Source organism: Notechis scutatus, chromosome 1 (assembly GCF_049901735.1).
Source record: "Notechis scutatus isolate UNSWTSFEM ecotype Mainland chromosome 1, rNotScu1.2, whole genome shotgun sequence".
Lineage (NCBI taxonomy): Eukaryota > Metazoa > Chordata > Lepidosauria > Squamata > Elapidae > Notechis > Notechis scutatus.
In genome coordinates, this window is record NC_142009.1 from 75,755,080 (window position 1) to 75,868,639 (window position 113,560).

The 113,560-nt window shown below is 38.2% G+C and overlaps 4 protein-coding genes across 10 annotated transcripts; 1 reads left to right on the forward strand and 3 right to left on the reverse strand.

The window, feature by feature from the left end:
• Positions 1 to 6,582: 6,582 nt before the first annotated feature.
• On the reverse strand, positions 6,583 to 32,361 carry C1H1orf198 (chromosome 1 C1orf198 homolog). The gene is made up of 4 exons (XM_026669477.2): positions 31,913 to 32,361; positions 19,683 to 19,733; positions 12,120 to 12,665; positions 6,583 to 9,836 (listed from the first exon to the last, which is right to left on the reverse strand). The coding sequence occupies exons 1-4, from the start codon at positions 32,258 to 32,260 to the stop codon at positions 9,780 to 9,782; spliced, it is 1,002 nt and encodes a 333-aa protein (XP_026525262.1). The 5' UTR covers positions 32,261 to 32,361; the 3' UTR covers positions 6,583 to 9,779.
• A 2,480-nt stretch (positions 32,362 to 34,841) lies between these two features.
• Positions 34,842 to 70,381, reverse strand: TTC13 (tetratricopeptide repeat domain 13). Of its 5 annotated transcripts, none has more exons than XR_015750073.1 (23): positions 70,144 to 70,381; positions 66,239 to 66,333; positions 66,039 to 66,114; positions 62,550 to 62,620; positions 60,380 to 60,445; positions 58,914 to 59,006; positions 57,188 to 57,304; positions 55,300 to 55,410; positions 53,972 to 54,054; positions 53,519 to 53,660; positions 52,011 to 52,185; positions 51,155 to 51,311; positions 45,234 to 45,364; positions 44,731 to 44,863; positions 43,538 to 43,627; positions 41,901 to 41,984; positions 41,042 to 41,126; positions 39,553 to 39,662; positions 37,969 to 38,104; positions 37,386 to 37,465; positions 36,616 to 36,689; positions 35,661 to 35,740; positions 34,842 to 34,990 (listed from the first exon to the last, which is right to left on the reverse strand). XR_015750073.1 is itself a non-coding variant. In XM_026669474.2 (23 exons), exons 1-23 carry the CDS (start codon positions 70,361 to 70,363, stop codon positions 34,879 to 34,881), a joined length of 2,523 nt encoding a protein of 840 aa, XP_026525259.2. In that variant the 5' UTR covers positions 70,364 to 70,381; the 3' UTR covers positions 34,842 to 34,878. The 5 variants fall into 5 exon arrangements, 4 of the variants coding, with proteins under 4 accessions (XP_026525259.2, XP_026525258.2, XP_087824169.1 ...); XM_026669474.2 differs by having other exon boundaries at positions 36,616 to 36,694; positions 39,553 to 39,659; XM_026669473.2 differs by having other exon boundaries at positions 36,616 to 36,694.
• A 161-nt stretch (positions 70,382 to 70,542) lies between these two features.
• Positions 70,543 to 84,227, forward strand: ARV1 (ARV1 fatty acid homeostasis modulator). 3 transcript variants are annotated; one of them, XM_087968075.1, is made up of 5 exons: positions 70,543 to 70,733; positions 76,052 to 76,171; positions 78,390 to 78,543; positions 80,256 to 80,480; positions 83,631 to 84,227. In XM_087968075.1, exons 1-5 carry the CDS (start codon positions 70,626 to 70,628, stop codon positions 83,735 to 83,737), a joined length of 714 nt encoding a protein of 237 aa, XP_087824201.1. In that variant the 5' UTR covers positions 70,543 to 70,625; the 3' UTR covers positions 83,738 to 84,227. The 3 variants fall into 3 exon arrangements, with proteins under 3 accessions (XP_087824201.1, XP_087824210.1, XP_087824215.1); XM_087968084.1 differs by having other exon boundaries at positions 70,547 to 70,724; XM_087968089.1 differs by having other exon boundaries at positions 70,556 to 70,785.
• A 7,224-nt stretch (positions 84,228 to 91,451) lies between these two features.
• Positions 91,452 to 102,982, reverse strand: FAM89A (family with sequence similarity 89 member A). Its single transcript, XM_026669480.2, has 2 exons — positions 102,474 to 102,982; positions 91,452 to 93,424 (listed from the first exon to the last, which is right to left on the reverse strand). The coding sequence occupies exons 1-2, from the start codon at positions 102,759 to 102,761 to the stop codon at positions 93,266 to 93,268; spliced, it is 447 nt and encodes a 148-aa protein (XP_026525265.1). The 5' UTR covers positions 102,762 to 102,982; the 3' UTR covers positions 91,452 to 93,265.
• Positions 102,983 to 113,560: the final 10,578 nt, after the last annotated feature.

Here is a 113,560-nt window from a genome sequence, read left to right on the forward strand (position 1 = left end):
TTCCAGAAGGGCAACCATCACTGTAGCCCTCTACCAATCTGACTAGACAGAAGCTTCTCCTCAATGCAAAACACATGAAAGCCCACTTGGCGTTTGCAAAAAAAACACCTGAAGGACTCTCAGACTACGAGGACAAAACTCTTAAGTGGGCTTTCACGCGTTTTGCACTGAGGAGACGCTTCCATCTAGCCACTGTGCCATAAAGCCCAGATCGGTCGAGGGCTGCAATGAAATCCTTCCATTCCCACCTTCAGAACTGAAGAAGCTTCTTGGATGAAAAGTGAAACATCTTCAAAGAAAAAACAAAGAATGTCTAAGTTGCTTTTTGAAAATGAACCTTTGGGACAACTGTTGTGATTCGCCGGCAGCCTGTGCAGACGGCAGTGGAACCCGGACAGTGGGGAAGAATGGGGACCAGTCTGGGAGTCTGGAGAGGACTCAGATGAGGGTCCTGCGTCCGATGCAGAGATGGGGCCAGGATAATCTGGGGGTGGTGTGCTGACTCCAGAGTCTCCGAAGTATAGAGCAGCGAGGCCGAGGAAAAAGGGGAGCCTGTTCCCAGTGTGCATGTGTGCAGAGCTGCTAGAAGGCAAGAGCAGCTTGAGACAAAAGGGAGTAAGGCTTGGAGGTGATTTCCCCTCCCACAAGGTATAAAGGGCACGCAAAGGTAGAGAAACCTTTGCAGGAAGCAAAGTCGTTCACTCTATTTGGATTCAACCTTGAAGCTCTGTGTGGACCTTGTACTTTAGCTGGTTTTTTATAGTTCATTTGGCACTTTAGTTTTTGGCAGCAATTCAAAGGAGAGAAAGGTGGGTGCTTATCTTGAGGGACTGTTTGGGACTCAGTACAGGCTGGGAATGAACATAATTCCCAGAGTTGAAATAAAAAAAGAGTTGTTTTAACTAAGCGTGTGCTTAATTACGGTCTTAGGAAGCCTTGGTCAGAATAACAACGAGGACCTGGATGATTGAGAATCTCCATAGACATTTTGGTCCAGAATTACAAACTCCATTGATTGTTCTGGGCATCAGGATCATTATTGCTGGGAGGAAAATTTGTAATGGCAAATCTTTCTCTTTGTCTCACAAAGTACAAAGTGGTCTAAAATGCTGCCTTATGTGGATGTAGTTTAACCTAGACATACCAATGTATGAAAAGCTAAAATACATTTAGTCCTCTCCAAATAGAGGTATGGCTGCTTTGCTGTCTTATCCAGGTGGAAAAATTATCCTGAATTTCTACTTTTAACACAGAGTCCTTATCAAAGAATTCTTGTTCTTTCAGAATCTGTGTGGTCTCATCTAACTTTTCCTGTTAATCCCCATCTGGAATATTTGGTTTACCAAATCTAATCTGATCTAAGTGCTAGAGCCCACTGTAACTACATAGCCAAAAAGGCGTTAGGAGTTGTTAACCTAATCTTACGTAGCTTTTTCTCTGGTAATATTGCACTACTAACTAGAGCATACAAAACATTTGCTAGACCAATACTCAAATACAGCTCATCAGTCTGGAACCCACATTACGTATCTGATATTAACACAGTAGAGAAAGTCCAGAAATATTTCACAAGAAGAGTTCTCCACTCCTCTACTCATTGCAGAATACCTTATGTCACCAGGCTCAAAATTCTAGACCTAGAAAACCTAGAACTACACCACCTTCGGTCTGATCTAAGTATAGTATATAAAATCATACATTGCAATGTCCTACCTGTCAATGAATACTTCACCTTCAACCATAACAACACAAGAGCAAACAATAGATACAAATTCAAGGTTAATCGCACCAGACTTGATTGCAGGAAATATGTCTTCAGCAACAGAGTGGTCAATGTCTGGAATACTCTACCTGACTGTGGTTTCTTCCCCAAACCCCAAAAACTTTAACCTTAGACTGTCTACTATTGACCTCACCCCTTTCCTAAGAGGTCTGTAGGGGGCGTGCATAAGCGCACCAACGTGCCTACCATCCCTGTCCTATTGTTTCTTTTATTTTTTATTTTTCTTATATGCATCCATGTATTCATAACTATGTTTTTACTTATACCTATTATCTTGTAAGCAATTGTCAAAAATAAATAAAATAAAATAAATAAATCATATGACTCCATGTTTTTTTTACATCGTCAAAGAAAATCAGATGATCATCCTTTTAAAAACATTTTTGGGATGTCCAGTAAATTCAAAATTGAATCTTTTGATGAATCAATTTGAATCTTAAATCTGTGGAAATCAATTTGAGATATTTTAAGACCTGCAATTGTCAATGTACCATTATTAGCTATTTCAAATTCTTTAGTCCATCGATTGTAAGTGTTATCAATACAATTTGGCAAGCATTCTTTAGTTTTTGATGCAAATGCAATCTGGGTTTATTAACGATATCAACTCCATCAGAGATGAAAGTGTCTCAGGTTTCTTTGAAACAGCCAAAACATCTGGTCCAGCTTCAGCTGGATGTGGGTGAAATGATTACATTGACACGGTTGTGCATTAGAGAGGCAACATTCTGTTTGAATTTGAGAAAAGTCCTCCAAATAATCAGGTATTATCAAAAACTTGATAGCTTTGAATCAATACGAGCCAATAACACTTAATAAGGAATAAAAGGCAAATGCTTTACAATGGCTTAGTTTGTGAATTTAGGACACTATTACTTAATACAACAAGCATTAGATCTTCAAAATCTCAGTGGAGGTCTTTCCTAACACCAGTCTGATTGGCTGCCCCCACATACCAAGGATCAAATACAGAACTTTCTGCGATATTAGGCAGCCTCTGCTGTCTCAGTGAGCCATGGAAATTCCCATTCTAATTCTGGGCACAAAAAAATGTAATAAGGTTACTCTCTAAGCTGGAAATTCTGTTTTTACTGTTGAGAGCCTAAACAGTTGCCAAGAAATTTAAGCTGACAGATAAAATCAACCTTGTCTTCTCATAATGTAAGCAAAAGTTTGTCTGGGTTTTCTCCACTTGAATTTAATTAGTCTGACCATTACCAGTAATGTTATTTTCGTGATTGGTAATGTACTGAATTCATAGATGGATGCTTCTATAGAAACTCAGAACAAAAGGAGCCCAGTCTATTTACAGGCACTAGAGGAGAACTCTACATACTTTGATGTGAGGTTTGCTGACTACATATATGGATCCGTATTCTTATTAACTCAAAGGCTGACCCCATCTGTTGAAAAGAACAAATGGTTGTCATTAAACAGAACCTTAATTCCAGAACCCATCTTTTAAGAAAGTTTAGTTGTGTGCTAACTTCAATGTTTGTTCTGACTCTCAATTTGTCTTCTTGGCAACAGTTTTTTGTTTTTAAGCTTTTAAGCTTCTTCCTAGTTAATGTCAGGGTTCCAAATAACAGCCCAAACAGAATCAAAACTCCAAGGCAAGAGGCTTCCTCAAAGTATAGATTTATTAGGCATGTCATATTGGCATAGCTGGTGAAAACCCAACTCTGAAGTCTCCCGGGTTTTTCCCACCCTTTTCAAAGTTCAAAGTACTTCCCCCCATTACACACAACCATCACATGCCCCATTCAGGTCACACTTCCCCTCCCGTGTGACTCCCTTCCAAGCCCCTTCATTCTGGTGAGAATGTCCTTGGTTCCCTGAAGAAAGAATGCTATTTTGGCTACATATTCCCCCAACTATCCCTACTCCCCCTTCTCTTTCCCACAGCTCCATCCAGCCTTGCTGTGCCAACCCTGAAGATGCTTAAAGATGGCTCCAGGGTTGATAGTTAAGTCATTAATCTTTGTAGAGACTACCTTTTCCCCTACCTTGTTTTCCTCACAATTCTGGTTTACCTTTAATCTCCATCTGGACTTTTGTCCATGAAGTCAATATGGATTGTAGAAGAATGTAAATGCTTGCTATGTGAAGGTTGGTAATATATTTTCATTTTAAAATTGGCTGTTGCTTGGTAGAAAAAGGGGCAACACATAAACAGCATCCTACTGGATCAGAGCTTTCTACTCTTGGCCCATCTAATTCAACTGACTGTTCTCACAGTGGCCAACTAACTGCACAAAGAAGCCCAACACTCTCCCAACATATGGCCTTCAGAGGCAATATCACAGTTGCTGTGGTTAATAGCCATTGTTCTCCATGACTTCCATGAATCACTCCAACCCTGAAGAGGTAGGTCACGAGGGCTCACCTAGACATGATCATGAGTGGATATGATCCATGGATGGATAGCAGATTATAAATATTGTGTATATCTATGGAAAAGAGACAAGCAAACCATAGCTCTTCAAACTATTGATTTTATGCATTGCCAGTATTTATGGGTCCATGAGGCCATGTAGCTTTTTCTTGGAAAATACATGAATGACATATAGTTAAATAAAACACCTCTGTGTGCTCACTTTGGCAGCACATATATTAAAATTGGAATGATACAAATAAACCACCACTGCTTGTTTTTCTTTTCTTCTACCTGCACTACAAAATGAAGGGTTATCAAGGATGTGCGAAATGTTTCATGCCCATGTAATTCTCTGCTTGGAACCACTGTTTTACAGCCTATGTATGGACTGAAACATACACAATATGAACCAAAACATGTATAGCTGTTGTTGTTCAAAGTCATGATGATGCCATGTGTTATGATGTTATTGCACAAATGAAGTAAGTTTGCATTATTTGGGTAATGGTTTTATGATGTGCTTGTGATTACTCATACACAAATGCCTTGAAACTGTCCAGTTTCTGCCTTCTTCCCTTGTATTTTTTTGCTATTGGATACTCATGCTCAAATTATTAGATCCCAATAAACGTGCAGCTTCTTTCACATATGCCAGGCCTTCCCTCTTTTAAAATATTTTTTCTTGAATCTTTCCATTCCATTTGTGAGTTTCATTCCCCAAATTTCAGTAATATCTGCTATTATAACATTTTTACCTTCCTGTTTTATTTTCCATATTCTGTACATTGTATGCACACTAGAACCCTTGAGTTGTGCAGCTTGATTTGTTCCTGGATTTACATGTTAATTATTGGGAGCTTCTCCTTGCTGTCCGCCCCTCCCAATCCCATTTTCAGTACTTGACCTTGTTTTGTTTTCTGGATTCTTCCCCCTCCTCCCTCCAGGGTTTTATTTAACACCTCAGTATTGAGTTCACCAAGCACCTTCCAAACATATTTGTCTTTTATTTTTTTATTTATTCAAGGCAACATACATACCTCATGCCAACGCATCCTATTTTCCTTGCAACAATAGCCCTATGCAGTGAGTTAGGCTGAGCAAGGCCTGATCCAAAGTCACCCAGCAAGTTTTAATGCCAAAGGAAGGAGTAGAATTCAGTCTTTTGGTTTCTAGCCCAGCACTTTGGCCACTGTACCAAATTGACTCTCTATTCTTCCCAAGACTTGTAGGGTACAGTCCATTTTCTGCTGGGAATTCCATCTCCTGGAAACATGTCCAGGAATCCAAGCCATATCCATGGATCCCATACAGGTAGCCAATTGTTCACTTTCTCAGGATCATATCCTTCAGGAAAGAAACCAGTACTTGCAATGTAATCCAATTTCTTCACTTTCCTGTCCAGCATTTAATAGTCTCTTTCAGTATTGACTTGGATCAGTAAAGGTAGTTGTGGCTTTAATCTGCTGAAGCTTCCATATAATTCTTTTGAGCAAGATTGGTGCAGACAAGCTTACCTGTAATTGTGCCACCTGCAATAACATCCTCATGGTACTGAAAATACATAGTCGGGCACATTTTGGGATGTATGCCATAAGCTCAATCAAAGCCAAGTGATTTTCTCTTCAAGCAGGCTCGTGTTCTTCCATACAAGCTAGGATCTCTAGGTAGACATTACACTGAAAGTAAATTATGTATTTTAATTATTGAGATCCCAGAGGTATACTAAACATTTTGAAATGTGAAGTTATATTTGGTTATATCATTATTTGGGTATTTGGATGTGTTTATATGTGTGTGTATCTGTATGTGTGTGATATCATAAAGCATAATAGTGGCATGAACACAGTTCTAATTGTGACTTTCATGTAGAAGCAGCACAAGGGTCTATGAAAAGGGGAACATATGCTGAGGTTTTGCCACTGAAAAATTACATGTCTTCTACATGCTATCTTTCATATCCAATAATCAGATCATTTTCTAAAAAAAAAAATTGTAAGACAGTATTTCAAATTAACGTTAACTCAATCTTACCCACCATTAACAATACCAAAAAAATTTCTATAGTTACTGGTGTCCACTGGGGAAAGGGCAAAGGAGCACTAGTTATGATACAAACCCCATTTTAAAAAAAATAAAAAGAAAACATATATCACAACATGGCTAGCATGTTCCCAAAGGGCTTGTGATAGGACACTACTTTCATTGGTTTGGTGAATATGAGAAGCTCCTGTAGAAATTGTGTTCCACAGAGTTGGTAATATTTCACTTACAAACTAATTCTCAACTCAAAAGTGCTAATGCACCCAAAGATTTACAAGGGACTTTGAGAGGCTCACATGGTGTTAATCACATCACAAACAGAACGTGACTATATATAAGGAGAGAGAGAGAGAGATAAAAACAAGGGAAAAACCATCAGTGATCCATGTCAGGTGATTTTAATTAAGAATCAGATATGAATTGTAGCCATATACAATTGTGAATAAAACCTCAATAAAAACATCTACGAAAGGGAGAAACATCAGGTTTATCCATAAAACTATATTGAAGAGAAAGTCAATATACAGTGTTCTGTTCCAATGAATAAAATCCATCAAGAGGTCCTTTGCAAAAATTTCATTAAGATAAAACAGGATGGGAGATAGATACACGAGTAGGATTAAGCCCTATTTCATTGCCTAATAGCAGAAAACTAACAATGTTGCTTTAATAACCTCAGGACATTAACCCCCATCCGCTGACATATAAACGGAAAGCTCTAGACCAGGGCTGTCAAACTTGTGGTCTGCAGGCCAGATGCATCATGCACATCATGCGCCCACTCCTGGTTTAGCAAAGGGGGGGGAATCCCGATACGTCACATGACAATGCCATAATGGCACAAGTTTGACACCCGTGCTCTAGTCAAACCAAACTGCACTTATTTAATTCTTGAATTGGTTAACCTGAACAACAGACCCTGAGCGAGAAAAGCACTTCATACTGTTGAGCTCCGACTGACAGCATTGCAAAAGGCTTTTTATAATCCCAAAATACACTGCAGAAATATCTTCAGCTTGAAGGATTTTATGCCAATTCCTTTTTAAAGACTTGTTTCTTTTTAAAGTATCAAACAAGTTTTCTTTTCTTAAATAAAAACTGAGTTCTTTTTTTTTTAAGTACGGTATGTTTAAATACATTGAAACAGGGCCACAAACAGGATGCCGTCAAGTGTCAGGCACTTATTGTCATTAATGAAAATCCTCTCTCTTTTGGTCAATAGCAAAAGTTAAGCCACTCCAAAAATGTCAGTTATCTACATCTGCTACCCCAATTCAATGGACTCTTATATGACACTAATAATTGTGCTGCCATGTAGGTGTGCACTAGGAAGCCCAAACCAACATCTCCACAGTAGAAAATGTGGTGTTAGTTACTAAGAACAACCAATTAATCCAAATATCTTAAGATAAAGTTAAGCATCTGAAGATAAAGACAGCCTTCTGCTGTTTCCCATTCCCATCCTCAACACAAATATCCCTTTGTGTGATGGCACATAAAACACCCCTGAAAAAGAGCATTTTCCTTAGTCTTCTCTACAATTAATTCCATTTTATTATTTTCTAGTTATATAATGCTTTCTTTCAGATTCCAAAATGGTGCTCCAGTTTCTGAGGGACAGCTGCATATCAGTGCTATATATTCTGGCCTCCATACACTGCAAAGTGTGAATTTTGGAACTGAATTCAAAGACTACCCAGTCTTTTTTTCCCCATTATACCTTTCAGGGCAAGATTCAGAACAAACCTCTTAACTTTTGTCATAAACATTGTTAATGAGTATATATAAGGAATAAGCAGAAGGAACAGGAAGTAATCTGAAATAAAACAGAACACACGATTTGTACAGAAGTGACTTTTCAGTTCATACCACTCACAGGTATGGACAATGGACAACTCTTAAGGTGGAACCACTTAACTGGTGGTTAGCATGGAAGAAGGCTACAATTAGCCAGCCTGACAACAGATACAGTGCCCAAACAGGCTTTGTAAGAATTCCACATAGCATCAGAGGTACATGTGTACAGTATATATCTGTTATTGGGTCATCTCCCAGGAAATCCAATTCTCAAGGTCAAAAGCAGAAATTCAATAACCTTTGGTATTTGGTTGAAGAAATTACGATTTGTGCAGAAAGGGGAATTAAGGCTTGAAGGTGAAGGGGAGAGAAATACTGTTTAAAGTTACAGAAATGCAATGTCAATTGCATTAAGCTATTTCTGGATGTTGCAGATGCTGGACTAGGCTGGTCTCTATGTGTGCAGCCGAAGAAGGTGGTATGCTGGGCCACTCCAAAGTTGCAGGTGATCCTTAAAGTATTCTTCCATGTAAAATAGTTTTGTGTAACATTAAAACAACAGAAAAACTAATACAACAGGATGTTTGTGATACATTCAGGTCCTATTCCCACTATGGGAAGCAGTACCAGGAAGCAGAAATCTCATGAAATATTTTTAATGCAGTGTTTTGTTTTTAAAGAAAGCATCACAATGCTTTAAACATGTTGAAGAAATGTAATACCAGGGATGAGGGTAAGGTAAACGAGTTAAATTTCAAAATGTGGTTCATTGCTGCTATGCCAAAAGGAATCAAACAAATTAGTTATTTTTCATGTTATTTCTTCTGAAGATCCCTTTACCAGATGGTTTTTAATCAGTAAAAGGCGGCTCCATCCATGTATTTGATTATTTCTCTAAGCTAGTCTCTTTCTTCTTCTTCTATGTTTTATAATAAAACATATTAAATACATTTCATTCAATGTTTTATTTTTAACAAATGATCCTAAATATTTTGTGTACTAATTAGGCCTCATTTCACTGAAAGAAAACAAAAACATACACACCTTCCCAGCGCGCACCTCATTAGCTTAAGCTGGTTGATGTTTTCCCCTGCCACCAAGTCAAGTGACATAAGCCATTGTAAAAATGAGCATGTAAATGTCTGCAGATTTATATCCTGCATAATATATTTGAAAGAGATGTGCTGAATTTTGGTGTGTGGACTCTGTGCTTCCATCTTCCCTCTATTAGGAAAAGACCATATGGCATTCACAAAATGTTTTGGACCATCAACTTCAGAACCTCAAATATACCGGCCAAGGCTCTGACAGATGATATTAAAATCTATTTGTGCTTGATATAAAGTTATCTTCTTGTATCAAATGTATTTAATAGTACAGATGGTAGCCTATTAGTTGTTGGCATTCATGTGTAAAATAAATATGGGTATTCTACCAGAAGGCTTCATTTTCTCTGGAATTAGATTGCACACTTTGTCCTTAGCATACATACAAATATTAGGCAATGTATCCCTGGTTCATCACCAAATATGATGTGCAGAATGGCAATTAATAAAAGACCAAAAAACCCACCCATCCTTCTAACACTGGATCACTTCAAAATACAAATACTCATCAGGTTTCTACAAAAAAGTATTAGTACAAAGGGCAACATTAAAAAAGAACTGGGAAAAAAGTTTAAAAAACACACAGAAAAACCAATAACAGAAACCAAAAGACAAAATGGAAAGAGAGAGATGCTCTTTTTCCTTCTCCAAAAACCAACTGAAGGATTGTTTTTGTCTACCAATTGTCCAGAAAATCAAATCCCGTCTTCAGGATAACATTATTTGTATTACTCTGCAGAAAGAAAGAAAGAAAATTTAGAAAAGAAAGCAAGTAGTTACAACCCACAAAGGTGTAAAATCAAGAGTTACAATATTGTACAACGGTTTGGGTCTAGACCTGGTCTTCTGCAGATGTTGCATTAGGAAGGCATTTGATTCCACAAAGAGTTTCCAACAGAGATGAGTTTTCATTGGTTGTCTCTCCGCTCTGAGTATCTTATGGATTCCCAAACATTTCCTCTAGAAGGCTGACCAGAATGAGGGAAGCAAGGCTATGAAAGAATTGCCTCTCTCCTACTACCAGCTAGAAAGGAATTTCATATATCCTGTCTGGCAGAAAGATCTATCAAACATTTCACAGGTTTGATGCACAGTGGGCCACAGCCATAGATGGCTGTGCTCAAATATTCTGCTGTTTTAGATATTCAGATTATGATTGGCTCTTCACTGAACTTTCTCTTGGAAGGCCCCAGTTACCAGAAATGCTACCCAAACGATATTTAAAATTAATGGGAGATGTGTAGGAATATTTGCATGATCAGAGAGGCTGGGTTATCCAAAATCAAGTACCAATTTTACTTGCTCAAAAATGAATGCCACACATTATTCCACCTTACCCTTCAAGCAACTAATCTCTTAAGGAACCATTTCCATAAAATGAGGGGGGAGGGGAATTGCTCATCTCATTGTCCCTTCAACCATTAAACAGATTTTATATGTTATATAATATGGTATAATGTAGGCCAGAAATAGCAAAGTTCTAAGGTATAGAAGTAATTTCTAAGGTATTACACAGTAATTTACACACTAATCCATCATACAAGCTCAATTAGTTGTCACCTGTTCATGCACATCTAAATTTAATAACAGCTTTGCAAGATCATGCCAAGGCCTATTTTAGGCCAGCATTTTGTTTCTCATAGTAATCAAGAAAAAGGTAGAGACATAGATTTCTAGATTTATTTTATCTATTCAAAGAATGTATTATAGCTGCCCAACTCTGAGCACATTAAAAATATACGCCCTTCCCAAACTGCTGTTCCCTACAAGCAGCTAACTGCCGCTGCAAGACTTGTCCATGATTTCATCCAACCCTTTCAAAGCCACTAGCTATGGCTAGTCATGAAAGTTATGGTGTGAAAAAGTATTTCCTTTTTACAGTTCTAATTTTTTTCGACTTCATTGGATGATCCAAGATTCAAGTGTTTGAAACTCTGTCTACTTTCTCCTTGCTTTTATATTTTACTTATTTTTATAATTTTTAATGATTGTATACACCTCAATCATGTCTCCTGCCCTTCACCTTTTCTCCAAGATCCCATCGTTTTCTCATAGGTATAGATATTTCTGTACCTTTCTATGTTGCCTGGCCTCTTCTGCACCTTTCCCAATTCTATTATATTCCTTTTTCAAATGCAGCAATCAGAATTCTACTTCCAGAATGTGAATGCATGTTAGCTTGGCAAAGAAGATATTACACTGCCAGCAGTTTTACTTTCAACTCCTTTCACAATCATCCTGAGCATGAAATGTGTCTTTTTTATAGCTAAAGTTGCACCAAGTTGACATCTTCACTGAGCTAATGATTCTGACGCACACGCTCAATCCCAATATCCTTTTCCTGTTTTAGTTACAGGAAACTCGGACCTGTGCATACGCCCTAAAGTATATCCTTTTACATGTAATTAAATAGAAGAGATGCTCATTTGGTTGCAGCACACCCACTCACTTTAAGAGAAGCTCTTCATAGTTAATTTGGGATTCTACCCCCATGAATGGAAAGAATCCACCCTTTCCCGCTGCACGTGTTAAAGACACTTTCTGCACACTGGAGCTGTGTCACATGTACAGCAATCAGAAGGCAATCAAGTTTATGTTTATGGAATAGCATGCAGGGCTTCAGGCAATCTATTACGAGCATATGCTGCACATTTTTAAGACATGAAATAGTGATGTTCACGTCTTAGATTTTTAACTTCTGCTCTTCTCCAGGAGGAAAACAAAGGATTTCAGTTGTGGACTTTGAATAGTCTAACGCACGGATGTCAAACTCTCTGCCTCATGTTGCCATCATGTGACGTTTCGCAACGATTTCCCCTTTGGCGGAGCTGGGGTGGGCGTGGCCTGCATGTGATGCATCCGGCCCACAGGGCACCACTTTGATACCGCTGCTCTAACGGAACTTATTTTTTTGGACTTGGAATGGTCGTGGTGCTATTATTTTTATTTGTTTACTTTTGCTTGGGTTCCCTCTACCTATCATACTGTAACAGGACAATTAAGAATCAGCCCTTACCTGGCCAAATCCTTGTAAATCTGGAACAAAGTTGCTTTGGGCATCTTCATTTTGGGTTTGAGCAGATGACAATTTCTCTGCAGGGTCAGAATGAGCATCAAAGGCACTAACTGCAGATTGATTGGATGGGGGCTTTTCCCATTCTATGGGTGTTGTGGGAACAGCTGGGGCGATCGCTTTTTCAGGCTTCGGAGCAGTGGGCTTCTCTGCTCTACCTGCTTCTTTTGGAGCAGGTTCTTGCCTATAATAAGGCTGGAGGGTTTTCTCTCCTTTTTCCATGGATTTAATTTGGCTCGGGGTTAGCGAATGGAACTCAGACTGTTCCCCTTCGCACTTGGAGCGCTCAGCATTGATCTTCCAAAATGAGGACTCCTCCTCTTTTTTGGCTGGTATAAGCCCATCTGAGTTTTGCGGTTTACCGCCCTGGGAAGGTTTGGGGGCTGGAGGGCCAGGGGCAGTTTTGCTAGGCTGTTTCTGTTCATGCTGAGGTGCTGCAGCCCCTGGTTCTTGGATCAACAGAGAAGCAATACTGAATTCCATTTGACTCTGTTAGGGGATTAAGAGTAAAAAAGGGAACATTAGTCCTTTTCCATGGACAACCAGTTGTTCAAATAAGACAATTCATTTCAGCTGTAAACATTCTTTTGCATTTTATACATAGTATTGAAGTTTGTACGGTAAGACAGCTTACATTTGGTGTGAAAATGGTAATTCTGCAGTGGTGCAAATGAGGCAGAACAATTCTTTATTCTAGGCTAGCTTGGAGGAAAGAAACACTCTTCCCACTTCTTTGCTGGTGAAAAGAGACATAGGCAAAGTTTTGTCAGAAAAGAGGCTGAAACATTTAAATAATTTGCTTACTTTGAAGAATGACCTAAATCAGATGTCAGCAATGTACTGCCTTCCAGATGTTGCTGGATTGTGTAATCTTTTGTCAATGGTTATACTGAGTAAGGCTATTGAGAAATAGAGTTGCCCGCCTGGAATTCTTTAAGTACAAAATTCCTTAAGAGTTGTTAATAGGATAGTATGATGCAGAAAATGTTCAAATGGAAACAAATCATTTAGAGGCTCTGGACAAGGGGAAAAAAAAACTGCAACGGTTAATTTTAAAAAGGCAACACAGCTCTCAATTGACTCTGCCTGGTCAAAAGCTACTGAAGAAGTTCTTTCTCCTCCATCGTGTTCTCCAGAGGAACAGTCTTGCTCCAAGATATCTGCAAGTCATTTCCTCTCACACAAACCACTGCTGTGGATTCAAGGCCAATATATATCTTGCCGTATAAATTTTCTGGCCGGACCAGGATGCTTTTTTAAAAAAAAAGAAAAGAAAAAAAAACTAGTTGCTGAGAGCTCTGCCATGGAATAACAGTCTAAGTTTAGACCGGACAAGGAGACGGGAGAAATGTTGGTAGAATCAAAACAAGACAAGCTACTTAGCTTGGATATACAATATTTAAATTTCCCAATCCAACCCAAACTTTTATTTCACTAAGAATTTAAATCCTTCCTTTCATATTTTAAAAGATGACTTTTTAAAATGTAAACATATTCAGTCATGTCAAAAATCATCTTAAATACCTCATCTATTTCCCCAATCCAAAAGACAACACAAAGCATATTTCTTTCCCAACTCCGCCCAATTAAATATCCATTCAGTAGTTAAGATTAAATCCTAATACAAACCTAATGGAAAAAGATTCCAACAATATACTTCTTTGCCACTGCTGCATTAATCTGAGAATGGTCACCTAAAAGAGGTGAGTAACTTTCAAGCACAGAAAAATCAGGAGATCCAGACAGTTCAAATGGGTATAAAGATTTATTGCAAGCTTAAGCTCTCTACAAGTATCTGAACTACTATTGGCCAAGGGAAATTGGGAGATAAGAATAGAAGGAATTCAAGGTGGACTGGAATTAGATCTCTTGATGGGCACGAAAGGACTCATGACTGATGATGTGTTTGACCTCTCCTTCAGGCTCACCCTGGTCATCTCCTACAGTAACCTGAAGTTCTAGGATGCACATAGCTCCCTCCTTCTCAACTTTTCTTCTAGGGCAATTCCATCCAACCATAATGCCAAATGCCAGTTGTAGCACGAGCAAGGAAGCACAAAACCATAGTGTATGGCAAAGCAATTAAAAAGACTATGTCCAGCCTCCTCCCAAAACTCCAATCCAATTTTTGGAAATCTCATTCCTAGCCATGTATGTAACACAGTTCCAATAATTCCGATAATTCATAATGTGTCCTATCTATTGCAGCTTTCACTCCATTCACAAATGCTAAGTGCAGTTTTGCCCATTAAGATGAATTCTAGAAATCCCAGGCCTGCTTTCATCATCCCTAGGACCTTTCTGATGGGGGGGAAACATCATTTCCTAGAATTCTCAGTAATTATCACAACAGCTGGAGCATCCTGGAGGTCTAACTCCATATAACTCACAGGCATTCAGGTAGGAAAGGGTGTTCTAGCCAAAAAAACTCTTTTGCTACGGTCAAATCTTTTAATCGACCATCAATGACATTTGTTTATATCCTGTCTTGATCACAAGGGAAGAAATATACGTGAAGGTCTTTCTTCTCCAACTTCTACCAGGAAATTTAATTACATTCATTTCAAGGCTGCTTATGGCTGAACATTTCTCATCAGCTGTATCACAGACTTCAACAACCTAGGTGCTCTTCAGATTTCTCCCAATCCTGGCCAGATTTATCAAGATGAGGCCAAAGTTGGGAAAGATGCTCCATGAACCAAAAGAAGTTGCACTCTCCCTCCTCCAGAAGTTCCCCTGCAGGCTCCATATCCAACCACTGCCATCCCTCCCAGCACGTATGGGCTGCGTTATAAGGCTGACTCCCATCATGCTGAATCAAGCTGGATCTGAACTGACACATACTCAACTCTGAACTAAAACCAGCGAATACCACAAGAATCCGAAGAGCTATTTTTATATCTTATGAGCTTGTGGGGAATGTGGAGTATTTCATGAAGTAGATAGCATACAGAGCCAAAACAAGCTGTTTGGCTTGGCAACTGCAAAACACAAGAGAAAATAATGGGGGTGGAGGAGAAAGTAAAACAAAACCTGAGGGACAGGAGCTTATAAAACTGTTCAAAAGCCCTAACCTTAAGCAGAACCTAGACTTCCAAAAGCAAAATTATATCCAAGAGACATTAAATAAGAACCTACAGCAGGCTGCATTGATACTCTTGAAGCACATATCGCTAGAGAAAGCTGTTCTATGGTTGCATTTACTCAGTGCCTTAAACTTGTCTAAAATGGGATTAAATAATCTGTGATTTGGTGGCAGGCAACTATTGTTTTATGTGCTGTCTTGAAGTAAACCATCTTATTAAACCATAATATTTTTTTCAGCATAGCACATTATGCGAACATAGCATTTGTGTTTAGTTGATCTAAGTTCAGAATTAAGGAACTTAAATGAACCTAGCCTACTTCCTCCAACAATTAAGAATTTCTTTCTGTACTAAAGATAAGGTCCTTGAGGAGTTTAATCAACTATGTTCGTGGTGATGGCGTAACTCTTCAAACTATTTTTATTTAGATCCATAAACTGAACTGGTCCAAGAATTCTCCCGTCCATTGCCAAAGAAAAATAAGACCAGGCTGAAATCCATAACTATGGAATTCCATACATATAGGAATGTAAATAGTACATCTAAGTTTTAAAAACTATATGAAAAACATGTATTCCTATTTCATTAAGTTTACTTGTGTTTGGTTATTCTGAGTATGTTTTGCGAAGGCAATCAGAAAAAAACTTTGAATTCCAAAAAAGAATTTGTACATGGAAATATGGAGGAGGTTTACATACGGATACGCTGTGGTTCTTAAAAGTTTTGCTTCAGACCTTTTGTCTGAAGATCCCTGGATGAAGCTGTTTTGTAAGGAGGGATAAAATTCCTCCAAGCTGGATATGCAGGACTGATTAACAGTTAATTGAAACATATAGTTGCAACTATTGCTGCCCAAGGGAGCCATGCGAGTTACTGAAAGCAAAGGTTCTCATACTTTTGCTGCACACAAATATGAAGCTTTGGATCACTTCCTCAATAAATAAATGAACAAGTATAAAGTGCTTTTGATTCATTTTTAAATTGGGTTTTGTTATCTACCGTGTTTCTCACATAATAAGGCTGGGCCTTATTTTTTTTTGAGCCCCGAAAAAACGGCCAGGCCGTCTTTTCGGGGGTAACTTAGTTTCCCCTCTTTCATCCTCATCTAGAGCGCCCCACGGGCAGTCTCGCCACCAGCCGCTCCTAACGGGCGATCATGGTGAAGCGCAGAGAGCTCCCTACTCCCACCAAACACCTTTGCTGCAGACCCAAGACCTTTGGCACCTGCCGCTGTTGCTTTCCCTTCTGCCCATTCCGCTGCCGTTTGGAGTGCCGTTGGAGCTGCTGCCGCCGCTTGGAGCTGCCTCTGCTGTTTGGAGCCGCCGCCGTTTGGAGTGCCGTTAGAGCCGCCGCCGCCGTTTGAAGCTGCACTTCCGTGTTTGGAGCACTGCCGCTGTTTGGAGCACCACCACCACTCCAAACACGGCGGCAGCTCCAAACACGGAAGCAGCAGCTCCAAACATGACGGTGGCACTCCAAACGGCAGAGGCAGCTCCAAGCAGAGGCAGCTCCAACACGGAGCGCCGCCGCCGCTTGGAGCTGCCGCCGCCGTTTGGAGTGCTGCCGTCACGTTTGGAGCTGCCGCTTCCGTGTTTGGAGCTGCCGCCGTGTTTGGAGTGGCGGTGGTGCTCCAAACAGCGGCAGTGCTCCAAACACGAGAAGTGGCAGCTTCACGGCGGTGGCGGCTCCAAATGGCAGAGGCAGCTCCAAACGGCGCAGCAGCAGCACTCCAAACGGCGGTGGCAGCTCCAACGGCACTCCAAACAGCAAGTCCCCCACCCTTCCCCTATTTTGCATGTTTTAAACTAGGCCTAAATTTGGGGGGAGGGGCTTAATTTGATTTTATGCCTAGAAAACATGCTGGGTCTTCCTATTGGTGGAGGCCATATTGTTGGAGAAACACGGTAGTTTTAGGACTTGTGGGAAGAACAGAGTATGTTGATATCCTATTTACGCAAAAACATCAACAATTCACTTGCTATCATTATTCAGGTGTGATCAATAGAAGTTACCCTCCAGATCTTCTTGAGTTGCCACTCTTTGCAATCCTCAGAGGTAGCTACACTGGGCAGGGCGGAGAGAAACAGAAGATCAGGGTTACGAGGGCCACTCACTACCTGGTCCTGCTTTCACTGGGTTATAAGGGGGAGCCTTTGCTGTAATAGCTGAGGATTATGTGAACTGTAGCTGAAGCAATCTAGAGTACACCGGGTTGGGAATGACTGATCCCACCCACCCCAGGACTTTCCACAAGCTAAGTCCTGCTGATGAACAAGAGAGTCAATTTTTAAATCAGTGTATCTATTTCACACTTGAAGCATTATTCCATCTCTTTTTAAAGCATTATTTTCCCCAACATAAATCTACAATCAACAACCAGCTGCCAAGGGCTGTGTTGGGAGAACTGTAAGGACAAATGATTACTGTCAAGAAACCGAGGCAATCTGCAAAATATATAAGAGACAGACAAGACAGACACAGACAGACAGACTGACACATTTTTGGACAGACCTATTCTAAAGACATTGATTTAGTAATACGGTAGGTTTGCCAAATAAAGCTAAAAAGTAATTAAGAGTCTTTATCTCCCAACCTCCATGTTTTGGAACTTCATATATGATTCTGAAGTACTGAAATGAGGTTAACCGTTGCAATGGTAAAGAGTGATGGAAGGGTAAAGAGTGACGTGTGGCCTCTTCCTTACCATGTTTCTATTCTTTACACCTAAATTATTACTTAGAATATTCTAGGAAATGAATCTTCAGCAGAAAGCATGTGACTGCTTGTAATATACAATTTAGTTCTAGAATTTAAAATGTGTTGTGCTCTTTTCCTCGAGCCAAATGAATGTAGGTCAAGCAGAAGAAAGAAAATGGAACAGCGCTAGCCATAGAGCTCATGCATATACAATTTATCTGTTTATCAAAGATGGAGGGAGAGAATGAAACAGATGAAAGCAATATCTGGGGCTCCAACGGTAAATTCTAAGAGGGCCCTGCACTACAAAGGACGGTCTTTCAATTACAATTTCACCTAGAGAAATAAGGAAGGCAGTCTGCAGAGATTCTCAGTCATCCAAGTCATGGTTGTCCCAAAGATGCTTTTTCAGGAGGCAACTGGACTTTCTTGTTTTTTCTTTTGAAGACATTTTGCTTCTCATCCAAGAAGCTTCTTCAGCTCTGACAGGATAGTGGGAATGGAAGGATTTAGATTTATATTCAGAACCAGGACCACTACTCGGGTTACCCAGAGGACACAGATAACAATCTCCAAGTGCTTCAACGACCCTCTAAAATGATGCAAATGATCAGCTGTCTGCAAGGAATATAGATCCTTCCATTCCCCACTATCCTGTCAGAGCTGAAGAAGCTTCTTGGATGAGAAGCAAAACGTCTTAAAAAAAAAAAAGTCCAGTTGCCTCCCGAAAAAGGACTTTTGGAACAAGGAAGGCAGTGTAAAATATTTCACTGCAGCTTTGGACTACCTTCTTCTTCTTTTTAATTGGACTACCTTCTTCAGTGTGGTTAGACATTTTTTTTTCAGACTTTTGCAGAGGTCAGAACAGAATGAACTGAACAGAAATTCCAATACCAGCTTATGAGTTGTATTTGTCAAAAGACAAGGTTTGGTGACCACAAACAAGTAAAATGCCTGCAAACCCAATACTGAGAGCCAATATTTCAGAGTGCAGGTCCTCAAAAACATAGAAAACTACTTTATTCCAAATCAGATCACTGATCTGCCTAGCTAAGTGTGCTGCTGAATCTCTCCCAGCAGTCTCAGCCAGCATGACTAATGGTGAAGTATGTGGGGTGTTATTCAGCAACATCTGGAAAATCATTAGCTTCCTATATCTGTACAAGTAGACCAGCTTAACCATAAAAAGTGACTTTGGTCCAGTTATATTCCAAATACTTTGGCCACCTAATGAGAAGGAAGGACTCACTGGAGAAGAGCCTAATGCTGGGAATGATTGAGGGAAAAAGAAGAACGGGACGGCAGAGAATGAGGTGGTTGGATGGAGTCACTGAAGCAGTTGGCGTGAGCTTAAATGGACTCCAGAAGATGGTAGAGGACAGGAAGGCCTGGAGGAACATTGTCCATGGGGTCGTGATGGGTCGGACACGACTTCGCAACTAACAACAACAAATACATTTCATATTATGAGTATGAAACAAGGGTTTCTTGTACTTCTATTTGTTCCTCAGATGATAAATGGATAAAATATATTATTTTTATCATTATTATTGTTTGAAATTTATTTTGAGAAATCACAATTTTTCTGCTGTTGAAAGCTATATTCCACAAGATCACACATGATTACCTCTGGGCTCCAAAGCAGAAGTTTATTACTTCATTCTGTGTTCTGAAACTAAACAAACTGACAATTATTGCAAACATAATGATTTCAAAAAATTACCTTAGTTTCCCAAGAAAAAGGAGCAGAGTGCTCGTCTTGCCAGGTGATATCCTGAAATAAAAGCAAAAACATACCAATGAGCACGCACTTTCCTCAAGGCAAAAGGAACAGAATCATCCAGGATACCTTAAAACTGAAGCCAAGGGAAGGTTTATTGAGACTAGCCAAAATGCCACAATAAGATTGTGTACACTCTGGAATTCTTCACCAAGTAAGACGGCACAACTAAAAGAGGATGAAGGAAGAAACAAATGTCCCAAAAAGTAAGCCAATAGGAAGACTAAACACCAATTCATGAATATAATTGAATATTTGTCTTAGAAAATAAATTCATAGCAAAAAAAATGTGATTGATGACATAGTGTCCACACATTTTTTGAACCTCAGAACTGTGGGACTTGTTACTTACATGAGAACATTTAAAGTCTATCATTCCCTGTTTACCGATTCAAATGATCCAAGTCAAAATCTAACCATAACTGAGAAAATTCTCCCCTCTCCGCTGCCCACCAACTGTTTAACCTTTTCAAAGCATAGTCTACCTGGATTTTAACTGTCAATTTCCCTGTTCTTAACTACCCAATTAATACCGTGCTAGATCTTTAACTGTTCAGTCTAACAAATTCATTTTCTTATTGTTTTCCTTTTGGTCCTGTTTTTGCTGGAATTTTCTTTCATCAGTGATGTTCATTTTGTAGCCATCTGGTTGGCTTAATCTCTAAAGCCATTCCATGTTCAGAGTGATCTCTTCAAGTTTTATTCGTATCCCAAGTAGTACAAATTATTCCTATTTTATTTAGTTTAAATAAGGTTAAATGAAAATTCCAGTTTGTATCAAATACCCTTCTATAAGAGGCTTAAATGCATTGTTTCTGTAAAATAATCTGATCAATTACTTGATAAACCACTGTCTCCTCCTTAATTTATTTGCTTGAACTTGTGAGCTTCCTGAATAATTTTTTCTCTAGAACGTTCATTAAAAAACTTAATTATACTTGCACTTAGTTTATTCAACTTTGCAAGCTTGGAATTTTGAACTTTGTCCTTTTCAGACAAATATAATTCAAAGAAGAGATCATTACGGCTCATTACTAGATAATCCATCAAGTTACTGTCCCCAGCTTCTTTGCTAATACCACTGATACAGAGACTGCTTCATCTGTCAAGATCTGCCAGAAATGTTTTACATCCATAAGATCCTTCTCAATCATTTTATACAAGAGGCCTTTTAGTACCTAAGCTGCAAGCTTGACTAGCTAATAGTTGCCTTAAATTATTATTTCTTTCAGACATACCTGATATATCTTCTTTTATCAAAATAAATGACTTCTCTTATTCTAGTTTCAATTCCTGACTGAAATTTTTTTTAATGTTTGGTTGGGTTGGAATCTTTTTCTCAAAAACAACCTGATTAAAAACTATCAAACTTTTTGGTTTTATCCTCTTCTTGTTCAACAGAGAAGTTTTGTCAATGGCTTGGTTTGAACACTTTCATATTCCTTCCTTCCTTCCTTCCTTCCTTCCTTCCTTCCTTCCTTCCTTCCTTCCTTCTCTTCTTCCCTCCCTCCCTCCTGAAACTTATCTCCTGAACGTTTGCATTTCTTAATTATTTTGGAGAGGAATTTAGTTCTATTAAAAGTTGAGAATGGCTAAAAATGTTGAGCTCGAGAAAGAGCAAAGATTTCAGGGCCAATCCTGTTTTAATACGGGCATACCAGTTTTCTCTAATTATTCTGGAAATCTCTACAAATCTCAGATAGCAACAGCTAAGTTACTCAATCAGCAACAACTGTGCAGTAAGTAACATTACTTACTGAAAACTTTACTTTGTTTTTTGCTTCCTGTGCAGTTCTGATCAATATTCTTCCCAGATATTTGTGTACTATGCATGCTGATTTGGATTAATTTGTGATACTCATATTAAAGTTCCCTCATTATTGTTTCTAAAGCTGAAAAATAAAAAGATGAGTTTCAGTTCATTGCACTGAGCTCAGCTCAAACACGGTTGTCACACAATGACAAGTCTTTAAAAAAAAATCTTCCCAGAAGAGATCTATCAAGATATTTTCCTTAATGGCTTGGAGCAGGGCTCTCCAACCTTGGCCACTTTAAGACTTGTGGACTTCAACTGCTAGAATTCCTCAGCCATCTTTGCTTTGCTTAGCTGGCTGAGGAATTCTGGGAGTTGAAGTCCACAAGTCTTAAAGTGGCCAAGGTTGGAGACCCCTGACTTGGAGAATTTCATCACAAAGGCCTATTTCTCAAGCCCTTATCTTACACTATTCTTGGATGTAAAAAAGAAAAAAGGAATTGCTCCGGTATTGGCCATGCCACTGAGGAATGTCAAAGTCTCCAATCTGTTATGCTTGGCACATGCATGATAACCTTTAGGAAGGATCCCTTGATTCTGATGTGGTCTTGCTGTCATGCCGATGTGGTTTTCCTGCTTTTATTTACTGGGAAATGGCTGAGATCTAACAAGGCAGGAGAGCCGAACTGAGAAGAGGGAAACAGTTAATGCCTTTGATTCACATTCAGACAACTTAGAATAAATCCCTCAGGGAAATAACCTGACGTGGAAAGATATGGATAGTTTCCCTAGAGCAGGAATTAGGTTTTTATTTGGGCAGGAACAGCAACATCTCTGCCGGCTTCTGCACATCCATGACAAAAAGGCCATCCCTTAAGCCAAAGTAAGGTCAAATGATGGTCCAGCAGAATCAATAAAGCATCAAGCACAGAAAAGGCCGCATCTAGCTACAAGTCGCCCAGGCAGTATGTTACAATAAGGGCATTCGAACGGAAAGACAGGAGAGGAGACACTGGCATCTTTCTCTTTCTCTTTTCTTTTTTTGAATAGCAAATGACATATACCAAGTGCAGACCATCCACCACAGGATAGTAATAACTCTTCTGTTAGCCAAAGCACAAAAGAGTCTTCTGTGATCATTGTGAACGCCTTTCAGCAGCAGCACTTTGCTTTCTATGTGGCATTTTAATAACACTACAGTAAAATATGAAGAATGGTGAGGAAGAGAAAGAAAAGAGATATGTGCTCAGTAGACTCACAGAGCACCCCCCAAGCTATGTTCCTGCAGCTTCCCCTTCAGGCCTTGCAAGGCAATCTTTAAAGCACTGAGTTTGCTGGACTGATGTGCACATATCTGTCAGCTCCACTAGATACACCAACACAGGAAATCAACTCCGTTGGAAAGATAAAACGACCTCTGTTGAAATTGGCTGCAGTAACAGAATTTTACATGTCTGGTTGTGTTGTACCTCCTCTCCCTTCTTATACACCAGTAAAATTGGGAAGGTGTCTGTCACAGATTAATCTAATTGTTTGAGAAAATAATTGTCTACATAACATTCCAGAAAATCATCGCCTGTGCTGAGTTCCTGTAGCTTCTGAAACTGCACATACTCAGACGTCAATTGCTTTACTTTCTTTTGGCTGATGGGGGCTAGATCAGTGGCTAATATGATCCTTTGGAGATGAGGATATCTGGAGAAGATGGAAGAAAACTAGTGCATATACTGTTAACCATACCAATTTGGGATTTGGGAACCATTTATATTCTTGGAGAAGGAGCTACAACAAGCTTAGAAGGCTCACCAGATTATGGGAAGTTGGCATTATGGGAAGTTCTGCCATCTTCCACAAATACATCTAAGCCTCAAAAAGGTACCAAAAACTTTATTTGAAAATGAAAGACAGGTAGCTGCTGACCCCTGCTTTGTTTGGAAGGGTGCCCACTTTTCCAGCAAAAGGATTTTGGCAAACAACAATGTAAACAGATGTGTGTGAAACATTGTTTTTTTCTGTTTCTTCCCTCATGGAAGTCCCAGCAGATATTTTTGAGAATACCCACTACATATTTTCTCTCAGAATGCCAATGTGCATTCCAGTCCCAAAGAATCAGGAGGCCATCTGTTGGGCAGTATAACTGATATGAGATCCCAGAAATGTGAAAATTCTCATTGTTTTTAAGAAATACTAACAACAAACCTATCTGTCTATTATGGGTCCCATCGTTTAAAGAATGTCATCTTGCCGGGCCCAGGAAGACATTTTTCTGTTGTGGCTCCTGCCCCTTGGAACATCATCCCCCTGAAGATTAGGTAGGCCCCAATCCTGTTGGCCTTTTGAAAGGCATTGAACAAAACATGGCTCTGTTCCTGAGCATAAGAACTAGAGTGTCACTCATGACCATGAATTTATGCTGATGGCTGGTTGTTGTTTAATCTCAGCTGCTGATTACAGTACATATGTATATGCATTTTTACAGGTAGGAACCGTGGTGGCGCAATGGTTAGAATGCAGTATTGCAGACTGACTCTGCCTACAGCCGGGAGTTCGATCCTGACCAGCTCAAGGTTGATTCAGCCTTCCATCCTTCTGAGGTTGGTAAAATGAGGAGCCAGATTGTTGGGGGCAAAATGCTGACATTTCTAAATGGCTCAGAGAGTGCTGTAAAGCACTTTGCAGTGGTATATAAGTCAAAACGCTATTACTATTTATTTTATGGCTTTAATTGCTGTTAATCCCATAAGGAGATGGGCGGCCATATAAATTGAATTAAATAAACAAACAAAAATCTGAATATGCATACAGTAATATGATACATACGACAAGACAAACTATAGATAGACAAACGTAATTATTGTTCCCTAGCTGCACTTTCATTGATCCACATGAATTAAAACGCCTACTTCCAAACCTAAATGAGAAGTTTTGAAACTATTATAGATCTTAACCCTAGGAAACATCTCAGTCCTGGTTACTGGACCTTTCAGAAGTTAAAGGACCTTGCATAAGTTAAAGCTACCACATAATCAAGTTTCCTCCATGCTCAATGTTTGCAAAACCAAACAAACAAATAATTTCTACTGTGCTTTTTCATAATTTATCTTACTTAGTCCAACTAAACACAAATTTAAAAACAGCAAAGACGGTTGAAAAAAGAATGAGAAACGGACAAGCCTTCTCTGCTGTAGTGTCAGCTCTCTGGAATATCCTAGGAACCCCCAGGGTGAGGTTAGCCCCCACCTATTGATCCTTCCAGAAGGGTCTGAAGACTTGGCTCTGACAGTTTACCTAGGAACCCAGTAGGGGAGTACATCACTGGAGGTGACTACTGGACTAATTTGCTGACCACTGTTGGGGTTCGCCGGCAGCCTGTGCAGACGGCAGCGGAATTGGGACAGTGGGGAAGAAAGGGGATCAGTCCGGGAGTCTGGAGAGGACTCGGACAAGGGTCCTGCATCCGATGCAGAGATGGGGCCAGGACCAACTGGGAATGAGGTGCTGCCTCTGGAGCCTTCGGAGTCTGGCAGCAGTGAAGCAGAGGACCCAGGGGAGCCTGTTCCCAGCAGCTGAAGCAAAAGGAGCGACTCAGGAGTAAGGCTGGGAGGTGATTGCCCCTCCCATAAGGTATAAAGGACAGGCAAAGATGACAAAACCTTTGCAGGAAGCAAAGTCGTTCATTCGGTTCAGATTCATTCTTGAAGCACTTTGTACTTCGGTTGGTTTTTTTTTTTTTTAGTTCATTGGACACTTCTGTTATTGGCAGCACTTCACAGGAAAGGAAGGTGGGTGCTTATCTTGAGGGACTGTTTGAGATCCATTACCGGCTGGGAATGAAAATAATTCCCAGCGTTGCAATAAAACAAGACTTGTTTTTAAAATAAGCGTGTGTGCAATTACAGTCTTGAAAGCCTTGGTCAGAACAACCACCACTTCCCCCCAGCTCTTCCTGTGTCCTCTCTGTCTATCTTTTTAAATTTCATATTCCTTACAGGTAGATCTCATTTAGTGACCACCTCATTTAGTGACTATATGCAGTCATGACGATGATGAAGAAGCAACTTTATGATCAATCCTTGTACTTACAACTTTTGCAGGTCTAGGAAGCAAAGCAAAGCTGAAGTAAGATCATAAGCATAGTTGTGACCACTTCACTTAATGGCCAGGTTGCAGGTCCTAACTATGGTCGCTAAATGAGGACTTCAAGAAATATTCAGAAGATTAGTTTTTACATTAACGGAGAAACCAATTCTGTCTTTTGTTATGGCAGAATTATGAATGCTGAAAACCAGTATTGTGCAATATGCAGAAAATATATACTCCCATCCTAAGATTACCCCAAAGCCTAGTACTGATGTATCTTATGGGCCCTAAGAGGCTCCTCTGAGTAGCACAGGGTTATCCTAAATGATCAAAATAAACAATGACATACTGGTCTTACTACATCTCAACAGCTATGCCCATGTATTTTAGGTGAACATATTGAGACCATTATTAAGATGCAATTCTTACTTTTTCCAAAGACTTTGGCACAAGTATCAAATATAAAAAAATGGGAATAATTTTAAAAACTTCCACTTCAGAGCACTGCAATTTATTTTCTACATCCTTGGTTTTCCTAGTTCAGCAGGGGGAGTGGAAAACCTGACTTACATTTTTAGGTGTTTTAAAAATACCCGGGCCTGGAATATTCACAATTTTTGTGGGGAGAAGCACAAAAAGGATTGTCAGTTTCCTATAGTCAAACATAAACTATTCAAACAATACTAATTTTAGCAGTTACTTCCTACTGCCTGCTGTTAACAAGTTAGTTGTTTGCGGGCCCTTTTTATAATGTTTATTCCTGTGAATGAATTTGCAGGCTAAGTTAAGCACTGCCTTTCCTTCTTTCCAATTATTTTTAACTGTACAATCTCCTTTTTGGCTTTCTACTACTGAAAGATTATAAGTAGATCTTTACTGGTGTGACAAAGATATCCATAGGGCTCTTAGTTATTACTGTACTGTATCCTTTAAATGAGCATTTAAGGAAGTGCAGAATTCACTAGAAGAACCATCCTCGATCTGGTGTACTCCAGAAGTTTGAGGTCTGGAATTCTCAGAATTCCTAGCTAGTATGACAAACTGGGAGATGATGTTTTGAAATGCAAAGTAGCCTTCCCCAAGTTATCTTGAATTAAAATCTGAAGTACCTAATGTCTTAAAATATAGTTGAAATATTGGATAATCCCATTGTCCTATTATTGGAAAAACACTTAGAACCCCTGAGGTATCTTGATACTTACCAAAGTCTGCAATATATAAATTCCACAGTTGTTTGGATCAGTGGCCAGATTTAGAATTTTCAGAGTATGTCTTGGCTGGTCTTCTGGGGAGAATTTACTGTTTACAAAATAGTTGGGAGGCTAGATATAACTAGCCACAAAACACCCATTTACCAAAAAGCAAACTGGTAAAACTGTCCACTTCTATCCTTTATGTTCAGAATACCCCTAACTACCTTATACTTTTGCCTGTTTCTAAAGAGGTGGGCAAATACTTGATTCCAGCTAGCAACCACATTTATTTTCTAAGATTAGTTATGGAACCTATCTGGAACCTAGAAGCATTTTTAAGAATAATAATTGAGAATAGTGTCAGCTTCCTATTTTTTTTTAAATTAAAAGGATATTTTAAAAGTTAGATGGAGCCTGTTAAATGCCAAAAATGAGCCAAAAGGCACACATTAGTGCCCAGAGCATTATAGTCTATCTCTGAGACACAGAAAAGCAACTGTGTCAAATGAAAGATAATTGAAACATTAAGCGTGATAGCCGAAAATAAGACAATTGTAAAATATTTTTACTTAGCAGCCACCATTTCTACTTGCTCTTAGTTTATATTTAATAACTAAACATAAATATTAAATCCATATGTTATATACCTATATAACTATTATATCCATCCTTCCTTTTTTTGTAGAGTTCAAGGCAGTTTCCAAAAGATTCTCCTTTTATTTTGATAGTAACAATCCTTCAAGATAAAGTTGGCTGAAGAAAGTGACTTTCACTCAGTGAAATCTTGCAAAATCCGTAATTTCCATACTATAGGAATCAGAAAATAAAATACAAGCTGAATAGTCAAGATCTTGTTGATGACCCAAGCTCTGTAAAGGACCTTGGAATACTCATTCTAAGTGCTAGAGCCCACTGCAACTACATAGCCAAAAAGGCATTAAGAGTTGTTAACCTAATCCTACGTAGCTTTTTCTCTGGTAATATCACACTACTAACCAGAGCATACAAAACATTTGCTAGACCAATACTCGAATACAGTTCATCAGTCTGGAACCCACATTACGTATCTGATATTAGCACAATTGAGAAAGTCCAGAAATATTTCACAAGAAGAGTTCTCCACTCCTCTACTCGTTGTAGAATACCTTATGCCACCAGACTTGAAATTCTAGAACTAGAAAACCTTGAATTACGCCGTCTTCGGTCTGACTTAAGCATGGTATATAAAATCATACATTGCAATGTCCTACCTGTCAAAGAATACTTCAGCTTCAACCATAACAACACAAGAGCACACAATAGATACAAACTCAAAGTTAACCGCACCAAACTTGATTGCAGGAAATACGACTTCAGCAATAGAGTGGTCAATGTCTGGAATACTCTACCCGACTCTGTAGTTTCTTCCCCAAACCCCAAAAACTTTAACCTTAGACTGTCTACTATTGACCTCACCCCTTTCCTAAGAGGTCTGTAGGGGGCGTGCATAAGCGCACCAACGTGCCTACCGTCCCTGTCCTATTGTTTCTCTTATTCTTCTTTTATTTTTCTTATATGTACCCATTTCATGTATTCACTACTATGTATACACTTATACTTATTATCTTGTAAACAATTGGCAAATCAAATAAATAAATAAAAATAAATAGATGATGCTGTTAACATGGCTCTGCATTACATCCTACAACACCTTGAATCTCCAAATACCAAGCAAGGGTCCTCTTTGTACACTTCAGTTCAGCATTCAATACCATCATTCCAGACACTCTTCTAAGTAAATTAAACCAACTAGCGGTACCTGAACACACTTGTAAGTGGATCATAAGCTTCCTAACAGACAGGAAGCAACAGGTGAAGCTAGGCGGAATCACATCCGATACCTGTACAATCAGCACACCCCCCCAAGGCTGTGTGCTATCTCCACTTCTCTTCTCCCTGTATACCAATGACTGCATCTCAAACGATCCATCTGTTAAAATACTGAAGTTTGCTGATGACACAACAGTGATTGGTCTCATTCGAGACAATGATGAATCTGCATACAGACAGGAGGTTATACAACTTGCCTCGTGATGTAACTGGAACAATTTGGAACTGAACACACTCAAAACTGTAGAAATGGGGGTAGACTTTAGAAGAAACCCTTCCATACTACCACCTCTTACAATACTAGACAACACAGTATCAACAGTAGAGACCTTCAAATTTCTAGGTTCTACTATATCATATGACCTAAAATGGACACTTAACATCAAAAACGTCATCAAAAAAGCACAACAAAGAATGTTCTTTCTGCACCAACTCAGAAAGCTCAAACTGCCCAAGAAGCTGCTGATCCAGTTCTACAGAGGAATTATTGAGTCTATCATCTGTACCTCTATAACTGTCTGGTTTGGTTCTGCAACCCAACAGGACAGACACAGACTTCAGAGGATAATTAGGACTGCAGAAAAAACAATTACTACCCACCTGTCTTCAATTGAGGACCTGTATACTGCTCGAGTCAAAAAGAGGGCTGTGAAAATAATTACAGGCCCCTCACATCCCGGACATAAACTGTTTCAACTCCTACCCTCAAAACAACGTTATAGAGCACTGCACTCCAGAACAACTAGACACAAGGACAGTTTTTCCCCGAAAGCCATCACTCTGCTAAACAAATAATTCCCTCAACACTGTTCAACTATTTACAAAGTGTACACTACTATTACTGTTGATATTCTCACCACTCCTTATCACCCATCCCCTCCCACTTGTGATTGTCGGACTGTAACTTTGTCACTTGTATCCTTACGATTTATATTGACTGTTTCCTAGTATGATTTGATTGTTGATTGTACCCTATGACCATCATTAAGTGTTGTACGTTATGCTTCTTGATTCTTAATGAATGTACCTTTACTTTATGTATACTGAGAGTATTTACACCAAGACAAATTCCTTGTGTGTCCAATCACACTTGGCCAATAAAGTATTCTATTCTATTCTATTCTATTCTATTCTATTCTATTCTATTCTATTCTAATGCCACCTTTCCTTAATCAGGCTGAGAGAAACTACATTATACCTGACTTTCCAACACATTGCTCTTTTCAGGGTCAAATAACGTCCAAATCACAACACAACAAATCTGATTCATATACTGCAATTATATCATATAAGGCATGCACGAATGCACCCACATTAAAGATTAAAAAATCCACTTTGATAGCCATAGCAATAGTACCATGCAGGGATTTCTGTTGTATCTATGCATGGAATGTAATCTAACAGATGCAAAGAGATAGAACTCAACTGCCTGAACTGGAATTAGTGTAAATGAAATCTACACTTTACACTTAGTGTAAATGAAATCTACATTTTTGATTTGAAAACTTTTGAGAGCCTGGAGATAGGTAATCAACATTTTGCTTCTCTTCTACTCCGTTAAAATAAGAAGCAAGTACAGTAAACTATAAGGATGTTGAATAACTGCCCTTGTTCATCACCCCTAAATCAAGCTTTTATTCAGACATACAAACTAGTCTGTTTTTCAGAAGTGGCAGCTCCTTACGGAAATCTCGTTTGGAAAAACAGTGCAGCCGTTACAAATTATGTTGAATATCCTAACTGTTACTAACGTTTCTGTTATGATTCACACTTTCCTGTTTTCACAGTAAAATAATCAGGAATTTTACAAGTACTCACTAGCAGTGACAACTATCACTGGGATACACAATAAAATGAAGGGTGTGATAAATAGTAAGAATCAACACTAAAAACAAAATGAATGGGAATGGGGTAAATAGTTAAAAACTGAGGAGTCTGTTTCTTGTGTATTTAATCATTCTTGAAAATCTAGAGGAATTTTAATTTCTGCAGAGGCAGAAAATAAACATTCTGCAGACTCCAGAACTTTTCAATAACACAGCACTTATGGCATGCTCTTCCATCTGAATAAATCCCACTGAGCACAGTGTGACTGATGTCAAAGAATGCACACACAATTGTTAGGAAAAAAAACCCTTTTCACCTATGACCTGAGACTGTGCCCCTGTGGACAAGGAATGCTGAAACTGTACTCTCTATAAGGATTCAAGGACCCATCTTATAACTCCATACCTGGTAAACAATCCCCCCCCCAAGGACATTCTGACCATTTTTACTTACAATTGTTATCAGTTGTTATAGTTCAGTCTCTTTGAATGTAGCTGAATTTTGCTAGACTAGACTAGAATACTTTACACCAAGTGTGATTGGACACACAAGGAATGTGTCTTGGTGTAAATACTCTCAGTATATATAAAAGAAAAGATACTGCCTGTAATGTTAGGCAGTCTTTGATTAACCATTGATGAGCCCATCATCAACTGTAAAATTTAATGTGCTTTGGTTTGAAATTCTGATCAGTGACCGTGATTAAAAAATATAACCATCCACATTTGTTTGGATCTGTTCAGAGGAAGACTGTAACTCTCCAACCCAAACTAAAACATGCATGTTGTCTACATATACAGACTTCGGCTCAATTAACTTTACTATAGGAGCCAGGTAACGGCCTAAAGGTAAAAGGAAGCTCTGTACATGCCTGTCTGCCAGATACTTTTAGTATTTCTAGCCAGACTTCCAGCATACATAATTTTCTTTCTCTTTCTTTCTTTCTTTCTTTCTTTCTTTCTTTCTTTCTTTCTTTCTTTCTTTCTTTCTTTCTTTCTTTCTTTCTTTCTTTCTTTCTTTCTTTCTTTCTTTCCTTCCTTCCTTCCTTCCTTTCTTTCCTTCTTTCTTTCTTTTCTTTCTTTCTCTATCTATCTACCTACCTACCTACCTACCTACCTCTATCTTGTGGTGTTTATGTTTATATTAGTGGTGGAGACCCTTTGCGAGGTGTATGCAAGATAATTTCATTTTAATGTATTCCAATTAGTGTACATTCAAAGTAACAATAAAGTTAGCCTAAGTGTAAACCCTTTTTAAAATACTACCGTGCGTTCTCGAAACCTTTTCTTTATGCCTTATCTGTTTTTCCTTGATGCCACCTGTCCCCACAGGTGACTCACTAAGCTGCTTCAAAACAGGACCGTCCAAGCCGGGGCCGGGAAAAAAAAACATTATCCTGCTCACCCTCTGTACATGTGCAGAGGGCGACTGTCCCGCGCACGACAGCTTACCTCGTCCCCGAAGCGCACTACCTTCTGGCCGGTATTGAGGCGCAGATTCGGGTAGCAGACCGGAGGCGGGTTGTCTCGGGTTACCCCTCGGTGAGCCGCGTACCGGGCCTGGATGTTGGGCTGCACCAGGCTTTTGTCAATGATCTCGTCTTGCTGGCGGGGCGGCAGCCGCTCCCAGTCTGGCCCGTAGCGTTCGCGGATGCGCTCCTTCTCCGCCATGATTTTGCGAGCCATGGGGCTGAGCGAAGAGAAGTAGCTGAAGCGCTTACGTTCCCGCTCGTCCAGCGGCCGGTTCCCATTCAGGACCGCCGTCCGAGAAGCTGCGATCGCCGCCGCCATGGACGCCATCGCCGACCTGCCCCTGCTTCCCGCGGCCCCGGCGCTCGGGGACTCGGCACGGCGAAGAGGCAGCAGAGAGCCGACCGACTCTTCCGCCCCGCCCTCCGCTCGGCGGTTTTGCTCCGCTCTTCGCCTCCGCCCACCTTTTGGCTCCTCCTCCTCCTGCGTTTAGTCCCGCCTCCACTCGGCCCGGCGCGCTTCTTCCCGGTTGGAGCGGATGGCGAAAGGTCGAGGCGTTTGCTGTGGAAAGGCCTCCTTGCTTTTCCTTCTTTGTCAAAGCCGCCAGATTTGCATGGAGGGCCACCTTCCCAGGTGTAGTTCCTCAACCCAGTCGTCCTCGACGACGTGGCAGCATTAACTCATTTCAAAACCTTATTTTAAAGAAGCCACTTAATCTGGATAAGAAGCCTTCTAAACGCGCTTACTCAAATCTGAATCACAGTGAAAACTCCCAGCAAGGACTTGAGTCGCCTCGCATAATTATGTTTTCCAGATGGACTGGTTCATCAACGGGCTGTTTTGCCTTAAGAGTAAGAGAGGGGCGGGCTGTTCTCTCGTGAAGGCTGTTGAGGAAACGCTTAGCGATGTAGCGCCCGGGATTTGTCAACTGAGCTCAGGTGAACTCGGCTCTCATCTGTCCCGTCGGCATCCAGTACGTCAGTTAATCAGAATAGAGCTGGAAGGGACCTTGGAGGTCTTCTAGTCCAACCCCTTGCTCAAGCAGGAGACCCTGTACCATTTAAGATAGGTGGCTGTCCAGTCTATTCTTAAAAACCTCCAGTGCAACTTATGCTCCACTGGTTAATTGTCCCTTCTATCGAAGTGTCATCTGGAAGGATTGAGGAAGAGAGCTTTTCTCTGCCTTGGCATCTACAACATATTTCTCCATATTTCATATTTGCCTGGGGATCCAGCAATGGTGGTAAACTCTTACAATGGCTGTAATGAGAATGAATTCTGCTGCTGAGGGTGATTTTCTGTTTTGTTTTTTTTAAACAATGATTATGGACAGTTTTTATGTTTGTATAGTGGCTTTTAACTTTTTAAAGTGTTTTTTTTACCCCCATCCCCCCAGTTGCTTAGATGAAATGGATGGCCACGGAAATCAAATTAATAATGGTTCTCAATGAGAATTTCCCCTGATATTTGGGTATATAATGCCCACCTTTTTCCAAATGCAAAATGAAAGAGTCTTGTTATCAAATATCAGCGACACAATCTTGAGAGGCAATCAGGGATTTATATCAATACTCTGTTGACTCCAGTTCTGATTAACTATTATCACCCTACAAGAAAAATTTAACTTTTCATTTGAATTATGGGTCTCTTCTTTTTCAATCTCTCCGCTCTGTGAGGGGAGTAAGAAATAAAAACATCCCAAACTATTTCTATACACAACTTCTCCTGGATCTATCTGTTTTCTCCTCCCTCTCACAAAGCAGAGAAATTGCTGAGGAAAGGATTATATAGTGGAAACTCCGGTCACAACCATAATCCGTTCCAGGCCTTCGGTCGCAACCCAATTTGATCGTGATCGGAAGCAAGACTGACTATGTGTGCGTAGACAAAAAAAAAATAATGGTGCGGAAGGGAAAATCTCCATGGCTGTGTTTGATCGCCACCCAAAGATGTGTTCATGATCAGATGCAAAAATTTTCAATTTTTTTTGGTCGTTACCCGATTTGGTCGTGATCAGAAGCATTCGCGACCTGAGGTTCCACTATAGGAGAATATGTAGGCACGTAATGGGAAATAGACTTGCCTGTTTGCATAGCACTCCTGGCTGCCAGCCACAGTGCATTGCTTTCGATGTGTATTCCCTACTTGTGTGCCTGCTTATTCACTTGTAATTCCTTCCTCTCCAATGAATGTAAATAGAAACATTAATTTCCTTGTTAATTAGCCCAGCGCCAAGGTGAGCATTCCAAAGTCAGGGAGTGGTTAGAAGGCAAACAAAAGCTGAAAGTGTGAAACTGATTAGTCTTGTCAATGTGGAGCTGGAAAACACAGTCATGGTCAGGTGATTTCCCACTTAGCAACCTCTTTGCTTAGCCACAAAACTGCCAATCTCAACTACTGCTAAACAAGGAATACCTGTATATACTTCACATATTTTCATAGCTATCTTTCATCATCCTGATGCAAAATGAAAAGAGCGGATATTATATTTTTAGAAGGGTACATTTCCTGAAATGGATGGATACCCATAATCAACATTTTCTGAAAGCAAGTATCTGCAATTATTTCAAAGATTCTTTTTTCAATTATTTGTATCTTACCTCCATCAATATTCGGAAGCCCTAATGGGACAGAACGTTATCTTGTACAATTGGGTTCATATTGATTTAAATGGGCTTAAGAACATTTAATTCCACATAGTATCTTTTTACGTACATCATTGGTTAAGAAACAGAGGCACGGAGTTATTTATAGAATAAATCAAATCATCATCATCTCTCCAATAGTTGCAGTTACTGAAAAGACTTCTATTTTCTACTGCATTTATATAAATCTTTGGTTTCCATAAAAATAGTATCAGAAATCAGATCATTCCAGGCTCATATCAGAAAAATAAAAATGATACAAAAGAGGAAGTCAGTGTTCTTTATTCAGATGTCACATAATAACTAAAGCCTTTTAAGGCAATGTGATGAATCTGCACTTAATACTTCCATCATAGTTCGTAAAGTCGGAAATGATTCTGATACCAGTGGAAGACTCTTGTAGGAAGGTGAAATGCTGAAAATGCAAAATTGCCAAGATTAGTAGAAGTTTAGTTCATATACCTATCTGAAATAAAATTAATAGCTTGCATTGAATTACATTTTAAAAATACTTGTTTAATATTTAGATATCAACCTAGAGTTCAATGGCTGTTCAAAAGACTATTTAAGTTAATTAAAATTAATAAGAGTAACAGTGAATTTAGCCAAAATGGTTCTAAACTGGAAAATTATAAATCTAACTAATTTTTTTCTATTAATATTTTTGTGTATGTATGTGTATACTGTGTGTGCATGGGTGTGTGTGTATGGGTGTGTGTGTGTATGTATGCATGTAATTTCACATATACAAAACAGAATTCTGTTTATCTTAAGTCAGTCCATTGTTTGATTTATATTCAGTATTGAACTACCTTAATTATATTAAGAACTACTATTATATATGGTTATTTTAAAAGTAACTATATTGTGTTTATCATGACATGCATATACAGTTCATGCAGAAAGTTAAGCAGGAAATTTGTTTGGTTTGATGTGGGCAAAACAAAGTGATGATTGATAATTCTTTAAAAAAATCAAACCCCAAGGTGAGTGAAGATGAAATATTTGGTAGAAAATGCAGGGCTTCTTCTTTTCTTTCCCTTAGAATACACATATATACTATAAATCAATATTAGTATTTTTACCTTTTCAAATTCAGCCAGCCTTTTGCTACTTTATTAAAAGCTTCTGAACTAGAGGCAATCATGGCTTCAAAATCCACCAACTGGAAAACATTAAAAATGAGTTTAAAGATAGAAACATTTTAAAATAATTTCCAATTATGCCAGAATCTACACACACATTCAGAGTCATGCAAAAGGCATAAGTCATATGATTTGGAAGACCACAGAGTAGCGGTAGCATTGGACATTTTTTACCTGTTTATCTTACAAAGGCTGCCATTATAGCAATTGCAACGCAACACTGAAAATCTAAAGCTGCACAACACAATTCAGAGGAAAATATATTTTAAATTTAAATTTAAAATCCACAATTATAAATAGAATTGAACTATATTTAAATGCAGTTACATTTTAAGTTGGTCTAGTTATGTAACTTCTGTTAAATGGCCCACCGTAAAGATTATCATATAACTCAATGCTATATATATTAGAAACACCACACTGGAGACAATACCCCAGATAACAAAAAAAAAATACAACTGCATTATCTTTTGATAGCTTTCAATTGCTCTCTTAAGGAAAGAATTAAGGAGGTAGAATAAGTATACACAATATGTTACTTCCACTAAAAGCTGACTGATATAAAATATAGGGCATGATAGTGAAAAGTTGCAAATGTAAATGGATCAGGTTCCTCCTGGCCCAAGGAGAAACATGCTTCCTCAGAAATAAGTTCCATTTACATGTATTAAACGATGGTTTCATTTAATGATTTTGTTACATCTCCTTTCATTTTTCTTAGGACTATTTCTAATACAGTACCAAAGAGGCAACCTTTTCAATATTAAAAATATCCCCAAGCAGGATTCTGGATCCGTAAGGAGCATTTGGGACACAGGTGTAAGATACAGAAACAATACATATACGACTAAGAGTTATCCTTACCTAAATTTAACATAACTTATACAGAGCATACCTTTCCTTTAGGAATTTTTCCTGACACTTCCTGTCCACTTGCCATCAGTGCTCCCATGATGATTGAATAAGCCACTATACTAAAACAACAGCAACAACAGTATTCTTAATATATAGCATGAAAACCCAGCAAGGTGGCAGTGCAGAAAAATAACAGATTTCCCAGCATCATATATTTATTCTACAGCTTCTCACAAACAAAAGTAAGAGAAACAAGAATGGAGAAAAACAATTGACTAAAAACAAGCTTCTTTCTCTCTGTAAGACTGAACAGATAGAACAAAAGGAGACACAGTCATTTCTTCTACAATTCATTTTCTCACTTACAGATATCTCACTTACAAACTCCAATTGCAGATTGGCAGAATTTGACAGAATAACCATAATTAATTTGAGTCTTAACAGGCAGTGCACAAATACAGGAAAATTAATTATTTAAGGAGTTGGGGGGTTCATTTACATTACTATTTTCTTCAAATTATCACATTTGCTACTTACCAGGCTCTTAAAATTATGTACAAGTAAACATATATCCAACTGTAAGACTGCAGCCTACATAAAATTTAGTCTTTCAAAATATTAGAAATCTATTCTTTTATATTATTTATTTTATAACCTAGGGTAGAGAATGAGAACTGAAATTAAATAAGTAAAATACCAATATTTGCATAGCTTTAAAAATTGGGCAAAAAAAATAATACCATAAATATTTATGTTATTAATAAAAATAAGATAAACTTGCTTTAAATATTGTATAAGATAGTTACTAACCTGGAACCTCTGGAAAGAGGCATTAAGTTACAGAAGTAGTATAAAACAGATAAGATTAGATTGCATATGACATCTGTCTCCTAAATAAAATAAAATAAAATGTAATTATTTATTACCTTTATATTCTGCCCATCAGCGATACAATATTTTCCCCCAAAAAATTAAAGGTCAGGATGAAAATAGGCTTAGCACTACAAATCACATTCTGAGTGACAATCCATTTGGGGTCCATTTTTAAAGATATTTATGGAAAGGAACTGAAGGTTGGAAAATTTTCTGCCCATCTTGCTTAATTACTCTATTCAAATCCCCTTAAAAATCAATCACAAAATGTTTCTCCAAAGGACACTTTTGGCCTATTTTTCAGATGGGGATAATGGGAAACTTGGCTTGGTTCCTAGAAGCTTTTCAGTTTCATTTTCACACTGGAATTCTAGGGGGGTTGGAGTGGTGACAAAAATTTGGCTTTCTCTCCTTCCTGTGACTGTTTTTACATGACAGCACAAGTTTCCCTGAACTCTCCGAAAGAATGGGAAACTGAACTGAACCTCCAAGCCCTCAAAAATTGTCTACCAAATCTTACCCTAGGTTCTGCAGACAAAAGATGCGTTTTTCCTTTCATGGTTAAATCTTTATAAAGAGCATCTATTTCTGTATGATAAAGTTGTGTTCTTGCTTCTGTTGTCTGTGTCTCAACTGAAAACAAAAGGTTACCAATCCTGCAAGGTATGTGAAGAAAAGAGAGTGCTTCAAAAAAAAAAAAGTAACATCATCAAACATGTCAAGATTACTAAAGCAATAACAATATGTGACTTTGCACAATTCTTTTTTCTGACCAAAATGTCTTTAAATAATTAACCCGAACCTTGCAACACAGACACCAAAGAAAAAGAATAGTTTTATGGATTGACTTATCCATGATTTGTGATGGGTATAATCCAGAGTGGAAACAGAATTTCAGAGTTTTTGCATGTCAGGCTATCCCATGATTTATTATCATGTTCATGAGCTTATATACAAAGCTCAATTTTATGTTCTCCTTTAATAAAACAAAGTTCCAAATTTTGGAAACATGTTAAAAAGCACCTTCTGTAATTTTCTATATAAATTTACTATACTACGGTATATTACTATGCAAATTACTGTAATTTACTTTGCAAAAGCAAAATATGCATCATTTTATTTTTTAATTATTTTTTTGTTTTTAAAAAGTAACAAATACAATGAAAGAAAAAAGGAAGAGAAAATTAGTGTGTAAATAGTAAAGAAATAAATCTAGCATTTATTTTAAACAGACTTATTTGCTAATTTATTTATTATATTTCATCTTTCTAAACTACCCATCCCCTCAAAATACTTTGTATAGGATTGTGCACTTATCTCTAAAGGAGGATTTTGTTTCTTATTTATTTATTTAGCATAGGACACATCATACATGCAGTAGCAATGTATTAACATTTCACCTAGATTAGTAAAAGACAATAAAATATTAATGTTGAAAAGATCTATGTTCAAACAACAAAGTTTATACCATCTAACCATTGAAGCACATCATTTATATTTTAAAAAATCAGATATTGGACTGATATGTACCCCCAGCTTATAGCTGGTCAGTGTCTTGTGTAAATACTAACTGATGACCATGTTGCATCAGCATAACTACACTGCTATATACCAATGAACATACACTAGATAATGCAAAAAGACTCTACATCAGTGGTGGGATTCAAAATTTTTTACTACCGGTTCTGTGGGCATGGCTTGGTGGGTGTGGCAGGGAAAGGATACTGTAAAATCTCTAGTCAGGTAATATTTACTGGTTCTCTGAACTACTCAAAATTTCTGCTACCGGTTCTCCAGAACTGGTCAGAACCTGCTGAATACCACCTCTGCTCTACATGTTCCGGTGCACTAGTTTACACAATTCTCATGTATAAACGGGAAGCTGAATGGACAGTGACCTGACAATGTCAGACTGGGATAAAATGCTAAAAGTACCTGACTATAAAGTAATTAAAGTTCAGAAAATCCAGCTTTGCAGATAAAGGATAAGATATTTTAGAAACTTTGAAATCTCTCTGGTCTCTGAAACCCAGGCTTCAATTGACTGACATGCTAATTGAAATAAAGATCTGTATGTCATAACATAAAAGGAAGAATAACTTACCCGTTTCCTGTTAAAGTAACAGTAAATCCATCATATTCCTTTCCTGGATTTTTGAGGCTTGGGACTTTGGTATGGATGGTAAAACCATCTCTTGTTTTACTATTAAGCTGCTTTAAAAAATGTCAAAAAATGTTCAAAACAGATTGAATGTAAATACTAATATAAATGTAATAATGTAAACAATGTAAATTACAACAATCCCCAAAGGACAGGATTTATTTCCCTAGCTGGTGACTTCCCTAGTGCTCACTTCCTATTCCAGGAGCGATTTAAAAGAGCAGAGAGTTTCCTATGTTAGGACTATACTCATCCTATACAAGATATAGTTAATGGCAGTAAACCTCATTTAAAGACACCCTGCAAGTGACTTCTAGCAAGAGTAATTGCTACCTAGTTAGAAGAGGTAAAGAGAAAATAAAATAAATGATGTCACTCAGTTTGGGTTTCAACCCCATTTTCTGGCCATTCCTTCCATCACATGTATATATTATGTTATTAAGTTCAAACGGTTGCAGAAACAGTGGTTGCTTAGATATAGATATGTTTATTTATTAATTAATCAAATTTGCTTGCAGATCTCCTCCTATCTGACTGCTCCCCTGTAATCTGGTTCTGTAAGTGGTTTCTTTCTTCAAAGAAAATAACTGTGTTACATTTTTTTTTGGAAAAAATCACATTTGTTAAATCAAACAGCTTTATTTGTAATATACAGCAGCTATCACATTTCTTATTTGCTATAAAGCCCAAATTTTCAGATGCATGGACTTCAACTCCCAGAATTCCCTAGCCAGCAAGGAGATGAAATCCACACATCTGAAAGTTGGGCTTTATAGTAAATGAAAAATGTGATAACTACTGTATATTACATCTGAAAGTGCTGAGATTGAGAAACACTGGTATAAAGCCAAAAAAATACCAAAGGAGATAACAATAATGTATTTAAAACAGATTGTAAATATTAAGTCATGGTGCTAAGAATTGTGACATCTATGAATTCTAGAGCAGGGGTCTCCAATCTTGACAATTTTAAGACTGATGGACTTCAACTCCCAGAATTCTCCAGCCAGCATAACTTTCTGGAGAATTCTGAGAGTTGAGGTCCATCAATCTTAAAGTTGCCAAGGTTGGAGACTCCTATTCTAGAGGACCCAGGAAAAGAATGGCTTGACAATAATATCTATATGCTTCTAATTATATTTTCAATATAATCTTAGATATATATGGCAACACAACTCTCCATAACATGATTTGGAAAATATTGCCTCAAAAGGCCTTTTAAATTACAATACTTTGTAGGAAGATGAGATTCATGCAGCTTCCTTTCCTTGGCCATTAGAATACCAACCAAATTCAAAACACAGCCAATACAAGATAATATGACCATTTCATTATAACATTATGAGCAAGTTTTAATATTTAATTGCTACACTGTTACCTTTGAATGATCTAATTTCTAATATTAATAAAAATAGGTTAAAGAGAAAAATACCTTCATAATTGGAAGAAGATCTTCTACCTTATGTACCTGTTCCAATGCTTCGCGAACTTCCAATAGTTCTTTGTGATTGTTAGCACTAAAATAGATTTTAGCAAAATTTCAATTTAAAAAGATTTTAGTACAATTTTAGCTAAATATTTCATCATTAGATTCTATTTATTTATTTAGCCCGGAAACAGAATACATCATAAAATATTTCTCAGATTACCTGATTTTTATCTTTAACCCTTTTTTCTTACTTTTAATCCACAGTTTTTGAACTCCTAAATTTTTCCCCATTTTCCGCCCTGTTCTTTTATTGCTCTCTTTCTACCCCATTGTCTAAAATTCACTGAATCTTGATATTTGCATACGTGCTCTTGCAACTAAGTCTTTGATCTCTTAACAGTTTGCTTTTTCATATTTATCTCACTTTATCTAGATCAGGGTGTCAAACTCGATTTCATTGAGGGCCACATCAGGGTTGTGTTTGACCTCTGGGGCGGGTTGGCCCAAGCACTCTGCCAGCAAAACGAGTTCCTGAGCTCTATTTCCAGCTGCAACGGCCTCTTGCAACCTTCTGCCAGCAAAAATAAAGTTTGGGAGAGCCGCACACAGCTCTCCTGAGCTCCGTTTTCACTGGCAGAGGCACTGCGCGCCAGTCCCTTGCTGTTTCAGAATGGCCCTATGGGCCAGATTTAAGCTGCCCACAGGCAGATCCGCCCCGGGCCTTGAGTTTGACACCCTGATCTAGATGATAAATATACAGCCAAAATACATGTATTCATATATACACATACAGGGCATCTAGTCTTGAAATGCTTTATAAATAACAAGAATTACTATAAAATTACAAGAAAAAATTATGTACCTATGATAAACAAGGATCCTGTCTTTGATAAAATGAAGTATGTTGTCAAAATACTCTGTGTATCTCATGTTAATAAACTGCCCCCTGTAGATACAAATTTTTTTTAAAATGGATATTAAAGATAGATTAAAGAGATCCTTCATACATGAATAATTAAAAGACATGCACAATTTTTATACATGACACTGGATTATGAACTGGACTCTTGAGGATTCTTTTTCAATACCTACCAGTACTTGCTCTGAAATCTGGAGTATATGAACAATAAAATATTCCGAGCATTATAAAACTCACTTTTAATTTATTCTTAATCACCATTGTATATGAATCAAGGTTGAACAGTAATATAGTAAGAGGAAAAAATTACGAACAATTATATTATAAATTATCAAATTCATAAAATGAATGAATGTAAATTTATTCTTCATGTATATTAAATTTGTAATATGCATGCAAGTTATACATAATCATTAACAGTACTTAAGTCATAAGAGAAGTCCTTTTTGCAATGAGCTTTACTCCTAGGTAATGTATTTTAATAATGTAGAGTTTGAATTCTAAACAGTGTGAGAACAACATTAAGCTATTTAATCTCTGAACAGTTTTCAAGTTATCTTGAAAGAACCAATCCTAATAAAATCTCTTTGGTTGGGAGGTCACTATTTGGAGTTCAATCAAGATGCTTTATAGATGACTGAAAGATTACTCCCCACCCCCCCACCCCATTCCCCAACAACCCTCACAAGGTTTTTATTTATTTATTTGTTTGTTTGTTTTCTGAATGGTTACCCTATCCCATTCCCGATGATTCCGGACAATTTTATAAATTAAACTATTGTACAAAATAATCATAACAATAAAAAGAAGCAAACATTCAGGGAGCAAAAATCCTTCTGCCTGTATACTTTATAACTGGAGCCATGAGTGATCTCCCTCCATTGAAAGGTAGTGCCACTCCACTCAGAATCAAAGATATTTCCACACAGTCATGGGATGCCAGATAGGTTGTTTTTTTTGTACTGGATGGTTTACACTTACAGGACACAAAATATTGTCTGTTCTCCTTCAAACTACTCCCCAAATAAGCAAAGCTAGTGAAAGCAAATATTTCTCATTCCAGGAAAAGCAAAAAGTTTGCCAGCCTAAACCTCAGTCCAAACACCTGTAATTGACCATAGCGTGGCCTGTACTTTCCTGCACTTCTTTGGGGATGCTCCAGCATGAAATCCTGTTTTGTTTTGGAGGAGAGATGGGGACATACAGTGATGAAACTATTCTTAGTTGGTGAGGACCTTTTGAGGCATTACTCTATAGAGGCACCATTCCTATTTTAGAAGCTACTTTCAATATAGGAAAAATTACAGCCTCAGTTGGGAATAGAAAGCACTTCTGAAAGACACGAGGATTATTGATTTGACTTCAGAATAACATACATTAGTTACTGTACCCCTTGATCCTCTGGAGAAAGGAAGGAACTATTTTGTTTTACAATATATTAAATATAAAATACAGTAAAACAAAAACGTGTAAGGGCAGTTTAAAAATCCTAATGTTTATATTGTGAATTAATATATGAGCTAAATATATGATTCTGTCACAACATCTGAAGTAAACAAAATTTCATTAAAACATCATACCTGATAAGATTGATGTGATTATTAAAACCTCTAAGGCTTTGAGCTGGTATTTGGTCTAACCATAGCACTGGCTGGTCTGGATCAGCTATCCTGAAAAGACACACTATGTTAATCCCATTAAAGATTAATTATTTATATCAAGTCATATCCAATTTGACATTTTTATTGCTTCTTTCCAACTACAATATTGAGCTAGCTTCTAGAATAGGCTGCATGAGATTAAATTAGAGAGCTAAATTATATTTCAAGCCATTATAGAGTTAATCAACAGCTGATCATGACTGTTTGGGGACATAAAACAACTCGAAATCATGAATGGAACCCAAATGTATCATCTAGTTCCTTTCCATTGCCCCTCAATGATTTCTTTTTATGAGGATTTACCTTGACTTCCACACTAGAAAGTGGAAAAAAAATATATAAATCAAGCTTTGTGTGCGAATAGAACTGGGAACTAAATAAATCCTAAAAAGGCCAACATACTCAGCAAAGAAAAGCAGCAGCTGAGGGGGAATTCAATTGGTTCAACTGAGTGCATTCATAAGCATAAACTTGTTATATATTGCTAAAACAGTATTATCCTATAAGAATAACCTTACTGGAGCCAACTGTAGTTTATTTTAGCACAAATTAAGTGTTCCATTGTGGCAACTAGTTATCTCTGGGAAGCTCACAATTATGAGGGCATTACTTCTCTATCTCTATTTCCCTGGGACTGATTTTCAGAAGCCCAGTGCTTCTAGCTTTAGAATAATTTGGTAAACCTCTACATTTAACATCTCAATGTCCTTTCATTTGTCTCTTTTCTGATTTTTTCCTCATTTGTTTGAGATGCACCAACCAGGACTAATGAAATAGAAACTCCCCAGAGATCAGGTAAGGTAATTTCCTCAGTCTACTGTGTCTTTACTTTTACAAAACTTAGGACTGCTTAGCTAGAGTTTTTGATGGTGACAATCAGCAAAATCCACGAGTATCAATTTAATATATTTTCAGACTGTAGAAACTGTTTGGAGGGGCACTTTGCAAAACATCTCTATTATCTCTCAAAAGTTTGGCAAGGCCCATTTCTGGTCTTCTAGGAATGTCTGTGCATTACACTGAAGATGTTTCCCTTGTAACTGCCACTCCATTTCACCACAGCACCTTTCCAAATAGTTTGCACAGTCCTAATCAATGTTCTCCTTTATTACCGTCTCCATTTCACAGCAATGTCGAACATATCTCTCCATTGCATCAGCTTGGTTTTTCCATTCATCCGCACCTTTGAGTTTACCCAAGTTCGCTGTACAGCTTGCATTACTTCTAGCACCGCTAGCCCCATTGCTGAAGAACAAACAAAGTAGGCATAAGTTCAGCCCACTCACATTTATTCTCTTCGTATACTGAATTGCACCATTTGTTTGAATCTCAGGCCTGCTGTGTTCAGTGAGGTTAACATCCAGCTCAGATTGCAATTTAAGAGAAACAATGAAATACATGATAGCTGGTGTTGGATATCACTGGACATAGCTGCCTCGATAGATTTGATACATAGAAATGACAGCTTGTAAAATACTTGAATATTTTTGCATAATCTCTGAATGAACCGCACTACAAGTTGGAAGGAAGTATGTTTTATGGGTCTATATTTTAAAATAGACAACTGTGATCATAGCAAGAGAAATGATATTCAGATTATATTTTCCTAGCTTACCTCTATGCATTCTCTTGTTTGGGAGAAATCCAACAGTCTCATATTGCATTAATGAACCCAAATGATTAGCCACACATATCATCTCTTGCACTGAGGACTTATAGTTTTCAAATTTGTGAAGCTGCACATCTCTAAAATTATAACAGAGTTTATATGAAATATCAAGAGGATTTCTATGAAGTCATAAACAGATAGTAAATATTAGGACTTAACCATATTAGAAACAAGGTGCAAGAACCACTGACTGTCACCAAAGTAGAAGATTTTATGGCAATGTTCTTATTTATGAACATAGAAGGTCGTATCTACACTGAACAACCACTCTTTCCGCAAACATCTGAACTTACGAGTGGTATTTGCAACTAGTTTTCATACTTATGATGGTTGCAAAGACCCCCGGTCATGCATGAAACCATCAACTAGTCATTAAGTGACTGGCTTGCCATTATGACATTGCACATGATTGCCATTTGCAACCTGCTAGCTTCTGAAAAGCAAAGTCAATGGGAAAACCAGCAGGAAGTAGCAAATGGCAACCACACGATGTTGCACTTTAATGACATCAGAGAATTTGCTTAACCACAGCAACTGGAAGTGCTAGAACTGCTGCTGCTAAGCAATGCGGTCATGTGACATTGTGCTTTATGATCCTATAACAATTTTGTAATGGAAATTCCAGTCCCAATTCCAGTCATTAAGTGAGGACTGCCTGTATATTAATAATTGTCTAACTAGACAGTTTAGTACTGTTATCTGGGATTGTTTCTTTACCTACAAGATCTTATTTCGTCCTGCAGACTAAAGGTGCTTCAACAGCCACACATTCTTCCAACAAGCTTGCAAAGCTCTCAATTTTCAAGTGCCATGTTGCTGCCAATAGATAAGAAGCTGCTTGAAAAACAATTTCACAAGTTCTGAAAGAAGGCCAGCTTGTTTTCTGTGACAGTTTCATCAACAGGTTATAGACCAAAGATGTGTGTGTGTGTATTCTAATATAGAGATATTTGATCTTAATTTCAACAATACTAATTCAGGGATAAAACAAATATAAATGCAAATCTTGCATGTGGACAAAGTAAGTATACCCTTACATATCACTACTTCAAATATCTAAAATTATAATCAAGTGAATCAGATCAGATGCAAATCATTAGAAAAATCTGTGAAGAGCTGTCTCATTTACACTTCAGACATTTAGCCTGATTTGCCCTTTGTTGCTGAAGTGTGGGGTATCACCATGCTTAGATCAAGGTCTTCGGAAAGAAGGTTGTAAATGCATAGTCTGGGAAGGGATTAGAAAGATGGCCAAACAACTGGACATTTATCATCCTACTATCTAGAAAATTTCATTTGCAAGGAGAAATTATTTCAAACAACCACCAATCTGTCAGGTCATCGCAGCAAGTTCAGCCTGTGAGCAGAAGGAAAGATGCTGAAAGAAGTCTCTAAGTACCCTAGAATTTCATTATGTAATCCTATGGATAAATCTTGCCACTACTGATGTTAAAGTATTTTAAGTCTACCATTAGAAAGAAGTTGCACAAATTAGTTCTACATGGGAGGTGTGCCAAGAAGAAATCTTTGCTGCCCAGAAACAACACCAAGACAAGACTGAAGTTTGCTCATGAACACTTATGCTAAGACCAGGACTTCCGGAATAATACACTGTGGACAGAAAGGCAAAGTTATTTAGCCACCGTACAAAAAACATGTTTGGTGAAAACAACAGATAGCATTTCACCAGAAAAACTACTAATTGTAAAACATGGTAGTGGAAATGATATAGTTTGGAGCTGCTTTGCTCCATCATAGAATCCACTATGAATCCTATATTGTAGCAGAAGATGCTAGAGGATAATGTGAGACCATCTGTCAGAAATTGAAGCTTAATTCAAAGTGGACCTTGCAACATGACAAATGTTTTAAGCATTCCAGCAAATTCACCAAGAATGGGGGGGTGGGGGGGGAAAATGATCGGTTCTGGAATGGTCAAAATTAACCTAACCTGGGGTTTCGGTTTGTCGGCCGCGAGCGGTAGGGATTCGCAAGCTGCGCGATCCCTGCCGCGCTAGCCGTTTGGGGCTCCGACCGGACGGGTGCGGAGCAAGGCTGCCCTGCAGGGGTAGCTGAAGGTAAGGGGATCCGGAGGAAGGGTCTGGGGTGTTGCAGCCCCTCCTGGCCGGCAGAACCCCCTTTTACCAGGACGGTGCAGCGGCGGTCCGCAATGGCCGCCACAAAGAAGTCGACAGCCGGGCAAGTATGCGCAGGAGGAAGAAGAGAAAGTTATTGAAAGTGAAAGTTCTTCTTGGTCGACCCAGGGCTTTGAGATTTATCTAATTTAATTCCTGGAAAAGATGGTTTTTTGATGATTTTTTCCACAAGAGAAAAAAAAAGCGGCTATTTTGAGGTGCTGAAAGGAAAGTTTACTCTCCCTCCCGACGGAATTAAGCCGGAAGGGAGAGGATAAAGAAAATATATAAATTTGGATCTTGTTGGAGGAGATGCCTTGAAGATTTGAGGACAGAAATATAATTTTAATAAGGCTTTAAAATATAGATTTGGACTCTTTTTTTTATTTGTTTGATACCACCCTGGAAGAGGAAGGGGAATTTTGGCTTGCTTGGATTTATTGAGGATTGTGGATTTTGGGATTGTTTTACCTTTCTCTCGGAATATTTGGTTGGTGTAAGAAGAAAGAGGAATAAAGAAAAGAAAAGATTTATTTATAATGGCTTTCCTTTTTGAAGACCTGAGGGATGAATATGAGCAAACAAAAGCAGCCTGCAAAGATGGCATGGAAAAAGCTTTTCTATTTCTAGAAATGGCGCTGGTCAATTATCAACAGACAATGGAACAGATGGAAACAGAAGAAGAACAACAAGGAAGAGACGAAGACGCCATCTTCATTGAATCCCAAAACTTATCTAAGGAAGAAGGAAGGAAGAGAGCAAGGAAAATGAAGGACTTAAGATCTAAAAAAACATTTGAGAAAGAGAAAAATATGATGCAAAGTAAATATAATGATAGCAAACAAGAGAAAAAGGGAACACAACAGAGAAGGGATCCCAGCAAGGCAGAGGTTAGAAGAAGAAGGGGGGTAGGAAGATTTGGTGGGGGAAGAAAGAAAGGGAAAGGCGGAGAAAAGCCTCAAAGCTTTAAAATTGGATGGGAGAAGAGGGATTTTTTTTAGAGACAAAGGATGAAATATAAACTTCTGTAAGAAAGATTCTGCTAGGTACAGAAGATGGTATTGTAACATTTATATTTGAAATAGTAAATTAGAATGGTTTAGAATGGTTTAAGATTTAATAAGAAATTAAAATGTTGAAGTTTTTAATAATGATTGATTTTTAAAATGTAATAAAATATTGAAGGAAAGGAGGATACAATGTATTTAAACATTTTTGGTGGATAGAATGTACCAAGCAGAACCAAATTGGGTATTTGTTATGTTGAATGTTAATTTTACTAACTTAGGGGGAGGATAGAAAGGCATCATACTCTGATTAGTGATTTCAGGAGAAATTCTTTTTATTATAAGAAGAGATAGAGGGATAATGAATGGGCAAAAGATACAAATTTAATGATTTAATTAAGATGGATTAAATAAGATAGAATTGTGAAGAGTGATATGCGCTGCCCATGCAAAGAGAGGTAACTGGGGCCAAGGTACTTTACTAAAAGATTTTTTTATGTTTGTTTGTGTTTGTTTGTGTTTTATGAGAATATTGGGGAAATTTTTGTAGAAAGACAGGGAAAGATTTAATATGTAATGATTTGTTTGTTGTTGAAACTTTTAATAAAACTTGTTTTTAAAAAAAAAAAAAAATTAATCTAACCTAAATCCAAGATGCTACGGGTGATTTGCCATCTATACAAGAAACCCCTCAAACATCATCACACAGCTTAGAAAATCCCTCCCAGTCAATGCCAGACTGTAGACCATTGTTTCTCAACCTTGGCAGCTTCAAGATGTTTAGACATCAACTCTCAGAAACATTGCTGTAGACAGTTATAAGAAATGCCAATTGGAGGTTGTTTTTGCCAAAGGGGGAAATTCCAGGCATCAAGACTAAGAGTGTACTCATTTTTCCACAGAAGGAAATGCCATATCTGTTAATTATTTGCTCAATAAATGATTGCAAAATCAATTTTTCATAGTTTTATGTTTGGAATCTCTAAAGTTATTGACCAGATTTATTTTGAAAACAAGAAATAGCAGCTACTATTGCTTTTGTAAAATTGTATTAAATTGAGCAAGACTGAAAAAGAACATTTCAAATTCTTCCTAGATTTTACATGAAACAGAAAACCATGACATTCTACAAGTTTTTAAAAGCATGCATAAAGATATATGCCAGTTGTTCTAGATTATACATTTAAACATTTCCAGCACAGCCTGGTAAGAAAATAGCACTTTAGTCACTCACTTTATATTTGGTTGTAGACCTGGCTGTTCTTCATAGTCTTCTATCAAAAAGGAAGATTTTTGACCCAGTGATCTTTAAACTTTCCAGGAAGATCTGCATCTATGTTGTATTCTGCAACTGGAATATCAAGATGTGCATGGAGATAGCGAGAATATTCTGTGGAGAAAATGAGACACATTTTTTTCTAATAGATCCTCCAAAAGATCTCCATGTAAAATTCAGCTGATGTATCCCCCTACGTACCCTCTCCCGCCAAAATAAAGGCAATATGGTTCATTTTATTAATATTTTATGCTATATTTGGATATTTCCCCAAACAATACACTAGGACTGATATTTTTCAAAGTGGCGAGACAGTTTTATACAGTTGGCAAGCAAACAACTTGTGTTCAAAATGTGCTTCTACATCCAAATTTTTTAACTGATGTCTTAGCTTCTTTTCATCTATATGTTAATAATTTCAATTGTCTTAAATTGTTTTATTTGCTTTGGGGTTTTGTCACTCGCTCAGTCTTTGAAGTAAAAAAGTTGAATAGTTACAGTAATACTAATTTCTAAGTAAAACATCCCCCAAAAGGAGAAAATATTAGAAAAATGGCCAGGAAGATGATTACATTTCTCTGATAATTTACTTCTTTATTAGTCACTGACCAGAAATCTGTTAAGTTGACAAAGTAATTAAACCATTTATATTTCAAGTGAAATAAAATATGAACATAACACTAACTAGATCGCTGAGGCAAACAAGGAATGTCTTTTCTTTTCAAAAGTATCCACAAAATCCAGTGTTTAAGTATACAGAAATTTGAGAGAGTTTGGCTTCTTTTGGTGGGGTTGCGGTGAACAGACGGGGGAGGCCAGCGGGGGGGGGGGGGGGGGGGGAAAAATTAACCTAACCTAAATCCAAGATGCTACGGGGTGATTTGCCATCTATACAAGAAACCCCTCAAACATCATCACACAGCTTAGAAAATCCCTCCCAGTCCATGCCAGACTGTAGACCATTGTTTCTCAACCTTGGCAGCTTCAAGATGTTTAGACATCAACTCTCAGAAACATTGCTGTAGACAGTTATAAGAAATGCCAATTGGAGGTTGTTTTTGCCAAAGGGGGAAATTCCAGGCATCAAGACTAAGAGTGTACTCATTTTTCCACAGAAGGAAATGCCATATCTGTTAATTATTTGCTCAATAAATGATTGCAAAATCAATTTTTCATAGTTTTATGTTTGGAATCTCTAAAGTTATTGACCAGATTTATTTTGAAAACAAGAAATAGCAGCTACTATTGCTTTTGTAAAATTGTATTAAATTGAGCAAGACTGAAAAAAGAACATTTCAAATTCTTCCTAGATTTTACATGAAACAGAAAACCATGACATTCTACAAGTTTTTTAAAAGCATGCATAAAGATATATGCCAGTTGTTCTAGATTATACATTTAAACATTTCCAGCACAGCCTGGTAAGAAAATAGCACTTTAGTCACTCACTTTATATTTGGTTGTAGACCTGGCTGTTCTTCATAGTCTTCTATCAAAAAAGGAAGATTTTTGACCCAGTGATCTTTAAACTTTCCAGGAAGATCTGCATCTATGTTGTATTCTGCAACTGGAATATCAAGATGTGCATGGAGATAGCGAGAATATTCTGTGGAGAAAATGAGACACATTTTTTTCTAATAGATCCTCCAAAAGATCTCCATGTAAAATTCAGCTGATGTATCCCCCTACGTACCCTCTCCCCCGCCAAAATAAAGGCAATATGGTTCATTTTATTAATATTTTATGCTATATTTGGATATTTCCCCCAAACAATACAGTAGGACTGTTATTTTTCAAAGTGGCAGACAGTTTTATACAGTTGGCAAGCAAACAACTCCTTGTGTTCAAAATGTGCTTCTACATCCAAATTTTTTAACTGATGTCTTAGCTTCTTTTCATCTATATGTTAATAATTTCAATTGTCTTAAATTGTTTTATTTGCTTTGGGGATTTTGTCACTCACTCAGTCTTTGAAGTAAAAAAGTTGAATAGTTACAGTAATACTAATTTCTAAGTAAAACATCCCCCCAAAAAGGAGAAAATATTAGAAAAATGGCCAGGAAGATGATTACATTTCTCTGATAATTTAGTTCTTTATTAGTCACTGACCAGAAATCTGTTAAGTTGACAAAGTAATTAAACCATTTATATTTCAAGTGAAATAAAATATGAACATAACACTGTAACTAGATCGCTGAGGCAAACAAGGAATGTCTTTTCTTTTCAAAAAGTATCCACAAAATCCAGTGTTTAAGTATACAGAAATTTGTGTAAAACATTAATTATATTGTTATCAGCAACTTACCCCTGAAGTATTTCACTTTCAGATATTCTGCACTGGCTGTTTGACCAGGCAAGGGATCATTTAGCATAACTTTAGTCTGAGCTTTGATTCCTTCATAAAATTGGCCCATGGCAACATGACTGAGACCTTTCATGTACTGACATACTTCATTATATGGCTCTATTTGAAGACACCTCTAGAACATTGAAAAGGGACAATAAATCTAAGACATGAGTTAACAGTTCAAATCCATCAAGTACAATTTCTTCTCAGATTTTTTTTAAGTTTTCTTTCTCCAGGGAACTATTACAACAAGGCTGTTTTTCTGTTCATTTAAGTTTTTCCTACATACTTGTAAGTCGCTTGGTTCCAGGGTACGTTAAGGAGCACCTCCTCCAGATAGAATGTGTGTGGTCTATGCATGAAGGTGAGAAATGATGGAGGTCCCACCCTTATACAAAGGCAGAGGGAATATGGATACAGAGGCACACCTCCTCTGTTAAGGCTCCACACTCTGGGACGCTTGCCCTTCTGCAAAGAGGTCAAGTTGGAGTTGTTTGAGTGGCATTTAGGAACTGGGTTATGCTTCCGCACTCCAGGCTGAGCTACATATGGTGTAGAAATACCAAATCGGTGTGTGGAGTCTATCAGGGTTTGGATGAAATAAAATACCCAGAAAGATTTGTTATCTGTCATTAAATCTCTAGGCAATCTGGTGGCATTGGTGCCAGTAGTTACGTGGTGGGGTTCGGCTCCCTTTGAAAAAGGTTACAGGTAGTCCTCAGCTTACGACCACAATTGAGCCCAACATTTATGTTGTTAAGTGAGCTGTGCTAAGTGAGTTTACCCCCATTTTACGACCTTTCTCAGCACAGTTGTTAAGTGAATCATTGCAGTTAGTAAGTTAGTAGCCCGGTTGTTAAGTGAGTCTGGCTTCCCCATTGACTTTGCTTGTCAGAAGGTCGCAAAAGGGGAACATGTAACTTTGGGACACAGCAATGGTCATAAATATGAACCAGTTGCCAAGCATCCGAATTTTGATCATGTGATCACGGGGATGCTGCAAAGGTCGGAAGTGTGAAAAATGGTCATAAGTCATTTTTTCCTAGTGCCATTGTAACTGTTGTAAGTTGAGGACTACCTATATTTGTGACTTTGGGGTTCTATTGGAACCACAGCTCTTTCTTACATGGCAGAATGTAGCCACGGCTAGAAAAAGCCTTGCCCAGTTCCACTTGTACATTACTTATAACTCCAAGTAGACTAAGATGCCTTGGTGACAATAACTCATACTTTATCACTACTTGACTAGACTACTGTGATGCATTCTCTAGGAAGATACCTTTGGAGAGGCACCAGTAGCTGCAGGTAGTGCAAAATACAGCAGCCAGATTGATTATTAATCAAATCCAATATTGCAGGATAACATCAATGTTGTTTCTTATAATCCTTTGCAGTTTCTTCAAAGAGATATTATAAACAAACATGACAGAACTCTTATAACATGCTCCAATTTTGCCAATGTTTACCTTAAAGTTTTTCAAGGCTTCATCCAAGCTTCCATGATGATAAAACATATTTCCCTTAAGTTGTATTGTCTGGACATGATTCTGATTAAGCATCAATGCCTTCTGAAAATTTTCCGCTGCAGCTTCAAAGTTACCAAGTTCCCTAATTAATTAATTGAGCAATTAGATTAAAAAAAAGAAACAAAAAATTAGTACTTTTATCTAGTAAATTTTTAAACGGGATTTATTAAAATAGGACTTAAAATAGTCAACATTATGACTATTAAAGGTAAGTTATATGACGTTTGATAGAAAAAGTATAACATTTGAGACATCTAGCAAGCATTGCACCCTTGCTCAAAAATGTCCCTTCCCATAAACTCAATCTGTCAAATGCTTTATTGTTTTTTTTTTATACTATGCATATTTGATGGAGAAATATTAAAGTTAAAAGAGAATTGTGGAGCTGCTTACCGATAAGCCTGGCCCAGACTTTTATAGGCATCTATGAAGTCTGATTTCTGCTTCACAGCTTCCTTAAATATCTCAATAGCTTCCTGTAAAAAGCACAACACTGAACTACTTCCATTACTTCTGTTCACCTTTTAGAATGAAAGATCTGGACAATGACTTGCTGACAGGAATTATTAGAAAGATTATAATTCCCGTTATATATACTACATATGAATTCATTTTAATATAAAACAAAACATTTCAAAATATTTTGTTCTTTTAGAACCTGTGTGAAATCGTATCGTGCAAGGACTGTAGTTAGTACAGATTGCAAGACTAGTATCTATCATGTAGTCTAGCAACCTCATGGTAAACTTAACAAAGAACTAAAATTAGACAACAGCCTAAGTGATTAAAAGATACAGACTTCTAAATTTATCTGTCAGAAATACTTTAATAGCGTACCTCAGGCACAAAAATAGAGGTGACCACTTGGCCTTTTTTTTTTTTTTAAATGGCATAATAAATCTCAGGCACAAATTAAAACAATTACTGAAATTTCAGAAGTCTTCAATCTTAATTCCCAACCATGGTGCAAGTAATATAGTTAAATATAAAACAGGACAGCCAGGACTAACGAAAGCATTTTCAAGCTCATTAAGTACTAATGAAAGAAAATAAGGTAGCCAGCCTTTAATCAGCTTGTTCAGTGAAAGATGTTTCAATGGCTTGTAAAGAGGAAAGATACTGATGACATTGCAATAGTCAGTTAACAGAAAATAAAAATAAAAAGTCTAGGCCGTTAAGTGACAAATGACAAAAACAAGTGACATTAAAATTTTCCTATAAGTGAAAACAAGCATTCTTTATCCTCAGATAAATTTACAAACATGAACAAACATAATAATTCAGTATTAAACTCTAGGCAAGAGACACAGTTCAAGATCAGAATATGGACTTGTGAACGTGAGGTTCAAGGTTCGGCTCGAGGATTTCCAGGATATATGAACTCATGAAACATTAAGAAAATACTTAGAAGAAACAAGAATTGGGCTGATACTAAGTCATGGTTTGTGTTAACCATAACTTGTTAAAAAGTTATTGTAATCTAGTCTTTAAGTAGTACTAAGGCAAAGCCAAGTAAAACAAGTTATGGCTTAGTAATGATATGCAGCCACTGACTTTTGAAAAACGACCACCAATGGACTAAATTAAGCACTGGTATGGTTACATATAAAAATAGGTCTGTTTGTTTGGTTTTTTTACACAACCATTGCCAAACAAACCAACCTGAGCCACATAATTGCAACTTTTTGCATTTGTGGAAACATAGGATAGGAATTCCATACCTTTAGAAGCCCTCTGTGAAAAAAGGATAAACCTTTGTAAAGCATAACAGTGGGCTGGTTTTTGTTCAGCTCAAGAGAATTCTGAAAATCTTCATTGGCTGCTGCATAGTCCTATTGTAGAAAAATAGCTTTCATCGGATACAGAAAAAAACCAAGAACCAATTCAAAATATATCATGTAACACTCATATTATGATGTACACAATATTAATTCTTAAAACAGAAATACAACTACCAATCATATACCAACTAGGCAAAATTAAGCTAGATTTTCTTCATATAAGACCTACTGGATTCAGTAAGGCTTATTTCCTAGTAAAAAACACTGGGATGTACTGGGAACCGCTTGTGAAAAACATGCATAAAAACAGACTGTACAACTTAATTCAATAAATGGGATCAGAAAAAATAATGATCTGCATTTAGATCAATTACACTAATAACAAAGACATTTTGTGGGAATGACTTCATTGCAATACCTAGATGTACCAGTTATTCCTTAAACTTTTGAAATACTGAGACCTCATTCATCAAGTTTTGATCCAAAAATTGATATACCCATGTTCTCTTTCTGTACAAAAATGTATACATTTATAAAGGTAGTATATAAATGCCTTAAATCAGTGATCCCCAACCTTTCTTATGCCGCGCCCGGTATCCCCAACCTTTTTATGGCGCCCGGTACCGGGATCAGCTGGCGCCATCTTTTTTTGATGAAAAAGTGCTTCTGGTGACCTCACCGGAAGCACTTTTTCATCAAAAAAGATGGCGGCATAGCGCTTCCGGTGAGCTTTTCCGGGTAGAAATGGCTTTCTACCCGGAAAAGCTCACGAGCGCTGCAGCGCCGCCATCTTTTTGATGAAAAGTGCTTCCGGTGAGCTTTCTACCTGGAAAAGCTCACCGGAAGCACTTTTTCATCAAAACAAGATGGCGGCGTCAGCAAACCAGCCCCGGTAGGACTTGTTCCACGGACCGGTGCCGGTCCGTGGACCGGTGGTTGGGGACCCCTGCCTTAAATAACCAAGCAACTAAAACAGTATTTTAACAAGATGTTGTAGCATTAAGCATTAAACAGTTTGCCTGCAGGAAACAGGATTGGGTTGATTCCCCCAACCTTCATAATCCATTTTTACAAGCCAACTCACGCTAAGCCTCCATGAGATAATCTGACTGGAAGAGGTGGGTCATAAAAGGCAGGAAGAATGCAAGAGCTGTCTTACTTGGTATAGGGTCTCCTGCTTGAGCAGGGGGCTGGACTACCATGTTTCTCCAAAAATAAGACCGGGTCTTATATTAATTTTTGCTCCAAAAGATGATTTAGGGCTTATTTTCTGGTTAGGTCTTATTTTGGGGGAAGTACAATGCATCCATCTGGCTGAAGATCTTCACTGGGGCTTACTTTGGGGGTAGGACTTACATTATGAGCATCCTAAAAAATCATGCTATGGCTTATTTTCCGGTTGGATCTTATTTTTAGAGAAACACGGTAGAAGACCTCAAAGTTTCCTTCCAGCTCTATTCTGATTTTTATTTATTTATTTATTTGTTTGTTTATTTGATTTATATTGCCGCCTATTCGCCCATGGCAACTCAATTAACTGTGTGAACAATGTTTCCTAATATTATGAATGCCACAATAGTTAATGCCTGGTTGTAGCAGTAGCTTTATATCAGGATGAGAATAAAGATTCAAACAGGGGGAATCTGGGGAAAGAAGGGTCAGGTAAAGATAGTTGCTGTAGTTGCAGATTTTATGGAGGGCCCTGCATTCAAAAGAATCCCTAAAGGGAGATACATTCCAAAAACACACTGAGCCTAAAGTAAAGTTTTCACATATCTGAAAGCTTAATGTTCAGCACTGAAGTCACTATGAGGGACTGAAGTCTTACCTCAGATATGAAGTAAAGAATACCTCTGTGTCGATAAAGCTGTGCTGAGTGTTTCAGTTGAATAGCTTTAGTGATATCAGCCAGTGCTTCACTAATTCGACCCAAAGATGACAGTATCTATAAATCCAAAATAATATTTTAGCCTAGCACGTACTGGTACATGAATTTAATCATGAAGCACTAGCTCACGGGGAACAAAAATTGGACCTGAACAAATACTCTGAATCTCTAACTTCTGGACAGTGCTAATCTTTTCCACTTAGTTCCATCTTTGGTGATCCACAGAACACAAGTCATATACAAATAATTCATTAATAATGCAGTGAGAGATAGAAATTATTATTTCCCTTCCTAAAACAAGGCTATTTATTTATTTCCCTATCTAAAAGAAGGGTATTTAAGTGTTCAATGATTTGGGAAGAAAAAGGATCTCGGGCCTATATTGAAATGATGCATTTATTTCTGTTCGAAATACTCCAAGCCTAAGAGTAGAAAAATTAGAAAACATGTTGCATTTGTCACATACAATTTCATATATACCAAACACATAAAAATAAATTATATTTACATGTTCTTTGAAGGCTGGTTTGTTTGCACAATATTACTAATTAAATTGGTTCTCCAGTTTACAATTTTGGTATCATCAAAGAACAGGACAGATGAAAGTGTTCCTATTTAATCAAAGATCTCTTAATGAGAGAGCCAGTTTGGTTTAATGGTTGAGGCACCAAGCTAGAAAGTAGGAAAGTGTGAGTTACCAAGCTGGGTAACTTTGAGCCAGTCACTTTCTCTCAAACCAATCTTAAACAGGGTTGATGTTTGGGAGGAAATAGGCGAAGGAAGTAATATTGTGTATATTCACCACCTTGAGTCATTTATAAAAAAATAAATTAATAATAATAATAATAATAATAATAATAATAATAATAATAACAACAACAACAATAAAGACAGAATAAAATTATTTTTTAAAAATAAATAAAGACAATGGGCTAGTCACTCTTGACTGCTACACCCCAAATGCATACTGTACCATTTAAAAGAACAATAATGTTTCACAGCCTTTTAATGGAAACACAATTTAAACTACATTATATATCCAAGCCCAAACTCCCAAAAATAACAATCTAACCATTTTTTCCCTAATCAGTTTAAAGCAAGCTTCAGTTTGGTTTAAATGAAGAATTGGGGTGGAAATAAAGACTGGTTTTCTCCCAGCACTGACCCATTAACCTACTCTCCTAAATGTTTGTAAGGTATCACTATTTAGTTTATATTGTGATATTGTCTATGTTATTTCTGTGAATGGCTTAGAGATACAAGACTACAATAGTTTTAAACATCTAATAAATACCAAGATAAACTATATACCTCACTATGCTCAGCCGCAAAGTAATTATAATACATTGTTTGAATGCCTTGAATGTATTTAAGGTTAATAATGGGACAAAACTAGCTTTAGCTGCTTCCCATCTTCTCTACTGTTAGACTCTGCCTGTGATATTTTTCACCCAAACAACTGTCACTATCCTTAATCTACTGATAGTTGTATAGGGTACTGTATAACAAAAGCTGAATAAACACTATCACCCTTTGAATTAAATAGGTGGCACAAACTGCATACAGAAGTAACACTGCATTTAAGACAATAATTTTCAACAATAAAGAACTTTTAATAATTTAAAAATGAGAAAAAATATAGAATATTTGAAAACAGGAAAAGTACCTCTGCTCGTTGTTCAAAGATTTCAGGATGATCTGGTGCCAGATTAATTACTCTGTTTAGTTCAAACAAAGCAAGCTCGGCATTTTTAATATCCTGGAAAATAATGGATATAAGCTTTGGTATATTTAGTTTAATCAAAGTGAAATTAGATTCAGAGGATTTAGAATGAACAACACCAAAGGCTTCAAACCAACTGCTTTCATATGAAAGTAAGAGAAAGGAGCTTTTGATATGACAAATATAGCTCAACGATATATTGAAATAGTTTTTATGTTCAGTGTCAACAATATTTTGAAGATGAAAGTAGTGTTGTTTCCATCTAAGTCTCTGGTTACAAAATTGGAATCCTAGGCTCATTGGATCATTTCCAACAGAAAGTCCATGCATACTTTGAAATCAGAAGCAGGGGTGAACAATGATTTTGGTTTTGTAAAAGAAAGAGTGCATAAATATATGGCTGTTTCTATAGCAATGCCATGCTAGTTTCAAATTCAAGGAAGCAGAGGATTCCACTCTGCACCAAGTCAAAAAATAATCTTTTCACACAGAGATGACAGAACTGTAACCTGAAAGCATTCTGCATTTTCTTTTGGACTCTTAAAAGAATCACAAATGCAAATATTTCTGAACAATCTTACACAGCCTCCTCTTTTTTTGCTAACTTATCCTACTTTAAAACCTTGATGTTAATTCAATATTGATCAACAAAGAGAATACTTACCACATAAACTTGAAATTATAGTAATTCAGGGTTTACTTATTAAATTTACAACTGTGACTCTGGGTGGCTTATAAAGTTAAAAATCCAGTCAAAAATACAAACTTAACTAAAAAGTAACCACAAACATGATTAACCATGAAAACAATAAAAATATTTTTAAAAACACAAAAACATAGCTGCAGGAGAACACCATTTATTTTTCTAAGAGTACAAGCACTTACCAGACTCCTTACCAAGATCACTGGACTCCCCAGCCAAATCACAATGCCATCTCTCCAGGCTCTCCTGGAAGGCCAACAAGATCAGAGCCAATCACACCTCAAAGGGATGCGATCTTCCAAAGTGCAATAATGTTGGCCCAGGCTATTTAGAAGCCAAACCAAAAAAATGAGACTTTTCCCAAGGATTTCAGCAGAACTGCCCCTATTATGGATCTGCTGATGCACATACGTTACGTCAGTTAATGCAGTGCTTCACAAAAACCTCGACTGAAGTATGTTTCAAATGTGAAAGAACCATTCTGACCTGACTTGAAATGTTCTGGGCACCCCTAAGCCTGGCTATGATCAACACGTTTTTTGAGTTTGGAACAATCCCAGAATAGTTGGAAATATCAGAATATTTCCAGTAAGCACAGAATAATCCATTTCAAACTTCAAACATTTTGAATTCACAAGAGTTTACATACTTCCAAGAAAAGACACTGTAATTAGTGTCAGCTATTTCAAACACATTAATTACTCACATGTTGCCTTTTCTTTCCATATGCTATCCCTTGCCCATAAATTGCACTGATGAGCTCTGGTTGTTCCTAGGCAGAGCAAAATAAAATAGACTTTAGATAACTGTGCATATATTTGAGCAGCAAATTCTATAACTAAGACATTTAACGCAAACTAAAAAAAAAAAAAGATATCTACAATTACAGGTTGATATAGATGAGTCCAGAACTACTTGCAATTTTTGCTCATGTTTTTAAAATTAGCTTTAATTTTAAGGGCTTTCATAACTATTTTTTATTTTCGTATCTTTCCTGTGCTATTAATATAACAATACCATATAAAAAGATAGTAATAAATTAGTATAGATGCGGCTTATAGTGATTTAGGTAACCTTATATCTCTTCCAGAAAACTCGTTATTGGGCAAATTACATGTAATTATCATTTAATGACTGTCCCATTTAGTAACCATTCAAAGTTACAACTGTGCTGAAAAAGTAACTTTGTGACAGGTCTTCATAGTTACAAGTGTCACAATGTCTCCACTGTCATAAGATTTAGATTTGGGCTCTTTGCAACTAGAGGGCATTTACAACTGTCACAATGCCCCAGGTTCACTTGATCACCATTTGCAAGCTTCAGAGCTGGCTTCCAACAAGGAAAGTGAATGGAGCAGCCAGCAGTTAAATTGCAACTCACACATAGTGTCTTACTTAACAATCACGGGTGATCTGCTTAACAAGTGAAATGGAAGTAAGGTTGTAGGTCCATGATCACATGATGTTTCACTTAATAACATTGCTTAGCAATAGAGTTCTTGTTCCAATTGTGGGTGTTAAGCAAAGACTAAGTCTCAAGTATTTTGCAATCAGCTGATCAAAGCTGTTTCACAGCTGGTGAGGATTGTGATCTTCATTCCAGCAGTGACATTATATGCATGGATGTGCATATACCAAACCACCATTTAATAACACATGCCACTCTTGATACTCTAAATCAGGGGTGTCCAACCTTTCACCTTCCCTGGGCCACATTAGAAGATGAAAATTTGGTTTGGGCCGCACATAATTAAATTAAATTAAATAATTAAATTAAATTAAATAATTAAATTAAATTAAATTAAATTAAATTAAATAATTAAATTAAATTAAATTAAATTATTAATTAAATTAAATTAAATAATAAAATAAAATTATTATTTATTATTTATTATTAATTATTTATTAAAAATTATTTATTTTTATTTTATAATTTTCTGGCCAAATTTTGCGGGGTGGGGGAGGGGGAAGAAAGCTGCCCGCCTCGCGCCTACCTCTCCTCCTGCAAATTATTTATTTTTATTAATTTTCCGGCCAAATTTTGCGGGGTGGGGGAAGAATGCTCGCCCACCTCACGCCTACCTCTCCTCCTGCAAATGCAGCGGTGGCGGCAGAAGCAGCAGCGGCGGCGGGGGCAGAAGCAGCAGCGGCGGCAGCGGTGACGGGGGCAGAAGCAGCAACGGTGGCGACGGCGGCGGCAACAGCAGGAGGTGGCGGGGCGGGACTTTTGGCCTGCGGCTGCCCGCCTTTTCTGTTGCTCGCCTCGCCCCGCCTCGCGCCTGCCTCTCCTCCTCCTCCTCGCTGGATCTTTCATGAAGGTTGGGGTGGGTGTTGGGCCGCATTACGAGGCGACCTGGGCCGCATGTGGCCCGTGGGCCGCGGGTTGGACAAGCCTGCTCTAAATGGTTGTATACTCCTAATGTCAAAAGCAACTATGTATTCATATATGACATTTTCCATGACACTTATTTAAACAAAAAAGACTTTCCTTCATTCTCTCCTAAATTTGAAATCTCCCGTAACTCCAAATAAATAGTTAAACTCTACTGCAGAGGATTAGGTATAAATGGATACTTCAACTCCACAAGTAAAAATTGTTTTCATTAGAAATATATCACTAGATTTCACCCATAAAAATTATTTCGTATAATTTTCTTTGAGCCACATTTTCCCCGATGGAATACAAGCAGTTCTAGCATATAATGTTTTTTGCCCAAATATTAGAATGGATTATATTTTAAATGCTAATTCAACCCTAATTCAAGCCTATGTGTTGCATATTAAGTTTATATTACCTTCTGTTACTCTTCTCCAAGGAAGAGGTTGTCTTTTGGAGAAACTTTTACTAAAGTTTAATAAAAATGTAAAAAAGTTACCTGAAGCATTGTTGAAAAGTGATGTATTGCTTCCTCATAAAGGCCATTACCAATCAACACATAAGCAATAGCTGTCAAAATAATGTTTTAAGTTATTAAACCAAGCTTCTGTAAATGACATATTTGTCATATATATACCGTGTTTCTCATATAATAAGGCCGGGTCTTATTTTTTTTTGAGCCCCGAAAAAATGGCTAGGCCGTCTTTTCGGGGTGACTTAATTCCCCCTTGCATCTTCAGGCAGGCGGGCAGCGACAGCTTGGATGTTGACCTCGGCGTTGGTGGGGCACTTTGTATCAGGGTCAACGCAGGCAGCACCATATCCGGGTGTGCAACAAAAGTACTTCCTAACAGCAAGCCCCCTCCATTCCCCCCATTTCGCATGTTTTAATATAGGCCTTAATTTGGGGGGAGGGGCTTAATTTCATTTCATGCCTATAAAACATGCTGGGACTTCCTATTGGGGGAGGCCGTATTGTTGGAGAAACAGGGTAGATTGCTGAAAATCCCACAAGGAACTGAACTGTAAATCCTGAAAATCTAATATTGAGATGACCCAATTTTGTGATCAAACCCCACTGTACAATAGTCAATAAATACACTAATCAAAGTAAGAGTTGTCTAAATATAATGCTATCTTGTCAGTAAAATATTAATGTGTTGCTAGCACATTCTGTGTTCCTATAAAAGAAGTTCTTGTTCATAAAATGGTGAAAGAGAAAAAAAGTGATTTTCACTCTTTCTTCTTTTATTCTACTGCTCTTTGTAGTCTCCATAAATTTGCTTCAAATGTTGGGAACCCTCTCAATCAACATGAAGGGGATATAGTCAGATAATATTTATATGCATCAAATCAAATCAGTTTATTATGGTCTTTGACCTGCCTTTAAAGTAGGAGAAGATAAAAAGGTTGGTACAGCAATACATTATCAGGGAAAAGGGAATATGATAAGACAATGATAGAATATATCTAATTTAAAAAAATTGTGTAATTCTATGACTTGATAAAGATGTTTGGCTACCCGGTATGTGAGTGTAGAGTTAGCATCCCTTAAAAAGTAAAAAAAAAACCACCATAAAATTTATCAGTATGACCCTCAAAATTTATAAACAAATGAGGGGTTCGAAAAGGATGCTATATGATGACGCTGTATGAGGACAAGGGCGTGAGCATCTATGTCCCTGGATCCATAGGAATGAAGTTTCTGTATATAAGGAGTTCTATGAAATATTCTTGTCAGCAATGCAGAACGGAGGGGATCAAGCTGGACTCTGAAAAGGGCCCATCTATATTTGCTTAGGGGAAAAGATTGTATAAATATCCTGCAGAAGAATGAGATGGCTACCTAGCATTTCACGGCAGAATTCAGCTGAACTGGTCATATCATTTTGCAATCAATGTTCCTAATTCTTACTTTTACTGTTGATTTGGTCCTCTCAAGTGTTAATTGGCAGAAATATTCAGAAGAGTGGTGAAGACTGTGAAGTTCTTCTTGACAGGTACAGTGTCAATGAGATCGGTAGCTGCCTTACAACAGCAAAGGCAACAGGCTTGTAGGGTCAAACATGATTCTGAATCCTGAGATTAGAATCCTGGTCTGAGCCTTAATGCTTGGCATCTTAAGTTTCAAGCCTCAAGACTGCATTAGCTGTGCATGTTGGGGTACTGAACAAAGTCCTAAGGAAATTTGATTGGTTTCATACAGGTTTATAGAAGTGACAAGCTATATTTTATATAATATTTTTGCAACCATTTTAATCATAAACAGTTTGATTGATACTGAAATGTAATTTAGCTCCTATTGCCTATAAAATTTTGTTATTGCTGGCGCAATCTTTTGGTCTATGTAGAAATGGCATAATTTACTTGAACTTAAGAGATCTGAACTGAAATATTATGCCCAAATATTTAAAATATCTGACTTGCTCTAGTTCATGATAAAAGGTCCACATGCCTTTTGTCTTTTGTTGGAAAAAACTAAAACCCTAGATTTATCATAGTTAACTAACTGTTCCTCAGTACAGTAAGATGGCAGAGTTCTTAATGCTGCTTCATGCCTACAGATGACAATGAGAGAACTGCATCATCAGCATAGAGTAGAATTGGGAGATGTTTAATAGCTAATTTAAGCCCACTGATATCAACTTTCTAAAAGGTTTACATCCTTATTGACAAGCTGAATAAAATCAGAAAGATCCCCTCATTACATCTTTCTCTTAAGGCCAGTTTTATCATATATCTTATAGATTAGAAGTAAGATCCTTTTTTTCTATAAAAGATCTGCTCAAAATGTCCCAGAATCTCAAAACATTATCAAATGCTATCCTGAAGTCAATGACGGCTGCATACAGATTCAGGTCAGAGAGGTTTGTATATTTCTCTCCAGATGTTTTGAGCACTAGGCAATGGTCTATAGCAGATCATCCTGGTTGAAACCCTGCTTGTTCAGGGTAGATTATTCCCTCATTTATTACCCATGGAATCTGGCATATAGTTTACTAATGATGTTCAATAATCTAATTGGCCTAAAATTAGATGGATCATTTTTATCATCCTTTTTAAATAAGGGAACAATTATAGTTCCTCTCAGCCCTCTGGGATCTTAATGTATGAATGAAAAGAAAGGACAATACAGGGCCCACCAATTGGGTTGGATTTAATTAGCTTGGGGAGGAGAGTGTAGAGTCAGTCTCAGAGACTTTACCCATATTAAGCTGGTTAAAGACTTTTTTTTAGTTCCTTGCATGTGCCTGGGGAGGTCCCTGAAGTACTGAGAATAATCTATCACATAGGTGCTACAAGTGTGGATCACAATAAAGGGCTTGGAAGTGATATATCCAGACAGAGGATAACACCTGCAATTGTGTAATTCCATTACAGAACCCATTTGTTTTATAATATGCCAGAATAGAGAAGGTTTTTTTTTCTTTTTACGAAGAACCTTATATTATTTTTCTTCTCCTTTAAAATGTAGGTAGAATGTGGGAAATTGGCCTTCAGAGTGATAGCATAGCATTCCAATAATGCTGCTTTGGCAGCACAGCCTTTGATATAAAAGGCTGGAGCTTAGCTCTGAGATCAAGATACCCATCAAATATCTTGCTGCTTTCTGAGATAGTTGGGTCTGAGTGTGCCCCAAAGTTACAGGGGGTTAAATAGTATGCACTTCCTTCCTCTGAGTTAAACCACTGGGCTATTTCATCTCCAAAGGAGCCATTCCATCTGAATCTACAATTCAGGTAATTCCATATGGCATGAAAATCACACCATTTAACACAAAGCAGAATATTGATAAAAAAAGAATTTGTGAATATGAACACATGTAGAAAGGGATAAAGAGAAATATTTCACTACCAGCTTTAGATCATGCTACTCTTTAACAAATAAATCACACCTTTAGACATTGTGATCTAGGGGGCGTGTTCCTTGTTGCTCAGTTCACTTACAAAATGAAACTAATTTAGAAAATACGCATATTGCCTCTTACCTAATTCTTCATTTGTATAGTCATCATCTGTAGCAAATGGAATTTTTTCCCCTTTGGCAAGTATTTTTGCTTGGCTCTGAAAAAAATGTTTTATGCATTAAATTAACAACTTCAAGCAAAAGTTATGGAACAATTCCACGGAAGTTATACTGCAAATTGTTTTCAGGATTCTTTATCCTGAACACAATGAATACACTTACCAAAAGTTTTTCTGTTGTACAAGAAAGCAGAGGTTCGCAAGATGAAGACCCTTGTAGTTCACAGTCTGAATCATGAAAGTGCAAAATTGATGAATCTAAAATGGAAATGTTGAACTGTTAATTGGTACATTCACCGTACAACATTAAGGGCAAGTTAACTAGAGTAGTGCTATTTAGACACAGAAAGAGCATTTCAATACCAATTGTTCCAATACCGAATAACACCTTAATTGCTAGTTTATCACAATAGATTGGCTCCATAAAAGAACAAACTTACGATTGCCCTCAAACAGATCTTTAAAATAGTCATTTCAATAATCACTCAGTTAATTTTTATTCCAAATCACTCCCCACTCCTCTTAACATACTTCAAAATACTTCTATCTCCATCATGATATGGATTTCCTCCGTTTCTTTTAATCATAATTGACCATGTTCTTTGCAACTCTTTCATATACATTATTCAAAATACTTTTTCATCCTCATTTTTGCTGCAATCTAATCTTATATGAGGGGTCATGGTGGCCTACTAGTTAAGATGCTGGGCTGTCAACAAGAAGGTTGGCAGTTCGATACCCAAACACAAAGTGAGTTCCCATTCTTGTCCCAGCTCCTGCCACTCAAAGGCATGCAAATGCATATAAATACTGTAGATACCAATTTGGTGGGAAGATTGGAAGGTAACAGCATTTGTGCGCCTCAGTGTATATGTGTGTGTGTGTGTGTGTGTAGGTCTTGGCATGTTCGGGTCTTTTCCCGTGTAAAACTGAGAGCATCTTGGCAACGTTTCGATGAGGTCCCACTCGCCATCTTCATGCTGGTGCATTCAGCCAAATGTTGCCAAGATGCTCTCAATCTTGCACAGGAAAAAACCCGAACATGCCAAGACCTACCTGTACCTGTAAAAATCTATGAAAACATATATGTGTGTGTGTGTGTGTGTGTATGTGTATGTATATGTGTGTATATATATACATACATATATATGTTTTCTTAAGTTTTCGTGGGTACTTACATGTATGGTATTCAGCTTTGTTGGTATTTTCCCGTCATTATAGTTGTGCTTTTAAAGCAGCGTTTGGCAGAATCTCATCTGCCATCATCAGGCTTCCAGACGAACACAATACAGAAGCCTGATGATGGCAGATGAGATTCTGCCAAACGCGCTGCTACAACTTTAAAAGCACAACTATAATGACGTGGAAAATACCGAACAAAGCTGAATACATATATACATATATACATATATACATATATACATATATACATATATACATATATACATATATACATATACACAGAGAGAGAGAGAGAGATGTAGCTACATAACCATGGAAGCATCTTCAGACAATGCTCCTTCAGCTAGGACATGGCTGAGCAGGGGAAACCTTTACCTTTTTTAATCTTACATGAATGTTTTCCTTTCATAGCCTTCTCCACTTTATACTTCCAATTATTGTATTTCATACATCCAATTACATTGAAATTCCAGACACTTCTGCAGCTGCCTTTAACCATAATTCTGTTTGCTGCTCCAACTTCCACATTCTCTTTTAAGTCCATTTCAGTCTTTTGGGAAGAGTAATCCAGTAATACTTTTTCATAAAGGCCCCACTTTCTTTTCCTGCAGTTGTTCCACTTTTATTCTTGGCTTTTTCATTATTTTCCTTTTCTTCCAAAGATTCACTCAACACTATGAAATGCTCTTTCACATATTCAGAACCAATTATTGTGTCCCTCATAAATTATCGCTTTCATCATAATCAATTATCCTTTAACTTTATATCCAGTCTTTTGCCATGTATATATATGAATAAACATATGCTTAAATCACATACAGTATCCAGAACAAAGTTTTTCTAAGTGATTCTCACTCATTTTAATTTATTCTAGAGTCACTGAATAGTCTGATCACTGTTTTCTGTTCTCCCTCATTTGTTCACCACACCTAACAAAATACATTTTTCTTCTGATAAACATCTCTGGTTCTTCTATTATTATTCATAAAAGAATAACATGCCACTACCACCAGTCTAGTTCCGTGCTGAAGGGCACAATGAAGTAGGAAAACATCACATAGGCTTCAATCTCCAGCCCTCTCCTATATTAATGAATTCACTGAGGTGTAGTCTCTTTAAATATTTTGCATCTCATTTGCAATCTGGACTGAGCTGCCATTTATGAAATAAGCTACTAACAAGTTCCCTTATCCATTTGTTGAATGTTATGTCTAGAGTTCCTCCCATTTGTTTCTCAACCGCTTCACAATTTCTCATACCTCACTGGTCTAGAATAGCTAGTGAAGGGCCTAGGGAAGAATCGTAGGAGCCTAGTAAATAAACAAACAAACAAAAATAATAATTTTCCTTCAGATAAACCTGATCAAAACTATTAAGCAGTTTTTTAAGTCAAACATAGTATTTTGAATTGGTCCAGAAGGGTGTCATCACCAATATGAAAATATATTGAGGGATCCCAAACAACTAACAGAACTGGACTCCCAGTCTTGCTTTATCAAGAAGGCATTTAAGGTGGTATCTGCCAAGGCAGGCCTGAAGCCAAAGTAAAGAAAATCATTCTTGAAATGATCAGTTCAAGTACCACACTACAAAAGGTGGCATTAGCAGCCAGCCTACAAATGTTTTTAATCTTCCCAATTTAGGTAAGGTTTCATCATGGTAGCCTAATCATCTCTTTTGAAGAAGTTACTACCACCATTTCTTTCAAAAAGGTATTTCTGACTTCTTATAGACCCCCACAGCCAATCACCTCTCTTTACTCTCCCAAGGAAGGGCTACAGTCAAGCCAAATTTAACTATCCTGTCTTCATCAAGCCTACTAACTAAAATTCATGCCACACAAGTGACCCAGATAGCAAAATCCATTAACTGGCTTGCCTAAAATTGTCCACACGGGTACAACCCTGTTTATCTGCCAATGCCCTACAACTAGCCACCTCATCCTTACAAGGGTGCAATTCCTTTACCGGACAAGATGGCATTTCAGCCCAGAGGTGGTATTCAACCGGTTCGCACCTACTCGGGCGAACTGATAGCAGTTATTTGGCATGGGTCACTGAACCGGTGGCAATCCTTGGCTGGTCACGCCCCCAACCCGGTCGCCCAGTCGCTCACTTGCGATCGCTCTCCTAGCTTTCCGTTCCCCACGTCCTCTTTCTCCCCGGGGAAAAAGAAGAAAGGCATGGACGCTGCAAGTATCGCTTTCCCCGTGTCAGTTAAAGTGTTGGGAGTGAGAAAGAGTGCGGTCTGACAGAGGGGGTGGAGGAATCCACTCAAGCCTTGGAGAAATTTAAAGGAGCTGCTTTCAAAATGCTTGTCTGTTAAGTGCTGTGTGTGTGTGTGTGTGTGTGTGTGTGTGTGTGTGTGAAGGTAGAGAAAGAAAAAAAGATAAGACTCTGCGTCACATGACCACCAAGCACACCCACTGTCACATGAGCAAGCACGCCCACCGTCACATGACCACAAGCCACACCCACCAAATAAGTCACGCCCACAGAACCGATAGTAAAAAAAATTGAACTCCACCACTGTTTCAGCCCTTAGCCTAGAAGCACAACTTGTTCAACCGTCTCCAAGCTCCTGTTGGATTCCAGCCCTTCTTCAGACATTAAGCTTCAGAGCAGTTTTCCAAACTTGGCAATTTTAAGATGTGTAGACTTCAACTTCCAGGATTCCCCAGCCAGCAAGAGAATTCTGGGAGTTGAAGTGCACACACCATAAAATTAACACCTTTGAAAAACATTGATGGAAGTCATTCCCTGACTTGCTGAATCTTTGGGTGAAACGATGCACTCCACTATGGACTCGCCGTTCTTGCCGTCGAAACCGGCCCAGGTCATCCTACTGCCCGGTCCCTCCGGCTCCTTCTTTCTCCTCGTTACTCACCACCGTCTCCGGCAATTGCCGCGTATTGCTGATCCCCATCCCAGTCAGCCTCCCAAACCCCCGGGCAGCAACTGCTCCCTTGCTGGTGGCGCAGAGACAACGAAGGGTACTGCTCAGTCAGAACCAGCAACGGCCGGATAACCGCCAGCAGCGCCCAAAAGAACTTCAGCACCGCTGAAACGCTCGGCCACGAGCCCCGACTGCCGCAAGCGGGTGCCATCTTCCTACCACGCCTGCGCAGATTAATCTACCTTTTTCGCGTTTCCCTCCATCAGAGTCCCGGGCAACTAGCGGGCGAACGAGTTCCTTTCTGGGAATTGTAGTTCTATGCCCTGAATTCTACTGCGCTGGGTATGGAGTGCAAAACTACGAATACCGAGATGCTCCGGCAAGGTTTTCGGCTCTGCGAGCGGAATGCGGAAGGGAACGAAGTAAAGCACCCTTCGCAAGTGTTTTTTCTGGGTTTGTTTTCCTCTGGGAAAATGGAGGAGTCTGCATGTTACCGGTGTATTGAATGCAGTACGAAAGCGAGTGAGCTGTACAAGGATTATCAACGTGGTGTGTTGCGGATCTCTATCTGCGTGAGTTATGTGAAGAAGCAGGAATTTCGAATTGATAGATCCACCTTGCATTGATATTATGGTAGTTATTCAATATTAGTTCCCGGATCCAAGAGGATCTTCGAATTCTTAGCGTAATCCTTGACGGGAAGAGTATCGACGTCCTCTCTGAATTTTGAAGTTTTACCTTTAGGTTTAGTGCTAATTATAAATCTTATTTATAGTGAGGTTTTATTTCTGTTCAACATGAAGTCCTTTACAGCCTGGAGATATTTGAAAGCTTTTTTAAGTTAGGGGTTCCTAATTTTTTTTGTCGTCGCACCTCCCTTTATCTTAATGTACACACGTCCCCTAAAAATCCAAAACACCAAAATGAACACAAATGAACAATGACAATAATACAATGGAACTGTGAGAAAGTTGGAATTATTTTAACAATGTAACTAAAAGATTCTTCATACCCGGACTTTGTACTGCCCCAAAAGAGGAGGTACATCTCACAATTTGGAAAACCTTGGCTTCTAGCGATCCAACCCTAAACTTGCAAGACGTTTGTTCAGACAATTCCCCATCCGAAAGCAAGGCTAGTGTTTGTGTCTCTGAAACATGTAGGGGATACTCAACATAATCTTGTTTAACCTAGATGTCCTGTTACGTGGTAAAATATATTATGGGATGTGAAACTGTAGTGGTAGAAAATACACTGAGCCTAACATGGATATGATTTATTATTTTCCAAATGTGCTGTGGGGGTTTCTTCTTTTGAGAACTCTGTATATCGTTTATCACATTGTTAAAACAATATGTTCCTTAATAGATTTCACACAATATTTGATTAAACATTTCCATGTTTCATCTCTCTGATATTGCTGTCATGCTCATCAAACTCCTGTCTATCTGGTTTTCTCAATTACTTTATTTCTAGTCCAATCCATTCCAGCATTATTTAGTTACTTTGAATTCAGCTGGCTTTTTATGACTATAGATGTTTTTAAAAACTTTTTTATAGCTGTCTTTAGTGTCTAATTGAATTCAAATGCAAATATATGTTTCAGTAAAATTGAATGAACAGATATGATGGAAGATACCTGCTTGGTAACAATACAGTTGTGCTTAAAAGTTAGTAAACCCTTTTGAATTTCCAATATTTCTGCACAAATGCTGTATGTTCTAAAACATGATCTGTTCCTAGAATTAGGTGAAGAGAACCCAATTAAATAAAAGAATTGAAAACGTATTTGTTCATTTATTCGTTGAGGAAAATTATTCAAAGCTACAAATTTATTTATGACAACAGAATGTGAACCTCTAGGCTTATCATTTGAAGGGTAAACTGGAGTCAAGTATTTCAATCAATGGGATGATAATCAAGTGTGAGTGTGGCAAGTTGTGCCTTATTAAATAACGGAAGTCTGATCTTTACAACTCACTTTGTGTGAAAATGTGTGCTTGAATAAAATGAGATTTCTGAGAACTTTTGAAAAGCAGTTGCTGATGCTCAGCAGGCTGGAAAAGATTACAGGACTATTTTCAAAGAGTTCAGATTCCATTAGTCAAGCAGATCATGTACAAATGGAGGCAATTCAACCTCATGTTTACCTTTTCTAGGCTTGGTTGACCAACCGAGATCACCCCAAAAGCAAGTTACATAATACTCTGGGAACGCTTTAAAAAAAACCAGGATAATGTCTATATTTACTAAAGGCTCTCTTGCATTGGCCATTGTCAGTGTTCATGGCACAACCATCTGGAAAACTCTGAATAACAATGGTGCCCATGGCAGAGTTGCAAGAAGAAAGCCACTATTCTCTAAAAAGAACATTGCTGCCCATCTACATTTTGTGAGAGATACAAGTTTTGTGGATAGATGAGACCAAAATAGAACTTTTTGGTTTGAATGAAAAGCATTATGTTCGGTAAAAGACAAACACTATATTCCAGGATCCTATCTGAAACATGAGGGTGGCAGTGGCACCTGGACCAGGATAACTTTTGAATTATATCAGCAAATTTTACAGGAAAATGTCAGAGTCCATGAACTAAAGCTCAAGGGAAAGTGGGTCATGCAGCAACACATTGACCCAAAACATACAAGCTGTATAACCAAAAAATGGTTAAAGCAAAAGAAACTTCATGTTTTTAAATGGCCAAGTCAAAATCCTAAATTAATCTTAATCCTTGATCCTAAAGAAATGCGGAAGTACCTGAAGCAGAAGTTCATGTGAGGAAACCCACCAATATCTCTTACAGCAGTTCTGTACAGAGAAATGGGCTAAACCTTTTCCAAGCTGATGTGCAGTTATTGGAAATATTTTGATGCAGTTATTGCTGCCCAAGAAGGGCACACCAATTACTGAAAGCCATAGTTCATATACTTTTGGCACACACAAATATGAAGTTTTGGATCATTTGCCTCAATAAATAAATGAACTAGTATAATGTTTTTGACTTAATTGTTTGATTGGGTTCCGTTTATCTAGTTTTAGGAGTTGTAACTGGAGAATAGATCAGGTTTTATTGATCTATTTTTTTATCTAATTTTATTAATGCAGTAACATTGAAAATTCAAAATGATTCTCAAACTTAAGCATTGCTATATATGTGAACTAGTAATAGTATATATGAAACTTATCCTGGAATCGATGACAACTAGAACATAAGTCAGCAGTCAAAATGATAAATGGGCAAATATAACGTAACTGTGCATTGGCAGAAGTGTGGTTTCCAGATCTCAGAATTAACCATTTACTATAATTTTCATTTTTGGGCACCAAACTGTTAAAGAGAAAATAGAGTACATAAAAAAGGAAGAGGAAAATTAGGTGACTGAAAATTAGGTCTCATGAGGAGAGAGTATGACATGTTCTCAGAAATCCAAATGTGCCCAGAGGCCACAAAAAAGTGAGGAGGCCTGTCATGGGCTATGTCACATGGAATTGAAATTCAAGGGAATGAAAGGCCCGTAATTGAGCAAAAGGAAATAATGGAGATTCCCTGGCACAGGGTTGTTCTTTTCTACTTCTGCTATTTTCTCCCGTTGACTACAGTTCAATTCAGCACAGCCATTATCCTTCAGCCTCCTTTATTTTTTGAAATAAGTTTTTGGGGAGAAAGGAAAATATCATTTAAGTAAGATGCTTAAAGATGCTTCACTTCCCTCATGAAACACTTTCTGTTTCAAAACAAAAAATGTAGTTTCCACAATAATGGCAACTGACAGCTAGTATAACTAATAGAAGAACTGGATGCCATAGCTCTGTAGTGGGAAGAGTCAATATAAGAGGTTTCTTTCCAATGTCAACCTTCTATAGCAGGTTTATTATTTCAAACCTAATAAAACATATTTTTGTTAATGTAAAAACTAAAATGGAGGTTCTTGGTTATAATCTCCACTATATTTTACTAGCTGGATACCCGTGCTTTGCTACGAAACTATGTGATTGTGCTTAGTTTTTGGGGAGGAACATAAGGGGAGGGGGAACTACCTCTGCCTGTCAGCATCCAGTGGTATTCATCTGGCTAGCGTCCTGTCAGTGTGTGAGAGAGTTGAGGGCTGCTTGGAAACTGAAACAGTATTTGCTGTGTGAGTAAGGAGACAGCAAGGAGCCTGGGCGCGGCTTAGGTCAACTGTTCTGTACTACAGCTGCTTGCTGCTCTGAAACTGAAATTCCTCTCCTGCTTGTGTTTTGCATTTGGAACAGATTTCTTTTCAGGTGGGGAAGAGGAGTAGAGCTCCTTAGCATCAGAGCATGTTAATAATAATATATGAAATACTAATGCTCTGATGGTCATTTTGAAAAATCCTTTCTTAGTGGAACATACGTGCCAAATTTCAAGTTTGTAGGCTTTACGGTTCTGGAGATTTTGTGATTATACGTGAGTGGTATTTCCTTATTTAAATATATAGATTTTATCTAAGAAGTTTTATAGCAAGAATGAAATCAAACTTAGCAGTTAATATTCACTTGCATCAAATAGCAGTTGAAATGTATATTTATGTAATTATGATGCCAATCAAAATATGAGATACCATCCTTTTCCTTGATCAAATGTATTCTATGGATTAGAAGTGTTTCTGTGTTTTTTCTGGAAGTTGGTGAACACAGTCTCATATCTTGAATAAAGCATATGTTAGTACTGTATAAAAAAAAATCAAGTAAATATACCATGATATAGTTCCAGCAAATGTAACAAACAACTAAATTCTAATCACCCTGCTCTCTGCATGCCTTAAAGTTCCCCTAAATATTAAAATGTAGCCCCCAACCACCAAAAGGTGATTTGTCCTTTTTTAAATCCTTATGTTTTTCAGCTCTGCATTATTTTTAAGATAAATATAATGAACAGTTCAACAATATGTAATTGTGCAATAGACATATCATGGCAAAATCAGATTTGCTCTGCATTTCCTAATAATCCCCAGTGTTAAAGTTGTCTCTTCCACTGCTGCAGCATGCAAACTGCCCCCTGCTCCCCATGATCTATGACTGGTGTATGTCTGGAATGCATTTGTATTTCCTGTGTTGAAAGACCAGATCATGTTTTTATGATCTCATAGAGTATCTTGTAAACAAACCATAAATTTAGCTTTGCATTTTCAAATCCATATATATGTATTTTGATACAAGTTAAAAGTTCTTCACAAATGAATGCATATTTTTAATCTTAACTTTTTGCATTGGTTGTATGTCTGAACCCTGGCTAATTTTTTTAAACATAATTTTGATTTTTATTAATGAAATAAAAGCATCAGGAAAAACAAAACAGTAAAAAGTAGAGGGAGAATAGAATGCATACAGCTATGTTATTTATCTTTAAAAAATATTATTACTACTACAGTGCATTAACTACACTGGCGTGAGGATTGGAGTAAGAATTCAAAAACTGAGATTTAACATAGTGGTTAAAAATAATAAAATAATTTTTAAAAGAGCAAAAAAGAAAAAATGTGCCTGTAAGAAAAAACATCAAAATATCCTTGCCTTTTTCATTTTTTCTTTTATGTTCTTTTTTTCCCTAATCACAACCTGCTATTTAAACATTTTTATATTGTGCTAAAAATGTGACTATTACTTATCTCTGTTTAAATTGTTTTGATTATTTCTTCAAATCATTTCTCTTTACACTTGCTAAACTTAATACCTGGTAAAAAATGAAAATATTACTTTCTTTTACTGTTGTGACAGAAATATTACTTTGTGAAAACTACAGTATAAAACTTAAAATAATATCCTTGATAACTCTTGATTCATAAGAGAACTTTAAAAGTTCTTAAGAGTTTTTAATAAGTGTTTCTTTTCTGTAATGTTACTGCAAATATTACATTGCTTTTCCTTTGTTACCTTCAGAAATCCTGCCAGAAGCCAGTGGACAAATATATAGAATATGACCTTGTCATCGTCTTAATTAATGCTATCTTATGCAAAGCACAAGCGTACAGACATATCTTGTTCAATACAAAAATAAATGTAAGTTTCTGTTGTATCTGCTTCTTGTCTTAATTTGCCCTAGGATCTGTCAATCTTGCTCCAAGCTAATGAAAAAGCTAATTTGTTTTGGACCTGGCAATATTAACTTTAATTGGCTTTCTATGCTAAAAATTGCAATATTGGATTTAACTTTTAAAAGTTTAAAAATCCTAATTGAGGAATTGGTCAAAATAAAGGACACTTTGGAGATGTACTGGACAACTATAGCCACTATTAAACAGCATGGCTTTGGATAACTATATAATACACAGAGAGAATTAATAACATCTATGTTTTCTGGAAGTCTATCTATACATTGCAGTTCAATGCTGTTGTTTAGTGGACAAATCGTTTTAACTGGAACTTCCTGATTCCTGCCTTGAATGATCTTTTGGCCTACAACTATCAGCCACTCCTCTGGCATCTGTTATTGTTGCTTCTACTCTTTCAATTCTTTTTATCTACCTGAGCTGTCTGAACGATTACCGTATTTGCCGGCGTATAAGACGACTTTTTGCCCTGAAAAACATGCCTCCAAGTGGGGGGTCGTCTTATACGCCGGGAGGACTCCGACTCCCACTTCGAGCTTGAGTTGCAGCCGGGAGGGAGGCTGGGGTGGGGGAGCGGTGTGTGTGTGTGTGTGTGTGTGTGTGGCGGGTGTCACTCGCCCACGCGCTGCGCAACCTTTCCCCCTCTTCCTTCCTTAGCGGTGTGGGGAGGAGAGGATTCAAGATCCTCACGTGCGGCGTATTTCTTTTCTTTTTCTTTTTTTCTTTTTGCACGCAGGTTTTGCATGCGGGCGGCTGTAGGTTAAGGATGGGGAGCCCCGGGTGGGTTATCAGGTTTTACGGTGCTTCCAACATGTGCGAACGGTGGGAGAGCGGAGAAGAGAGCGAGCGGCGGCGCCCGCTGTGTGAAATCCTGCCGTCAAAGCAACACTGGGGAGGCAGGGTATAAATTTACCAGGTTAATGTAGCAATGGTGATTAATGCCCAGAACATTGTTTGCGGGTATTGGGGTGTGTGTGTGTGTGTGGTGGTGGTGAGGAGAGGTTGTCCTTTGAATGCGGAAAAGTAGGTGTGACCTTGTGTAGGAAAATAAAGAGATCCTTTTTAGCGTGTTTGGCTTCTTTGCCTCCCCTCGTTCATTTTGACGTGGAGATAATGGCCTTCGGGCGGGAGGAAGAAAACGGTAGCTGGATCATTTCAAGTTTCACTTACTCTCCTGCCTCACTTCAATATGTCTGAGCGACTCCAGATACTGGAAGACTTTTTGAATGAAAGTGTTACCTCCATTTTTTTTTTTTAAAGAGGGCCACTTGGGGAAAAAAAAGATTCTAGGGAATTCCTTGTTTCTTGATTAAAGAGAAGGCATTGAATATACTGTTCCTTGGCAGCCTTTTCAGTGTCCGGGTTTTTGGTGTGTGTGTGTGTGAGAGAGAGAGAGATCAGCTGTATTGAGAAGAGAACGTTTCCTGTGTTCTCATTTTATTTACAACATATTTTACGCTTAATGGTAAGCAATGAAAATATTTTTAAAACTCATTTCTAAACTCCATAGCTATTTGCATATTCTTGGTTCAAAATTGGATTAGCTCATTTCAAAATTGTCCAAAGCAGAAAAGTGCGTCAAAAAAAAAGTGCAAAAGTGGAAGGTGTGTGGAAGAGGGGTAGTCTTATACGGCGAGTATATAACAAACTCTATATTTTGAGTGGAAATGTTGGGGGGTCGTCTTATACGCCCAGTCGTCTTATACGCCGGCAAATACGGTATATCATAGTTAATTGGAAGTCAACTTAGTGCTTGTTTCCATTTTGTGTCTGATATCTAATATGTATTAATACTTCACAATATGATGTTTAACACCATCAATATCTATGCCCTGAAATGTAGGCTTTACATGTAGATTTTTATAGTTATATAAAATTGAAATATAGGCTGTATATGTAAAATTTGGATCTGGTACAAATCCATGAATTAAGTTGGAGTCTAGGACTGAGCTGAATTCTGTATCAGATTAATTTCTAATATATGAAGTCATTCAAGATTTCAAAGCATGTGTCCCATAGCTTGGTTAGCTGTTCTTCAATGGATGAGCTCAAATGACCTGTACAGGCTTTCTTAACTGTATTAGTAAGACATGATAAGCCTACCAGGCTTATCAATGTTTTGATTGTACAGTATTGGCATTTGACATTAATATTCTTTCCTACCGCAGATTCATGGAAAGCTTTGCATATTTTGTTTACTTTGCGAAGCTTATCTCAGGTGGCTGCAGTTACAGGATTCAAGTCAAAGTACTGATCCCGATGATTTCATTAGATATGCCAAGGAATGGGATTTCTATCGAATGTTTGGAATAGCATCTTTGGGTAAGATCAAATATTTGTTGCGGGCAAATATTGTTTCTGTTCTTTTAAACAGCAGCATTTAAACATTGACAGTTGCTTCAAGTGCACTAAAATTCTTAATATGTGTTTGTGACATATATTCAGGTAGCCAGTATTTCTCTTCTTTTCACTGAATTTGGCTAGAAGATATCTGACATTTAAAAGATTGCAGCATACCATGAAAAAGCATATGTATAGATACGTTGTATTACATGTATGAATGCAAATATTTTCCAGGAGATAGTGTCTAGAAAGGGCCTAGGACAGTGATCCCCAACCATTTTGACGCCTGTGACCCGGTACCAGCATCAGCTGGGCGCCGCGGCCCGTACCGGCATCAACTGGGCGCCGCCATCTTTTTGACGAAAAAGTGCTTCGGTGACCTCACGGAAGCACTTTTTCATCAAAAAGATGGCGGCGCATAGCGCTCGGTGAGCTTTTGGGTAGAAATGGCTTTCTACCTGGAAAAGCTCACGAAGCGCTGAACGCCATATCTTTTTGATGAAAAAGTGCTTCCGGTGAGCTTTCTACCCGGAAAAGCTCACCGGAAGCACTTTTTACCAAAAAGATGGCGGCGCCAGCAACCAGCGCCCGGTAAGACTTGTTCCGCGGACCGGTATCGGTCCGCATGGACGGCGGTTGGGGACCCCTGGCCTAGGAGACCCAAGGGCAAATGCCTGTTCAAGCCTAAATCCCATGGCTTTTTTTTTAAAAAAAAAATACTTATCTCAGATTCTTCAAAACTGGAAATTATATTTGTGTAAAATACAATTATTTCAATTCATAAAAATCAAATAATCTGATATATAATTCTAATGGTATTCAGAATTGTGTGTGTGTGTGTGTGTCTATACGCACGTACGTATATATGATTAACTACTGATTAGTTCTACAGTAGCAATAGCACTTAGATTTATATACTGCTTCACAATGCTTTCATAGCCCTCTCTAAGCGATTTATAGAGTCAGCATATTGCCCCAACAATTTGGGTCCTCATTTTACCTACCTCAGAAGGATGAAAGGCTGAGTCAACCTTGAGCCTGGTGAGATTCGAATTGCCAAATTGCAGGCAGCCGGTAGTCAGCAGAAGTAGTCTGCAGTACTGCATTCTAACCACTGTGCCACCCTGGCTCATGGTAATGTATATTATAGTAATGTATATATTGATGCTGCTTTGAAGTTTTTAGTATTTATTTCTTTGTATACTGTATATACTGCTAGGAGATATTTTGAATATCAATAATACAACAACATTAATAAATATAATAATTGCTGTAACAGCGAGAGAACCCATTTTTCTTTGCGCTACTATATCTGGGCTGCAACAATCAATAGATGGCAAGAAAGAGATATAGAAAGCTATTACATATTGTTGACATCTAGTGGCATCTGTCAGATTTTTACAGCCTGGATATGGCAGCCCTGACCTTTCAGCTAGCTTCTGTCAATCTAAAATTGGCCAGTGAAGCTTTACTAGTTAGGGTTGGACAGTTCACATGTTAAAGTGGCTTGAAACTACAATATCTAAATTACAAGTTCTTAGGCCTAATCCAAACCAAATGCATGCCTTCCAAAAGAAAATTTAAAAATGCATGTGTGTAAGATGTACTAAAATACTATATAGCTATTTAATTAAGGAACTTTTTATGATATCACCTCTTTTCCCTGAATGATTTTTTTTCTACTCATACAGAACAAACTGCCTTTTTGACTGGCATCTTCACTGCTCTGTGGTTAGTAAAATCTGCTGTCCTGAAAACCAAGGCAGATTTTGTATTTCTTCTGAAAGCATTGCTGTTATCCAGCTATGGAAAACTTCTACTGATTCCAGCAGTTATTTGGGAGCATGACTACACTGATTTGTGTCTCAAGCTCATTAAAGTGTTTGTGTTGACCTCAAACTTTCAAGCAATTAGAGGTATTTTTCTAATTTAACTTCACTATTACAGTCATGCTGTTCAGGGGTAGATTTTCCAGCAGAGTTTCCACTACTTGAAACAGATAGACATATAGCAGTAAGATTTAGGGAAGGAAGCTGTATTTAGAGAACTGAAATTCTTGAAAGAGGCATTTCATTTCTTTGTTAAAAGCCTAAATACATAGAAATTGATATAGTATGCAAAAGACAGCAAAAAATGCAAACACAATCTTTGATTCTAGTTAAAAACCATGGTTAAAACTTTAAATGTATAACAAATGTTTAGTTTCTATATCTAGATTTTGTTGTTAATTTTGTCTTGAAAAAATAAATAAGAGTGGCATTATTCATATACAATATCCTTTTCTGCCCTAGAATTTGTTTATTTTTCTAATTCTTTGCCAATGAATAGCAATAAATTTCAGATATGTTCTTAAGTACTGTACTATATTCTCTATTGTGTCTGAGTTTTTAAGTAACCTGAACAACATCACTTCTGGTGCAGTAATTTTGAATTCTTTTTCCTATGTTGTCTTTATCAGATACAAAAGAAGATCCCTTTCCAAATGTCAAGTTTTTAAAATAAAATGTAATAACGACTTAACATATGCCAATATAATACTGATTTGGGCATAGGTATCACTATTAACATTGAATAGCTATATTTGAAAAGAATACCAGAATTGAATATTACTGAATTACTCATTTTTCTAATGTTGATACTGTGCTCAGCAAGGAAAGGCTTATTACAAATGCAATACTCCTATGATTTTACAATTAATTTGTCAACTAGTTATATAATTCAGATTTCATTTCCTTTATCTTTTCATTTATGTGGTAATTACTTGTTTCAAGTTGTACATTAAAAAAAACATAATATAATACCTTTGCAGGTGAAGAAGGGAATCCCATAGTGGCAATAGATTCCAAGACATTCAGCTTCCTCATCTAATGTCTTGCTGAGTCACAAACTGCCTTGTCACAACAGACTAACCATATTGTACAGGTGAAACTCGAAAAATTAGAATATCATGCAAAAGTTCATTTATTTCAGTAATGCAACTTAAAAGGTGAAACTAATATATGAGATAGACTCATTACATGCAAAGCAAGATAGTTCAAGCCGTGATGTGTCATAATTGTGATGATAATGGCTTACAGCTCATGAAAACCCCAAATCCACAATCTCAGAAAATTAGAATATTACATGCAATCAATAAAACAAGGATTGTACATAGAACAATGTCGGACCTCTGAAAAGTATAAGCGTGCATATGTACTCAGTACTTGGTTTGGGCCCCATTTGTAGCAATTTCTGCCTCAATGCGGCGTGGCATGGAAGCTATCAGCCTGTGGCACTGCTGAGGTGTTATGGAAGACCAGGATGCTTCAATAGCGGCCTTCAGCTCTTCTGCATTGTTCGGTCTCATGTCTCTCATCTTTCTCTTGGCAATGCCCCATAGATTCTCTATGGGGTTCAGGTCAGGCGAGTTTGCTAGCCAATCAAGCACAGAAATCCCATGGTCATTGAACCAGGTTTTGGTGCTTTTGGCAGTGTGGGCAGGTGCCAAGTCCTGCTGGAAAATGAAGTCAGCATCCCCATAAAGCTTGTCTGTGGAAGGAAGCATGAAGTGCTCCAAAATCTCCTGGTAGCAGATGACATGGCTCCCCAAATCAACACAGACTGTGGAAACTTCACACTGGACTTCAAGCATCTTGCAGTGTGTGCCTCTCCAGTCTTCCTCCAGACTCTGGGTCCTTGGTTTCCAAATGAGATGCAAAAGTTGCTCTCATCAGAAAAGAGGACTTTGGACCACTGAGCAACAGACCAGATTTGTTTTTCTTTAGCCCAGGTAAGACGCTTATGATGTTTGTTGTTCAGGAGCGGCTTGACAAGAGGAATACGACATTTGAAGCCCAAGTCCAGGATCCGTCTGTGTGTGGTGGCTCTTGATGCACTGACTCCAGCCTCAGTCCACTCCTTTTGTGAAAGTCCCCAACACTTTTGAATGGCCTTTTTCCTGACAATCCTCTCCAGGCTGTGGTCATCCCTGCTGCTTGTGCACCTTTTTCTTCCACACTTTTTCCTTCCACATAACTTTCTATTAATGTGCTTTGATACAGCACTTTGGGAACATCCAACTTCTTTTGCAATTACCTTTTGAGGCTTTCCCTCCTCATGGAGGGTGTCAATGATGGTTTTCTGCACAACTATCAGGTCAGCAGTCTTTCCCATGATTGTGATTCCTACTGAACCAGACTGAGAGACCCTTTAAAGGCTCAGGAACCCTTTGCAGGTGTTATGGCTTAATTAGCTGATTAGAGTGGGACACTTTGAGCCTAGAATATTGAATCTTTTCACAATATTCTAATTTTCTGAGATTGTGGATTTGGGATTTTCATGAGCTGTAAGCCACAATCATCTCAATTACGACACATCAAGGCTTGAACTATCTTGCTTTGCATGTAATGAATCTATCTCATATATTAGTTTCACCTTTTAAGTTGCATTACTGAAATAAATCAACTTTTGCACAATATTCTAATTTTTTGAGTTTCACCTGTACAAGTTTCAGTGACAGATGTGCTGCCTTGCCTTTATCAGTACAACTTCCTCTGCATGTACAAACCTCACTGTCATCTCCTAAGGATATGGAATTGTTCCCTTTGTGAAGCCTTTATTGGAAAAAAATTATTACAGGTGATTAGAAGGAAAAGCTAACTTTAACCAAGGTAGCCTGCTAAAATAAACATGAAGCCCCCTACTTATACTTACAATCTTAGACTCAAACCAGGCTAGAACTCCAATTCAGAATCTTTATGAATTAAATTAGTGGGTTTACATTTGCATTCTATTTTTGTGTTTCCCCCCAAATGTTGTTTTGAGCCCCATACACTTCATTCATTATAAGAGTGAAATCTCTTTCAAATCCTTCTTCTAATTTGTTTTTAACATCCCTGTCAGGTTTATAGCCTTGGTGATTTGGCATCCAAATATTAAACAAGCCCATCCCTGCTTAGCTTCTGAGCCAAAACGAGGTCATCCATCTCATTTACCAGAAATAACATTTGTCCATACTAATTTGTTTCGTATTGTTATGGAAGCCTAATGAGAACCCCATCACATTCTCTTCTTCTTCTGTTTTGCAGTTACTTTGAATACTAGCCGCAAACTGTGTCTGATGGTCATTTTGAATGGATTGCTTTTCGAAAATGGCATCATTTACTTGTTCCAGAAAATAGGATGGGATGTCTGAGACAATCTTGTTTCCTTAGGATGATACTGAAAATATTTTAAGATGTAGAAGATATTGCGTTTCAAATCATTCACTTCATCACTGGTCAGTATTTGATCATTCTAAACAAAGTTTAGAAAGAAATGCTGAATGTAAATGAAACTTTCTATGCCAAACCAACCAATTGACCCATAGTAATTTAAGAGTGATGCACTGATATCTAATTTTTATAACAATTCTGCTATTTTTGATGTGATGGTGTTGTGTTGAAGTAAGAATATTGTTCTTTTATATAGTTTCAGATTACATAGCTGTTCTGGTTTTTTCTCCTCCTGCATTGCTTTGTATTTAAAAGAAAAAAAAGGTGTGTGACAAAACAAGAAAAAACCAGCTTGACTTAAAGGTGTGTTCTAACAGCTACGCATAAAATAACAATAAAGTAGTTTCAGTTTGACATTTCTGGCAATTATGCTACTGGAAACATTGGAAATGTATTTTTATTTGTGGAGTACTCATACTTTTAAGTTGATATTTATACATCCTCCAAGGAACAAATATAATTTTGTAGACATATTTATAAATAAAGGGTTTTTTATGACTAAAGGCAATCTGTCTCTTTAAGAAACAATATTAGACCCACATATTTAGGAGTAAGCTTCAAGGCAGTGAAGTTACAGAAGTATGCAAATGATTGAACAAATACTATTTGATATTATTACTGCTTCATTAAAAGTAAGCTTGGCAATGTCATCCTATGATGTTCACTTGGAAAAAGTTGTAGAGAACTAGTCACTCCCCAATAAGTGTTATTTTGTTCTGAGCTTCACAAGTTACCTGAACATGATCTGAATCTGCACTAAAATGATTTGAAAAATATTTTTAAATTATCTCTCTTGAAATGGCTCCAGTGGAAATAAATTATGTGACTATCACTGAGGGGGGAAAAAATCTAAATTTATATGAATGTTTAATTACAATTCCAAACTGTGGAATCAATTTAGGCTAGTACAGGATAATAAGAGCCAATATTGTCTGATTTAAATTATTTTAGAACTAAGCAGGTTTTGGGTGTGCAAAACTATTAGTAGATCATCTTTAACAGTTAAAGTTTAATCAATACTATTCTTATTATGAAGAAAGTGACGACTTTATTAGAAAGAAATAAAGGAACAAAGTTTATCCATATGTTACCAAACCCCTCATTGTCATGACATTTTCTGGATAAAAATGGTGCATCCTAGGCCAACAGTTTTTGAATAAAGAGACCTCAAATGGGCTAACTTATGGAATGTGTCCAAAATCCAGGACCCATGGCTCCCAAGGGAATGAACCTCTATGCCTGTTTCAGTATTATTGGCTCATGCTACATTGCTGGGCTGCTGCCTCAGTCATGTAACCTTCATTTTCAAAGTTCTGTGGCAGTTCCCAGTCTTGCAATCCCTTGGTCCATGCCCCATCCAGAAGTAGCCATTTACCTGCCTGCTAAAAAGGGAGGGGAAGAGGGAAGGAAGGAAGGAAGGAAGGAAGGAAGGAAGGAAGGAAGGAAGGAAGGAAGGAAGGAAGGAAGGGACAAGGAGGAAGGAACCCCCATACATCCTGCTCTGGAATTGGTTTGAGTAATGACAAAAGAAGGAGTATTATGATTAAAGGTAGTTCTCAACTTATGACCACAAGTGAGCCCAAAATCTCTGTGGCTAAATGAAACATTTGTTAAGTCAATCTTGCCCCATTTTATGACTTTTCTTGCCACAGTTGTTAAGTGAATCTGGCATCTCCATTGACTTTGCTTGTCAGAAGGTCACAAAAGGTGCTCACATGACTCACATGAGACACAGCAGCTGTCATAAATATCAGTCAGTTGCCAAGTATCTGAAATTTGATCACGTGACCATGGGGATGCTGTAATGGTGAGAAAAACTGTCATATTTTTTCATTGTAACTGGTTACTAAATGAACTATTGTAAGTCGAGGACTACCCATAATTATATTTTGAAAGTTAATTGATAAAACAGTTTTTTTTAAGTTTCAGAAAACCAGGTCATATCTAGATATTAGATAAATACAGTACTGAACTTTCATTTTTCCTGACTAGCTAATAACAGCAATAGTTGTTGGTTATGTCTAAGTCTAAGATGACTTAGATTTATATATAAAGTCAATGGAGATGCTTTATAGTGCTTTACAGCCCTCTCTAAGCGGTTTACAGAGTCAGCATATTGCCCCAAACAACCTGGGTCCTCATTTTACCAACCTCGGAAGGATGGAAGGATGGGTCAACCTTGAGCCTGGTGAAAATCGAACTGCCCAATTGCAGGCTGCCAGTAGTTAGCAGAAGTAGCTGCAGTATTGCATTCTAACCACTGCACCACCATGGCCCCTATAAGCTACTATACAGAAGGCAGGAGCTATTTTGAGAATTGGCAGTTGGTCTTACCAAGTCAGTGAATTGTAATGATTAAAGGATCAAAGTACATGTATATAACCTGTACAGGAATGGCATGCTATATAACCTTTTCTGCCTTCACCTTTTTCACCCTGTCTATTCAGGATCTCATTGCCTTGAGCTTAACATAACGTAAGGGATTGTACTTCTTCCTGTTACTTTCTCAGTGCTCTGGAGAAATGGGGGAGTAAAGAGGCAAAATCCTAAGCCAAAGTTAGAACAAGTCAGAGTTAAAGAGGCAAAGTGTCTGCATTTTCTAGATGTTGATAATTAAATCAGTGAAATGTCCGTCTCGATCCTTTATCCATGGTGCCATGGTGATGCAAGTGGTTAAAATTCAGGATTGCAGGCTAACTCCTCCCACAGCCAGGGGCACGATCCTGACCGACTCAAGGTTGGCTCACCATTTTATCCTTCTGAAGTGGATAAAATGAGAACCCAGAGTGTTGGGGAAAATATGCTGACATTTGTAAATGCTCAGAGACTATTGTAAAGCACTACGGAGCAGTATATGTGTCTAAGTGCTATTGCTCTTATCCACAGGCCAACAGGCCCCAAATATACTGCCTCTTTGGGATGCCCTGCAGGCTGTTTCCTGTAGTTTCCTGTATTGCTCTTAATGTAACAATACAAACCTATATTATTCAAAAAGAAAACTGTGTTTAATGGTTGCTGGGGGGTTGGTATTGTTGTAGTTTTGGTGCCTTTGAGGAATTGTTACTGCTGGTGACTGCCTAAATAAGTCCCTTCAGTTTTCATAACCAGGATTTCAGAAGTGGTTTGCCACTGCCTCCTTCCTGGAGCTGAGAGTGTGTGTCTGGCTCGAGGTTACTCAGCTGGCTTCATAACCAAGATGGAACTAGAATTCAGTTCTCCACTATCTAGCCTTATGCCTTAAACCAGGGTGTCCAACCTTGGCAACTTTAAGCCTGGAGGACTTCAACTCCCAGAATTCCCCAGCCAGCTGGCTGGGGAATTCTGGGAGTTGAAGTCCTCCAGGCTTAAAGTTGCCAAGGTTGGACACCCCTGCCTTAAACTATTACATCAAACTGTCTTTCTTAATGGAGTGACCCTAAGGAAAATATACAAGATTTCAGACTAAAGAATTGTGGAGGGTGGAGGAGGAAGAGATGATACAAACTCTCAGTTTATCAGAAAAGTTATTATAACGGAATGAAATTCTATGTTCTGTTTCTCTGTACTGTTTTTTTTTAATATCAGAAAATGCAAAAAAACAAACAAACCCATGCATGTAGATTAAAATCAGATTTGTATTCCTTTATAGTATTCAAATATGGTAGGGCTCACCCCGAAGAAATCTGGACTAAATTTTAAAATACTAACATAAGATGGCTAGATATATTTTTTTTTTTTTTGGACAAGGGATATTTCGCAGCAGGAAGCCATTTCCTTGCCTTTCCTGAGATTCTGTTCTTTTCTTTTTTTCTTTTTTGAATTGGAAAAGAATGCCATATGTCTGTAGAAATAATACCAGACAACATGTTGAGCAATCTGAACTTTGAGTAGCTTCATAGGAATGTGTTCCTAGCAGCAGAATTTACATTTAATAGATAAGCCGATAAGTCATCAACAGGAAAAACTACTCTTTCTCTATTTGGCAACAAATAAGTCACTAGCTGGTCCAAGACTGCTGAGTATGTATAGCTGGCCTAAAATCTGATTGGGATAAAGGTTTCAATATGTATATTTATTGAATTCAAGCATTGAAAATTGGATAGATAACAGTTTACTATATTAATCAGATTAACACAGAGGATGGATTAGAAAGGGGATTCCCTCTCTTCCTTCCTACTCAGGGCCATTATTTTCTGGGAATAGGAATCTCCAACTTTGGAAATTCCCCAAAGAGGATGTGATTGTATTGGGGAGACCTGTGGATTTGTTTGTTCTACTGTAGTGCCCGGTTGGTTTAAGTGTATTTTCTCTCATTGTATCCAATAGGATGTTTAGTTTTACTATTGCTGGCAAAAGAGGAACGAACAATGAGAATTTGTTTTCAACAATACTTTAGGACATGACAAAGTACTTGACAGTATTTATTGGCCTTGATGAGAATATAGTACAGTAATGTAAAAGGCCAAATTCAATAGATGATTCTAAAGGCCTTTATCAAAAGATCCACCATCAAAAGGACTGGTCCTAGACTACCTTTTTAACTACAGCACCCTACCTTGTGATCAGTTAAATATTTACAATATTTAATTATTGAAATCTGTGTACCACTGTAAATAATCTATTGTACTTGCTAGCTTTGAGTCCAGTGGATTGAGAATTGCCTACAGAATAACCATTGCATCCTTTATTCAGAAAGAAATACCATATATGTAAATTCACAAACAGCTGATTGATCTCAACCAGTTAGATCAGGGGTCCCCAACCACCGGTCCGCGGATCGGTACCGGTCCATGGAACAAGTCCTACCGGGCCGCTGGCTTGCTGGGCGCCGCCATCTTGTTTTGATGAAAAAGTGCTTCCGGTGAGCTTTTCCGGGTAGAAAGCTCACCAGAAGCATTTTTTCATCAAAAAAAGATGGCGGCGCCCAGCTAATGCCAGTACCGGGCCACGCCATAAAAAAGGTTGGGGATACCGGGCCGCGGCATAAGAAAGGTTGGGGATCACTGAGTTAGATATTGTGGTGACTGCCATGCTGACAAACGTCCAAATGAGAGAAATAATGGACTCAGATTGAAAAGAGCACTTCCCCCAAATTCCTCCTTCCATGAGACAGGCCAGAAGAGATAAGCTCATCACAAACATCAGTACCACACTTGATTTAAGCAGCCATATTCTTCCTGTCGTGAGTCCCAAAGCAGACAGAAGGGATTCAGGTTCTATTATCCTAGTGGTTCATCACACATGAAGGAGAAGGACAGCCCATGCATCAGAAACCTCCTGCTGGAAGTCTTACAAAACAGCCCTGCCCTGAGCAAGCCCTTCTGTTCAAGTATGGTTATAGAGAATTTTATCTAAATTTGATCTTTCTTCTTTTTGTGAAAGTTGAATTAGAATATGCATTGTTTCAGATATATGCATTTTGCACTGTCATTTCTTTAAAAGTTGGGAGAGCCGGAAATAAGTAATCAAATAATATAAATTTGAAATAGTGCATACAGCCCATTGGACTGGGGATTATTCAGTAGTCTGTCATTTTAAATCAGCTGTCTGAATACCAAGGTTAAGCTATAGTTCATTTCCTTTTTGGATTTCATACAGTCAGGAAGTTGTAGTTGCTTTTGTGTTGGAGATATGGACACAGGAAGGGCTAATACAACTTTTCAAGAATTCTTTCAGATGTACAGTGAACTTTCCGCAAAGTTCAAAGAATAGGATACGGATTTCCTGTCATTTTAATTTCCTACAACAATATTGTTAAAGGAACATGTAACAAAATACATACATTCAGCAATCATATTTTCCCCTTTAGACTGTAAGACTATTGCAGTCTGTAATTTTAAAATCCTTATGCAAATTAGGTTCTGATGTTACCATTTCTTGCAATGACACTTCAGATTTGAAAGTGTCTATTGGACTATAACTAATACAGGTACCTCAACTTACAACCATTCATTCAGTGACCATCCAGAGTTACAGTGGCACTGAAAAAAGTGACATGACATTTTTCACACAACTGCTGTTGTGCTGCAGCTGCCAAAAAAGCCAACAGTCCTAGGCTGCATAAACAGAGGGATAGAATCAAGATCATGGGAAGTGTTAATACCACTTTAATAATGCCTTGGTAAGGCCACATTTGGAATACTGCATTCGGTTTTGGTCGCTACGATATAAAAAAGATGTTGAGACTCTAGAAAGAGTGCAGAAAAGAGCAACAAAGATGATTAGGGAACTGGAGGTTAAAACATACAAAGAAAGGAATTGGGTATGTCTAGTCCAATGAAAAGAAGGACTAGGGGTGACATGATAGCAGTGTTCCAATACCTCAGGAGCTGCCACAGAGAAGAGGGAGTCAAGCTATTCTCCAAAGCACCTGAGGGCAGGACAAGAAGCAATGGGTGGAAACTAATCAAGGCAACTTAGAATTAAGGAGAAATTTCCTGACAGTTAGAACAATTAATCAGTGGAACAATTTGCCTTCAGAAGTTGTAAATGCTCCAATGCTGGAGGTTTTGAAGAAGAGATTGGATAACCGTTTGTCTGAAATGCTATAGGGTTTCCTGCCTGAGCAGGGAGTTGGACTAAAAGACTTCCAAGGCACTTCCAAATGTTATTCTGTTCTGTTCTATTCCATTCTATTTACCCTGTGATTACAAGATCAGATTTTGGGTGCTTGGCAACTGGCATGTGTTTTTGTGGGTCCTGAGGTCATGTGATCACCTTTTGTGACCTTCTGACAAACAGAGTGAGTGGCGAAGCTAAATCATTTAACAACCATATTACTAACTTAATAACGGCAATGATTCACTTAACAACTGCGACAGCCAAATACCAGCAAAGACATTAAACAAGCTTCAACATTTGAGACTACAGTATTAGAATCCGTATCCATGATTTTTAAGGTATCCTCTACACTTCACATCCCCCTTTAGTTGTGACAGAACAAGCAGCTCTTGTAGAATTACTGCATTGCCATTCTTTCTCTTAAGCCTCATTTGTGCACATCTTTTATGCAATGGCTGAGCAACTCCTAAAACAACATGATGTCTTTTGTGTTGTTCTGACGCTACCTTCCCAATGTGGCATCACCATTTGCTGAAACAAGTTCCCAGAATTCCCAGGCCTTTGACTAATTGACCAAACTTTCTAGAATATGTATGCAGAGTAGTTAAGCTGGGATAACCATTCTAACAAATGAAGACATCATCAGCCCTTTTAAGTCAGTGCAGCTGGCATAATTGCTCCTTAAAAACAGCTTTATATCAGACTTGGTGGCATCTGCCAAAATCAAGTGATTTTTTTTTCTCCATGTGCAATTCTCAAATTCTTTAACAAGAATTACTGGATAGAAGAAGACAGGGTTACAAGAATTCTGTCAATGAACCATTCTCCCTCTTAAGCATTGGTGCGGAAACTTTATAACTGCTGTCCTATGGACCAAGAACTGCGATATTTCATCGGTAACAAAGGAACCTAAATGAGGAGTCTCTGAACTCTTTTATCAATCTGGAAACATATCATGAATCAAGGCCACGAGAACACAACGTATTTGCCAGGGTAGAAACACAGCCTGTCACACGTTGCAGATCTATACTTTCCAGCACACTAGCCCAACATTCTCAATACTGAGCATGATAAGGATTACAGTTCACCAGTCTCTGGAGGATAACATGTTTATTTGAATCCTTATTACATTAGTTGGATTCAGTCTTAATTGGATATGTTTTGCCCCACTTTTAGTGGAAGCCAGCCCATAGTTAAAACTAGAAAACCAGTGTACCATTTATTTCAACCATCATACGCTAAATAAATAATTGATTTCGTCAACAAGGGTGTAGTCTCCAATTTCCCCAATGTGATTGAAAGAGTCTTATCAGCACAAAAAATAAGGCTAGTAAAAAAAAAGTTCCAAAAAGAGGTGATTGGGCTGCTTGCTAGGCTATTATTCTTTATTTATGTGTTTAATATGCCTTCCATTTCCCCGATTATTTGTTCGTGAGATTATTTGTTTGTTCAGTTGGACTCTTTAGATTTTGAAAGCAGAGATCTCTTTTAATGGGCAGGAGAACAGAAGTATTTGGTGACAGAACTGGCAAGATCACATAATATGGATGGATATATTGTAAACTACAACACCACAATAGATTATAGAAGCTGCTATAATAAGTGTATGAAAGTGATTGTCCTTTTTACACATTTTGTTGTTCCCTTTGGACACAAAGTTAACATGCTTATTATTTGTCATCTCACTTTTCTCCTTTGAGGTTGAAAATGTTTCAGATCTTAAAATAGGTATTCCACATGAAAACAAATCAGTTATTTACATGATGTCACATTCCTACATGGCAAAAGACTTTCCTGATGCATATATAATTTATGGAAGTATTCCAGGAAGCTGAAACCAATCAGGTTCTGACCATTATGCCCAAGACCAGTCCAGAGGTTTTCATCTTCTGCTATAAACTTCTTCATGTGAGGTAGGCTGTGGGTTTCTGAATTCACTTTAGTCCACCAAGGCAGCCATGCAAGTTTCCTTGGCTACCTCCAAGCGCTAAATTATATGTCATGGAAAAGCTAAACAAATTACAGTTCCAGTTTAAACGTTCATTTGTTATAGTACAAAAAACAAAACTGTATATAATAACATCCACATTAAGGTCTTTTTGGACCGTAAGAAACAAATTGACCATTTTGTCTTCCAAACATTTTAGTATTACAAATGATGCTGCTAATCCATGTATGTTAAACTTAAATTACTAACTTGATAACGAACAACTAAATTGCAGTTATGGAAACTAATGAAGCTGCAAGATGTACAATGAACTGCTTTGATTTGTTCTTATTGCATTTGAGAAAAAATATAAGAAGGGTTACACAATTTTACTACCTTGCTTTAAATAAAAATCATTCTGACATTAGCAAGAAAAAAAGGGAACTGGATCAACGATCCAAGTAAAAACTTTAGAAGTAGTTAAAACTGTTGTGATGTTACAGAATTGATCCTTTATGGTATATACAACAGGAAAAATTCCAATCCCTCATATCAGAGGCTTTAAAAAGGTGATGTTAATGAGATCTATTCAGTGATTACAAACACACAAACTATATAACTACACTTTACATGTCAGAATATTTGAGATGACGCAGATTTCATGTACAGTGACACACTTCTACTTATAAAAAGATAAGTTTTCAACATCTGCCATCTAGAAACACCCTGTGCACAAATTACACTGACATGACCTGTCAAGCATGCTTTGGGAGGCTTCAAAATTCATTGCACATTAACTTTCCTAGCGCAGAATTTACATAATGTGTAACCTGGGTTAAACAGCACGCCAGAAATAAATGGAGCAATTCTTCTTGAGCAGAAGGAAGAATGTACTTTGAGTTCCAATTAACACTGCTCATTTCTTAACTGCCAACTCCAGCTGCACTCCAAAAAAAAAAGACTTTCCTAAGAAATATTCTTTTTAAAAAAATTCCTCTTCCTCATCAAAAAAGCCATTTTCCAGTGCATATGCACAGTCTGCACTTGATACTGCTTGGCAGGCACCTTTATATTCCTGAATTGACTCATAAAGAGAGTAGAGTTGACACAGTAATGACATATCCAGCTGCCGGAGGCCAACCTAGTAAGAAAGAAAACACATGTTAATATTATGCTTGATTTTATTTATAAGATGTTGGCCTGTCCATATTTTTCCTACCACAATGATTTTATCATCCTCAAAAAAACCCACCAATATTAAGAAAAACAGTATGCCTGTCAATTATATAGGAAGACTGAACTATGGTATTTGGACATTTGCCAGACATTTTTGACTGGCCAAAGCCTCACTTTCTTAAATACTTTTGGATTTAACCCATTCACAACTAAAGACAGATACTCCAAACAGGAGTGAAAATCAAAGCAAGCACCTTCTTTCTGAAATTAAGCAGAGGGGGAAAAGCTACTTTGAAGGGCTTTAATGTAAACATAAAAAATTAACATTTTGACCCAAGAAACTTTTAAATGGATAAAGGGGTCAGTGTTTTGTTTTGTTTTTTAAAAAAATTCAGATGAAAATGAATGAGAATGAAGTTTGTTTAAGGAGAGTGGGATAGGGATAGGGATAAGGATAGGGATAGAATAGAATAGAATAGAATAGAATAGAATAGAATAGAATAGAATAGAATAGAATAGAATAGAATAGAATAGAATAGAATAGAATAGAATAGAATAGCTTTATTGGCCAAGTGTGATTAGACACACAGAGAATTTGTCTCTGGTGCAAAAGCTCTCAGTGTAAGTAGGTAAATCAGTGACAGTAGGTAGGTAACTGGTAGATTTTACCGAACAAGAAAATAATAATATGAGCTAAATTGTAATTATAGCTATGGAGAGTAATTGAAACTAAAATACTAAAGACAGAGAAAAGCAAAATGGGGTGAGGAGGAGAAACCTGCCCTTTACTTTTACAAATGTAATTGACTTACTTTCTCATAAAGGCAACCATAAGAAAAGCTGTCAATTTAGGAGAAAGATGGGGAAGGTTCACTAGAACAATTTACAGAGAAGGACATTTCACCAGATTTATTGCAGAAATTTTTTTGAGGAAATTGGCAAGAAGATAATTGTAATGATTGCCAATATCAAATGGAAGAAAGATTTCCAGGAATAAAAAAAGATGTAAAACAAGAAGTTAAGATTAAAGAATCTTTGGGGAAATGCCCGGAGAACTAAATCAAGTGGAAGTTTTGGGAAATAAAGCATAAATTATAAATAGAGAGGTAGAAAAGGATTTGGCATTATTGGAGAGAACGGAGAGAAAAAAATAACTTTATTTAAGATTTAGAGCAATTCCAGAAGGCCATGGAGAAGATATCAGAAAAAAGATTTTTAAATCTGTCTAATTTCCTGGATTGGGAGGAAGATAATATTGACCCAGAGATTGATAAGTTTTGTAAGATTAATATAAGTTTTGCAAAATTATGAATTGTTCAAAGGGGCATCTTTGTGCACTCTGCCAGGAATAAGATCAGAGATCATATTTTACGGCAATATTTTAATACTATATTGCAGATTGATAATGCAAATGAAATCGTACTTAAGAAAATTCCAGTAAGAATACTATGTAAGTGAAAAGATTATTTTTCTGATAAATTTAAACAGAACAACATTCCAGTTAAATGAGGTAAGTTGAAAGGGGTGATTTTTACTTTTATAAAGACAAAGAGTCAGATTGAACTTTGTGCAGAAAGCAAGAGATGTTTTGGGGAAAAATCTAAAGGGAACCAAATTTGGTCTAGTGGTGATTAAGGCACCAGGCTAAAAACTAGATTATTGTGAGTTCTAGTTCTGCCTTATCCACGAAACCTTAGCTTGGTGACTTTGGGCCAATCATCTCAGCCAAGCTACCCTCACAGGGTGGTTGTTATGGGGAAAATAGAAAGAAGGAGTATTAGATATGTTCACCACCTTGACTTATTTATAAAAATAATAAAGGCAGAGTTAAAAAACAAAACATAAATAAATAAAAAATAAGAACTGGAGGAAATAAAAATGGAAGTGACAATGATAAAATCCAATCCATTTTTGATAAAATCAATATAACTGCTATAGCAAATCCAGTGCAGTTTAGCTTGATCCTTAAAGAGCACTCCGCTTGATAAAGTGGCTTTCTACAATGCTGGTTTATGTTCCAATTTCTAAAATATTTCTCATATTTAGGTGATTTCCCAGGCCAAATTAGGACTAGCTATGAACTGTAATGAGAGGAAAGATAAGGGAGAATGTTCAATATATCTCATTCTCCCCAGCCTTTTAGGCAACTGCTCATCTTTACAAACTTCTGAAGCAAAGACGAAGAAAACAGAATACTTCTCTATTGCATTTAAATTTACACGCTGCAGATTCCAAGATTATTTTCCTTGCAAAAAAAAAAAACCACAAAAAAGCAGTGTTGCACTGCTTCCAGGTATTACCACTGTTTTCCTGCTTTTAGGTGAACCAAAATATGACTTCATTTATTAATTAAAATAAATAATTACAAGGCAATGCTAAAATAAACCTGAAGGTCTGGTCTTGATGTAGTAAAACTTATCATAATATAGACAGGTATACATTAGGCAAAGCAGAGAGAAAATGTATCCCAGTAAACAAGTTTTTGAAATGGACAGAAGACATATATATGCTAGAAGTAATTTAAATAATACAGGACCTTTTTGATGGCAAGAAAAATATCCAAAAGATACAACTACAGATACAATAATACTTCTATCTAATTAGTTTCTCATCCCTAAGATACAATCTCATTATTTATTATTATACATAAATCACACAGCCAAACTCCAGATCCCCTATACATATCTTTGTTATTCTTATTATATTTATATGGTTTTATAAATTTATATTGCCCAATCACTGTTTGTATAAATTTCTTCATTCTGTGTACACACTAAAATCAAGATTCTGAGGGGAAGTCCATTTACATGCTGTGTGATATGCCCGCTATTTAAAATAGTAGCAATAATATCACAAACTTCCCCACCTCTCCACTAAAATCAGGACAAAGCTATGAGGAAAAGAAAGCTTAGCTTTCTTTTTCTTAGCTCATCTCAATCAATCCCATTCTTTTTCCAGGGCTTGTTAAAAATGACTATTTGTTTTGGGAGTAATTTGCATCTGAACAAATAGCTTCAGTGACTGCATTGAGAAGGAATAGAAAACAGAAATATGTGTTTTTGGCTTTAATTGCTGCCAGTTAGATTGTATCTCCAGCACAATGTAAAACACTGTTGAGTAATACAAAAATCCTAAATAAAACAGACATATTTTTGAAATTCCCTTTCCCATTATTCACTGGATATTAGCAATATCTCAGTTGCCTATTTTGAATCCATCATGTAATTGTTATTCTCTGTATGATTAAAATCTGGATGGCAACACCTTAAGTACAATACTGTCTTACTAGCATTGATGTAAGTGCAATATTAAATAGAGCATTATTTAGCACTAATCTTTTTGGTTAGTGGAATATAAGTTATTTCCAGTTCCTTGGTTATTGCTGTTTTGGATATCTGTTTAAAAACCACAGGTAGCATAAGCTCCATCATCTTATAAGATTATAAATTAGGGGTGTCAAAGTCACGGCCTGTGGGCCAGATGCATCATGCGCTGGCCACGCCCACCCCTGGTTTAGCGACAATGTGATGACATGAGTTTTACACCCCATTGTAGATAATTATACTAATATTTGTGAACTTCTTCCACTTAGTTGTTAGCAATATTTTCTAATGACTGTTTACCTTTCTTCAGCTATTTTCAATATATATGTTTGCTTCATCTTCAATATCAGATGAATTTCAGTCTATAATTATTTGGGCACTTTGTCAGATCTGATTGACTTACGATCACAATTGGGACCAGAATTTCTGTTGCTAAGAAAGGCAGTTGCCAATTTTATGACCTTTTGCTACAGTTATTAAGCAAATCACTGCAGTTGTTCAAGTGCAGTGCAAGTGAATCACAGGGTTGTTAAGCAAATCCAGCTTCCCCTTGATTTAGCCTGTTGGAAGTTGACTGAAAAGTTCACAGATAACGACTGGGACCCTGGGATGCCACAACCATCATAAATAGATGCTGGTTGCCAAGTGTCCCAAATTTGATCATATGACCATGGGGTGCTGCAACAGTCATAAGTGCAAGGACTGATAATAAGTCACTTTTTTTTAGTGGCATTTCAAACAATCACCAAACAAATGGTCCTACATTGAGGACTACCTGTAATCAATTCACATTATTCTTCATCTTCCCCACATATTGCTGAGGGTGTATTCTTCTTCAGTGGATTTATTTGTTTATGTATAAATTTGCAAGAAGGACTACACAATCTTAAGCCATAGTTAATACCAGGTCTTTTTTCTCTCTGTTTGAATAGAGCTTTCCCACTTTTGCTTGCACATACATAAATCAATTTGATTTTGCTATTGTCTATCCAATTATGCCCATATGTAGAGTTGTCTTTTCAATTTTTGAAAGAAGATATTTGCTTTAAACTTTGGATTTTTATTGAATTTTCCTGGTAGCACTCTGTCATGTCTCACTTCATTTTATACATCAAGGCAATTTTTCCCATTATGCCCCATGTTATTTTACATTCAACTTTCTAGTCTCCTGCAAAAAAACATCTGTCTTCAATATTACAGCATATTATATTCAGAAATTTTCACATATGTAGGATGATTTTCTTCGGAAAGGATACTTGGTACAAAGAAGCATGTTTCAGAAATAACAGATTCCCTGGAAGTTCCCACTACCCATAATTAACTATATAAATTTCTATGTATATATCTGAAATCTTTATCTGAATGCATCACTTTTGCTGAGGGAGTCCAGAAACAAACATCCCAAGACAAAATTTAACTCCTTTTCTCTAAGTGGGAAAAGAAGAAAATTGGCACTTTTTCTAGATGCCCCCATCTACTTAGTAGGTGGGTAATACTGAGTGGTATCCCAACATATCCCAAGAGAAAAACTGCATTTCTTGAAATCAGAAGGAGTCTGATTTGATTATTCTGATTTTCAGAATACTACATTTTATTGAAAGGCCTAAGCATATGTGAACTGTAGTTCACTTCACCTGATGCATGGAGTAGTTAAACTGAGGTAAAATCACCAACATGTTTCTCCTCCTACAACGCATTCTCCCTAGGGCAGTGGCCCCCAGTCTTTTGGGCACCAGGGACTGGTTCAGTGAAGAAAGGTTTTTCTACAGACCAGAGGGAGCATGGTTTGCATGCTGCCTGCATCCTGCAGATGGGGCGTTGCTTGTTTGCGCAGCCCAGTTGCTGACATGCCACAGACTGCTGCAGGTCCACAGACCGGGAGTTGGGGACCCCTGCCTAGGGGACTTATAGTTCTTGTACATGTGACTTTTGGTGGCATTCAGATATTGGATAACAACTGAACTATACATATATTTAAACACACACTATAGGGCCTGGGCCACATAATTTACAGCTTTTACAATCTTATGTAAAAAGTGATTGTTTACTTATTAGCTATCTCATATGAAGTAGCCATCACGTATCATGGAATATCTGCTCTGCATCTGACTTGTAGGTTGTCTTCTCTGACTTTTTTCTTGCTCCCTCCCCCTCTGGATGCTAGTGCCATAATTCTGAATTTCCTCATAATGGGACTTTGCTTCTCCCAACTCCAGTTCTTTTTTTTCCCCCTCTTCCATCTTAGTGGCCCTTCTTGCTGAGTTGGTAGAGAAATCAGAGAATTGGTGTGTTTTTTTTTTTTTTTTAACAAACCAAAGTTAGGATTTGTCTTGTGTTGTTCCAAGTCCCCTGCCATATAAAAAAGGCATTTCCTTCTTGGAAAGCACTGGATGTGATCTTTCACCCATGGAATGTCATAGGGTCTTCATTCACACCATCTCTTAAGTGAGACTGGGTTATCACCTGGAAATGCCCATCCTTTCTGTCCTGTATAGTTTTCCTGTTTCAAAGCAAGTTGGCTGCAGACTGTGGGTATGATATAAGGGCGATGCGGCTCAGAGCCACACTTGTAGGAATCCTATGGTACCATCAGCTTCTGCTAGACATAAAGCTGGTTTATGTCAATTACTGTTTGGGTGTAACAAGCAGTGTGATTTCCAAGGCATGTTTCTCCTATTATGCTAAAATTGAAGAAGCCATCAGTACGCTGACCTCGACTGACGAGTTTTGATAGACTTGCTATGAGGGTGAATTTTTCTACGGAGAAAGTACGTATTAGGTACGTATCTGTCACTTCTTTAATTCCACTACATCATGATGCATTCAGATTATATTTCCAGAAGCTTTCATTTCTGGGCTGACAGCACCACACCACAAATATTACAAAGAGATAATGCCTTTTAATCGCATTTTGAGCTAGCTAGATTTAATATAATGAATGGTGCATATTTATGTAGGGACATGTATCTGTCTATGGGAAGCAGTTTATAATGACTAAGAAAAAAGACTGCTTAATCAGAGGTGTGCCAGGCAGGAATAAATCACTGTTGCCTTTAGGAATTTCATGTCATAGATCCAACACAAAGGCTTTTAAGTACAGGTACCTAATAATTAAATCTTATTACACTTCACTGCAAATGGAAAACTTGTTTGCTTTGGAACTTCCCTTTTGTTAAAGCCACACATTTAAAACACAGAAAATGTTTTAGACTAGAATGTTGAAGTTTTTTTCCCATGACAATAGAACAATTAATTGTTATTGAGGTAGTTTCAGCCAAATGGAAAGGCAGGATTGTGATTCAGACTTAAGTCAATTAGTCATGTCTTTCATTATGTATTTGTTCTGAAATATGGCACACTCCTTAATATTTTAGTCTGTAAACTGACTGCTTGTTTGAAAACCAATGTTAATTTACAGCTGTCAGGAGCCGGCATTCAGCCCAGGGACGACCATTCCTGCATAAAGCAAATGCCAATATACACATGAAAAGGCAGAACCAAAGATCTGAAGCCACATTCCATTTTCCAAAGAAAAATAAAATAATTCTAATTCAAACTCTGAAGAGAGTAAAGACAGATTGTCTATGCACAATAAGAAACCAATGCCATTAAGGAAGAAGACAAGATGAAAAGTGAATTCCAATTGGAACAGAATTTCTAGAGGAACTGATAGATAAAATTACATTCCTTTGTTTTAGGAGGAAAAGGAGCTTTCAAATTTCCTATTTAGTTTCATGTTTCCTATTTAGAAAAAAGAATAAGAATGTTGGAGAATGGGAGGGGAAAAAACCAGGGAGTCAAAATGAAAGGATGTCTTGTCCAAACATCTTTTAGACTACATTAGAAACCTAAGATTGTCCATCCTGCTGGGATTCTTGCATTAGGTTTTTACTTTCTTTGAACTGTAGGCAGAACATTACATTCATTTCCCTGGTTTGTTTTTAGAGGTGATAATAACTACCTAAGTAACTACCACAGGCCAGAGAATAGTACAACCAGTTCCACAAACTCAAGGAGACTTTGGCTTAGGTTTTTCCAACAGCAGCTTCTGTTCTCCTGCCAAAACTCTTATATATCCGAAGGGTGATTTGTTAAAATGATTTCTGATGGGATATTCAAGTTAATTTAACGTGTTCTTTTTTAACTTTACAGAACAATTAAACTCTTTCTGCACAGCCAAGTAATTTTCCAAGTCTGACCATAATTGTTAATGTTGTTTAAGTAACTTTTGCTTTTCAAAAGTTTAGAGTCTTTTTGTTTCTTTGCTCTAAAGCAGCATTTCATAGCTGTAGGAACTTTAAAATGGGTGGACTTTAACTCCTATAATTCTCCAGCCAGGAACTGACTGCTCTAAAGTAGTTTATAATCATTTCCATCTTAGAGATGGGGGAAAAAGAAGTAAAAGCAAAGCCTATCACATCCAAGATTAACACTAACAAGCTCAACAAATTTGATTTAAAAGAGCCCGTTTGCTCTAATGATTAAAGCACCAGGCTAAAAACCAAGAATCTACATTTTCTTAGTTCCATTGAGTCTTAGCCATGAAAAGCAGCTGGGTGACTTGGAGCCAATCACTCTTTCTCTCAGCCTAAGTTACTACTCATAGGGGTTTTGGGGGGTGAAAATAGGAGAAGAAAGGAGTAGTAGCCGTGTTTGACATCTTGAGTTATTTATAATAATAAAATAAAAAAAGGATCTTAAATAAGAGTTTTAGAAGACAGTAAAGTAGAAACGAATCTAACCCTGTGGGAGAAGAACTGCAATCAGGGCACCGTCTAGTTCAATTAAATTATTTCAATAGAAAACAGGGCTGGCTATTGTCAAAATCGATTAAATGGATATTGTCAAAATCCATTGAATATTCATATCCGGTAATGCATTTAAAGAATGAAAGGGGCTTCATCTACTTTCTGAGTAAATTCTGAGGCAGCCTGTCTTGTAATATATCTCCCTCCCTTCCTCAAACTCCTGTGCCAAACTTGAAGAAACGTGGCTGGAGCTTGCAACGTCCCACCCCTTCTATGCTGCCCAATATGCAAACTGCAGCATTATAACCGGGGAGGTTTTTCCTAGACTGACTTAAAATTTCACGAAGCATCTCACTTTCAGGGAATCTGCGCCTTGAAACTCCCACAAAAGTTTCCAAGCAACTCACCCTCTGGCTTAAAAATTAAAAATTGCAAGCCAGGAATATATCATCGGAGAGCCCGGGGTTGGAGAACAGTTTCTAACGTGTTTAGATACACGCTTGAGATGTAGCGATTTTTTTTTGCTTTTTTTTTTAAGTTTTGGGAGACAAGTTGCAACCGACTTGTTTATTCGGCCACGCGTTTCACGCCGGCGACACTTTCTAGGTGCCAGCCGCGAATATGCCTGGGCTGCCCTCCCGGGAGCCGTCCGAAAAAGAGGCTGAATCGCCCAGATTTTCTTCTCCTCGCTCCTCACTCGCTAAAAACCAAGGCTGGCATTGCCCGGGGGGGGGGTAAATTAAATCCTGGCTCGACCTGGGGAGTTTCGGTGCACAACATTTCGTGAAAGCACACAGAGGGGGAAGGGGGCGAAAAAGATCCAAAAATGTTCCAAGGACACCGGTGTTTTTTTTTCTGGCCCAGGAATGCACCGCTTCTTCGCGGCGGTGCGCTCCAGCAGCTCCCGGGGCGGTCTTGGCAGCCCGCGCCGCCGCCTACTCACCATCTCTTTACGGAGCAGGGCCAAGGCGGCGTCGAGGTTAGGGGGCTTGGGCGGGCGAGGAGATCCTCGCCCCCCGCCGCCGCCGCCGCCGCTACCTCTCCGGCTCAGCTCGTCCTGAATGCGAGACTTCTGCGCGTAGAGTCGCTCCAGGTCCCTCCAGCGCCCCCCGGCTCCGCCAGGGGCGCCTCCGCTGGAAGAAGAATTCAATAAGCCGCTCAGGCTCTTGGGCAGCGGAGGCAGCCCCGACCCGCCGCTGTCGATGCTCCAAGGCAGCCCCGGCGCGCTCATGGTGCTCGGAGGGAACGTCGGCTGGAAGGCAAAGCGACTTAATCCGCGGCGACAAAACAACGCCGCGCCGCCTCTCCTCCAGCCTGCATTGAGGGGAAAAAAAGCCTCTTTCTGTCCGGCTCGGGCCCGCCCCCTTTGGCCGGCCTCGCCTCAGCCCGCCCCGCCCTCTCCGGGCCTTCGCTTTCAGGACCGGCCCTGAAAGCAAACGAAGAGCGAGCGACCGAGCGAACAGTCGGGAAGGAGGAGCGGCCGAAATGGAAGGCGTGAAATGGGACTGTCCCCTCAGCTGTCCTCCTGTGAGTTCCACCCAGCAAAGTCAGCGAGGCAGCGCGTCGTTCAAAGAACTGAAACAGATAATCGGCAGTCCTCGACTTACGGCCACAACTGAGCCCAACATTTAGGTTAAGTAGGAATTAAAGTGAGTGTTGTCCCGTTTTATGACGCTTCTTGCCACAGTTGTTAAGTGAGTCGCTGCAGTTGATAAGTGAAGTGAATTTGGCTTCCCCATTGGCTTTACAAAGTAAAGGTTGCAAAAAGAAAAAAAGTGATCACATGACCCCGGGGGGGGGGGGAAACGCTGCCAACGGTCATAAGTATGAACCAGTTGTCAAGCATCTGAATTTTGATCGCATGATCATGAGGATGCTGCAAAAGTTGTAACTGCAACATGCCCATAAGTCACGTTTTTCAGTGCCATTGTAATTTCAAACGGTCACTAAATGAATTGCTGTAACTCAAGGGCTATCTGTACGTGCCTTCCAGTCCGTGTCGACTCTTCGGCGACGGTGTAGCTAGACTTTCTCCCAGCGATCCATCTGTCACCTGGTTTTTGGATGTATGGGGAGAAAATCTGGAGCCTGGATTCTTTTCCAAAACTCCTCTCCGTTTTTCCAACTTGGAGAAATAAGGAACCACTGCAATAATTGTAAGAGAGAGTTAGATTGGGGTAGGGGTTAAAAGGCTGCAAACTCAGCTCGGTGGCCTTGGGCCAGTCACTCTGTCTCTGCCCTAGGAAGCAGGCAAGAGCAATCTGAAATCTTGCCAAGCAAACTGCAGGACTCGTTTGGAAAATTGCCAGGCATTTAAACTAACTGAAAGATGGACGCAAATACAACAGCTTCAAGATATTCATGGCAATGAGGTTTTAGAAAGATGACACAAACAGTGAATTAGCGAATACTGAATCATGGCTCCTTGGGGAAACATATGACACTTGTTTACGGGAGAAGAGCTGAAACAAGGCAGAGCATCGCTTTGTTCGACCTCAGCTGGGAATGTGTGCATCAGACAACCCAAACGTTTTCCTCTTCTGCAGATGTCCATGAATAATCGTAATAGCAGCGCAAACATTGAGTTTGGGATTACAAATAAATTTGTGTGAATAGGCAATTCTGAAAATACAAAATATGCAAATTAAGAGGATTAGCTTATGTGTATGCGTGTGTGTGTATGTATATACACATACACATATACACACACACACAGAGCCAGGGATAATGAATGACAGGTATCGCAATCCAGCTGCCCAATCCTGATCTTATTCAAGGTGGTCATTAGGTGTAGATTGTTATGTGGACTGAATGTGATGGGCAAAACAGATGCATACAGGACCTTCTTGGATTTTAGGAGCTTCCTCTGGCAGGAGAAATCAAATGGCAATATTATACCAACTTTGATTGGACCTAGCGAAATATCTGAATGTGGCCTATGTATACTGACCAGACGGTAGGCCAAAGTGAATGCAGTGGTGCTTATTTCTAAGTACATAAAGATTCCCTCAGCTGGACTATATGGATGCATATTGCTCTTCATAACGATGCTATAGAAGTGGCTTGCCACTCATGTCAGCCAGTACTGTATGTTTTTAAAAATTATTTTCTAGTCTAGCCTACAGACTGCGATTCCCTGGTGATCTCTCAATCCAGTATTAACTCAGACCCCACCCTGCTTGTGAAGTGAAGCCAGAAGGTTGGCTAGATGCTTCCACCCAAGAGTCTTTAAAATTACATTTTTACTTTTGAAGGTACCATCTTATTTACGCTAACTGGAGTTAAGGCCTATTATTAGGTCTTTCATTGAAGTAACCATGAATGGAGGAATTATTTAACTCCCCATAAGCAAGTAATTTCGTAAATGTATCAAATAGCACAATTTATTCAAAGCATGTTGCTAAAGTAATGTTGGGAAACCTGTTAAGACAAGGGAATGCTTTGATTGGAAATGGGCTTCAACTTTTGTCATTCCCAATTTTACCTTTTAATTTGTATTTTGATGTATGTTTGAAGTATTTTCTTTTTTGTTTGTTTGTTTTGGAAGCTTTCATTTTATGATCAAATTTTTAGCAGCTTAGAGCTTTGAGGATGAGGCATTTCATGTAAACGAAATAAATACATAAATTTGCATTTGATTAGCAAAGATATATATTAAAGAGAGGTCAAGATAATAGCCATTTGTCCATAAAGTCAAAAAAGGTAAGTCTATGTTGGCTCCACCAGATGCCAATCACTGCATATTTCCACCTGGCTTCCATTTTTTCTTAAAAAAGGAAGAGAGTCTAAATCTGTTTGTTCACAGACTTATTTTAAAAAACAGAATAATAAAATGATAGAAATAGATATAGATAGATGAATGGATGGGTGGGTGGGTGGACGGACGGACGGATGGAATAAATGTTTGGTGCAAGCATAGAACTCTTCAAGTCCCTGCAATGAAAAAATGATGTTGTCATGCTGAAGAAAGTTGGACAAAAGAAGAAAGAAAAAAACAAAGTAAGGTAGTTTATCCCAGGAAAAATGTAGGAGCAGCATTTCAATTTGGTCAATGGCATTACACAGCAGGACATTATTTTCTCCCTCATATATATGGTAGTTTCAGAATTCAAGGCCCTCCAATGTGGTTAAATGATGGGATATTCTAGACACAAAGAAAGAGAGACAGTACTTTTTGAACCAAATTAATTCCCAGAATTTGCTAATATATATAGAGCCATGAAGGCAATTCCTCAATGGGAAGAGAAGAGAAATTGGAGGAAAGAATTTGATTGAAATCGTAATGAGTGGGGAGTGATGCTCTTCCATTTATTTGGAGGTGGGAGTCTGTATGTGTGTATGTGGTAATACAAATGCCTTAACTTTTATTATACAGTCCCTCCAATAGCCTGCAGCCTACCCTGACGAACTCCATCAATATCCTGAAGAAATTCCTCCCACACCCTGGCCACACCAATGCCCGGTTTAGCGAAGGGGGGGAAAAGTCACGATACATCCTGTGATGACACTGTGATGACACATGTTTGACACCCCTGTGGTAGAAGAAACACCCTCATGCAGCAAGGTTATTACATTAAAAGGGAGAAATGTAAGTGGGGCATTTGGAGAAAACAGTGAAGTTTGTGACCACAAATTAGTGGTTCAACAAATAGGAGTAGAAAATAAAGCTGCATGAGATGCTTTAAGAAAGCTGAAATAAAACATTGATTATATTTATATACAGTACTTTCAAGCTAAATCAGCTGACAAAACTGAGTAAGGGGAAAGCAATGCAGGTAGTCCTTAGCTTAAAACAATTTGTTTAGCAACCGTTTGAGGTTGCAATGGCGCTGCAAAAAGTGGCTTATGAACGTTTTTTATACATAGGATCATTGCAGCATCCCCATAGTCACGTGATCAAAAATTCAGATGCTTGGTAACTGACTCATATTTATGACGGTTGCAGTTTCCCTGGGTCATGTGATCACCTTTTTGTGACCTGATAAGCAAAGTCAATGGCGGAAGCCAGGTTCACTTAACAAACATGTTACTAACTTAACAACTGCAGTGATTCGCTTAATAACTGTGGCAAAAAAAGTCCTAAAATGGGGCAAAACTCACTTAACAACTGTCCCATTTAATAACAGAAATTTTGGGCTCAGTTGTGCTTATCAATCGAGGATTACCTGTACTGAAAAGGACATAGCATATTTTTAAATCTCCCAAAGTATTTCAACATGGACAAAGTTAACTCATAGTTTTGAGCAAGACCAGAAATAAAGTGTTATAAACATGCAGCATTTTCTTAGAAAAAAAAGTAGGTGGGAAAGGGTGGGTGGGTGGGCGCATTGAAATATATTTGTAATTTAATTTAGGTATTGTTTCACTGCATATGGTGCTGTTTATAGACGTTACAGTTCTTACAGTTTTATAAGTTTTATGGTATTTTAATAGCCGCAAAAGCTTGCTTCAATGCTTGGAGATGCATGGCATGTGAGACAATACATGTTTTTACTAAATTAAAAAAATAGTAAATACTGTTTTTAAAGAGCAGGTCCTAGCATTTGTACTCAAATGCAACAGATTCGCGAGTACCTGAATTTGCAGAAATAAAAATGTATTTAAAGAAACGCTTAAAACAAAAACAAAGGGAGATTGGTAAGCCTCTGCAACTCTTTATCTCAACTTGTGGAAGAAGTTATTTACAAATGACCTAAAATTGCTTTCATCTGCTTCTTTGCTTTTAAACTTTCTGGCTTTAATTACAGATTACTTTGGTTTATTGATAGTAATATTCATACTTACAGGCAAGACACCCATTTTTAATAAATGAAAGTTGCCTGGATAGTTTTACTCTAGCAGGAACCAAGTCTGATTTAATTCAGAAAGCTACTCCTACCAGAAATGACGATGGATGAAGTCATTCAAAGGAAGCAGTATCAGTGTCCATCAAAGGAAGCAAAGGAAACAGTGTTTGGATGTCACATAATGAACTTAGGTACCTTCTAAAAGGAAACAGATACAAATCCAGGAAACCTATCTTCTAGTCTGAAAAAAGCATAAACATCAGCAATGGGTGAAGGCTGTTTTATTTTTATTTCAGCACAGCTGGACCTCTGGAGGTAGGCTAACAAACATCTAGAACTCTAGAAATACACTGGTATAAAAAAAAAAAGGAAAGAGGTGAAGGAATGTGAAGGAAGTAATACGAATGATTCGGGATTAATTATCAGATATAAATAAATAAACTGCCAGGAGTTTCTGCTTGCAGGAATAGTTCTCCTTTCTCCATCGCTGCCGCCACAACTCCCTCCTCACTCTCCAAAAATGGAGCTTCAGGTAGTGACTGAATCACTATTTCTTCAGCGACCATTCAAAGTTACAAAGGCAATTTTAAAAAGTGACATGACTGGTTGTCACACTTGCAACCATGGCTGGCATTCCTGCAGTTGTGTGATCAGAATTTGGGTGCTTGGTAATCAGCATGTACAGGTAATCCTCGATTTACAACAGTTCATTTAGTGACCATTCAAAGTTACAACAGCCCTGAGAAGAGAGACTTATGACTATTTTTCACACTTAACAACCATTGCAATATCCCCGTGGTCATGCGATCAACATTCAAACTCTTGGCAACTGACTCATAGATACGACAGTTGTGGTGTCCTGGAGTCATGTAATCCCTTTTGCAACCTTCTGACAGGCAAGGTCGATGGGGAAACTAGATTCACTTAATGTGACTAACTTAACACCTGCAGTGATTCACTTAACAACTAAGGCAAGAAAAGCCATAAAACAGAGCAAAACTGAGCAACGGAAATTTTGAGCTCATGTATTTATGACAGTTGCTGAATCCCTGATCAGCAATTTGCTATTTTCTCAGCTAACTTTTTTTTTTTTACAAAGTATAAGGATTCAAAACACAATGGTTATTTTTAAACCCAGCCCTTTTTTGTGATAGTTCCCCCCACCCCTTTGCTGGAACCATTTAAGGTAAGTTTTGCAAAGCACCACCATTTTTGTAAATGCAGCCTGGACGTTTTATCTAGAACTATTCCTTGGTTGCAAGGAGAAAGGAGATTTCGGTCTAAAGGATGGTGTAGTTGGGATGTATTGTGTTCCACACAGCGCCAGCATTTCTTCTAATTCGGTGCAGACTCTGCAAGAGCACTGCAGATTGGATTGCTTTTTTTGTGAATCATGGCACACAGTTGGAGTGCTGAACTGGGGAGGGAGGAAAGACCTGGAGGCTATTACATGTGAAACTGATACAGGAGGATTGCACAGACTTCCAAATAAACTGCTTTCAGGTACCGTTCTCCTATTTTTTTTCTACCCCCTCTGTGGCTGATTTCTTCTTCTTTTGTAGTTTTAGACATTTTATTAGGTTATGAGATAAGATACAGAATACCAAAGTAAATAGGAAAGCAGGGGGGGGGGGAAGGGGAGGGAAAAGAAGTAAGGAAAGGTTGGGAAAAAGAAAAAATAAAAGCATTGCCTTCCAGTTCCCTCTGTGGCAGTAAAATAAGGCATTAACATCAAACCACAACATTTTGCTATTTCATAGTAATACAAACTAGCCATTTCTATAAGCCTCTATCAATCCAAATCAGTAAAACCCAAAATCAAGAGTTCCATTTTTTTTCTACCTCAAGCACAAAGTTCAGAAAGCAAAGGTACATATATTCTTTTTTTTTTTTAAATCAAAATAGTCAATTTAGCCATTTCTGCCAACTCCATCAGCTTCTGCAACCACTCGTTCATAGGTCCGTTTCCTCACTTCCGATATTTCCGGAAATACAGAAAGTGACAAAACGGGCCTATTTTTTGGTCGTTCATGGTGGGAATTGAAGTGTCCTATTTTTGTGCATACTGCTGTCAACATATATAGGGGTGGCTCATTTCTTTCTTGAAACACGGTTATCGTTGAGCTTTCCCTAACCTTAATAAATCCACTCTCATTAGCTGCCTGTACAGGAAGTCCTTGACATGACCTCAGGTGAGCCCAACATCTATGTTGCTAAGTGAGGTGGTTGTTAGTGAATCTGGCTTCCCCCATTGACTTTGCTGATCAGAAAGGTAATCACATGACCCCAGGACAGCGCAACCATCATAAATACGAGTCAGTTGCCAAGCCTCTGTATTTCTGATCATGTGACCATTGGGATGCTACCAAGTGTCAGCTTTGGAAGCCATATTCCACACTGCCACATCGCCTGAGAAAGTGGGAGGGCGGTGATTTCCATTGAGTAGTTCTAAGTCAGCGATGGCTAACCTTTTTTGGGGCTCCTGTGCCAAAAATTGTGTATGCGCACCAGCACCCAGAAGGCTATGCGTGCACCCCGCACAACCCCTGCACATGAGAGCGCAATCCACCCCCAGGGCCACCGCCTTACCTGCACTGCGCCTCCCAGCTGGTTTTCGGTCTCCCAGAGGCTTGAGGGAAAGCCTTTGCAGGAAAAAAAAAAAATTGGTCCGTTTCCTCACTACCGACATTTCCGTAAATACAGAAAGTGACGAAACGGGCCTATTTTTTGGCCTGCAAAGTCTTTCCTCAAGTCTCTGGGAGGCCGAAAAAGGCCTCAAACAAGCCGAAAATCAGCTGCGAGGCGCGCGCATGCGCAATGAGGTAAGTTTGCCTGCGGCTTGTGTGCCAGCACAAATGGCTGCATGCCACCTGTGGTAAGCGTGCCATAGGTTCTAAGTAAGACAAAATAAAATTCTTAGTTCAAGGTTATTAAGTGTGGCGTAGCAGGGAAAAAGGATCTAACACTGGGACAGATCGTGATTGGTCCACGTGTTATGATGATGGTGAAAAAGGGGATGGATTGTAGTTTGGGACATTGTGGGAAGTCCAGGAAACTTTAGTTTCAAGATTCCACAGATGTGCCAGGTGCTATTCCAATAAAGGTACTTTTGAGATTATGTTTGTCTCGGAGTTACTGATTGGGATGGAGGCTTGCTGGAACGCTGACACAAAGGTCATAAGTCTGGAAAATAGTTATAGTTCCCTTTTTCGGTGCCGTTGTAATTTTGAACAGTCACTAAATGAACTATGGTAAGTCGAGGACTATCTGTACCAGAAAGATGAATGTCAACAAGGACAAATAAAAGTCCTTTATTTGAGTAGGAAACAGTCATGCAGGCAAAAAGTACCTGTGTTCTTAGTGGGTCATAAGCTTGAACAGGAGCCAAAAGTGAGATGCAGTTGGGAAAAAAGGGAATATAATTTGCTGGACTGCACTAAGTTATTTTTCCTCTCTTCTCTGCATTGGAGCAGAGGTGGTATTCAGCAGGTTCTGACCAGTTCTGAAGAACTGGTAGAGGAAATTTTGAGGAGTTCGGAGAACCGGTAAATACCACCTCTGATTGATCCTGCCCCCATCTATTCTCTACCTCCCGAGTTCCAGCTGATCAACTGGGCCTTCTTTTGTTGCCCTGCACAGGAGAATGGAGCTGGAAAGCAGGTTAGTGGGGTGGGGAGGGAATGGGGATTTTACAGTATCCTTCCCCTGCCATGCCATGCCCAGCAAGCCACCCCCACAGAACCAGTAATAAAATTTTTGGAATCCCACCACTGATTGGGAGAGAGCCACAGTTACAATACCGTATCCAAATTGGAGTATGTGTAGAGGAAACCAACCAACAGGACATGATCATGGAAGGTGGGAGGGGTGGGGAAGCTTATGAAGAACAGTTAGCGATACTAGATATATTTCACTTGGAGAAGCAAAAAAAAATGCACTGGGAGGAATTGTAATAGCTGTCTCAAGTGTTTGAAGAGCTGGCATGTAAAAAAGGAAATCAGGACAGACTTGTGTGCAGAAGACAAGCCAAGAAAAGAATGGCATAAAATAACAATGGAACAGATCTTGGTTGGACATCATTAAGAAGAATTTCCTAACAGCGAAAGCTGTTCCTCAGCGGGTGGTAGATTTTCCTTCGCTGGAAATATTTAAGCCGAAGTTGGCCCTCTGTCCAGAACGCTCTAGGAACAGATTTCTACATTAGAAAAGGAGTTGTCTCGAAGGCCCACTCCAACATTTATTTTCTCTGGTTCTATGAGGGTTGTTACAGATCACAGCCATAGAAACCTTTCATAGAATAACAGAGTTGGAAGGGACCTTGGAGGTCATCTAGTTCCAACCCCCTGCTCCAGCAGGAGAGACTATTTCAAATATTAGCCTCTACCTAGGATCGAACTTGCAGCCTCATTCCTTAAGTCAGCAGAAAGGTAGGTCATCCTAAATGGAGCCAAGAGGACAGCCCAGCTCCAATCTGCCTCAGTAATAAGGCCAGTGAGTGACCACCCTTGGAGTTTTGAGCCAAGGAAAGACATGTCACTACCCCCACGCCCATCCCACCCCAATTGTGAAAACAGCAAAAATATGAGATCCATTTTATATTAACTGCACAAGCGGTTAAAAAAAAACAACCTATAATGCATTTCTTTGGGATAGAACCAGCAACACACAACAGGTAGAACTTGACTTTGTTCCTCGGATTAAATTGGCATCCTTTGAGCCACAGGACGAGTGTTCTCTCAAGAGAAAGTGCTACTCGTGCTTTTTACACAGACACACACATACACACACACACACACACACCAAGAGTGGGATTCAAATTTTTTAACAACTGGTTCTGTGGGCGTGGTTTGATGGTCATGTGACTGGGTGGACATGGCTTGATGGTCATGTTATTGGATGGGCAGAAAGCAGCAGAGACCCTGGGAAAATCCCCCAAAAAGTCTACAGGAAAATTCCCCACCCTGTTTTCCTATCAATCGATCATTCTTTATTTGGGATCGCAAGATATCCTCTCCAGCTCTGTTCTCGGAGGGTGGGGGTGGAGAGACTTTTGGCTTCATGCAAGGAAAGCAGCAGAAGCAGCAGAAGTCTTTCTTTCTCTCTCCCAAAGTCTGCCAGAAGTGAGCCTTTGTGAGACTTGTTGCGCCGGCGCAGCCTCTTGGAGCAGGATACCTTGCAGGGTCCCAAAGACTCATTTCTGGCAGAGTTTGGTGGAGAGAAAGAAAGACTTTTGCTGCTTTCCTTATGTGCAGCCAAAAGCAGAAGAAGAAAGAAGCAGCCCAGTGGCCAGGTGTGTGGAGCGAGTTGGGCAAGTTCCCCCCCTCCGTCATTTCCCCCCTCCCCATACTACCACATGTTGTTTGTAATGCAAGCAATGCAAGCCTTGCGTTCCCATGGGCCATGTGGGTGGTGCAGCCTTGTGTTCCCACACAGCCTGGATTAATTGCTTTGGGGGGTGCTTTGGGGGTGACATTTCTCTGTGGACCACCAAAATTTTCTCGTGGACCACCAGTGGTCCCCGGCCCACTGGTTGGCGACCACTGCTCTAGACTAGCCAAATCCATTTCCTGCAACCCTTCTTCGTATGTTTTAGTCTCCAGGCTAAATAGTTGCTCTTCTCTGCAATTTTTCCAAAGTCTTTTTTGTAATATGGTGATCAAAACCGGTCATCACCAGCATCATCGTCGTCATCATCATCATCATCATATCATCATCATCATCACTATCAATTAACTTCATAAATCTGCTCTATAGCAAGACTTGTTTTGGGAGAATAAGCAAAACACCACAGAGACAGTTCTTGATTTGCAACCCTCCATTTAGTGATTGTTCAAAGTTTTAACAGCACCGAAAAATGTCACGTCCATTTTTCACAGTTACAACTTCTGCAGCATCTCCATGATCGTGTGTTCAAAATTCAGATGCTTGGCAACTGGTTCATACTTATGACCATTACTGTGTCCTAAGGTGATGTGATCCCCTAGTGCGACTTTCTCAAAAGTAAAATCCATGGAGAATCCAGATTCATTTAACAACCGGGTTCCTAACTTACCAACTGCAATGATTCACTTAACAACTGTGGCAAGAAAAGTCATAAAATGGGGCAAAGCTCGCTTAACAAATGTTTTACTTAGTGTCATGCCTTTGTTGGAGTCAGACTCTGAGGGAGAGGAGGAACAGCTGACGGAGTGGAGGTGTGGCTCTGGAGGTTGTGGGGGAGGCTCAGGAGGGGCAGAGGCCAACT

Excerpts from the sequence above, each read along its gene's own strand:
- ARV1 (XM_087968075.1), top strand. The coding sequence starts at position 70,626 with ATGGAGGAGTCTGCATGTTACCGGTGTATTGAATGCAGTACGAAAGCG. Across the intron at positions 76,172-78,389 it reads TGTTCAATACAAAAATAAAT|ATTCATGGAAAGCTTTGCAT; the intron begins GTAAGTTTCTGT and ends TTCCTACCGCAG. Across the intron at positions 80,481-83,630 it reads AAACTTTCAAGCAATTAGAG|TTACTTTGAATACTAGCCGC; the intron begins GTATTTTTCTAA and ends TCTGTTTTGCAG.
- FAM89A (XM_026669480.2), bottom strand. The coding sequence starts at position 102,761 with ATGAGCGCGCCGGGGCTGCCTTGGAGCATCGACAGCGGCGGGTCGGGG. Across the intron at positions 93,425-102,473 it reads CCCTGCTCCGTAAAGAGATG|GTTGGCCTCCGGCAGCTGGA; the intron begins GTGAGTAGGCGG and ends CTTTCTTACTAG.
- TTC13 (XM_026669473.2), bottom strand. The coding sequence starts at position 70,363 with ATGGCACCCGCTTGCGGCAGTCGGGGCTCGTGGCCGAGCGTTTCAGCG. Across the intron at positions 66,334-70,143 it reads GGCAATTGCCGGAGACGGTG|ATTCATCAATTTTGCACTTT; the intron begins GTGAGTAACGAG and ends TTTCCATTTTAG. Across the intron at positions 45,365-51,154 it reads GGTCTACAACCAAATATAAA|AGATGTGCAGCTTCACAAAT; the intron begins GTGAGTGACTAA and ends TTATAATTTTAG.
- C1H1orf198 (XM_026669477.2), bottom strand. The coding sequence starts at position 32,260 with ATGGCGTCCATGGCGGCGGCGATCGCAGCTTCTCGGACGGCGGTCCTG. Across the intron at positions 19,734-31,912 it reads TAGTGCGCTTCGGGGACGAG|GATATCACCTGGCAAGACGA; the intron begins GTAAGCTGTCGT and ends CTTTTATTTCAG. Across the intron at positions 9,837-12,119 it reads ATTTACAAGGATTTGGCCAG|AGTAATACAAATAATGTTAT; the intron begins GTAAGGGCTGAT and ends TTCTTTCTGCAG.